The sequence below is a fragment of the Diabrotica virgifera genome, chromosome 1 (genome assembly GCF_917563875.1).
Source record: "Diabrotica virgifera virgifera chromosome 1, PGI_DIABVI_V3a".
NCBI lineage: Eukaryota > Metazoa > Arthropoda > Insecta > Coleoptera > Chrysomelidae > Diabrotica > Diabrotica virgifera.
Window position 1 is genome coordinate 1,184,046 of NC_065443.1, and position 144,179 is coordinate 1,328,224.

At 32.3% G+C, this 144,179-nt stretch overlaps 1 protein-coding gene across 1 annotated transcript; it reads right to left on the bottom strand.

Annotated features, from left to right (window-relative positions):
* Nucleotides 1-35,607: 35,607 nt before the first annotated feature.
* On the bottom strand, nt 35,608-110,324 carry LOC114331012 (choline O-acetyltransferase). The gene is made up of 6 exons (XM_050645913.1): nt 110,298-110,324; nt 72,841-73,035; nt 52,481-52,865; nt 43,990-44,244; nt 43,076-43,317; nt 35,608-36,432 (listed from the first exon to the last, which is right to left on the bottom strand). The coding sequence occupies exons 1-6, from the start codon at nt 110,322-110,324 to the stop codon at nt 35,608-35,610; spliced, it is 1,929 nt and encodes a 642-aa protein (XP_050501870.1).
* Between the last annotated feature and the right edge of the window lie 33,855 nt (nt 110,325-144,179).

Consider the following 144,179-nt stretch of genomic DNA (forward strand, 5'->3'; position numbering starts at 1 on the left):
GGAACACAGAAATTAAGAAGAATGATATGCCGAATCATGGAAAGAGCAATAAATGGAGAGGACATCCCTAAACAATGGCAGGAAGCCTACATAACATCGATATACAAAAAAGGTAACAGAAAAGATTGCGAAAATTACAGGGGGATAAGCGTCATCGCTACAATGGGAAGACTGTATGGCAGGATCCTCAGGAATAAAATAGAGAAAAATATAGAAGGTAAAATCGGAGAAGAACAAGCAGGTTTTACAGCAGGGAAATCATGTCTAGATCATATCCATACAATACAACAGACAATAGAGAAAAAAAGAGCTAAGAACAAAGATGTACACATGGCGTTTATAGACCTTAGGAAAGCATACGACACCGTGCCAAGGAAAGAACTGTACAAAGCAATGACTAAAATAGGGATACCACCTAACCTAACACAAGCAATCAAAAACATGTACAGTGGAAATGAAGTAAATATAAAAATCGGAAACAAGGTAGTTGCTAACTTCAAAACAACAAAAGGATTACTACAGGGATGCCCAACGTCACCGACTCTATTTAAAATATTTTTAGAACACGCACTAACAACTTGGAAGACAAAGTGTAGGGGTATGGGAATACCGATAAGGGACGATTATCTCTACACATTGTGTTTCGCAGACGATCAGGTGGTGATGGCTCAAGATGTAGAGGATATCAGTTACATGGTAAGAAAACTAAAAGAGGAATACAAAAAGGTGGGCCTGGAAATAAATATATGAAGAAAACGGAATACTTAGTAATATCGGAAGAAGACGTAAAAAACTTAGAAGTAGAAGAACAAGTTGAAATAAAAGGAACGAAGAATTTTAAATATTTGGGCTTTATAATGTCGAAAAGCGGAACAACAGAAGCAGAAATAAAAAGTAGATTGGGACAAACAAGATCTTGCATCAGACAACTCCATAATGTAATCTGGAATAAAAACATCAAGGGAAAAACAAAACGAATGATATACCAAACAATAGTAAGAAGCATCATGACATATGCCGCAGAAATTTGGGTCATAAACAAAAAAACCCAAAAAAGCATTCTGGCAACCGAAATGGAATACTGGAGAAGATGCGGTGGTCTCACCAGAAGAGACAGAATAGCAAATGAGGAGATAAGGAGAAGAATGCAAGTGGAAAAAGATGCCCTGCAATATATAGACGAGAGAAGACTGAAATGGTACGGCCACGTACGCAGAGCAGAAAACACTTGGATAAACAAGGTTGCAGAATGGAGCCCAAGAGGAACGAGAAGAAGAGGACGACCTAGAAGATCTTGGAAAAATGAAGTCGACGAAGCCATGTCTAAGAAAGGATTGGAAGACGGAGACTGGGAAGATCGAAAAAAAATGGAAGTCCTGGCTGACGGAAGGGAAACGGCATTAGCTGTAGACAACCCTTTATATATATATAGTATTGGAGAATCTAAAAATTATGCTGAAATGGCGATTACATCAGTGGCGTAGAATTTGGGAAGGTTCAACCATTCATTTCCCCCTGTACGCCTCTGGTAATAGACAGAAACGTTTATTTAACATAAATTAGCAAGGTGTGCAGTACCTACACTTTTTGGCAAGTATGATACGGCAATTTCAAATACTTTTAAAGTACTGGGTACAAATAATTTTTAAATTTTTAAATCAAACATCCCTATTACATAAATATTAACTATTTGTATCCAGTATTTTAAAAGTATTTGACATATCCTTATCTAACTTAGCAGATAATGTAGATACTGCACAAACTACTAAAATATGTTAAATAAAACTTTATGCCTAGTACCAGAGGCGTACGACAGAGGAAAGTGAATGGTTGACTCTTCCCACATTCTACGCCACTGGCGGAATTACTATTTTATTGCAATTTTTCGATTCTATAATACTTTCTATGCAAATAATATACTCTTCATCCGTACCGATAAAATCATTAGTTTTCGAGATATTTAAAGTTAAAAATGAAGGAGCACAATACATTAATCAAAATAGCTATGCCGTTTCATTTTCAACTTCAACTATCTCGAAAACTAATGACTTTAACGTTACGAATGAAGAGTATATTACTTACATAGAAAGTGTGGGAAAATCGAAATATTGTGCTAAAATAGCAAATTCGCCAGTGGCGTAGAATTTGGGAAGGGTCAACCATTCACTTCCCCTGTCGTACGCCTCTGGTAGTAGTCATAACAGTTTATTTATCATAATTTAGTAGGATGTGTAGTACCTATATTTTCTGCCAAGTATGACAAGGATATGTCAAATAGTTTTAAAGCCTTGGGTAAAAATAGTTATTAAATTTTTAAATAAAACACCCTGTAACTCAGTAACGAGCCACATTTTATTTAAATGATTTGGATTAAACCTTAATATTTTGAGGTTCTTAACATTCTTAATGAATCACCCTGTATAAAGATAAGCGCCCTTAAAGATAAGGCTCCGTAAGAAGAAGAGGAAGTTAAGGAAATATTTAGCTCCGAACAAGGTACTTTCTTCTACGAGTAATAACAATAAACCATTAACATATTCTCTTTATTAATAACATTTACATTATATTACATATTATACAGGGTGTGAAATCTTACTAATATTATAAAATAAAACATAAATATTATGTAAGCCGGAATAAAAAATGATTATAACACATCTTACAGTTATTGCAGCACCCTGTACTATCACAATAAACATCTATTTAATGAATACATTTCTTACACGATACATGATATGTTTTCTCATAAGTGCGTTACATTTTTTTTGTTTTTAAATTGTACATTTAGATATTATATTGACAATTCCAGGTAAAAACAGAAACGAAACAATCACTACAAGTTTATTATAAATAGCCCTGGATCCCGCGTACCAAAGAGAAGTTTATTAATAGCAATCTAGAAATTTGTTCATAGCCTAACGGTGTCAAGTCGGACAAACTTTGATGCATGGGAATACTGAACAGGGGAAGTTTTAATTATGCAACATTATAAACGTGTCATCCTGACAAGTTTATGGTTGTGAAAAATAGCATATTGTTTTAAGTTTATTCAATAGGCAACGTTATAATATATGAAAAGATGTTTGTCCTACAAAAATGTTGGGCATTTTAACGAATCCAAAACTAAGAACATGTGAAATAACAGGAATTAGAATTATGTTGGTGATAAATAGTATTATAGTCTAAGAGCTAGTGAACCCTCCGACTAACGGTCGTCCTATAAGGCTAGAAATTATTCTAGTGATAATTCATAGCACACCAAGGCTAAAAACCATGACCTGGCAGGCCTCAGCGGTGCACGTGTATCTACCAGGTGAATCGAAAAGTGAAAATTTAGGGAGTAAAATAAACTTTCTCCTGTAAGGTTTAAATTTAAGTATGTGTCTGAGTAAGTCATTTAGAAGAAATGTGTACAATGACAGGCGATTCTGAAGAGCATAAGACCTTGCCAGGCGAGGGGAAAGATTAGGGGTTTTTCCTAAAATTATTCTTTTTGCTTCGAACAAATTTGTTTTAGGTTTTTTGAATCATTCCAAACAGAAAACGTCTTTAGTAATTTTTCTCTTAAGTTAATAGTTTTTGTTATATAAGCGATTGAAAATTTTGAAAATTGCGAAATCGGCCATTTTTAACGTTAAATCGGACATTTATCTAAAAATTTCAATGTTGCCAAGGTACGTATATATTCTTTAAACATTGATTGATGAAATCCCGAAGAGTTTTTTGCAATAAAATATCGAAAACCCCTTTGCTTTTTTAATTGCTAATCAAGCGGGTGCGACACTGTAGTATAATTGAGGACGTTTGAGTGTGCATAAATTCAATATCTCGAGAATGGGCAAATTTCAAGAAAATCCTCAGACAGGTCGATTTTTATTTTTGAATTAGGACTTTTTGGCATATATATAATACTAGTGACGTCATCCATCTGGGCGTGATGACGTAATCGATGATTTTTTTAAATAAGAGTAGGGGTTGTGTGATAGCTCATTTGAAAGGTTATTTAATTCGCTATTCAATAATATAAACATTAACATAATTATTTATACAGGGTGTACAAAAAAATTTTTTCTTCTCTTTGTCAAATTTAATCAAAGTTAATTTAATAAAAAAAATTTTTTTGTACACCCTGTATAAATAATTATATTAATGTTTATATTAGTGAATAGAAAATTCAATAACCTTTCAAATGAGCTATCACACAACCCCTACTCTCATTTAAAAAAATCATCGATTACGTCATCACGCTCAGATGGATGACGTCACTAGTATTATATATATGCCAAAAAGTTCTGATTTAAAAATAAAAATTGACTTGTCTGAGGATTTCTCTTGAAATTTGTCCATTCTTGAGATAATGAATTTATGCAAACTCAAACGTCCTCACTTATACTACAGTGTCGCACCCGCTTGATTAGCAATTAAAAAAACAAAGGGGTTTTCGATATTTTATTGCAAAAAACTCTTCGGGATTTCATCAACCAATGTTTAAAGAATATCTACGTATCTTGGCAACATTGAAATTTTTAGATAAATGTCCGATTTAGGGTTAAAAATGGCCGATTTCGCAATTTTCAAAATTTTCAATCGCTTATATAACAAAAACTATTAACTTACGAGAAAAATCACTAAAGACGTTTTCTGTTTGGAATGATTCAAAAAACCTAAAAAAAATTTGTTCGATGCAAAAAAAATAATTTTAGGAAAAACCCCTAATCTTTCCCCTCGCTTGGCAAGGTCTTATGTTCTTCAGAATCGTCTGTCATTGTACACATTTCTTCTCAATGACTTACTCAAACACATACTTAAATTTAAACCTTACAGGAGAAAGTTTATTTTACCCCTAAACTATGCACTTTTCGATTCACCTGGTAGATACACGTGCACCACTGAGGCCTGCTAGGTCATGGTTTTTAGCCTTGGTGTGCTATGAATTATCACTAGAAAAATTTCTAGCCTTACAGGACGACCGATAGTCGGAGGGTTCACTAGCTCTTAGACTATTAGTAGAGGAAATGAAGCTGAAAAAATGGCAAAACCTCGCAATTTTTACGTCCAGCATCGATTTGTACAAAAATTTGTGATTATGCTCATTACACCCTCTAGTTCATTTTCTATATTTAGCCGTTGTACGCTTTTGGTTTTTTAAGGGTGAAAACTACCCCTAATTGTAAAAAATTATAAAATAACATTTTAAACTTTAATATTGTCAACATTTGGTTCTTATTAGTTACATAATGATTGTTTTATGCTTTCAGATATACTATCATAATATTTCAACCCTTAAAACCACCCTTGTTGGAGCTATATATAAAAAATTTACTTATCCTAAAAGAATAATTTCGGCTTGCATCGATTTACATAAAAAGTTGGGATTAAGATCATCTCACCCTGTACTTCATATCCTATATCATTCTCAAGGGCGTCGATTATTTTTAAGGGTGTACACTACCCCTTATTGTCAAAAATTATATAAAAACAATATAAACTGTGATATGGGTAAAATTTGGTTTTTTGATTGGCTAAAAATAATGATTGTTTTATACTTAAGGATATAATATCATAGTATTTCAACTCTTAAAAACCACCCTTAATAACATTACAGTTTTTATAAGTAGATATTTTAATAGATCTATACAGAAAAAGAAGTAGAATTAAAGAATTACAAAAACATTTTTTAAATAAAAATACGAATTTACAAATATGTACAAATACAAATACAAATAGTTTTTTAGTCAGCTTCCAGTATACGAACCGGTTCTGTGGTATAGGGCTTTTCATTCACTGTCATTTGTTTCGAGCTTCTGTCAAATGTCGTATAATCCGTGTATATTAATATTATACACAGATTAGACAACATATGACAGAAGCTCGAAACAAATGACAATCGATGAAAAGCCCTATTATACATACATTGAAAATTATCCATAAGCGGACTATTCGAATTTTTCGAAAAAAAAACTCGTTTTATAAACATAGCTCCTTCATTTTTGGCGATAAAAAGTTTTTTCAACAATTACTTTGTAGAATTTTTGAAGAGTTATAATACTGTGTAAACTAAATTTCCTAAGATCCCTTAGTTTTTAATTAGGGTGGGTTTAAAGGGCTCAAATAAGGGGGTGTTTGCTCGTAAATAGAGGTTTTAAACAGCTATATCTCGCTAACCGTTCACTGTAATGAAAGTCTATGTACAAGAGAATTTTACTTATCAAAAAAGCTACAATTTAGTTGCTTATCATTTTTTTCGAATCTCCATTATTTTCGGAGATATTTTGAAGTAAATGGTAAAAAATGGGAAATTCCAAAAATTTAATTTTTATTTAAACTCCGATTTTTCTAAAACTGGGCACTTTCAATAGGTCAAACTTCTTGGGTGTATTGAAAATACAAATATAAAAGGAATTACAGAAAAGTGAAGACCAATTTTTAATTATGAGGATAGTTAGGGGGTTGTTTTCACTGATTTTTTCATAGAGAAAAACAGGTACCGACCTTTTTTTGATTATAAGTCGCTTAATTTTCAGGCTAGAAACTTTTTATTACTATTTTTTGAAAGCCCAAACTGTATATTTAAAAAAATTGTTTAGGTTTTCCTCGAAACATGCAAAGTTTTTCCGTTATTTTACTTTGAATATTTCAAATTATGCATTTGACGAAAAAAGCTAACTTTTAACATGCCGTATCTCGGTTTGTATTGGTGTTAAAGATAAAACAGAAAAATAATTTGGTTTGTGTTACTAAAAGATATAATTTTAATATCTACAGTTTTTTTTATTAAATGCATATTTTTCGAGGTATTCTCACAAAACCCTCTAAAAAAGTCGATTTTTTCATCGAAAAACCGTTACTTTCAAGCGCGAATAACTCGAAAAATATTAGTTTTACGAAGAAAATGTAAAAAACATATTTTTCTTAGAATTACATTTTACATCGATATACATGGTTAAAATGTAATAGAAAATTCCCGCCCCCGAGATGGGGTGGCAACCACCCCCCAAGATTTTAGCATACAGCGGTGTTTCAAAATGTTATGAAAACTGCAGGAAATATGAAAACTGAGTTGTAAAAAAATAGAATTTAAAAATTATGTTTCCACAAGCTTTGCACAATATCGCTTACCTGGAAATCGGTGATGTTTAGGATATGGTAAACTTGTAGATCCAATGGGTGACTCAATTCTGGACTCCTTCCATGGAATTCGCGATGCACGTGGAACGCGGGACGGTACCGTCAAGATCACGAAAGGGAGTACCTTTTTCGTTGAAAGCTTGAAGCGAAATCACAGTAGTGGTACCTTGTCCTTAAAGTACTTAACGCATGTCCAGTTTTATACATGCGTACCGAAAGCGCCCACATAACAATTTCATGTTCTTAGTAGATTCATAGAACATACTTTTCAGAAAAAGTATATACTTAGAATATGCGTAATTACCATTGCGAATGTGCAGAGCATATACTGAGTATATACTACATTACAGTACTTAAACGTTCTATGTATATACTTAGAATGTACTACCGCACTTCTTTTCAGTATATACCAAGAACATACTTTTTAGAAGATTCTAAGGAGGTGCTATAAACCTTCTATTTATATACTTAGAATGTACTATCGCACACATTTTTAGTATATGGGAAGAATATTCCAAAGAAATGCTATATACCTTCTAGTTACATACTTAGAATGTACTAGGGCACATATTTTTAGTATATGGGAAGAATATTCCAAGGAAGTGCTATATACCTTCTATGTATATACTTAGAATGTACTATCGCACATATTTTTAGTATATGGGAAGAATATTCCAAGGATGTGCTTGGGTGTTTTCAACATCACCCAATCTCATCCTAGGTTCTACTAATATATTATATTTACATATTCTAATTACATATGAGAATGTATTATTACATTCTACAATATTACGTAAAAAGTAAGTATAAAATATATAAACTTTAGTTAGTTATATAGGTACCTATGTATAATAAATATTATATGGGTAAGTAGCCTATATATAAAATATAAGTAATATATTTAGTTATTATGTGCACATCAAAATAAAAATGCTGCTTATATAATTATATAATAGCCAAATATATAATATAATATGTATGTAAATTACTAAAATTTATAGGTATCTATATACATTATACATACTTTTACTTACTAGGTATTTAGGAAATATTGAAGTACCAATATGAATTTATTATTTTCAAGCTGCTTTTATGTTCTTAAAATGTTTTAGTCCTTGTAGCTAGAAATACAGTCGCTTCGTCCTCACAGCGTAGACATAAATGCCTTAGCCTTAACTGTACTGGAAACTATTTTCATATTTTGCCTTTTTGTTACCTAGCCCCTTCCCTTGTGCAGGTATAAAATATGCAATGCAAGGGTCAGAATGACAATGAATGGCCGTTTCCGGATTCCCGAAAATTATAGGTAAAAATATTTTTATGGTATAAACTCAAATCAAAATGGTGTATTCATTTCAATTGAAAACGAAACGAGAATTTCTCATTTTTCTTCAATAGAATTAAGTTTTAAACTTTTTTACCATACAATTAAAACGGTTTAAAAAAATGATGAATTAGATAGTTCAGTAGTACCTACCAAAATACCTAAATTTTATTAATTATTCTTAACGCGAAGTTGATAATCTATAGGCTAACATTATTCTTCTTCCTATAGGTACATACAGTATATTCTTTTTAAGATATTTTAAAAGTATATACAAGTATGTTTTAAGCATATACTTTTGCATATACTAACGCATATACTAAGAATATTCGATTAAGGTATATTCTAAGAATAAACTTTTACGAACATTCCGATATACTACGTACACGAATGTGCTCAGTATATTCGGTGCAAGAATATTCTTCGAAGCACATGCAAAGAACATGAAATTTAGAATTTTTTTTATGGTACATGCTATGCTTGTACTACGCATATACTAAAAAGGATATACTTCGACGAATGTTGGTAGGATATGCTTAGAACATGATGCGAACATCATTGTTATGTGGGCGATAAGCTTTGAGCTTGTGGATAATTTTAAAAATTGACATTAAGAAGGTTATTCCGCGTCATTTTACACGGGGCATACCAAAATAACTAAATATAATTAAATTGTCTAAAGCTTATTCTACCCAAAAATAAATAAATAGTAGAATCATAGCAATATTAAAATAAAGAAATAAGGATTCCCGAACAAGCGGCATTATATAGAAAATGATCCTTGGACTATTCATTACCTTCTGTGAAAATTTCAAGTAAATCCATGCTGGACGAAAAAATTGCGAGCCAAAATGCTTCATTTCCTCGACTATATCGTATCTATATAGGGTGAGGCAGATAACTGGCCTATTAGAAATATCTCGAGAACTAAAGGTAACAGAATCATGAAAATTGGAATAAAGGGATTTTGAGGGATGATCTATTAAATGAAAATATTTTCATCTCTTTGCAACTTCCGGTTACACCGGAAGTTGTTTATAACTTGTTTTTTTTTTAAATGGGACACCCTGTATATTTTAACATTTTTGGATTCTCCCCAATATCTTCTTTCTTAAAATATGAGATTTTGTAATACTATACAGGGTATTTTAAAAGATATTTATGTTTTTTTATTAATTTCGTAGCAATATTCACACCCTGTAGAATTGTAATAGTTTGACATTAAAAACTGCTTACGTTCAAGTGATTTCTAATATAGTCTATTATTGTTAAGATTCATTAGTATAGCTTATTTTGAAATTTTATTATACAGGGTTGGTCGAAACTCGGAATGAATATTTTCTGAGTTTTCTTAAATAGAACACCCTGTATTTTAGTATTGTAATAAAATGATATTTCATAGTACTTTTTTATTTTATAAGTATTCCCTATACCTAACTGCTTTAATTTGTGAGTTATTGGTGATTAAAGCTAAACATTAATTGCAACAAAATATACGTAAAATTTTATTAGGTTGGCCGTGAAAATATTCAATTACAAACTCTTTTTCAGAAATAAATACATATTAATCCAGACTGATCCTTAAAATTACCAATAATGGTTTAGCTATCAAAATACCTACATAGTTAAGATTGTTGGTGCGACTAACAATTAAGCACAAATTAAAGCAGTTAGGTATAGGGAATGCTTAAGAAATAAAAAAGTACCATAAAATATCATTTCATTACAATACTAAAATACAGGATGTTCATTTAAGAAAACTCAGAAAATACTCATTCCGAGTTTCGACCAACCCTGTATAATAAAATTAAAAATTTAGCTATACTAATGATTCTTAACAATAGTAGACTATATTAAAAATCATTTGAACGTAAGTAGAGTTTTAGTTGTCAAACTACTACAATTCTACAGGGTGTGAACATTTGCTACGAAATTAATAAAAAAAAACGTAATTATCTTTTAAAATATCCTGTATAACATTACAAATCCTCATATTTTAAGAAAGAAGACATCGAAGAGAATCCAAAAATGGAAAAATATACAGGGTGTCCCATTAAAAAAAAACGAAGTTATAAGCAACTTCCGGTATACCCGGAAGTTGCAAAGAGATGAAAATATTTTCATTTAATAGATCATCCTTCAAAACCCCTGTATTCCAATTTTCATGATTCTGTTGCCTTTAGTTCTCGAGATATTTCTAATAGGCCAGTTATCTGCCTCACCCTGTATATCAGTATCTATATATAGATCTGATTTAATGATATAGATTTAATGAAAGGTTAAAAAATCAATTGGAAGTTCTGTCCGACAAAATTAATGGGAAGTTTTCGTAGTCCGACGTTCGAAACCTGTACAATCCAACAAGTGAGTGCTGGCGGGTTGCGCGTAGAAAAAATTGAAAAGTGGAAGGGATTGCTCATTGCTCATTTCTATTGCTATCGGCTAGGAGTTCACATGGTAGTGAATAATATCTACTAACGTGTTTTTCAGAGCTCAACTAAATTTTTGATACGACAACCACGCATTTGTGACACTCGCGATTACGGTTACCCGCAGGGCCGTAACTACGATGTTGGGGGCCTCGGGGTAAATGCGATCTGGGGGCCCCTACCGGGAGGTCTGAGGAAATTTACCCCCTGCGTAAGGGGGTTCAGAAAAATGTTTAATATTTAACCCCTTGAAAGCGGATTTTCCCTCCTGTGTGAACACCACACTATCTTTTTTCTTTTTTTTTCAGCATATCCTGCAATAACTATAAAATTAGCAGAGCTAATGATTACATCTTCATCTGTATCTGACATTGCTGACGGATTATCAACGAATGCGTTCGTTCGCTACAATGTAAATAGTCCTACTTTGTACCGAACGAATAACCAAACGAACACCTACGAATTCGTTCCTTCGTTCGTGTTCACTTTGATTTAAATGCACCTTAAGGTGCCTTAAGCTACTGCAGTGTGAGCCGAACACACTCAGTGAAGCTGGTCAGTGTACTGGTGGGACTGATCCTAATGTTTGAGGACTGATTGGGCCCCTGGGGCCCCTATTCCGGTTGCATTTTAGTTTATATTTCTCTAAAATAACTAATTTCCTGTCACAATTTATATGTTTACGAAAGGTTTAGGTGCCCCGGCTTAGTCCGGCCCCTCTTCCAATGGCATTTTGTTTTATTACGCCGAAATAACTAATTTCCGAAGTAATAATCTAAATTTTTATGTTAAGGTCTCGGAGCCCCCAGCTTAGGTCAGGCCTCAGGGGCCCTGTTCTGTTCCAAGTGCATTTTAGTCGAAAAGACTAATTTCCCCAGTGAAAAATTAAAACTTTTTAAAAGGTCCTTTTGAGTTATTTGAAATTATTTAGTTAGGATCGGCTGTTAAATATTTCCCTCGCTAAAATTTATGCACGGCCAACCAAACCGTGGCCCGCTTGGTCGTGGGCCCCGGGGCACTGCCCCGGTTGCCCTTCCGGGTTACAATGGTAGTTACGGCACTGGTCACCCGCCAGCTCTTGCTTGTCGGATTTTACGATATAGACAAAAATGCTGGTGATAAATAGCAAGCTAATTTCGATTTTTTATGTACAAATTATATTTTGTAACGCAAAAAGGTATAATATGTTGGACAAAAAGTTGGGGAAAGTCGAAGGAAATAAATAGAACATTATATTTTTTAGAATGACTTAGTTGCATATTGATAACACACTCCAAAAACGGTAAGAGGTAAGTTTAATATATGTATCAATTTACTTAAAAAAAATTGATATTTTTTGGGTGGTATTTGTTCTAGAGGGCACCATTGAGTTTACTTCCGTCTTGAGCAGTTAGTTATTTTATTAGTCGAGTTCACTCCCGAGCGAATTTACAATAAACTAAGGATAATATTTTTCTGAAATTTAAACATTGTAGCCAAATAGCAGTTTTATCGTAAAGCAATTCGAGAAGTTTTTCCAGACAATAAACGTAAGGGATGCCTGTTTAACTTGAGTCAAAGTTGGTACAGAAAAAAATCAACAGTTGGAACTGTTCGACGAATATTATTTAAAAAACGCTGCAGAAACAGATTTAACTAAATACCTATATGTATAACTTATATATTTGTTTTACCATTTCTCAAAGCCGAGGACGTTGGGGATTGCTTTGCCACAGAACTTGTTGCAATTCAACCAGAATATGAAAGAGTGGTTAAGTTTAGTGACTAGTTCGTTAAAACCTATATTGAAGAAACATCAACATTTCCTCCTCACATATTATGTCTTTACAAAGGACAATAAATGCATGTGAGTCTTTTCACTGTCGCTCTAATGCTTCATTATACAACACATCCAAATTTTAACCAGTTTATTTATGTTCTTCAATATTTTCAACTAGATGCTTATATCAAACTTCAAAGTATAGATACCGTTGTGACAGTGTACGATAGAAAAGTGATATTGAGAATAAAGATATCTTTCATGTTTTTAGGGTTCTCAAAATGATAGTAGAAAATGTCATAGAACATGTGACAGTAATCTCTTAGAGTTTTCTAATTAGGTGCATTAGAAAATGGAAAATTTCCTACAAAAGTTGTAAAAATTTTTTCCACAATCACATCTTAACCCTGTAAAATGACGTTGAAAAATGTGAATATGGCCAAAATTCGGTGTTTATAAAATAGACGTAAATATGACACATGCTTTATTATAAGTACAGTAAAACCTCGATATAACGGACTAATTCGGGGGACAGGATGTCCATTAAAGCCGAAAGTCCGTTATATAAAAACAGGTTTAAAATCAATGAATTTTTTTTGAAAATATGTAGGTACTGTATCTAGATATAATGTACAAATCTGTACGTTAAAAAAGGAATCTAGTTTTATTTGCTACTTTTTTACTTTTCTACCTCATCTAAAAACTTTCTGCAATGTACTAGTTTGGTTGCTAGTAAATTATTCACTAATCCATGGGTTGAATAAGCGATGTCTTTTTTGGAAGAAATATACAATTAAAGTTGCCATCTTCTGAATGACGAATATTTTCAGGGGGATAAGCAGGAGTGTGGTCTAAAATGAATAATCATTTCACCTCTTTCGGTGGTATTTCCAGTTTCTTCTCTTGGAATTTTCTCACTCCAGGTACAAATTCTTTAAAATCCAATTTTTGAAAAAATCTGTGATGAACTATGCCTTATTAGAGCTATACCTAATGACCTAATATGAAACGGGCAGATGATGCATTATATCTTTGACAACTCTAGGTTTACGAGATTTGTCAACAATTATAGCAGCCAATCCATGCGATCTATCGGGTTTAGCATAAAGCAGTGCCGAGATCCTGTCATTGCTTATTTTTTTTTAGAATTCGATTTTTCATATTTTTTTTTGCATTAATTTTTTTTTACATTTGATCGCATTTCTTGTCCGTTATATCCGAAGTCCGTTAAATAGAGGTCCGTTGTATCGAGGTTTTACTGTATGTGTATTTAGCAAGCTGTATTTGTCTGTGTGAGCACAAATCTATTCAACAATTTTAAATATTTAGAGTTGGAATTTGGGTAAGCTGCTTTGTTTGTATCCGTAGAATAAGTAAACAGATTTTGAGCTAAATCGAAATAGATATCAATTGTAATTAATTGTGGGTACTTTTGGCATAGAATAATCATCAATTATTGCAATTTCAAAAATTATTTTTTTAAATTGTCCGACTATGAAATTATTATAACTATTTAGAATGGGAAATAAGCCACAATATTATTAAAAAATGATTTTTATTAACGTTTCGACGCCCAAATCGGGTGCCGTTGTCAAAATACAAAATACTATTAATATAAACAAAAATGTTGTTACTTAGTAAAAAAATTCTTCTAATAATTTATTTAATTTGACTCATTTATATTCTTGAGTTGGGGTTGATTTCATGTAATCGAATGAACTATCTTTCAGTAAAGTCGTCCCAGGAACGCAACTCATAAATATTGGCAATATCATTTTAAAGTCTTCTACTTTAAAATGTATCATATGTATCTGAATTGCCGATATAAATGAGTCAAATTAAATAAATTATTAGAAGAATTTTTTTACTAAGCAACAACATTTTTGTTTATATTAATAGTATTTTGTATTTTGACAACGGCACCCGATTTGGGCGTCGAAACGTTAATAAAAATCATTTTTTAATAATATTGTGGCTTATTTCCCATTCTAAATAGTTATAATTGTAAAAATGCCACAAGAAAATAGCTTCAGAACAACATTATGAAATTATTTACCCATTATTTTTTTCGGACAACAGTAATTCTTTGAAAGGACTTGTTTATTTAATTAAATGGCCTTTTTGTCGGAAAGCTATTTATCACCAACATTTTTGTCTATATCTTATAGGTTTCGAACGTCAGACTACGAAAACTTACCATTAATTTTGTCAGACAGAATTTCCAATTGATTTTTTAATCTTTCAATAAGCTATCATGCAAAAATCAGACTGCTATTTATCACCAACATAGTTCCTGTCATTTGATATGTTCTACATTTCGGGCTCGTTAAAATGTCCAACATTTTTGTCGGACAAACATTTTTTCATATACATATTATATAACAGAGGCGGCCAAGCTTCTTGATAATCCTAGCCATTTTTCAAAATTTGAAATTTTTCGCCAGGCGCAATTGAACAATTATTTAAAAAGTGTTAAAAAAGTATTAAATTTTTCTCACTGTTTGGATTTCACGAAATTTAAAGTGAAATAAAATGGTCACATGTTGTTTTAAATATGCAAATAATTATACAAGCAGCCTTTATTAATTCGGGATACTTCGATTCTTCATCATCCTTTCATCTTTTTCTGAGACGGCCTATTGGTTTTTGGTTATTAGCATGTATTTCATCTTCTCTTTCTCGAGTTGTCTTCACAACTCTCGAGTTGTGAAGACAACTATCTTATGTCTCTTATAGAATGAACAGACTACACCTAGATTATCAGCAAAGGCCAACAATAATTTTGATCCTTGATTCGCAAATCCCCCTATCAGCTTAAGTGATAATTAGTTATCACATATTCTAAGGTCAAATTAAATAGCACCTTGTCTAAGTACTGCTGTTACACTTATGCCCGGTTGCACCAACAGATCTTAAGCTTAAGTCGAGAATATCATAAGAATTAGTATAATATAATTATAATATATTACAATAAGAATACCATAATATAATAATAGATATAATTGATAATAAGGTAAGAATCTAAAATTATGGTGCAACGTAAGTGATACTCAAGGAGGCCCTATCTATAAGTAGAGCTTAGCTAAGCTGGAGCTTAAGATCTGTTGGTGCAACCAGGCATTAGTCTTTTATGTTTGTTGTCAGTAATTGTAAGACATTTTGGAACACAGAAATTAAAAGTAAATCAGGTGCATTTATTGAAAGCCGCAAATACTCCTTCAAAGAGCCACATGTGGCTCGCGAGCCACAGATTGGCCACCCCTTTTATATAACGTTACCTATTGAATAATTTTAAAAACAACATGCTATTTTTCACAAGCATAAACTTGAAAGGATGACACTTTTAACCTGTTCCACAATTAAAACTTTCCTTGTTCCAGGGTTCCCATGCATGAAAGTTGGTTAGACTTGACACCGTTAAGCTATGAATAAATGTATAGCTTGCTATTAATAAACTTTTCGTTGGTAAGCGGAATCCAGGACTATTACGTAAGCGTTGTTTATCACAGAATAACTAGAAAACATAATACTTGATGTGAGTGTACATATTATTTGGGCAAAGAATATTTCTTATGCATAAAAACGTAATGATCATTACTGTGTAATAGTTTTTCAAAACTTCTTAATATCCATGCACACTAATAGAGTTTACGAACTACAGCCGAATCCGATCAGAGAATCACCAAACATATTCAGAAACCATATAATATCGTCACTTTAACCCCTTAACGTGCATGCTCGAATTAAGCGTGTTAAACTAGCCAAATTGGGCACACTCGAGATAATTCGAGCGACGTTATATAATTTATCATTTGCATGGGATTGTAGGCTATAACTATAACATTTACTTATTCAAATAAAAATATATCCTTTTTTTACTTGTCACTTACGACTAAAGTAACTAAAAAGCAAAATATAACACACATAATATAATAATAATAGGTTTGCAACAACAGTCAACGTACACGTCAACAACAGCCAACGTACTCGGAAAATACCTATTATAGTCTCTACTACTGGAGCGAAGAACTTTCTAGAAAACATAAAAAGCTGGTTCTTAATCTTCATCTGCTGGTTCATCTTTATAAGGCCGCATGCGAAAACTTTACCTACTACTATCGACGGCCAGATGTGTACGAAAATTTTTGGGAGATACACCTTCATACCAAGTCACTTAGGGAAGTGACCTTCCTAATTCCGTTAAAGGAAGTGTGAGCCGTATGGCTAAATCTGGGCTTGTCCTAACACAACGAAAAACCGTTATGTAACGATCACGCTCCTGTGCAGTAAACGACCTATACGTTCTAAGAAAAATACGATCGTTCATCGCATCATCCTTCCGATTTCTCCAACAAAAATTGTGATCGTCCAATGACAGTTTCGTGACGATCATTTCAGTAATCGAATAAATGCAAGTACTCGTTACAGGCTGACCTGCGCCCTGGAATTGTGTTTTCTACATTAACAAAATTAATTTTTTTGGCCGATTGATCTTTTTCAAAAAAACTGTGCATTAAGGAGTTAATAGAATTTTCTATTTATATTGTAAATTTAACACAATTTTATTCTAATTAGCTGACCAATAGAGAGTATATTATAAAAATCATGCTGGATCTGGCAATCAAATATTGTATTTTCCCATTATCTATCCCTGTTTAATCATTAATTATCCTTTTACATTAGGTCAATTTTAGTGTAAAATATGTCGCTTATTTCTACTTGTTTCCGACGATGTCATATGCTAAGGTTTACATGTTTCTGTCTTTCTCCAGGACCTATCTCCATGATTCAAATATCTCACAAGGTAAAATTAATAAGAGAGAATGTTATTCATTGCTCAAATAACTAGTACGTTCTTTGATATTATATCTACTTTTCGCCTATCACTAAAATATGGACAAGACATACTGTGTGGGCATCACTCTTCGTGAAACATGTTGAATATACGTAACATATGCCATCTAAACATAAAATTAAGAGCAGAATTACTTATGTACACTGCACAAAGGGTAGTTTTGCTTATACTGTATTCAATTGCTGCACAAGATACATTTACTGTTAAGGTTTGAATGTTTCTAAATACAATTTAGGAGATTTGTGATTTTTAGATAAAATTTAATACATCAAATGAGTCTTTTTCCCAAAAGCTTTAAAAACTAAAAGTCAATTTTTCAAATCCCCCGACAATACTATTCAGACTGAAAGTGGTTTTAACAATTTTAACATGAATTCGCCATTAGGAGCGTCGCATAGAAACAATTATGTATACAACTTACATGAAATTGTCATTATGATGCTCATATTTTATAAGAAACTCGCCGCTTCGCGGCTCTTGTCGTATCCGTCGTATTCCCATCATAATCATCATTAAATGCTCCTTGTATACTATTTGGATGTTTCTCGCATACAGTCCGTCCAATATACTTACCGTTGCACGGCATTATCTACGTCAGAGATTGTTGCCCAATTATAAATGATTCATGAATTCCTTTTAAATTAAATATGTATATCACATAATTTTTGCGGAAGTGAGGTTATACAACAAAACAAATTAATATTCAATGTAAATAAATAAAAACTTTAGAAATAGAAAACAATAATTAAGTTATAATCTTACGTTAAAGTACATAATAAAAACAATAAATATAATAAAACAAATACTTATAGTAAAGAATAAAAATAAATATGAAGTGTCATTACCGCAACTGTCAAATAAATGTTACCAATTTATGCCGAATTATCCTCTTTGTTCGATCGCGGTTAGAGTGTAATCCAAATAATTGTGCTTTATAAAGACGCTTTATATTCCACGTATACAAATTAAATGAAACAACTTAGGGTATTTTTCTTTAAATGTACATTAATAGAAATCTTCCAATATTATTTCAACGCGTATGTAATAAAATATGTCTAGTGGCTGTAATTCCCGTGTACTCGGCTAAATGATTCTAAAAAGAAACATACCTACCACTTAAATATTTCGTGTTGGTATAATGTGACTTCACGGACTTTGACGCGGATGACGTGCAACGGTAAGTATATTGGACGGACTGTATGTCAAACTTTGATTTATAATATGTTCTTTCTTGCCTTTTTTTTATAGATAAACTGTATATCATGTTATACTTCAAAGAAGTGTATGAAGAACAGAATGTAATAAACGAAATAGAAGATGAACCTAACAGACACCCAATAAATATGAACATTGAAGAATTTACCCATAAAGTGATAAAATATGCAATTAAACAAAAGAGGAAAAGCTGCGGGAATATAGACAATATCCCTGCTTAGTTAATCAAAGCAGACATCGAAACGTCCACCTCTATACTGTACACACTTTTAAATAAAATTTGGAGAACCGAAGAGCTACCCAAAGAATGGACGCAAGGCTTAATTGTATAAATTCCTAAGAAGGGCGACACATCCAAATGTGAAAATTGGAGACCGATCATCCTGCTATGCACAAGCAAAATAATGACCCGAATCATGTTAGAAAGAATGAAGAAGGAATTTGATAATGTGATAAGAGAAAACCAAGCTGGATTCCGGGCACAAAGATCCAGCATTGACCACATTTGTACGATGAGAACGATTGTAGAGCAATCATTAGAGTGGCAGATTAAGCTATATGTGAACTTTATAGACTTCGAGAAAGCATTTGATCGTGTAGAGCGCAAAGCCTTATGGAAATTGCTATAGAAATACGGAATGCCTCCCAAGTATATCACAATTATAAAACTGTTCTACAAAAGATCTACAGCACGCATAGTCCACGAAGGGAAGTTTTTTTTCCTTTGGAGTTGTATGACTACGGGCGCTACAAGGCTCATTCGCCGATTCAACAGAACAAATAGATATTGGTACAGGAGTTAGGCAAGGCTGTATGCTATCTCCGACCTTATTCCTGATAGTAATCGACTGGATCATGTTCAAGGCTATTAGTAAGTAATAAGACTGGAATAAGAGAGAATGTTTTTAACCAACTTGAGGACTTGGAATTTACAGATAATATATACCTTGTAACAGAAAAAAACAACATATGCATAGTGCCGGATTAACCAATAGGCAAAGTAGGCAGTTGCCTAGGGGCCTTGGCCCCAAAGGGGGCCTCGCAGGGCCCAAAACGAAAAAATAATAATTAGAATTAAATAAAAACTGTAAATGTTAAAAAACTCAAATATCGAGCAAGAACGTAAGAGTGATGGTGAACGTATAAAAATACATTACAATGCATACTTTTGTTCAGATAGAAAGTCCATGTTGTGAGAATAAATAATCGTTAATGAATGCCCTTTGGTAATGGGAACAGTACTAAAGATGGAAATAAGAATGACGATTCGAGAGTGGAGCAGAAAAACGCAAGAAAAAGCAGGAGAAAGAAATTACCCTTAAGCAAGATCGAAAACAGGACCAAAACTTACTAGTCCGTTCTTTAACGGTAAAATATTGCAAAACCTCTAAATTTTAAAGAACCGCTTTAATTGACATGAAATTTGGCATACACATAGCTAATAAGTCAAAGAAAAAAAGTGATATTGTGCCGATATGTGCTTTTGCCCTGGGGGTAGTTTTCACCCCCTCTTGGGGGTGAAAAAAATATTCGTCCAAAGAAAGTCAGGAAATGGATAAACTGGCTAATTTTAAGTAACTTTTGTTCTATAGAGTTTTTTCACTAAGTCAATACTTTTCGAGTTATTTGACAGTGAATATGTTCATTTTTTCAACAAAATAACCACGCTTTTAGACGGTTTTTCGTAAATAACTCAAATAGTAAGTATTTTGTCGAAAAAAAAAGGTGTATATTTTACGTCTCTACACCTAGTAGACGCAGAGTTATAGCTAATGAAAAATAGGTTCATATTCGTCAAATTCCAAATGGAATACTTTAACGTGAAATAACCAAAAATTAAGCACATTTCGGGGAAAATTCATTATAACCTATTTAAAGGGTTTAAAAAAAGCTTCATTTTTGTTTCATAAAAAAAATTTCTAACATCAACATTAAACAAGTTACGCTCAAAATAAAGTTAGTCCCTTTTGGTTTTGGTAAAAAAAATCGAGAAAATCACCCCCTAATTAGTATCTTAAATGAACATAATCGTTACGACTTCACAAGTTTCTTGACTCGTGTATATATTGTTTATATGATCTGTAAGTTTTATCGGTTCAAAGTCCTTATTATTGAAAGGGCTGTAGTTAAAAGGGGTTAAACGAGTCACTGATCACGAATGTATGCAAATTTAGAAACACCAAATCTTAATCAATTTTTGTCTAACAGAAAAACAAAAAATACATGATATTCAGAAAAGCAAATCTGCCTTTTTTTGTTTTTCGATATTTTTGGTACCTCTAACAATTTTTAAGTTATTTAAAAAAAAAGCATATTTTTAAAAATTTTAATTTTTAAAAATTTTATTTTGAAACCAAATTGTTTCAAAAATAAGCACTTTGACCCGATCAAACTTACAGATCATATAAACACAACATAAGTAAAATAATTTGTGGAGCGGTAACGATTAATTTCATTTAAGTTGCTAATTAGGGGGTGGTCTTCCCGATTTTTTTTTGCAAAAACAAAAGGGACCAACTTTTTTTTGAGCGTAACTTGCTTAAATTTAATGCCAGAAAATTTTTGTAAAAACAGAAATAAAGCTTTTTATAAACACTTTAAAAAAGTTAAAATAGGTTTTCCCCAAAAAGTGCTTAATTTTTTGGATATTTCACGTCGAAATATTCTATTTGAAATTTGGTGAATATGAATCTATTTTTCATTGGCTATAACTTTGGTTCTGCGAGATCCAGAGACCTAACGCGTACACCTTTTTTTTTACTTTTTTATGTGCTATATTTTTGCTAAGAACGTTTTTTTCGACACAATACTTACTTTTTGAGTTATTTGCGAAAAACCGTCCAAAAATGTGGTTATTTTGTTGAAAAATGAACATATTCACTCGCAAATAACTCGAAAAATGTTGACTTGGCGAAAAAGCTCTATAGAACAAAAGTTACTTAAAATTAGTCAGTTTACCCATTTCCAGACTTATTTTGGACATATATTTTTTCACCCCCAAGAGGGGGTGAAAGTCACCCCCAGGGCAAAAGCACACATCGACACAATATCACTTTTTTTCTTTGACATGTAAGCTATACGTATGCCAAATTTCATGTCAAACCAAGCGGTTCTTTAAAATTTAGAGCAAAAACCGTGAAAGAATGGACTATACTTAAATTCAGTTTCACACGGAAATCCATAGCTAGTGAAGCTGCAACCAATAAAAATGCATGTGATGAAATAGAAATAACTGAGTGAAACATATAGCTTCCGTAACCGAAGAAGATAAAAAAACATGTAACGTCAGTTTTATTCCAGTTCAAGAAGTTAAAGAACCAGAAACTGAAACTAACCTTTAAGAAATTGAAGTTAAAGATAAATAATTGGGTCCTAAATTCGGAAAACGACATAGGATTACGAAATACAATAACTGAAGAAGTACGGAGATTTTTTATCGGGAAAAGTCTTCAGAATGCAAAAATCTTGATGAAATTTTTCAACATCAAAAAGAAATTTTGAAGGCATTACAAGATTTTTACAAAATCTATGGTTTTTCGAAAATATATCAGTGGAACAAAAATTTAAAGAGATTGGCTAACGTATTCTCCCTCAAATGGAATATCGTATTTTGGGTTTGTTCAGACTGTGTAGGTACAACTTTTTTCAACCTCTAGCCACCGTTGGGAAATTATGATCAAATACTTAAATGAAACTCCACTATAAATATCTGCGATTATAAGCGATCTCATTGGCCACGATCTAACTTAAAAGAAAAAGCAGCACACGATGGTCTGCAAGGGCACATGCAACAAGACCTTTGTCTAAAGGTTACAACGCTTTTGAACCTGCCTTTCATACTTTTGCTGAAGACACTAATCAGAAAGCTGAAACAGTTCATGAGGCTAAGTGTTTGTTGAAAGAAATGTAAAAAATGAAACATTCATAATGAATAAGTTTTGGGCAACAATTTTAGAACGCGTCTACGCTGTCAGTAAATCATTACAGAGAGCAGAGAAGAAATTGAACTTCAAACTGCAGTTCAACTTCTAAATTCACTTTTGGAGTTCTTAATCCCAAAGACATAGTTTTGCTTACTACGGGCAGAAGACCTGCGATCTACAATACTCTGAATATTCCGACGAGAGTAAACGAAAACCAGCAAGGAAACTACATTTTGATGATGCCAATTTCAATGGAAGTTTTTCTACAGTGTGGACAAACGTTAAAGATTGAAACGTATCCACCAATGTTCGATAAGCTAATTACTGAGCAGAGTCGTCGCGTCGGTTGACAGTGTACGGGTCAGTAAACTCAGTATTTGGTCTTTTGTGTTTTTACAAAATTGAGTGATACTCTAATAAATGAGTGGGTAAAAGTACATGAAAACTATCCTGATGACATTTAATCTGAACTTGAAGATGAACTTGAGCAGTTCAAATGTTTTATAGCCCAGCTTTAAGACTTGCAGGGAAAACTATTTCTACTACACAGTCATGTTGGGTTATTTCGCAACAGGCGAACAGGACATGGCCAAAAATGGTGAAAATTATTAAAAATGGAGAAAGCCTGAGTTTCTTAAGGGGCCAGATAGCTTGGGTTGCCTAGGGGCCCCAAGATTCTTAATCCGGGACTGCATATGCAACGTAAAACTGAAAAAGTAGCAGAGGCAGGGAAGAAGGTCGGAATTAACATAAACGTCAGAAAAACTAAGATAATGAAAATAAATACACAAAGAGAAATGGGAATATCACTGGGGGGCACGGAAGTAGAAACAGTAGAAAATTTTACTACTTCGGCAGTATTTTGAACAACAAAGGAGAAGGAGGACGTAAAAGGAAGAATAGGAATAGCTCAAAACGCATTTAATATGCTAAGGAAAATGTGATATTCAGGTCAGATGACAAGTAAAACCAATATATGCAAGATTATTCAACAGCAACGTGTAGACTGTGCTACTACACGGAGCAGAAACTTAAAAAGTGTCAAGAAAATGTATCGGACAGATGCAGGTGTTCATAAATAATTGTCTAAGAAATATCCTTAACATTTACTGGCCAAACCGCATGTCAAACCAAGAGTTATGGAAAGAACTAAGCAGGAACCTAGATCTAAGACAATATGCAAATGGAAATGGAGTTGGATGGGGCACACACTAAGGAGATCTGACACAGACATAGCGAGGCAAGCCCTAGAATACACACCACATGGAAAGAGAAGACCAGGTAGACCCGTAGAAACGTGGAAAAGAAGTGTCGAGAAAGAAATTAATGCTATTGGGAAAACCTTTGCGGGAATAAAGTTCAGTGCAAAGGATAGGAAAGAATGAAGGCAAACAGTTGACGCCCTATTGACCGCATGGAGTGAAGAGGAATAGGTAGGTAAGTACAGTCGGAAAAAATTAAAGAATACCCATGAACGAACATATAAAACACGCTGTATTTTCCTGTCACCGTGTCACAAAGAAAATTGGCCAGTGCAAGTACATGTAATAATAATTATTATATGTAATTGCGCTGGCCAATTTTTTGTGTGACACAGTGACAGGAAAATACAGCGTGTTTTATATGTTCGTTCATGGGTATTCTTTCATTTTTCCTACTGTAAGCATGTTATACTTGTCATTTAATATGACTCTCAAAATCTTTGATTTGAAGTTTAAATCATATCCTTAACATCCCAAAATCCCAAAACTATAAAACACCTCTTTATACATTTGAAGCAAAGGTACCTAATCAAATCATCCTAATTTCGAAAGCATAGTGTATCACTAATAAATTTAAAGCTTATCCAGCAAAACTGTTAATTTTTGGAGATGTGAATTAATAAATGTATTTATTAGAATTTAAACTACATAATGTTACATCTACATGTATGAGTGGTTGCTTAAATTTGTCCATGTATTTCGTATTATAATAACAATTTCGTCTATGATATGCAACTAACATTAGAGTTGAAGGTAGTAAATACCTATATATAATTTTATACTTCTATATTATATTCACATCTCATAGAAAACCGGTTTGTGTTGTTTTATGGTCTGTGTTGATCACTGTAACATTAATATATTTTTAATGTGATCTGGGAGAAAATATACTCTTACATATTCTCATATTGCTAGTACACGAATCTTCTAATCTATGTACAGATCTACAGACTAAGCTAATTACATGTATACATCTACATACCGAGTGGAGAATCGCCAAGCAGGCCATAGGAAACCCAATATGGAGGACTAAAATCTTTATTGAAATCAAATGTTAAAATTGTTGTACAAATTAAACACATTCCAAAATGTTGCAAAAATATTTTTCCCACGGTTCTTAGACATTTACTACAGTTGCCTACTCCGACTGCGGTGGGGACTCTTGACTTACATCACAAGAGTACACAAGCCTATTTATAAATTTAAAAAAACGATAAAACGTTAAAATTTCATTATGTATTAAGGTAATTAATGTTGTTATTTTACATTGTCAGGTAGAGGCTGTAGGGTGGCCAAATTTATTACCTATTATTTAAATTCTCACAATAAATTATACAATAATTCTAATTCACATGATCCTAGCTGACCTCTAATGAGGGTATTTATTCAACAATTAATCCAGTATTGATGGAAATTCAGTATAAGCGACAAATTTTCAGTGTAGAATAGAGATTGAAGTCCTAGATTTCCGTAAATCTTGCATGAACCGTTGGATAAACGTGAACAACCGGTCTTGAATAATTGCAAGTACCAAATCACCCAAGTATCAACAGTTTTCCATAATTATGTATTATAATCCACTAAACATCTTTATTTCACAACTATCTTTATTATTTTCCATACTTCAAAGACATAACAATACTGATTAATCATATATTACGATTCCAATTAATGTACTCTCGTGACGTAATCGCAGACTTAATGTTCATTGGTTAGTCGGAGTAGGCAACCGTATTAAATGTCCAAGAATCGTAGGCAAATGTACTATGTATATATTTTTGTAAAAGTTTGAAATGTGTTTAATTCGCAGGAGAATTTTAACATTTGTTTTCAATACTTACAATAATTGGATTGCTATGCTGTACAAATTGATTTAAATAAAAACTCATGGATTTGATTATGACTTGTGATGTAAAATAATTATGAAAGCAGGAATTCAACAGTTAAGAATTTCCCATGGAGATTCCTATGGCCCGGTTGACTATTCATTACCTGATATACGCTTATAAAAATAAGGAAAAACTTACAGTAAATAAACTCGTCTTTTTTCAAAGTAATAAAAATCATGGATTTTAATGATATTTAATAGAAAAAACAATTTTTACAGTATGAAATGAATTATTGTGTTATCACAATTACAATATTTTTTATTTTAATATTTTGGTAGTTGTTGGGGAATGCGGTGGTATTTTTATATGGAATAATAATTATTATTTCTGTATAGATATGTAGTATCAAAAACTCTTTACTTATATGAATAAATGTTTAAAGAAAAATAAAGTATTAATAAGTTTCTAGAAATTCAGCAAATAATAATACTTTTTAAGTACAACTCTAAATATTATATACCTATAGCTGAAAAAGGAAAATTTTAATTTTTATAATTATATTATTGATTTGATTAGTAAAAAGAGTTCAGTCAAAAATAAATATTTTTATGATCCTAAACAGAAACGAACTATGTTAAAGCATGTCTGTAAAATATATAAACGATAATATTTGAATTAAACTTCTTAAAATCCTCAAAATAATGAGTCATGTACCCTTAAAAAGGATTACGTGGTTATTACTGAATTGTCACTAAGTTAAAGTAGATATCAATTAATATATAGGTACAGATAAAATTGCATAATTTTCCTTTTTCAAAGTGCTTATTTCCCATAGAGATATATTTAAACAACATTATCCACAACGACAAAAATACATATTATTTTAATATTTCCATGTATAATAACAAATATTTACATAATTTCTAGATTTATAACGTACCATTAAAAAGTTGTTCGTTTGTTTCTTATATAGTGATAGTGATATGTATAAGTTGCTTTTTAGGACACATTATTGAGTATTTCTAAGAACAAACGTTTAAAATATTATAAAAAATTAATACATGTTTACATATAAATAATGAAAATATAAACTATCTAACAATATTCTTATAACAATATCATAAACTTTTATCAAGATATTTATTTATGAACTAAATTATTAAAATGTAGGTATAAAAGTGTATTCTAAATTAGTGAAAAACGATCTTTTACTAATCTCTTGTACTTTTTACCAATCGCCAAAATAAACACTGCCGAAAATTAACAGGCTGTGAAATTGGGCACGCAATATGTATTTATTTCATTGGACTTATTTACACGATATCCAAATCACAATATAGTCCGCACTGACAATCATACAGGCATACAGCACAATTAAACCAAAGTGTGGGAATTATAGTACAACAATGCAGTTTAAAGGATATTCAATTGCAAAGAGTATACACACTCTTGAATCTGGTCACTGTAAGTTACTTTTCTTCTTCTTTTATATAGGCAGTACTGCCTGTTTTTCTTCAACGGTACCTTTTATTTTGCCCCTAAGTTGTCATTCCATTGTAAGTTACTTTTAAGAACTTATATTCGCAAACAGCAGTCCCACGAAGCCTTTTTCGTTGGTTCTGTTTTTCCTTAGCACAAAAGTTATCGGTTATTGTGTTGAAAAGGTCAACGTTGGGTGCCAATTTGTAAGGTTCCACAATATATAAACGAGGAAACAGTTTATTTTAAGTTGAATATATTTGTGTGAGACTTGTTGATTGTATTTAACAATTATTTTAAAAGTAACATTAATTTTCAGTAGATTAATTTTCATTAATATTTTATATGTGCTAGAATATTCCACAGGGTTTTTCGAACTTTTAGGAAAAAAAACACACTATGATTGTTACACCCGGTATAAATGACATTTACCTGTCTAGCACCAATATTATTACGTCGATTTTCTTAAATAACATGACTATAACATACTAAAAAAATCACTAAAATCGGATAACAGGTTTAAGAAATCCGAAACATCTAACATGTCCAATTTTTAAGCTGCTCCTTTCATTTTGTTTCTGTGTGTATAATACTGGTACATATATCTGTTAATATCTATTGGTAATTACCCATTATAAAATTGTTTTCACTCTCTGTAATAGGTAGGTACCTATGTGAAAATCTATATAATATGTGAAAACCTATGTATACGCTGTGAGCTCGTACGTACAGAAGATATTTAAAAGTTCGTGAGCGCCAGTAGTGACAAGTCAGGGAACTTTTCCTGGAAATCTGACGTAAATGTCAAAGTGGTTAATTTAAAATTGAAATTAAATACATTAATTAGAAAAAATATTAGTTGGTCAAAGCTGTGGTATATATTTTTACCTTAAATATACTTACGTTTTAAATACTGAATTTAAGTTTTTTTAATATTCCGTAATATGTGTGTTCCAATTAATCTAGCGCCATCTACACGATAATTGTGAAAGTTTCCGAAGTAAGAAATTAATATTTCATCAATAGAACGTCAAAATGATTAGCAAAATCTTAAAAAAATCGATTACAATTTAATTAATTTTTTGCGTTGTAAATATTACGCGATAAAAATTAAATATTAAATTAAAAAATTTCCGGTGAAAGTTTCATTATTAGTCCGCTAGTGGCGATACCAGAGAAGCTCAGAGCGTATACCAAAATTAATTTATGTACTTATACATATACAGTGCTAGTCAAAAGTCCGTACTCCCCTCGTATCTTTTGAACGGTTATACTTATAATAGTGAAATTTGGTGGGAGGAAATAAACGGATGTAGGCGTCTTAACTAGTCATGTCAGGTGACGTAATAGTGACAGATGACTTTACAGCGCCACTGTGACAGAAAATTTTAAATGGGATCTTATGGCAAGTAATACCTCGTTTGAAAGATATTCAAAATACCTATTCACTCATACTAATTTTTTTGGATATAAATTGATTTTATTTTGGTGAATAAATGAAATAAATATAAAATCGTAGTTTCGCATTTAATTAATAAAAATTCAAATGTCCGCCTATGGTTTTTTTGTCAAAAAAGTTCACGTTTTTCAGTTCTCTAATAGTTTTTACGTCAACGTCAACCCTTTTGACAAGTAATTATAGGCGGAGGTTTGAATTTTTAATAATTAAATGCGAAAATACAATTTTATATTATTTCATTTATTCATTAAAATTAGCTTAAACTCAAACAAAATTAGTATGACTCAATAGGTATTTTCAATATCTTTCAAACGAGGTATCACTTGCCATGAGGTCCCATTTAAAATTATCTGTCATAGTGGCGCTGCAACGTCATCTGTCACTATTACGTCACCTGTCATGACTAGTTAAGACGCCTACATCCGTTTATTTCCTCCCTCCAAGTTTCACTATTATAAGTATAACCGTTCAAAAGATAGGAGGGGGGGGGTACGGACTTTTGACTAGCACTGTATGTGAAAATAAATTTAATACCGAGCTAATAACCACATGGGTTGATGCGGCCAAAACTTTGGCAGCTTTTTGGCCGTTTTAGTTTGGCGAATACTGTATGAAATGATTACGATTTGTCACATTCAACTACTGTTAAAAAATTTGTGATCTTCAAGCAGTGGCGGATCTACGAGAGGAAAATAAGAGAAATTCTAGCCCCACCCCAACAAGGTCCAAAATTTAGGAAAAAAAGTTGTTGAAACAAAAAAACATATTAGCTGACATGAAACTTAAACCATAGACAGACAAATAAACACGCCAGTTAGGAAAATTAAAGGAACTTAACGCATATGAGTTATTATTTATGACCTTTATGTAGTTTGAGTCTTTTTTATGTCTTTTGGTTGGTGTTTCGTTGGAAGCCCCCCCCCCACCGCCATAGATCCGCCACTGCCTTAAAGTCAGTAGCAGCTGGTTGCTATCTATTTTCCGTTTCTTTGATCATTTCACTAACTTACGGATACGTTGTTTCAAAAAAATATGATACTGATATGTTTATATATATTTTAACAATATTTTTCTATACTATTCAAGAATACGGACGATTGATAGCTATAAATATCTATAGGTATAACTACAAAAATAAATGACTAGAATAATATTTTGTTAGGTAAATAAGAAGCGCTTGCTGCTCTAACAATAGACCATAACATATCATATAACAAAACATTTTTTTTTATAAAACAATACTTATTCTCTAACAAAGTTTAATAGGCCTATAAATAATTGATGAAACATACGCCTGCAGCAGAAATAAATAGGTATCCAGAACCTAAGTTAGAGCCCTTTCAGACTAAGACATTGGTGTCTGACACCGCACCGGTATTCAATTGCAGCAAAGCATTGTTTTAAATGAACGACTATAGACGAGCCACTTTGAGTGACTGGCTGATTTTAGTGGCTCAATAGTTCTCACGAGTGTCTCACCTTCGCCATCAGGCCGGCCACTGGACACTGGACACTGGACACCGTATTGGCAAAGTATTGGTTTGAATTGATGCGTTCACAAGAGCCAATGCTGGCGTCTTTTTTAACTTTTGTTTTAATAATTTGTAAAATTTTAAGTATGGAATTAATGCGGATTTCAATACAGAATATTTTATAACTGCTATTAACCAGTTCTTTGGGGACATAAATTAGAACAATATGGTAATAAAATTGGTAAAAGCAATGCATTATAAGAAAAATTTCAAATTTGAAAAATATTTTATAGAGAAAGAAAGCAAGGAGAAAACTACTATAGGTATATTATATGGTTACACTGTATTGTTTTCATCAATTTAATAACATTAAAATATGAAAATCTTGAATTCTCCATGTCTGCCTATCCGTCCGTAAACACAACTCCTTCGATATTACATATCAAATGACAAGTGTGGTGTCGAATGAGCTTATTACTAAAAGATGGTATCAAGGATGAAATATTTGACCGCGGTCTTCTGGTTCCAGAGTTGCAACCGAAAGTACTATTTTAAACTCGCTGAAATAGAACAATTGATATATTATTCGACGCGTTTAATGACGAGAACAAATATTATACACTCTCGGTTTTTATATCACTTCCAATTAAAAAGTTATAACCGGAACTGCCACATTATAGTCACAGAGATGGTACCTATGTGATATATCAATTGACGCGTATAGAACTTTTCATCGTTTGTCATTTGTTTCGAGCTTCTGTCATATGTTGTATAATCTGTGTATAATATTAATATACACGGATTATACGACATATGATAGAAGCTCGAAACAAATGACTGCGGATGAAAAGCCCTATTGAAAAGTCGAGCTCGAATATTTAGTTCCTGTTTTGATGTCATTTCCGTTTAAAAGGTATGACCGGGAGTTTGGCAACATTGACGGAAAACTAGTGAAATCATATAATATATCAATAGACGCAAAGTTACACGAATAGTTCAAATGTCAACTTATGGTTCTAATACCAATCGCGTTGGGTGAAAACCTTGGACGTACGAAGTCTAATGACTTATTATTACAAAGTAAAATTACAAAATGATAATTAAAATATAGAATTGATTAAATGAAATCAATGTTCAAATCTTATCTAACTGCCAATATATTATTGTGTTTTAAATTTATCAATCAAAGGCAAAATAAAAATAAAATTTATTTTTTTTTAAATAACGCGGGAACATAAATTTGATACACCCTGTATATTGATCTGTAAATATCGATTAGAATTTAGTTTGGATGTAAGTGGATTTCTCTTTTAATGAACTTTCCGATGAACCATTAAAGACTTTTGTGAATAATTAAAGTGAAAAGGACGATGTATTTAGGTTTAAAATGGAAAAATATTGTTTATTACGGGAACTATAGAATCTACAGGTAGAGGTAATTATCATTTTCTAGAAAAATGGTTTAGAAGAAAGTTTGGAATTTTAATATCTTTGTTTCACCCCGAGTAAATGTTGTAGAGTTCCCCGAAATTAATTAGGATGGTCGGAATAATTTTGAAAGAATGACTGTTTGTTTGTCGAATGGAAAAGAGAAATGTTTCTGATTTTTGGCAATTTGGAAGGGGAAAAGTGGTTTGAATGTTGAGTTGAGTTTGAGACAGAATTCCGTATGTTATTGGCATCGCTGAGGAGCAGTTCGACGTTTTCGTGGATAGGTAGTTAGCAAGTACCAGTGGTTGTTTGATAGTGGAGAATAGTGCTGAAAAGTGGAACGAGAGACAGATCAAATTGAGACGAAATACCTCTTTGATTCTGTATTATTGTGAGAAGGAGAGCAGAGAATTTTTGGAGTCTGTTTGAATCGAGTACTGGTCAAAAGAGGCCTGGCTTGCTTGGAGAATTGGTGCTGGTATGCTGATAGATTTGAAACTTGAGAAAGGAGAGGGTTTTGATGGGTAGCCTTAACATAGTCAACGAGGGAGATCTGTTTTGGGTCACGAGAAGACATCAGAGTGAGTAAAGCAAAAGGTAAGTCAACTTATGTGAAAGATATTTTTATGTTCGGAAACTAAAATTTTGAGTAAAAAGCATATGAATTAAAATTCCAATATTTCAAGAAGTAAATAGGAAGTATAGGTAATTTTGCGAATACATAAATTTGTTTTGTTTAGTTTGTTTTACCAAAGTCATCTGGAACAAACCGATAAATTGTTTTTTTTTTAACTAGAATAAATTTAAGTGGTAAAAATTTCATTCGGACATCTGTGTCCACAGGTTTTAGATTTGATAGATTTTTAGAGTATTGATTTTGATAAATAAAAGACAATTCTGTATGTTTATTTTATATTTTGCTTTATTTCTTTTTCCTATTTTATCCCGATTAGGATCAACTAAGAGATACTGAAACCACGAGAGAAGATAAGTATAACGTAAGATAATTTAGACATTTTTTTAATATTATAAAAAGGCACCCTGAGATTTTTTTATTCATTTTTTATGTATGATTTGCGACAATTAAATAATTAATCAAATAAATAATAACTAATATAAAATTAATAAGAAGCAGATCATAACAATATCTATCCTTTTTAATAATCCAAAAACGAATTTTAATAAGATTCACTTGCCGCTAATGCTATTTTACTGAGATTCGTGTTTAAACTTGTGGTTCTAAAATGAGTGTGAGCCACCGGGCGGCGTTTCGTTTGCGCTGCTGACAAATCACCGCCGGTGACGGACACCAGTCGCTTCATCTGAAGGGGTACTTACTGCACAATAATTCAATACCAGTACCAGTGCTGCCAGTACTACCAGTAGGATGATCCAAATATAATATGTAGGAGGAACAAATTCATAAATACATTTTCTAAATTACTATAAATCCTTTTAGCCTACTCCGAACTTGTCCATTTTTGATTATTACATATTTATAGGACATCTATGTAAAATATCCAAGAATATTTTAATAAACAATTTTTGTAGATATCTCATGTTTCAATGTCACATGTTGGTCTACCAATATTTTTAAATACTACATAGTATCGATTATTGGCATGAATAATTATTTCCGGAAAAAAGGGTACCCACGTTAACATATGCAAAATGCACTCACACATAAGACTGCGCAATTTTAACCCTCTATCAACAAGATGTTACCAACAACATCATTTTTTCGTTTTTATTCTTTTAGGTATGATGTTTAATTTTAAGTTTAAGTAAATTTAAAAAATCCACACTTATAGTTGACGCTTTTACAAAACGTGTCTCATTTTATAGGTCAGCAGGTTGAGTATACATACGTTCTTCTTCTTCTTTTTGTATAGACATGATGACTGTGCCTCTAGTATGTTGCCGTTCCAAGGTTTTCGTGTTCTTCCCACTGATCGTCTTCCTATTGGGGAACCGTCTCTCGTTGTCCTTACTATTCTATTTGTCGTCATTCGGCTTCTGTATGTGGTCATTCTATTCTTTTCTTCTGTTTTTTACGTTATTAATTATTTATCTTACGTTTGTTAAGTTATTAATATTGTCCACCTTGTATCTCCGTCGTATATCTGTACTTCTACGAGTAGCTCTGTACCATAGAGTCTTACCATCGATTTTTCGAAGGGTTTTAATCACAGCTGTTTCGAGCAATATTTTTGTCCTCTCTGTGTCGGGTCGTGTTTCTGCTACGTATGTCATTATTGGTCTGATGACTGTTTTGTAAATTCTGCCTTTCTTCCTTAGCTAGATAGTGTGATGCCTAGATCGATATTTAAACTCGATCACTAGTTCTATCATCTGACCTTCCAGCTCAAATTTACATCTTGTTGAATTTACTGTTATAACCATGCATTTTGTCTTTTTTGGGGAAATTAGCATGTTAAATTTTCTGGCGGTTATGTCAAATTTTACACTGCCTTATTTTTTAATCACATAGAACGTAAAAAAAAATTATAGGAGTAAGGGTATTTTGCCCACCTTAACGAGTGGTACCCTTTGATCATGCGTACACCATCATTTCCAACCCGTAAATGTAAATCTTAAATTAAATACACTACTTCAAGAATTTAACACACCACCTTAAAAATGAGTTATTTTGATGTCTCGAATCTCCTAAACCTCTTGTCTAATTTAAGTGTTTTGTTTTAAATATTTTATAGCCTTATTCTTTAACCATATCGTTGTAATAATATTGTTGCTAGCCTTAGGTTTTCTTAACATTCTGTTTTTTAGTCATTCGGTTATGTTGGATAATAAGAAAGTTAGGTACTTTAACAACTAGCCGTGTTCTTCATCAATACAGGGTATCTCTAAATAAGTGCGACAAACTTTAAGGGATGAAAAAATACATGAAAAAATTTTTCTACATGAAAAAATAATTAGTTTGCTTTATAAACACATGTCCGCAAATGCTTCGTTCTACTAAATGCTTACAAACTGACAATTTATTTTTTGCTCTAAACCGGTTGAGATATGCAAATGAAATTTGGTAGCTTTTAAGAGGTAGTTATTACACATTTTTTGACGCACAATTAAAAATTTTATATTTTCCATTGACGGGCATACGTGTCATATTACGCGTATGCACGCCAATGGTGAATATAAAATTCTTAATTGTATGTCAAAAATTGTGCAATAACTGCCTCTTAAAACTCACCAAATTTCATTTGCATATCTCAACTGGTTTTAGAGCAATAAATAAATCGTCAGTTTGTAAGAAAAATTTCAACACCCCGTATATCGCAAACGAAGCATTTGCAGACATACGTTTCTAAAACAAACTGCCATTTTTTTTTTCATGCAAAATTACCACTTAAAGTTTGTCGCATACCCTGTATTGATAAAAAACATGGCTAGTTGTTAAAGTACCTAACTCTTTTTATTATCCAATATAAGCGGACGAATAAAAAACAGGATGTTAAGAAAATCTGAGGCTATAGATGAATTTTAATTTCAGTATTTTATAAATGCTAGAATATTCCACAGGGAATGGTGAACTTTGAGAAAAAACACAGTTTGATTGGCACACACGCTATACAATGATATTTTACCTATCTAGCAACAATATTGTTACAGCGATACTGCCGATACATATTAAAAAGATCACTTAAATCGGACAGCAAGTTTAGGAAATTCGAGACATCAACAATGACCCGTTTTTAAGGTGGTCTGTTAACTTCTTGGAGTAGTGTGTGTTGAACCGTATAAACCTGGTTAATTTTTATATACAAGAATCAACTCTTTACGGTGAGTGTGATGAGAAATGAACCATAATATTGATATCATCGATATAACAGACTATCAGATATTTTCCATACAATGCATGGAAAAGCTATGAAGTAATTTGTCAAATTTAAAACACATTAGATTTCTTATAACTCTCATCTGATGCAACAACCTGCACAGCACATGCCTAGAGCTTGTCTACTATCAATACCAATCGTTTCATTGAGTAAAACCATATAAAATCTTATCCTCTATTTACATTTCACGTACTAGGCCGAGTCAGTAAGCTTTGCATTATATTCAAGCTTTCTTCTAAAGACTGTGCGTACTTGCTAGTACTAGTAACCTCAGAGGACCAAAAAGCCGACAAGCAAAAGATGATACAGTCTGTCTTAGGGTTGTAAGAAGCTCCGTATCCATCTGACTCCACTGGACCATAGCCCATGAAGCTGTTAGTACTAGTGGCTACTTGACTGGTGGACAGTAAAAATTTGTTGACTAATCTATACGATGCGTCTGTAAAGAGTTTTGGCAGTGGAGATGCAGCTGTTGGCGCGGTTTCTTTGGCTGCTTCTCTTAAACCTAAGATGTGTAAGTCTATACCTTGGCCGAGAATGTTTTCAACCATCTCTGTAGTTTGTGCTGCTACAGCTTCGTTCCATAGTAGAATCTTTTTGTCGTCACTAACTAGATGGAATGTTACCTTCTTGTTGCTTGTGTCGTCTTCTTTTGGTTGCGACATGGCTTTTACCCAAGCCAAAGCCTCTGGACTAGCTGATCTTATACAGTCCACTCTTCCCAACCTAAATCTTCTGACTGAAGCACTTTCATAGGTTGCTGTAAGCTTACCATACAATCTATAGTAAGTTAATTGCAGAGCCAATTGAATATATACATCTGGACTAACTTTGCAAGACTTCATAAACTCTTTTCCATAGCCGTTGTATCTAAAAACCTGGAAATCTAAGTCTTTTACTAAATTATCTAGGTACAGTCCGGCTTCTTCTATTCTCTTGTGGTCGGTAGCTTCCAGTAGCCATTCTAAGCGCTCTGGTGGAGGAAGGTGACTCGACGAAGATGCAGGTACCTAAAAAATTGTCGAACTTTATTAAAAAATAAATTTGTACTCTCACCAAAATAATTATACCAAGAGTGTACCGAATATATCATAAATTGGACATAGCTATTAATAGATAATAATGATACATAATTTGGGTTTCGCAAAGGCCTAGGAGCGCGTAAAGCTCTTTTCTCACTTAATATCCTAATACAAAAGTGCCTAGACGTGAATCAAGATATACATATATGTCTGTTTTATTGACTATAATAAAGCTTTCGATAAAGTACGACATGAACAATTAATGAATGTCCTGAAATGAAAGAAGATAGACTACAATGACCTCAGGATCATATCTAATTTATACTATAAGCAGCGAGTAAAAGTACGTGTTAACGAACAGTTGTCAGAGGAAATTGAAATTAGACGTGGGGTGAGACAGGGATGCGTATTGTCTCCAGTACTCTTTAATGCCTACTCAGAAGAGATCCTAAACAAGCTCTTGAGGGCGAAACAGCTGGAATAAAGGTGAACGGAGTTTCCATTAACAATATTAGATATGCGGATGACATTGTCGTCTTAGCCGAAAATATTGAAGATCTTCAGAGACTGGTTAACAGAATAGCAACATATAGCCAAGAATACGGTTTAACAATGAACATCAAGAAGACAAAATTTATGAGAATATCCAAAACTCAAAGAAATAACGAGAATCTCCTCATAAACGGAATTAACGTCGAACAAGTAGACTAATATACATATCTTGGAACAATCATCAACTCCACAAATGATTACTTCCGGGAGATTAAAATTAGAATAGAAAAGGCTAGAGCGAATTTTAACAAAATGAGAAAAGTGCTCTGCACAAGAGATCTAAAGTTAGAGCTAAGAATAAGGTTGGCTAGATGCTATGTTTTCTCAACTCTGTTTTACGAAATGGAAGCTTGGACCTTGAATGCGGCATCAATGAAAAAACTGGAATCATTCGAGATGTGGGTATATAGAAGAATTCTAAAAATATCATGGACAGAAAACGTCACAAACAAAGGTTCTGAGAAAGATGAATAATGAAATGGAAGTCTTAAATACAATTAAAACCAGAAAATTGGAATATCTCGGACATATTACACGTGGAGAGAGATACAACTTGCTCCAACTCATTATGCAGGGAAAGATTCAAATAAAAAAGAAGCATAGGGAGACGCAGAATATCGTGGCTGCGCAACCGGAGAGAATGGTACGGATGTACATCTAACGAACATTTCAGAGCAGCCGTCTCCAAGGACCGAATAGCTATGATGATTGCCGACCTCCGTCGCGGAGATGGCACTTGAAGAAGAAGAACTACCAAAAGAAGTGGGACGGACGTATATTTCTCGAAAACGTCGTATCCAAAAATTGAAAAACAAACGTTCAATATTTTTAAAATTCTACCTAAAGGCATCAAACACAAACCTCCCTCCACTGAATATACCGAGGTAGGGGTGGGGGCAAATCCTAAATAGAAACCATAATTTTTTTATTACAGGTATGAATTCTTCATGAAAAAATATGTTTTTGAACTTTATAAAAAAAGGCAGATATTTATTAAATCTTGGGTAAGCAGTACTTTCGATTTTCACTCTCAGATCATCATCAGGGACATTTCGCCAGAAAAGGAAGATGTCCCAGAATGTCGTAGACATTTACTTAAAACTAACAATACAAGTAACACGCACTGGAAGAAGGAGAAAAAGATGAAAATATTTGAATGGGGGTACATGGTTCGGAGTTTGGAGGTCCAAATAGTTTGGAGAACCAAAGAATTCAAAGAAGTTTGGCCTCCAAATAGAGGTCTTTTATTTATAAAATTCATATGTTCGAGCATTCGACCATATCTTATTTTTTTTAATTGTTGATAAATAGTGCTATACTTAATCTAAAACAAAAAAGATTTATCCTCTTAACTTAAAAAAATTATTCAAACGGTCTAATATCTCGAGAAATACACTTTCAAATAAAAATCAAAGAATTTTTTATTGCAAATTCAGATTCTACGTGAAAGCAAAAAGGCTTCCAGAATCTATTTTTAAACTCTTTTATACACGTTGTTCTGAAGCTATTTCCTTGTGGCATTTTTAAGATTAATTATTTATATCGGACATAAGCCACAATTAAAATGAAAAAAGAATTTTATTAACGTTTCGACGTCCAAATCGGGTGCCGTTGTCAAAATACAAAATATTACTAAAATAAACAAAAATGTTGTTGCTAAGTAAAAAATTCTTCTAATAATTTATTTAATCTGACTCATTTATATTGGCAATTCAGACATATATTATAATTTTAAAGTAGAAGACTTTAAAATGATATTGCCAATATTTATGAGTTGCGTTCCTGGGACGACTTACTGAAAGATAGTTCATTTGATTACATGAAATCAACCCCATCTCAAGAATATCCGTCACAAAAAAATTATAGCATGTGATCTGTCTTTAAAAAGACAACCAAATGCAACGACAGTAAAATTCTCGCGTTAGAGACTTCATAGTAAATCACAAGGGAAAAGCAGGAAAAACCCTGTGATACTATCCTGACATCGTAAGTATTTGGTCTTAAATTTAATTTACTCTCAAAAAATAATACCAAATTCTGACTGATAACATGTTTAAATTATAAATAATATTAATAATACTAGATATGTAAGTAATACTAAAATATAAAATATGTACTAGCTCGATATTATTGATTTACTAATCTTGGTATTTTCTTTCTATTGACTTCCTCTTTCAGTATGGGTAACCACATCCTACTACATTCTACCGAGGAATTTGCGACACAATTGGTTTCATTTAGCATAATTAGAGCCGCTTCTTTGATTTTTCTCTTTTTACTATCTGATTCTTTCAGGACTATACTTGATTCTCTCCACTGAACTCTATGTTCATTATCCCATGAGTGTTGACAGATTTGAGATCTATCAAATTCTCTATTTTTAAAAAGACTAAGTTTTCACTCTAATGGCATATAACATATCCCACCAGAATGAAAACAATGGGAACCTTCTCTGGTTACACCTCCGAGGCTTCTACAATTTGCAAGCCATACGGATGCTGAGACTAAGGAAGATGAGGGAATTCTACAATTTACAATTCACGTCACATCTGCTCAGCGCGGTAAAGTTCCAACGAGACTGGTTCCCTTCATACTCCACACAGAGTAAATGTAAATCAAAAATGAATAACCATTTTCAATTTCGTTGCAAAACGAAAATACAGCCGAACCATATTCCAGTCCAATCAGAGAGTGCTGCAAGCACCTCTACCGGTTTCGAAACTTATTAGTCTCTCATCAGGAGGCACATATGCTGCTCTCCCCGATCCAACCAAAACAAACCCCAGCGTGCAGTCCCGAATTGCAACGAACGAAATGGCATAGATGCCCTAGCGGCAACTGCTAGCAAAAGATTAAGTTTTCACTCTAATGGCATATAGAGGTGTAACCAGAGAAGGTTCCCATTGTTTTCATTCTGGTGGGATATGTTATATGCCATTAGAGTGAAAACTTAGTTTTGCTAGCAGTTGCCGCTAGGGCATCTATGCCATTTCGTTCGTTGCAATTCGGGACTGCACGCTGGGGTTTGTTTTGGTTGGATCAGGGAGAGCAGCATATGTGCCTCCTGATGAGAGACTAATAAGTTTCGAAACCGGTAGAGGTGCTTGCAGCACTCTCTGATTGGACTGGAATATGGTTCGGCTGTATTTTCGTTTTGCAACGAAATTGAAAATGGTTATTCATTTTTTATTTTTTTCTCTATTTTTAATATAAGACTGATGTTCACTTATTCTAACGTCTAATGGTCTTGATGTCTCACCTAAATAAAATTGTTCGGATTCACAAGGTACCTATTTTATAAATGCAATTCTTTGTTCTTTCTTGATCATTGTTAGGTTTAGTTTTAGATAGAATATATCTCAATGTGTTTGTTGTTTTGAATGTTGTTGAAATGTTGAATTTATTTCCTATTGTTTTAAGTATCTCGGATAGTCATTTTATATTATGGTATTGATATTTTCCTCGTATTATTTCTTGTAAATGTTGTAGGATCCCGTTCTAAGTTGTTCTGTTCCATTCGATCCAATCTTGACAATTCCTTATTCATAAACGATAAAGGCTAATCATTTTTTAATATAACAGATGTTAACAATTGTTTTTCTGCTAAAAAGGAATTTTCGTTAGAACAAGTAATTTTGGCTCTATGATAGAAGTATTTAATGATTCCCTTTTTAACGTTGATGTTGTGATTTGATTTGTCATTGAGATATCTGTTGGTGTGTGTTAGTTTTCTATACACTTGAGTGTCATATCCAGTATCCTTCTTTGAGACTAAAACATCGAGGAAAGGTAAAGTGTTATTGTATTCCTTTTCCATTGTAAATTTTATTGTCTCTTCTTGATCGATTTTAATATTCAGGAATGTATCCAACAATTCTGATCTATGAGGCCATATTGAAAACACATCATCTACATATCTCCACCATACTGTGGGTTTTAAATTTTGTTTAGAAATAATATTAGTTTCGAAATCCTCCATAAATATATTAGCCAATAATGGAGATAAAGAAGAGCCCATTGCTAGACCAAAATTTTGTTTATAGAATTCATTGTTTAGTTGAAAATAGGTATTATTAGTACATAATGTCAATATCTCCATTATAGCCGATACATTTAGTCTTGTCCTAGTTGCCAATGTATTATTATCATTCTCTAATTTCGTTTTGATTATGTTTAAAGTTTTATCTAATGGTACATTTGTAAATAAACTGTGTAAGTCCAAACTTATTAAAATATTATTTGGATTAAATTCAATAGTTGATAATTTGTTTAAAAAATGTTTTGTATTTTTTATAAAAGTGTCATCATTATTAGCAAATGGTTTTATTGTCTAATGCCATCCCCTCTTTGTGAACACACACACAAATGGTTTTATAATGTTTAATAAGAATTTTGATAGTTCACTACAAGGAGAATTGATGGTACTACAAATGGGTCTAAGTGGTATGTTCGCTTTATGAATTTTCGACACTCCATAAAAATGAGGTGTCATTAATTTTCTTTGATAGTATGTTAGATCATTTTTAAATTTGAATAAAGTTCTATATATTTTGTTTTCCAGTGTCTTCGTTGGATCCTTCGTTAATGTGCTATAAGGTCCATTTGTAATTAGATCTGTAATTTTGTCCTCATATTGTATTTTATTCATTATTATAGTTGCATTGCCTTTATCTGCTGGTAGGATTGTTATGGAGTCATTATTTCTTAAAGTTTTTAAAGCTTTCATTTCCTCTTTGCTGATGTTCTGTTCAATTTGATTAGACTTTTCCAATTCAAGTTTATATAGTAGGTATCCTATGTTGTTCTTTTTCATGAGTTGGTAGACACTGGGATATTTTCTCCACTGAGCTGATTATGTCTAATTTTGGAATAGATGGATGAGTAACAGCATAGTTTAAACCTTTTTTTTTTCTCTCTGATTCTGGCTTTGGTTTAGAACTAGAACCTTTAGCCACGTAATTGTATAACTTATCACTAAGTCAGGGGAGTAATGTGTAGTGTGTGTGTTGAGTAAGTGTCTTGTTACTTTGCAAAGTCGACGTCATTGTCTTTGCAAAGAGACGCTAATTGTTTCCGAACGTCTGCGGTCCCTTAGTTTAAACCTTTTGACAATACCAAATTTTCCCTTGCATTTAAATGTCTATTTGATAGATTGACAACTGTCGCTAATATGTCATTATTTCTATTTAGGTTATCAAAAGTATGTAAACTATTTGGTTCTACAAGATTATTAAATTTATTTAAATGTATATTTCTTTGCTTCTGATATGAATTTTCATAAATTATGTGTAAACTAAAAATAATTCGATCAAAATTAGAATTTGATATCATTCCGAAAAGCAAATATTCAAGTATAGTCCTGAAAGAATCAGATAGTAAAAAGAGAAAAATCAAAGAAGCGGCTCTAATTATGCTGAATGAAACCAATTGTGTCGCAAATTCCTCGGTAGAATGCAGTAGGATGTGGTTACCCATACTGAAAGAGGATGTCAATAGAAAGAAAATACCAAGATTAGTAAGTCAATAATATCGAGCTAGTACATATTTTATATTTTAGTATTAATACATATCTAGTATTATTAATATTATTTATAATTTAAGCATGTTACAAGTCAGAATTTGGTATTATTTTTTGAGAGTAAATTAAATATAAGACCAAATACTTACGATGTCGGGATAGTATCACAGGGTTTTTCCTGGTTTTCCCTTGTGATTTACTATTACTTTTTGTGACGGATATTCTTGAGTTGGGGTTGATTTCATGTAATCGAATGAACTATCTTTCAGTAAGTCGTCCCAGGAACGCAAGTCATAAATATTGGCAATATCATTTTAAAGTCGTCTACTTTAAAATGTGTAATATATGTCTGAATTGCCAATAAATGAGTCAGATTAAATAAATTATTAGAAGAATTTTTTACTTAGCAACAACATTTTTGTTTATTTTAGTAATATTTTGTATTTTGACAACGGCACCCGATTTGGACGTCGAAACGTTAATAAAATTATTTTTTCATTTTAATTGTGGCTTATTTCCCATATAAATAATTAATCTTTTATACATATTATGTGTCTGTACCTCTGATGGGATTGTGAATGAATCAGCATGCTTCCAAAGCTTTTCTGCCAACTGGATAACTGCGATTCCTTCTGCATTGGAATGCTCATAGCAAAGACCGCATGCTCCATCTCCGGAGATGACCAGTTGAATAGTTTTGTCAAACCATCTGTTTGCTGAATTGTGGGTACTGCCTCCTCCGTGAAGCATTTGGTGAGCTAAGTTGGTTTCGTCACGACCTGCAGCTATATGACCTTTACCACCTGTTGGAAATAGGAAATTGTATTAGTCTGAGTATTCATAGAGATGGAGATCATAGAAGTTTTGTACCACAGTGTTCTTCTTTTGGTGCCTATTATTCGTTTCGAATATTCGCGATCTTTCTGGCTATAATTATTTTATTAATTAATGCTTTAAATAGATTAGTTGTTGTGCGGAGAACCATTTCTTCAAGTTCTTTATTCATGATATTCTTCTTCTCTCTGTACCTCGCTTTCCGTTGAAGGATTATTTTCAGTAATCTGTATTTAATGCCGTTTCTCATTATATGTCCGATATATTCTAACTTTCTCTTTTTAATTGTAAAAATCACTTCTCTTTCTTTTCCCATTCTTCGTAGTACGGTCTCGTTGGTTATCCTGTCTGTCCATGATATCCTTAGGATTTGCCTATATAGTATAGCTCCACATCTCCGAGGCTTCAAATTTTTTCTCCACCGCTTCAGTGAGTGTCCAGGATTCAACTCCGTATTACAATATTGAGAAGATATAACATCGTAGGAGCCGTACTTCTATCTCCAGATTAAGGTTGTGGCTTTTAAAGAGTTTGGCATTGTTGCTGAATGCACTCCTAGCCTTCTCTATTCTACATTTTACTGCTTGTGTTGTACGACAGTTAATTTTATAAAATATAAAATTTAATATATAATTACTTACCTCTTTGAAGCCTGCAGTTGAAATTGTTAGGCAAGCCCTCATCAAGGCATACAACTACTAAAGCTTTGGTTATAAGATCCAGATTTCTTGTATTTCTTTCCTCCTTCATTAAGTCTTCCCTAGCTTCGGCCCATAGTGATCTTTTCCAGCCTGTTAACAGACCTATGGGTGGCGGATTGGACAAACAAGGAGCATCATCCAGTATGTATAACAATTGGGAACATATTTCGTCTTCGTTCAGTCTTCCTCTATCACCTAGAATATAAATAAACTACTAGAAAATAGTAACACATGTAAACTAATCTTTTTTTTTTCAAGAAATAAGAAATTTTGCAACACATAGTTCAATAAAATAAATCTTCATCTCTAGGTGCCGGTTCAGCTTCGAAGGTTGGCAATCATCAGAGCGATTTTTACTTTTGAGACCGCGGCTTTAAATAATTCGTTGTTATTATATCCAAACCATTTTGATCCAAACCATCCAATAATCTGGAGTATTAGGTATTTATCTCCTCTCATCACATGTTCCAAATATCTCAGTTTTCTTGTCTTAATTGTTAGAAGTACTTCTTATACTGCATAAGTTTCCTTATGCATACTCTCATTACCTATAAGTTGGTTATTCTATCTACTCATGAGATCTTCACTATTCTTCGGTACATCCACATCTCGAATGCCTCCAGTCTCCTCACGACAATTTTATGCAGTGTCCACGCTTCCATCCCGTAGTATAATACGGATAGCACTCTTCATTCTTGTAAACGTGCTTCTGGCCTCTTCGATTCTGATTCGTATTTCTTGAGAACTGTCATTGTTTTCATTAATGGTTCTACCTATGTATTTGAATTCTCTTACTCTTTCAGTAGGTTGATTCTGTACATTATATCTCACGAATGTCCTAAGTTGTCTTTGTTATCATATATGTGCGTCTTGCTTATGTTGAGTGTTAATCCATATTCTTCACTTACCACGGTTACTTTATTAAGCAGTCCCTGTAGGTCTTCATGTGATTCGGCTAAAAGAACTGTATCACCAGCGTATCTCAGGTTATTTATGAGCATGCCATTAATTCAATGCCTACGTTTAGTTCATCCATGGCCTTACTTAATACGTCTTCCGAGTATATATTAAATAATATTGGTGAAAGTATACACCCTTGTTGAACACCTCTTTTTATTTCTATCTCTTCTGATGTTATGCCTTTTATTCTCACTACTGCTTTTTGGCTATAGTATAAGTTTGAAATTATTCTTATATCTCTGAGGTCTCATCTTCTTTTTTCTAATGCTTCAATCAGTTGGTCATGCCTAACCCTATCAAAAGCTTCATTATAGTCTATAAAACACACGTACAGTTCTTGATTTATATCTAGACATCTTTGTGACAGGACGTTAAGTGCCAATAGTGACTCCCTTGTTCCTAGGCCTTTACGGAATCCAAATTGTGAATTGCTGGTCTATATTTAGTTTCCTGCATATTCTGTTGTGAATCACTTTTAGCAGGATTTTCAGTGCGTGACTCATCAAACTTATTGTACGATAGTCACAGCAACTCTTGGCATTATTCTTTTTTGAAAGGGTTACAAATGTTGATATATAGGGTGTTTCATTAATAATTGTCCATATAGTAACTGGAGAAACCTTAGCACAAAATACGAAGATTTAACCTAAAACACTTAAATAAAATGTTGTTCTTTACTGAGTTACAGGGTGTTTTGTCTAAAAATTTAAAAACTATTTTTGCTCAGCATTTTAAAACTATCCGACGTATCCTTTACATACTTGGCAGAAAGTGAGACTACTAGACACCCTACTAAATAATGATAAACAAACATTTCTAGCTACTACCAGAGGCGTACGACAGGGGATGATGGATGGTTAACCTTTCTCAAATTCTACGCCACTGGAGGAATTACTATTTTAGTGCCATTTTTAGATTCTATAATACTTTCTACGTAAATAACATACTCTTCATTGGTAACGATAAAGTCATTAGTTTTCGAGATATTTGAAGTTAAACATGAAACGGCACAGTTATTTTGATTAATTTATGATATGATTCATATGATTAAAATTTAAAAATTATTTGTACCCAGTACTTTAAAGCTATTTGGCGTATCCTTATCATACTTGGCAGACAGTGTAGGTACTTTACACCCTACTAAATTAAGATAAATAAACGTTTCTAGCTAGTACCAGAGGCGTACGACAGGGGATAGTGACTGGTTGACCCTTCCAAAATTCTACGCCACTGACGAAATTGCTATTTTAGTGTAATTTTTTTTATTTTGCAATACTTTCTATGTAAATAATATACTCTTTATTCGTAAAGATAAAATGATTCATTTTCGAGATATTTGAAATTAAAAATGAAGCGACACAATACACTGATCAAAATAACCGTCTCGTTTCATTTTTAACTTCAAATATCTCGAAAACTAATGACTTTATCGTTACGAATAAAGAGTATATTATTTTCATAGAAAGTATTGGAGAATCCAAAAATTTAACTAAAATAGCATTTTCGCCAGTGGCGTAGAATTGTAAAGGGTCAACCATTCACTTTCCTCCGTCCTACGCCTCTGGTAATAGCCATAAAAGTTTGTTTAACATAATTTAGTAGTTTGTATAGTACCTAAACTTCCTGTCAAGTATGAAAAGGATACGTCGAATAGTTTTAAAATGCTGAGCCTAAATAATTTTTCAATTTTTATATAAAACACCCTGTAACTCGGTAAGGAACCACATTTTATTAAAGTGTTTTAGGTTAAATCTTCGTATTTTGTGCTAAGGTTTCTCCAGTTACTATATGGACAATTATTAATGAAACACCCTGTATATACTGAATTCGCTCTACCCAGATTCACTTTGACACATTCGGAATAGGAAACATACAACACAAAAATTCCTACCTCACACTATTAACTGCTAAAATCAACTTAATCTTTCATTAAAAAAAGAAGAATTATTAGAAATAGTGTGTTCTACTACTAGAGTGTCTACTAATCTCATAAAATTATGTGGAGTTTATTTCTACAAAATATTTTTATTTTGTACAATAAATAATTTTCTCATTTGTTATCAATACATTATAACGGTGTAAATAAATAATTATTGATTGGCGTAAGGTTTATGTTATTTTTATATCTGTTTACTATTAATAATATTGACTATGAGCAGGTGCGTTGGTTGTGCAGTAATTTCAAGTCACTTCTGACAACTGAATTTCCCAAAAAAAGAAATTACTAACGTCAGTGTCAAAGTGAATCTCGATAGAGCGAATTCAGTATACAAGCTATTCATTTGGTATTATTCCAGTTGTATATTATGACGTCGATTAACTCTACCAAAACATTAATCTTGTCCTCCTCTATTAGTGTGAGAATTTCCGCTATCAGTTGATCTGGACCTGCAGCTTTTCTGTTCTTGAGAGTGTTTAGTGCATATATCAGTTAATCTTTCATTATGTCTGGTCCCACTTCTCCTTTTAAATTTTCAAGGTTAGTTTGTCTTCTCTCATCTTCGAAGAGTTGCGTAATGTATTTGTTCCATAGATCTAGCTCCTGATCTGTTTCTGTGACTATTTTTACATTAGTATCGTATAATACATTAAACTCTTTTTGTCTACTAATGCCAACGAGTTCTGTGACTTTCTTGTGTACGTTAACACGACAGCTGTGTTTTGCTTGCAACTCTTCAATTTCCCAACATTTTTGTTTGTAGTATTCGTCTTTCGCATTTCTGATTTTTGTGCGGATTTATCGTTTGATTTTTTTTATTCTTGTTCATTTTTTCCTTTATGGATTCTTATCTTATCCATAAGATCGGAGATTTTGCTAGTTATCCATTTTTTCTTCCTTGTGGGGTTTTCTATCTTTAGAGAATACAATTAAAAATAAAATATTCTGAAGCTATCAAAATAAAGTATTCACTGTGGGCCGAAATAAAGGAGTACATTTTTTGGTTGAAAATAACTTTTTTGTTTTTTGGACGATTTAATTTATTTTTGCAGGGCTAATAGCCTAACATATCCTCAACATGACTGCAAATTTGGAAGCAAAAATAAGGTACAGGGTCGGACTTTTAACCCGCGAGTAGTCGCGCCGTTAGATAGAATATCACATTTTATCCTTTTTCGCGATAACTTGATGAAAAAATTTCGTAAGTGCCTCGAGGAAGGGTGGAGTAATGCGTAGGAATTTTTTTTTAATTTGTTTTCTTCTTCTTTTTGTGGAATTTATGGCTTTGGAGAGAGCCAATTTAACCTTTAATAATTGTTAGAAATAATATTTCTAAGATAACAAGTAAATAAAAATACTATAAAGGAAAAATTTGTTGTAAATTCGTATTTAAATTCGTATTGTGATATAGAATCTAACACGCGACTATTCACGTTACAGAAGTGAGCGCGACTACTCCCGGGTTAAAAAAATTTATCTAACGGTGCATTTGAGCTCGTTGCAAATGAAAACTGTCTCAGCTAAAATTGAACTAATATGCTCTTTTGGTAGGTTAACTATCCAGAACACTTCAGTAAGAAGAAAACTTTTCAAAATTACTGGATTCGCAAAATATCATTGTTTTATTTAAATAATGTTCATAACCCGCCTTCGCCATACAATTTTAAAAAATCCCGAATTTGTAAAATATCGTTTTTTTACTTAAATTAGGAAATTTTATTCGAGAATTTTTCTAATATGTTCACCAGAACGAAACCCTCAACACTAAATTACATCTTTTCCATCGTTTTTGCCTCATATTAGCAGTAATTTTTGTTAAATGTCTTAAGAATTTCTCAAACGCTCAAATATGTCAATTTTACTTAATAGTAAACCATGACTGCTTAGATTGCCATGAAATTTGTTTGACATTTATAGTTAAATAAGTAAATTCCAGTTCATAATGCCACTTTTAAGGGGGGGGGGGGGTATAGTATTTTTGATTATTTTTTAGATTATTTTTATTGGCTTATTCGATTGTAAATATTTTCAAGAGTACACCATTAAAATTCAAGTTAGTCCGAGCAAAACTGACGGAGATATGGATATATACAAAAATTTTCTTAGTATTATTGACAAAACTACATTTTTATTTTTTTTGATATACTTCATTTTTACAATCTACTCTAAACACAAAGTAATAAGTAAATAGTCTGAAAGTAAATTAACGTGAATTAGGTACCATCCAGTGACGGTTCTCTAAGTATTATTCTTTATTGTGGTAGGTCGTCTGGCCATATTCTCTTTAGTCTTCTTTCAGCAAGTGGTTGGGTGAATAAATTATTTATCAAGTCGTTGGTGTGGTCAGTGGTGCGATTTTGATATTTTATTGAACGATTTTTTATTAAATCCTTGATTAGTGGGATGTCCAGATCATTGTGGAGTGTCAAGTTGGATACATACCATGGAGCTTTACTTATCATACGGAGAATTTTGGATTGGAATGTTTGGAGTATCTTCGTATTTGAAGGTTTACTGCAGCCCCATAGTTCTATTCCGTAAGACCAAACTGGTATAAGTATAGCTTTGTACAGAAGCAGTTTATTTTCAAGAGATAACTGAGACTTCTTGTTAAATAGCCAGTTCATATTTTTTAGTTTAAGATTCAATTGTTTACGTTTAATTTTAATGTGCGTTTTCCATATGAGTTTTTCATCCAGATGCAATCCCAAGTATTTGACAACTGGCTTGATGGGAATCGGAGTATTATTTATAGAAACTTGAGGACATGTAGATTTTCTGGTTGTAAAAGTAATTTGTACTGATTTGCTGGCATTAACATTTATTTTCCATCGCTTGAGCCAGTTTTGTAATTGGTCTAAATGATTTTGAACTTTTTGTGATGCTACATTAGGGTCGACATCCACTGCTAAGATTCCCGTATCATCGGCAAAAATAGCTAATAAGGTATCATTTCTGGTTGGAACGTCGGCTGTAAATATCAGATAGAGAAATGGGCCGAGAACGCTACCCTGTGGTACGCCAGATTGGATGATGTGGTAATTTGAGAAGTTGTCTTCAATTTTGACTTGGAAATATCGGTCAGTCAGATACGATTTTAGAATAAAGTATAGTTGGTCTGTCATGTGTAATTTTAGTTTATAGAGGAGACCTTGATGCCATACCCTATCAAATGCCTGTTGTATATCGAGAAATACTCCAGCGCAAAACTTTTTTTCTTCAAGAGTTGTTTTAATTATATTTACTATTCTGTGGCATTGTTGTATGGTTGAGTGTTCACGTCTAAATCCGAATTGGTGTTGTGATATAATTTCGTTTATGGGGACAACTTGCTCGATTTTATGTAATAGTAGCCGTTCTGATACTTTCGACATTATTGGGAGTAGGCTTATCGGGCGATATGAATTTGCTTGTGTTGCGGGTTTACCAGGTTTCGGAATAATACTAACTTGAGCTAATTTCCATTGTATTGGAAAATAGCGAAGACGTAGTATGCTGTTGTATATTACTGTTAATAACACCACTGCTTTTCTCGGTAGCTTCTGAAGTAATTCTCCTGTTATCAAATCACAGCCAGGAGCTTTCTGAGGATTTAGCATTTTTATTTGTTGTCGAACCTCTGTCGGAGTAAATGTTGTCAGAAAACATTTTTATTTAAACGCGTTTTCTGAAAAACATTTTTGAGGCGATGTATATTATAACTCAAAAAGTAATGCACCGATATTTCTGAAATTTTTCACACTACTTTTTTGGGTCGAGTTTTTGCTTATTTTAACAATTTTTTTTATATTACAATTTTTCTTTTTACCGAACACACTTTCTCACTTTTTTTCGATTTTTTCATTTTAAAGTTACACTATGAATTTAACAATCAATATAATCATAAAAACTCGACGTCACTACCTCAAGAAACTCTTAAACTAAAATAATATTTTTGGTTTGTATGCTTCAGATGATTCTGTCCGAAGATATCGTGTACACCGCAAATCATCTTTTTTTTATCGTCTACTTAAAAATGACGCCACCACTTCATTTTTTAATATTTTTGAATAAAATTTAAGTGAATAATCTGCAAGTGTTGTTCTTTAAGATAGCCTTTTACACATTTAACTTAACCCTGCCACTTTCAAGGGAAAACGTTTTAAAATTATATAAAAAAATGCAGAATTAACTATACCCCCCTCCTCTTTAAACAAAGAGGACATAATATTATTTAAATATTACCGTGAAATATATAATTATAGTGCAAGAAAAATTGTAAACGCATTTCTTGAGAAACATTGGCATATTGGAGCGATAGAAAAGTTCTTAAGAGATCTAAGGGAAACCCATGGGTCTATTGAACATAAAAGTGGAAGAGGAAGGAAGCGAAGCTCAAGAACTGAAGAAAATATTGCTATAAGGGTAAGGGCTTTTAGGAAATTTGCAACCTGCCAATCTGTTGGAACAAGGAAAATCATTAAAAAGAATCATTAAAGAAGATTGTCATCTTAAAGTATTTAAAAAAGTTTACAGTCAAAGACTTACTGCCAATGTAAGAGGAAAACGACTGGAAAGATGGAATTTGCTACTAAGAAGACTCTGCTCTCGTGAAGACATTAGAAAAATATGGTTTTCAAATGAAAAAATGTTTTATTTGGGTCTCCTAAAAATACCGGAGTAAAATTTAATTATTCAGAAACATATTAAGAACAAATCTTGTAGCACCTATTACCTGAAATTGAAGAAGTATGTCATGATTACACTATCCAGCAAGATGGAGCTCCTTCGCACACTTCCCACAATACAAGGATATTCTTGAGTGAAAATTGCCCGGACTATATTAAGCCAGAGATGTGGCCACCTAACAGCCCATAGTTAAATCCGGTTGACCATTCAATTTTTGGGGAATTTTCGAACAAAATTTGTATGACAAACAACAATTTGAAACCATCGAACAGCTCAAAGAAAGAATGCAGTTTGTTTGGAACAATTTTGAACAGGGTGTAATAAATGGGGCTATCAATTTATGGCGCAGACGACTTCAAGAAGTGGTAAGCAATAATGGTGGCCACATTCATAATATTTTAGTCTACGTTTCAAAATTGTTAAACCGTTTTCATAAATGTGTTATTTGTTAAAATGTTATATTTTCCTAATTTAATAAAAATATGATATTTTGCGAATCCGGTAATTTTGAAAAATTTCCTTTTTACTGAAGTGTTCTGGATAGTTAACCTACCGAAAGAGCGTATCAGTTCAATTTTAGCTAAGACAGTTTTTATTTGCAACGAGCTCAAATGCACCGTTACATAAATTTTTTTATAAGTCCGACCCTGCATGTTATTTTTGTTTTCAAATTTGCAGCCATGTTGAGGACATGTTAGGCTATTAGCTCTGCAAAAATAAATTAAATCGCCCAATAAACAAAAAAGGTATTTTCAACTAAAAAATGTACTCCTTTATTTTGGCCCACAGTGTACAATAAAATGAATACATTAAAAAAACAATAAACCTAGGCGTACAGCATAAATAACTATCGAAAATACGTACCTGCTTGTATAGGAACACAGTATAATTGACTTCTGCAAATAACAATGATATGTTCAGATGTCTGCTCCCCATCCTTAGGAACAGGACATACGTATTGAGAGTCGCGCTTTTTTCCGGGCAATCTGGAAGCTCCCAGTATCCTATAGAACTGCGCCATACATAGAGGCTGACCCGCTTCTCTCGACGTAGCTTTCTCTATGGGTAAAGCTTTGCGATTAAGAATTTCTTTGTGGTCCAGAGCAGCGTCTATGAGTCTGGCTGCGAACCGAGCTACATCTAGGATGGTTGTGAATTTTCTAGGAGGGAAAACCATGCCTGGATTGGAGTTGATAGCGATAGGTTCCCGGTAGTTTAGGTACATATCGTTCATCCAATATTCGTATGCCTAGGAGAAGAAAAAGTTAACTAGGTATAATATATGACCACATACACTGCGCGGCATACGGTAGGGATATATAGAGTGTTTCATCACTGGCGGCTCGTGACAATTTCAGTTGGTAGGGCCTGGGCCGCATATAAATGAAATAAAGAATGAAAAACATGGCTCATCACACTCCGTAATGTAGTGGTACCTATCTGACCCTCAAGCTATACCACCACCTCTCCCCATCGAAGGACATAACAAATGGGGAGGCTTTGTACTGAACGTTACTTTGGATGCCCTAAGTAATGGGATATCCTCTTATTTCTTTATGTGGTTAAGCCACCTGACTTTATGAATAGCTATAAAAGCTTTTCTCCATATTAAAGTTGTTGTTCGAATTACAACAATACTTAAGGTACTAGTACACTTTAGAAGACCAAAAATAATCATTTTTTTCAAGAATTTTTTTCTCAGGACCTTTATTAAAAATGAACATAAAACTTTTTACATATTAATATCTAACTTTAAGGGCCGGTTGTTCGAACGCTAATCAACAATGATCATTATCAAATATTTAATTACTGTCAGCAACTGTCAATGTCAACTTTGTTTGGGTTGCTGAAAACATAATTTATTACAATTATGAAATTACTTAATCAATTATGTTAATAATTGTTATATTCATTGATTAACTAATCTCATAATTTTAATCAATTATGTTTTCAGCAACCCAATAAAAGTTGACATTGACAGTTTTGGTGAGAGTAATTAAATATTTGATAGTGATCATTGTTGATTAGCGTTCGAACAACCGGCCCTTAGAGTTAAACTGTGTCAAGTTTGATCAAAAAATATTAAAAGGTGCTTTAACCATGAGCTAAAATAATTTTAAAACATTTGTAATAAAACACTCTGTATCTCGGTAAGGAAGAATATTTTATTTAAGTGTTTTGAGCTAAATCTTCGTATTTTGTGCTAAGGATTCTCCAGTTACGATATGGACAATTTTAATGAAACACACTGTATAGAAAATTATGCTAATTTTCATAGTTAATTTTTTCGTGAACAGATTAACGGATTCCACTATTTTTTTTTGTTATTTTAGATTTTTTTTTACTGACACAGTTGTGCAAAGGTTTATGCGAACTTCTTTTGTGTACCTACGAACACATCTGTGTTCTATTGCATCGATATATTTTTATTGATAAGACAAACTAAGACTAAGTGAGTTTACGGATATAAATTAGTGTGGATTTTTTCCATGCAATAAACGCACTCCTTTTTCTCCGTCCATGTGAACGTATATCATTATTTTAAACAAACGCGAAACCTTTTTCCTTTCCCTTGTTTCTGCAGTTGAGGCTGCAGGCGCTTTTCCAAAAAACCGAGGATGGTGCACCGCGTGGCGGTTACTGAGGCGGAAAAATTCGATTATTTCCCTCATTGTCTTATTTGGCCCTAGGCCAAGAGCGGCCCTCGATTGGGCGGTTGGGGTGTGATGGGATCGTGCGTGCGTGCGGGTTAGCCGTGATTGGCGCCCCTCGAGTTATCTGCTCGGATGGGCAATATTAAGTTCCATCGGCGGTGGGTACCTACTTTATGGAGTTTGTGGTTACGATAGTAATCATACATAGACAAGTAAAAATGTAGTTTATTAATGTTCCTGATTGATTATTGGGTTCCAAACAAAAACAACTAACTAAGTCTATTAAAAAATTAAGCAGAGTAATAAATCAACTAACAATAAAACACTGAAAACTTATATTTTTCAATATTTCCACAAAATGTATTACAAATTGATGTCACTGTTTTGGCCTTTTTTTTCCTAGGTGTCTACACTTTATAGTCTTAACTGAATAAGTTGGGGAATTCAGAATTAAGATATCTGTATTTTTTAATTTCGACACCCCCATCGAAAAAGGTTGTAACTTAAGTTACATCTTTGTTCAGATTTCAACACAGGCGAATTCAGCAAAAAATTGCGCACACATCAATATAAACGACGTAGTTTAATTCTCAATAGTTTGGCTAATACTCCATTGAAAAAAGTTGTATTTTAACTTACGTGTGCCATTTTAGCGTGAAAAAGGCAGTAACACTGGATACTCCCTATGTAAAATATTTACTTTCTTTATACTTGACGATTAACAAGGTTTTTAAATGAGTTACAACTTTGCTGCATGTATGTTTAATTTATAACGTAGTCAAACATATGGTGCATCTCATAAGTCAAATTATCGAAAAAACAGTAAAAACGTATTTACGAAGTTTTTTCCTTTTTGATAGTTGCGGTGGACAAAATAAGTATCGAATAGTGTTTGCTACGTACTTCTATGTAGTGAAAAAGTTTATTATTAACATTACACATGTATTTTTAAAAATAGCACATTCGCAAGACGAGGATGATTCAATACATGCCCTAGAAAAAGGGAAAAGCATTGAGTCGTATATGCTCCACACCAATAGATAACCATGATATGATACGCCAAAGCATCAGGCAAGCCTAAATCCGTAACTGAAATAAATCAGAAGAAAATTCTAAATTTTAACCCATTTAAGGACACACATGTTAATTTTGAAGTAGAAATTAATAGTAAAAGAGTAAAGTAATAAAGTAAAATGGTTTAAAATTAAATATTTACAGATATGCAATAAAAATGCGAAAAACTTGAGATATTTTATGAGATGTTTTTTTCATAGTGATAGAATATTATTGTTATTGTAAAATTTATAATTTCCAATTAAAATTGTGTAAACTGTGAGTTGCTATTTTGTTTAAATATACCATAAAAACTAATTTTCTCCTAGCTATATTGCAAATAACTCAAAACATACAACCTTTTAATAGTTAAACGGGAAAAATAATTAACACGGAGAGTGTAAAATGGTTGTTAGGCGAGTTACAACCTTTTCTACGAATACTCATGTTTATTCTCAAGGTTGTATCTCAATCAAACTCAAGATTCTCAATAGCTAATAAAATTACAAAGCATACATCTCACAGTAATCCCTTATTATGTTATAAATATTATATCACATTAGTGTAAAAGGGTTTAATTATTTCGCTACAAATTTTTAAAAATTCATGTTTTCGTTTTTTGCCTCTCCTGTAAAATCGCTAAAAATGAGTTACAACCTTGTTCGATGGGGGTGTCGATTTATTAATTTTCATAGATTCTAATAAAGATAGCTTAAGGCTTTTAGAAGCATTTGAGATAAGGTGCTATAAAAGGATTTTGAAAATGGATCCAACGAGTTACGAATGAAGAAGTGTTAAGAAGGCTACAAAAGGATTGCGAGGTGATAAAGATCATCAAAACAAGAAAGCTGGAATATTTGAGCCACACTACTAAAGGTGCGGTATTAAGGCTCATAATGCAGGGCAGAATTAAGGGGAAAAGATCCATAGGTAGAAGAAGAATTTCCTGGCTGAGAAACTTAAGAGAGTGGTATAGTTACAGCTCAGTAGATCTTTTCAGAGCTGCCGCCAATAAGGTACGGATAACTGTGATGATAGCCAACCTTCGATATGAGAAGGAACTACAAGAAGAAGAAAAAGGATTTTAGTTTGAATATAGAGAATTTGAAATTGTTCCTTAAAGTAATGATTATGATAATAGAAGGTGAAGTGCTTTTTCTTTTGGCTCTTGTTCTTAAACTATTTGCTAAGTTGTTGTTTATCCTGATGACTGGTTGTCCTTTCTTTTTATGTGTTTACTCTTATTTGTTTGATATTCAATTCTATCTCGAATATATTTTTTGACATGGGAATTTCTGTTAACCTATGTAACATGCTATGGTAGTCAAGTATATTCAAATGGGAAATAAGCCACAATTTTACCTAAAAATGATTTTATTAACGGTTCGACGCCCAAGTCGGGTGTCGTTGTCAAAATACAAAATAATACTAAATAAACAAAAATGTTGTTGCTTAGTAAAAAATTCTTCAAATAATTTATTTAATCTGACTCATTTATATCGGCAATTAAGACACGTACTATACATTTTAAAGTAGACGACTTTAAAATGATATTGCCAATATTGATGAGTTGCGTTCCTGGGACGACTTTACTAAAGGATAGTTCATTCGATTACATGAAATCAATCCCAACTCAAGAATATCCTGCCAAATGCAACGGTGGCACTAAAATTCTCGCGTTAGAGATTAAAATTCGTTAGATATAAATGAGTCAGATTAAATAAATTATTTGAAGAATTTTTTACTAAGCAACAACATTTTTGTTTATTTAGTATTATTTTGTATTTTGACAACGGCACCCGACTTGGGCGTCGAAACGTTAATAAAATCATTTTTAGGTAAAATTGTGGCTTATTTCCCATTTGAATATACTTGATTATAAAAATGCCACAAGAAAATAGCTTCAGAACAACATGCTATGGTAGGTTGCAAATTTATGTTGTATAGGATAGGATGATAGTTGTGTAGAGTGGTGTTGGTATAGGTTTATGAAATACGGAGAACTCATGTTTGTTTTCCAGTCTGATAATTTTTAAATATGGAAAATTTGTAGATTAATGCTGTTCTGTTTCTATTGCAATTTCGATTTGACAATGAAGTGAATTAATGTAAGCTAAGAATTGTTCAAGTTACACAAATAAAAAACTGCTTTTACGTAAAAGTATTGTAATTTCTTAGTTATTGAAGAAATTCTTCTACTGAATAATAAGGTCTTTCAGATATATCTGCTTTTGTCATTTTACGGAGTTTGGGAAAGATGTTGCAGATTTAAGTTGCACAGGGAAACGGTTGTGTAGATTTTTGCAGAATATAATATATATTTCTTTACTAACTACTAGATCGGTAAATAGATATTAACGGCAGAATTTGTGGTGGAATAGTCATGACTTGCTGGAAAAACATGTAGATTTGTAGATGGTTACGAATTAAGCAACCAGTTTCTAAAATGTTTAAATGAGGAAATGTTCAAATCCCGTGGTCTTTGAAGTAGCTTCTGCAATGTGTTGTTCTTCTGAGGCCAAATGGGAGATCTCATTGCCCTTTTTTGCAATTTAAAAATAACATCGTATTTGGCATCTGCACCAGAACCCCAAAAAGGAAGACCATAACGAAGATGCGACTCGAACAACGAAAAATATTATTTTGGAAGAGGCTAAATTGATTTCCTTCGAAACAGATCTTATTGCATAGTAAGCTGAGAATAGTTTCTTGCTTGACACATAGATATGAAGGGACCATTTATTGTTGCTATCGGTACCCCGTCAAAATAGCCCCGTCAAAAAAGCTCCGACAAAATAGCCCCGACATAATATCCCGCACACAAAATAGCTCCGACAAAATAGCCTGCAGACAAAATAGCCGCGGAATAATAGCCCGCCGACAAAATAGCCCCGACAAAAAAGCTCCCTTCAGAATTCATCATGAAATAGTTCCTTAACCTTTAACTACACGCGCTGGCGTACTTTGTACGCCAGATATAAGAATTCTACTGGAAATATATTTAAAAATTTAATTTTTGACCTTGCTTATTTTTCTAACCTATCACTGGAATGTGCTTTACAATTTGGTTTTAGTTTCGTTATAATCGGCGTTCTGGAAAGATCGTAATTTACATTTTATTATTTGTTGTTTCCGGTGGTGGACAATATACCCCAGGATTATATTACTATAAATCGTAATATAAGTACATATTTTAATTGTTTTTTAGTCATTATGGCAAAAAAATTATTTTTCTTTGTAAACAATGCTTTTTCTCCTGTAAAAAATCACATTTAAAAAATTTTTTATTAGTAATTTTATTTATCATGGAATGCAGTTATTCCATGATTCCAGTTATAAATCCCAATTGGCTTACTGAAAAGGAACTCCAAGTATTCACTGATGCCGAATAAGGTTTATAACAAACAACTAAGTGTATTTTTTCAAAAAAAATTAAACAAATCCGCTGTTTTTAAGTGTATTTTCTTGTGGCGTGCAAAGTACGCCACGCGTGTAGTTATGTTATAACTTGATGCGCGGGTAGTTAAAGGTTAAGAATACATTTTTTCGGAAATGGTAATTATCCTCGATTCAGACGTTTATTTTAACGACATTAAATAAAAATGGTCTTTTCAGAGAATTCGAGTCCTGTCTTCCCTGCTTCTTGGAAGTTTAAACATTTAAGTTAAGCGAAAATGAATGTTTATTTATGATATAAACATTTTTTTCTGTTTTCGGGCAACAGTAAAATGCATTTTAAATTAAATAAATTAAATACATTCTTCCTTTTTGTCAAATAATTTAAATTAAAAAAAAGTTTTTGGACACCTTGTATAAATAATTATGTAATTGTTTACAAGAGGCTGTTTTAGCCGGGGCTATTTTAGCCGGGGCTGTTTTGACCGGGGCTATTTTGTGTTCGGGCTATTTTGACGGGAGTTATTTTTTCGAGGCTATTTTGTGTTCGGGCTATTTTGACGGGGCTTTTTTGACGGGGGTGTTCTGACCGGGGTATTTTTACGGGTCACGTTGCTATCTAAAAAAATACCAAGAAATTTTACAGAATCGACCGTACTGATATGGCTGTTATTAAGAGGTAAGGATTGAAGAGCTCCTTTATAGGATAATGCTACTGTTTTATCTAGAGAATAGAGTCTGTATCATTTGCTCTAACCAGTTGTTTTCTATTATCCTAGTTAAATTGAAACCATTTCAAAGGAATACCTTGAATTCCGTAGAAATTTAGTTTTTTCATCAAAATGTCATGATTTCCACAATCAAAAGCTTTGGCATAGTCACAAAAAACAGTGACAGTGCAAGCGAAGATTATTCTTCAGTGCTTGATAAACCTCATGTAGTACAGAAAACATGACATCAGTGGTACATTCATTATTTAAAAAGCAGAACTGACTGTGTGATAAAATGTTCTTTTCAACTAGAAAGGACATAAGTCGGATTTTTATGAGTCTCTCAATAGTTTTGCAGTACCGGTAGTACCGGTAGTAATGCAATAGATCTGTAATTGCAGGCATTAGATTTTTCATCACCCATATGAAGAAGGATAATGATGGCTGTCTTTAGGCTCTCCGGAAATTTAACTTTCTCAAAAGAATTATTAATTAGTGAGATGAGGACTTCTAACACATGTTGTGGGAGATTTGAGAAAAGTTTTATGGATAGTCCATCAGTAGGTACTACAGGAAGATTAGCTATTGAAACTATTGATTGTTTGTATCTCAGATGTAATGATTTAATTTGTAATCTAAAAGAATTTTTACTAGAAGAAGAAAAAGTAGATTGTTAAAATAGTGAAAATGGTTATAGCTTTGGCAGTTTTATGTATTTCGCTTTTTTTTGCAGAGCGCGTTAGATAAGCCGTTTTGTAAAAAACTATATAACAGAGTACTTATTATTATTAGAACTAGGATTTCTAATTCACTTTTGGTAAAAATTATAGTTGTACGGTTTTTATCTTTTTTCATTTTATCAAGGCCGTATGTATTTTAAACAAACTAAAACGTATTTGCATATAAAATCCCCACTAATTCCAGTAATTTAGTCACACCTTTTCGGCTATCTTCTCTGCTGTTCTGGAGGCTTTCCTCCAGAGTGCCGTTTCTCAACTCGAAGCATCAAAAGCACTACTACACTACACCACCTATACCTAGGTCGGCAGCTGAATCGCGCCCAAATCCCCTGTGATTTGAAGAGCAAACAGCAGTAGCGCGCTGAACGTCCTCTCTCCCCGGGGGGATTAAAAATTATAATTGGATACAAGAGGGTGGAATCCGTCGTGCTATAACTTGTGCAATTTTGAGGATTAGCCGTTCTGTTTGACTAAAAACTTAATTTTTGAGGTCAACAGAATTAATTAATTGGACTGATTGTTTCTAGATAACGCATCCAATTTGTAAATTACAGATTTTTATGCAGTTAATTAAACTTGATCAATATAGGAGAGGCAATGCAGTAATAAAAAGCTCTAAATTTTCCGCAGTAGATAAATCGCTATGCTGCATTCCATTCGGAGGAGTGTCAGGAATGTTTGTGAACAAAATTGATGTGTGGGAGATGAAAAATATCCCACAAAATATCCCGGATAAAATATCCCCAAGAAATATTTGCTGCCGAATAGTTCTCTAAAAAGTCTTGGATTTAAAATATTGTTTATTATATTTTTATTTCAATTATTCTAATTGTTTAAAAAGTAGTAAACTTTGTATCTAGGGTTTTTCGTTGTTTTCCTCGTAATACGAGAGATGTCGCTAGATTGCGTCTCAAAAGGTGGAATCATTGTATCGCGATGGTTTCCCTTAAATAGGCAGATTGTTTATGTTCCTTTCAGAGTTGTGACTGCATAGCTTCACTAAGGAGGCATGAGGATGCTGAAATAGCTATATGGAGATGGTGGTCCAACTCTGAATCGAATATAAACAAAAATCTGCATTTATCAAATCTCTAAAAGTTTTCCCGTGAATCGACGCAAATGTTTTTCAGTCTCATTTCGTTAGAGATAACAATCGCCATGAAACCACTTATTTTCACAAAAATAATGATTATCAATTAAAATTAAGCATGAATTGTAATTTCGATTACCAAATTTCTAATTCCAATTGTAAGTTTTTTCAAAAATCGTGGAAGATATGGGGATTGAGCTAAGGCTGTGGGAATCATGTTGTAATTATTTGCTTAAATGTTTGCTCACTCTGCTTTGAATAACTCTGTTTAAAACATTGCCTATTCGTGATGGTAACTGCTGTTCCTGAAAACGAAAATTTTGATTGTAATGCAAAGAGAGGGGCAGATACCAATAGCGATCATTCTCTAACGATAGCCAAACTTAAACAAGAGCTGCCAAGAAACCCAAGAACAGCAAAAGAAAGATTAACATACAAGATAGAATTACTTACACAAGAAAAAACGGCAAACAGATTTGTGGCAGAGATAAATAAAAGACTTCATAACCCGACCGCAGAAGATATTAATGAAGAATGGAAGAATATACTATTGTGTTTCAATTTATCAATCAAAGATAGAATACAATTTTTATTTTTTTAATATAACGCGGGCACATCAATTTGATACACCCTGTATATTGATTTGTAAATATTTATTAGCAGTCAGCTTTCAACGCAAAGTGGTTTCTCCTAAATAAGTTTTTCCCTGAAAAATAACAGACATTTGTAAATAAAAGTGAAGTGAAAGTTGTTTAGGATTATGATTTTAAACCGATTGTTTATTACGGGAAAAGATAAAACCACAGGTAAATATAATTAGTAGTTTTTAGAAAAATAGAGGTAAAGAGAATTGGAATTTTAAATATGTTTGTTTAATGACAGGAATATTTAGAAAATTTCCGAAAAGTCATTAGTTTTGAGTAGAATTATTGTGTGAAAGAATGACTGGTTTTTTCGAGTGAAACAGAGGGAGGTGGAGAGAGAAATGTTTCTGATTGGCTTGGCAATTTGGAATGGGGAAAGTTTTGTTTGGATGTTGAGACAGTTTTGGAAGGAGGAATTCATTGTGTTACCGGCATCCGAAGGAAGCAGTCAAAAGTTTTCGTGAGTAGTTCAGCAGCAAGTACTAGTGTTTTGTTTTGATAGTGAGAGTAGCCGAAAAGTGGTACGAGAGACAAATCAAATCGAGAAGAAATACCTCTTTGATTCTGTAAAGTCCAAGAGAGTAAGTTACAAGAATTATCATTATTAAAATTATTTGTGACACCAAGTAAAAAAGATACTTGGGTCTCAGGAGATTATTGTTGAGAGAAAGAGAGGAGAGAGATTTGGAGTTTATTGAACGAGTACTGGTCAAAAGGAGCCTGGCTTGTGTTTTGGGAGAAATAGTTGCTGGTTTGCTGCTGGTTTTTTTGCTGAGAACGGAGAGGGCTTTGATTGGTAGCCTAACATAATCAACAAGGAAGAGCTGTTTGGGTCAAGAGGAGACATCATTGTGTGTGAATCAAAAAGGTCAGTCAATAACCTATGTGATGGATATTTTTTATAATCAGAAGTTAATTTTTTTACGTAAAAGCATATGCATTTAAGATTCCAACATTTCAAAAATTTAATAGGAAATATAAGTAATTTGCGAATACCAAATTTGTTTGTTTAGCTTGTTTTATTAATAGTATCAAGAACAAAGCGATAAATATTTGTTTTGAATTAGATTAATTTATATGGTAATAGTTTCTTTTGGACAGTTATGCACACAGGATTTAATTAATAAATTTACAGAGCATTGCTTTTGATAATAAAGGTATTTGTATGTGTTTATTTATGATTTTTCTATTTATCTCCTTTTCCTATTTTATCCCGATAAGGATCAACTAAGGGATACTGAAGCCACGAGAAAGGATAAGTATAACCTAAGAGAATTTAATTAATTTTTTTTTTTGACAAAACGCACCCTGAGATGTTTTCTTAATAATTTTATGTATGATTTGCGTTAATTAAATAAGTGATCAAATAAATAATAATTAATATCAAAATAATAAGAAGCAGATCATAACAATACAGATAGCGATGACATAAGCAACGGAACTATGTCTAGGAAAAGTACAAGCAGAGAAACGAAGAGACTGGTTTGACGAGGATTGAAAAATAGCATTGATACGTAGAAATAAAGCAAAAGTAGAAAAAGACAAAAATAATACACAGGATACTACAGAAACATATAAACTGGCAAGAAGAAAAGTAAAACAAATCTGCAGGAAAAAGAAAAGAGAACATCTTGAAAAACAGTTGAAAACAATAAAAGAATCGTACATAAACAAGGAAATAAGAAATTTCTACCAAGAAGTAAAAAAATCCCGAGGAACGGCAAAGAGTAAAACAAGTTACTGTAGAGGTAAAGACGGTGTGCTTTTAGGAGAAACAACAGAAAAATTGAACAGATGGGCGGAGTATTTTGAAGAACTATTAAATGCAAATAAACAAGCAGAACCCCAGGAAATAAAACAATATCAACAGGATAACACAGAACAAAAACGGGAAGAAGAACCAACACTACAAGAAGTAAAAGAAGCAATATTGAAGCAAAAAAATAACAAAAGCGCAGGAGAAAGCGGAATCCCGGCAGAAATCGTTAAAGCAGGAGGAGAAAAGCTGCAAGAAAAAATTTTCCGACTAATATTAACAGTCTGGCAAAAAGAAGAAATGCCGCAACAATGGAACAATGCACTCATCTGTCCAATCTACAAAAAAGGTGATGAAACAAATTGTGAAAATTATAGAGGAATATCGTTATTACAAGTAGCCTATAAAATACTTGCAAAAATCATCCGAAATATATTGCAGAAGGAAGTAAACAAGATCATTGGAAAATACCAAGGAGGTTTTACACCAGGAAGATCAACAACAGATCAAATATGTTTATTAAAACTAATACAGAGCAACAGCTACGAACAAAATTTGGGACTAAATATGTTGTTCATTGACTTTAAACAGGCTTACGACTCAGTAGACCGAAATCTGCTATATGAAGCAATGAGATCCTTAGGTATTTCAGAAAAGCTGGTTAAATTAGTGAGAATGGCGCTCAACAATACAAAGAACAGAATAACAATGGAAGGAAATTTTTCAAAACAATTCACAGTGAATAAAGGACTGAAACAGGATCACCCTCTATCCACAGACTTATTTAACTTGGTACTAGAACACATAGTAAGAAGGATAAACATTAGTACAAGCGGTACCATATTTAACAACAGACAGCAGTTTATAGCTTACGCTGATGAACTAGTCATCCTAACAAGAACAAAGGAACACCTCCAAAAAATCTTCCAAAAGTTCGAAGCAGAAGCAAAAAGGTATGGATTAAGAATCAACCAAGGAAAAACATAGAATACATGGTAATGAAAGGAGATATAAATAAAGAGGATAACTATATAAAAATGAAAGGAGAAGGAGATGAATATAAATTTAAGGAAGTATCAGAATTCGAATACCTGGGAGTGACTGTAACCAATACTGGAAGGGAAGAAAAAGAAATAGATAAAAGATTATTTGAAGGGAAGTCGAGTTGTGAGTTCCTTAAACACGATATTAAAAGCAAAAAATGTATCAAGAAACGCGAAAATCAGAATTTATGAAACGATAATACGACCCACAGTGTTGTATGCCAGCGAAACGTGGGTAATGAATCAACAAGAGGAGAAAAAGATACAGATATGGGAAAGGAAAGTCTTGAGAAAGATTTTTGGAGGGATACAGATAGCGGAGAAAACCTGGAGGAGACGAACAAATGAAGCAGTAATGAGGATGGATGGGAGACCAAAAATAACGACAAGAATACGAGCCCAAAGAGTTAGATGGCTGGGACATATTACTCGAATGCCAGATAATAGAAACGTCAAACGAATATTGAATGACAGAGCATTGGGAAAAAGGAGACGAGGTCGCCCAATGACGAGATGGTTCGAGGTTGCAGAGAGGGATTTAGAAGAAATCGGGGTGAAGAACTGGAGAAAGAGTGCAAAGGACCGAAAAGAATGGAGAAATATTATCCAGAATTTAGAAGCCGTAGGCCTATGAGGCTTGTTAGCGCTGTTTTATATATAATGCAAAGAGACCTGTTTCTTTTTGTAAATTTAACGTCAAAAATATTTAGTCACCATCATCATCAATGGCGTTATAACTCTTCGATAAGCCGCGTTTACTTTTGCTTTCCGGTCCTGTGCCACTATTTTCCATTGTCTCACTCCCATTTACTCCTGATCTTCTCTGACAGCCTTCTCCTTCCACCTTTTTCTAGACCGTCCTACAGACCTTCTTCGATCTGGCCTCTCTCTGGGTTTGATTTTTGAATAAATTTTTCGCATGACTTATTCTAAGGCCAGGTTGAACAACAATGGGGACAACGGATCTTCCTGTCTCAGTTCAGGATTTACGCAGAAAGCATTTGATATTTTCCCTCCTATTTTAACTTGTGCAGTGGTGTTATTTACACACATTTGTGTTACCGCAGTTCTTGGGTATGCACAACTCGACCATATTGAATCATAAGACAGTTTGAAATCTATACAGATCTGATGCACGTCTTGATTATAGTAACAATACTTTTCAAGCATTTGTCTAATAACCAACTTAATCTTACAGTCCTGAAATCACACTGTTAGTCACCAACTATTTCTTCGGCGTACAGTAGTAATCTTTTTAGTAATACCGAAAAATATTTAGACATCAGTTTCAATTCAATGCAAGCAACATTTCAAAAACCTGCTTCAAAAGCTTTCAGAAGCTATGTCAAAAACCTGTGTTTTGCGTTTTCATAACAAAGCTAAACATTCGTAATAGCGCAAAAATTTTTCATGGATACACACTGATCCTCAATTACGTTTTATAAAAACCGAATATCAAATAATAATGACCATAAATTTGTTCCCCATAGCGCCAAAAAAGGTCAAAATAATTGAAAAAATGTGTAGGGCACAGTTGGATAAAACGGGATACCTAGCCTATTAGAGACATAACTAGTGCTGCTATCAATCGGACAACAACGAAAACTTGTTCTCAGTTGTCATTTTAACGTTTTCACTTCGTTTTACCTCGATGCCACTATTTGATGAAAAGTTGTTGTGTTTACAATTGTTTGACTCTATTTTTTTGGTACTTTGTACTTTTAAGTGCGTTGTTTTCTTCATTATATTGCCTACCCTACATGTATAAAAATATAATTCCGAATATATTTTAGAATATAATAATATTCTCATGTGTAGTCTATCTAATTTTACTTTCACGTTTAGACAGGAGCCATTTTTGTTTTGAAAAATGGCCGAGTTGGACAAAACGGGACACTTATAATTTGGATAAAATGGGATACAGTTTCTTATGTCCCGTTTTATCCACCTATTTATTTGTTGGCCTGTTAATTTTTAAATAGCGATATGAAGCGTGTTCTCATACCGCAGAAAAGAACAACATATTTTTATGTAATTTTTGTTCTGATATATCTACCTAGCCCTAAATAAATGGTCTTGTTTTTCATTTTGCAATAAAACATAAAAATCGCCTATTTTTAAGTTTCTGACTACTGAAAATATTGTTTTTTCAAGAGTAAATTTTGCTTCGCAGTGTTATGTCTACTTAGTTATACTGTTTAGATAATGTTATCCAAAAAATTAAATATTGTGAACCTAACCCATTTTATCCAACAGTGGTATGATAAAACGGGATGTGTAGTGTGTAGGACTTTGCTTAATTTTTTTTACTATTTTCCAGTTATTAAAAATAGCTAAAAATATATTTTTTGTGTGCTTGAATAAATGTTATACCTATAAAAAATAATAATATGAAAATTTCTTTACCATATTTTCGTAGTAAAAAAAAAGAATGGTATCCCGCTTTGTCCAACTCTCCCCTATAACTAAATTATGTAAGATTTTCAGGAAAATCTTTAAAACGATTTTTTTCCTTGGACCAAAACCGACAAATAGAACAGTACATTTGACAACGATCCAAAAACCCCAATTTCAGCTGATTTCATTACCAACCCCATCCGTCTTTCCAAATCAAATCACGCACCCCAAAACTTCCAAAAACTCCTCAACTTTTTTCCGTCTAAATGACAAGATCGCGTAGGTAGACGAGGCCATCGGTGGCAGCGGGACGGGGCGGGGCGATGCAAAGGGTGAAAATACTACGTTTACTTTCCGAATCGGCGATCAAACAATTTCCAAAGCTAACGAGATCATCGGGGCTTGGGGTTCCCCCAGGTCGCGCTCCGCTGCGTCTCGCTCCACTCACATGGACACATTTGCTTAATTGGATGTCTTCTGCGAAGTGCATCATCGCCAGAGATACGATACCGTTGTTTTTCGTCTGGTTACTCAATCAAAACTATATAAGTATGTCTAATTTAACTTCCTAAACTGGAGATGTTTCGTTACGAATTAATTGAGTTGCTGCTCTTAGTCCCTTCTTTCACGGTTTTTGCTCTAAATTTTAAAGAACCGCTTGGATTGACATGAAATTTGGCACACGTATAGCTTACGTATCAAAGAAAAAAAGTGATATTGTGACAATGTGTGCTTTTGCCCTGGGGGTGAGTTTAACCCCCCTTTGGAGGTGAAAAAATATATGTCCGGAAATGGATAAACTGACTAATTTTAAGTAACTTTTGTTCTATAGAGCTTTTTTGCCAAGTCAACACTTTTCGAGTTATTTGCGAGTGAACATGTTCATTTTTCAACAAAATAACCACATTTTTAGACGGTTTTTCGCAAATGACTCAAAAAGTAAGTGTTTTGTCGAAAAAAACGTTCTTGGCAAAAATATAGCATATAAAAAAGTAAAAAAAAAATGGTCTATGTGTTAGGTCTCTGGATCTAGCAGAACCAGAGTTATAGCCAATGAAAAATAGATTCTTATTCACCAAATTTCAAATAGAATATTTCGACGTGAAATATCCAAAAAAATAAGCACTTTTTGGGAAAACCTATTATAACTTTTTTAAAGTGTTCAAAAAAGCTTTATTTCTGTTTTTACAAAAAGTTTCTAGCATTAAATTTAAGCAAGTTACGCTCAAAATAAAGTTGGTCTCTTTTGTTATTGCAAAAAAAAATTGGGAAGACCACCCCCTAATTAGCGACTTAAATGAAATTAATCGTTACCTCTCCACATATTATTTTACTTATGTTGTGTTTATATGATCTGTAAGTTTCATCGATTCAAAGTGCTTATTTTGGAAAAAATTTGGTTTTAAAGTAAAATTTTTAAAAATTTAAACTTTGAAAAATATGCTTTTTTTCAAAATAACTTAAAAATTGTTAGAGATACCAAAAATCTCGAAAAACAAGAAAAGTCAGATTTGCTTTTCTGAATATCATGTATTTTTTGTTTAACGATTAAGTTTAGTTAAGATACTAATTAGAGGGTGATTTTCTCGATTTTTTTACCAAAACCAAAAGGGACTAACTTTATTTTGAGCGTAACTTGTTTAATTTTGATGCTAGAAATTTTTTTTATAAAACAAAAATGAAGCTTATTTTAAACGCTTTAAATAAGTTGTAATGAGTTTTCCCCGAAATGTGCTTCATTTTTGTTATTTCACGTTAAAATATTCCATTTGGATTTCGCCGAATATGAACCTACTTTTCATTAGCTATAACTCTGCTTCTACTAGGTGTAGAGACGTGATATATACAACATTTTTTTTAAAATTTTTTACAAGCTATATTTTTTCGACAAAATACTTACTATTTGAGTTATTTGCGAAAAACCGTCTAAAAGCGTGGTTATTTTGTTGAAAAAATGAACATATTCCCTGCCAAATAACTCGAAAAGTATTGACTTAGTGAAAAAACTCTATAGAATAAAAGTTACTTAAAATTAGCCAGTTTATCCATTTCCTGACTTTCTCTGGACGAACATTTTTTCACCCCCAAGAGGGGGTGAAAACCACCCCAGAGCAAAAGCACATATCGGCACAATATCACTTTTTTGTTTAACTTGTTAGCTATGTGTGTGTATGCCAAATTTCATGTCAATCCAAGCGGTTCTTTAAAATTTAGAGGTTTTGCAATATTTTACCGGGCTTTTGCCCGGTAAATAAAATATTTTGCAATACTTTAGAACGGACTATCTGGGTTTGACTCTTATTTAAAACTTTGGAATTGGTACTTAAAATCTGAACAAATATTCACTTTGATTTCAACTGTGTAATTTGGAGTTGCTAATTAGTGCAGTCAATGAAGGTGGATATGAGCTATTACCTCCGATTTCGTTCAACCTCCATCGATTTTCATAAAAATTGGTGAGTGATTAGAGGATACCTCAAAGAACAAAGGTGACATGGCGCTACCTTGCACTTTTGTCCTGGGGGTGGATGCCACCCCTTCTCGGGGGTGAAAATTTTTTATTAAAAATAACTCCATAAACCGATAGACGGACAAATTCTAAGCAAAATTTGTTATATAAAGTTATTAAAATAAATCAAAACTTTTTGAGTTATTAAAGATCAAAGATTTTAATTGTTCGTGAGAAAAATGCATGTTTTTAATCGATTTTTCATAAATAACTCAAAAACTATAAGTTTTTACAAAAAAGTTATTATTATCAAAATTGAGGCTAATAAAAAATCAAATAAACTCCTTACTAGAAAAACCTTTTTATGTTAACTAAAAGTAAGTTATAGGTAATTGAATGAAGAGGTTGAGGTTTTATTGGGTATGCAGCTGAATGAAAAACCAAGTTGTACATACTCTGTTTAACGAATCATTATATTTCGCCAATTCTCATTGGCATCTTCAGATGAAAGCTACAATATTATTTAAAAAATGGAATAAAATTACAATTCTTATTTTAATTTTTGACTTACTTAATTGAGGTTAGTGGTAAAAGATCTTAATGACATCAAAAATATTCTGCAATTTGATACAATGGTAGATATTTAATGTAGACTATTTTTGATGTCATTAATATCTTTTACCACTAACCTAAATTAAGTAAGTCAAAAATTAAAATAAGAATTGTAATTTTATACCATTTTTGAAATAATATTGTAGCTTTCATCTAAGATGCCAATGAGAATTGGCGAAATATAATGATTCGTTAACCAGAGCACAACTTGGTTTTTCATTCAGCTGCATACCCAATAAAACCTCAACCTCTTCATTTACCAGATCAGCTGTTATCTTAAAGAGGTAATTGAATGTATATTTCTTTCGTCGAGTACCCAAATCTAAGTATTCAACCTTAAATACCGGCAACATGATACATTTTATAACATAAACTTATTAAACATTTGTCAAAGTTCATAGAAATATCTATCAAATAAGCCCTCGAAGAAGTTGATAGCATTAAAATTTATGCACCAAAAGTGTGTCAAAATTTATCTTCTAAAAATTTTTCCAAAAAATGTTATTGTTTTTTTTTTTGTAAATAACTCCGTTAATTTTTAAGATATCAGGTTCACCTAAAAACTAATTAAAAGTTGATTCCAAGAGCTATTAAAAATGGTGAAATTAGTCTTTTAAACCTCTCACTTTTTTAACAATAAAAGGTTAAATGGCCCCGGTTAAATGCATTAAATGGTTCTCGCAGCAAAATTGAAATTTTAAACGTTCCTTTCTCGGTTATTTTTTACTCTATGGAAATACTAAATAGGCGAAGTATTTGGAATAGAAAAAACTAAAATTTAGTTATGCATCATTTTTTACGCATATTGAGTATTTTTGGAGTTATTATCAAAAGAAAATGAAAAGTACGATAATTTTAAACATTCTGATTTTTTTAAATTGTATCTTTTTTTCAAAAATATGCATTCTAAACCGGTGAAAATTATTGAAATCATTAACGATGTTAACCTAAAGAAATTGTTGTGAGGATTACTACAAATTTTAATTTTTGTGGAAATGGCGTATGTTTTATTTTTCACATTTTTCTAAAAAAATCGAAATGGTTCTCTTATTTTCATCATCATTTGCTTAATTTTGATGCTATTAACTTCTACTGGAGTCCATTTGATAGGTACTCCAAAGTACTTTGACAAATGCTTAACAAGTATATTCTATAAAATTCAGTTTTCCCGTTATGTAAGCTTGAATACTTAGATTTGAGTACTCATCGAAAAAAATATACATTCAATTACCCATAACTCATTTTGAAATAACATCAGTTTAGTTCTTTAAGTGGGGAGTGTATTAAATTTTTTATTATCTTTAATTTTGGTAATAATAGTTTTTTTGCAAAAGCTTATAGTTTTTGAGTAATACATGAAAAACATCTTTAAAACATGCATTTTTTTAAGAAAAAATTAAATTTTTGATATTTAATAACTCAAAAAGTATTGATTTATGTTCTTAACTTTATATAACAAATTTTGCTTAGAAGTTGCCCCTCTATCGATTTCTGCTATTTTTTTTATTAAAAAAAAATTCACCCCCGAGAAGGGGTGGCATCCACCCCCAGGGTAAAAGCGCAAGTTGGCATCATGTCCCCTTTGTTCCTTGAATATCTTCTAACTACTCACCAATTTTCATGAAAATCGATGAAGGTTCAACGAAATCGAAGGTGAAAACCTTCAGTGACTCCACTAAATTACTGTCCGTAATATCTGTAGGGCCTGATAATGTCGAAGCTGAATTTTTAAAACTCTTGGAGGAAGAAGGAATAAACTGGATCACGACTGTCTTCAATAAAATATACAATACATTAATCATCCCTGATAAATGGCGAAAATCAGAATTCATAGCGATACCTAAAAAACAGGGGGATAAAAAGTGCGAAGAATATCGAACAATCAGCCTAATGAGCCATATGTTGAAACTATATCTTAGAGTCATCCATGGAAGAATTTATAAGAAGTGCGAGGAACAAAAATATCGGACAGACAGTTCGGGTTCATAAATGCAGTGGGTACCAGAGAGGCACTTTTCGGAGTACAGGTCCTGATTCAAAGACGCAGAAACGTTAACTGCGACGTATACGCGTATTTGATCGACTTTGAAAAGGCATTTGGCAGAGTCAACACCAAAAGATTATTAACATTTTAAAAGAAGCAGATTTGGATGGCCAAGACCTCAGAATAATTTCAGAACTCTACTGGAATTAGACCGCATATGGCATATATGAAAATTAACGGAGAAGAAATAGAACACATAAAAATACTACGTTGCGTTAGACAGGGATGCATCCTATCGCCGTTGATATTTAATATGCACTCAGAGAGAATTTTTAACGAGGCTCTATACGAAGAAAACGAAGGCAACCTTCTAAATGGAGAAAGAGTAAACAATATTAGATATGCCGACGACACCATGGTTATAACAGATATAGTTTAGAGTTTAGAGGAACTTCAGAGGCTAATGAACAGAATCAACGAATACAGTAAATAGTACGGACTAAAAGTTAATACCCAAATAACGAAACAAATGGTTATCAGCAAGGAGAATATAAACGGAACTCATCTATACATTAATCTGACGCAGATATAGCGCGTAAAACAGTATTGCTACCTAGGAACTATTATAAATGAGCAGTAAATTTTAAATTTTTCATCCTGTGATATTAGCGCATACAGTTTTATCTTGAAACTTACCCAATTATCTAACTTTTCCCTTCTGTTTTCCAGATATAGCTGAAGTTTGGAGCCATGGCCTCCTGGTTTGCCAAACTCTTCTATTATTTTGTGTATTCGTTCTTTTTCTTGATCACTGAGTAGTGGTTGCAGAGTTTTCTCATATTTCCGTAGAGTATTTTCAAGTGGTGGAACGGGTAACTTTGGTAGTTTTTCCTATAACAGAAGATTATAATATACACACTGGAAATGTAACTGTATTCTGAATAGACATTCAATAACGAAAATAAATTTCTACACGTTGGCGTTAAAAAAAATATTGTGACTTAAGAGCGTAGGCGCAAATATTTTACGGCTATCCCTACTTTTTCTTTCGTTACACCGCAAATTACATGTAGTAAAATTCTCACTGGTATCTATGGAGATTAGTTGACAACAGGGCCGGACTGGCTCATCAAAAAGGCGCCAACCCAAATTCTAAAAAAGGCACCAACCTAATCTCTGAACTATGGCGCCCGACCACCCACCCCCCTAATAAACTTTGAAATCCTAATGCATTGAATATTACTTGTAAATTTTTTAAGTTATATTAAGTTTCATTTATTTATTTAATATGCACTACATTCCTTGTAGGCCTAGGGCTTTACATTTCTACAATTACAACTTTACAATTTTACATAATACACATGATAGTATACTAATGTCTTATATTTAATTTTATTTAATTTCTATGTAAAAATTGCTCCACTGTATTCTATTTTTCGCCTTCTCTTTCTAGTCTGTAATTTCCATCGATCCTATATCGTTCTGAAACTTTTCTTGTCATCTTTTACTTGGGCTACCTCGTCTCCTTGTCCCAACTGGTCTACTTAGCAGTACCTTCTTTGGCATTCTTGCTCTCTCCATTCTCTCGACATGACCTGCCCACCTGATGCTTTGTGCCTTTGTGTATCTTGTTATACTTGGTTCGTTGTAAAGCATCCTTAATTCTTGATTGGTTCTTCTTTGCCAACCGTCTTCTGTATTTTTCCCCCGAAAATAGCTCTTCGTACCTTCCGTTCCCACCTCTCTATCATTTCTTCTTGTTTTGTTTAGCACCCATGTCTCACATCCGTAGGTGACTGTTGCTCTTATTACGGTTTCGTATATTCTGGTTTTCGTCTTTCTCGATAGGTATTTTGACTTTAATATTTTTTTTAAACTGTCGACCTTTCGGTTACCTTTTGATATCCTGTGCTTTAGTTCATTTTGCTCGTTATATTAAGTTTACTTTAGAATAAACTTATTAAGATGCCACAAAAATATAGCTTCAGTTTCCCAGTAGGTACCTATCCCTTTCAATCCGTTACAATCTTTGGTACTCTCTGGAGACTCGAAACAAATTTTTGACAAGTGTGGGTAATTTTTCAACTACTGCTACAGAATAATATACTACTACTACTACTATCGGTTTACAGAGCCCTCCGACGCCTTCCGACTCCTAACCGCCATTCTTCTCTGTTTAATCACAGACCTGGACTTTCCTCTAGTTCTTTTTCAATTCTCTCCCTTCAGCTTCTTCTCGGCCTTCCTCTTTCCCGTCTCCCTTGTGGTGCCCACGCCAAAATCTGTTTATGGATCCTGTCATCTGGCATTTTCTGTATATGGCCGTACCATTTCCGTAAGGTCTCCATCTTGTGGAGACTTTTGTTCATTCACTTTTAAGTATGGTATTGTATATGATCTGTTTTTTCACTTTAGATATTGTTTGGTCCCACTGAATGCCGTTCATCATGGATATGGCTTTTCTACCCTGTATGTTTCTGTCATTTATAGCAGCATCGAGTATCTCATCTTGAGTTATCTTCATGCCCAGATACTTGTATTCAACACAGTGTTTAATTTCTACCCCATCATCTAATGTAATGGACTGTTTTGTCCCTCCAATACACATGGCTTCAGGTTTCTTAATGTTGACTGCGAGGTCCCATTTGTTAGATTAGTTTATTAGCTTCCACGTCATGAAACGCAAGTCGTCATGATCCTGAGCAATCAGAATTTGGTCATAAGCGAAACATAAAGTGTATAATATGGTCTCGTCATTGAGAGGAATTCCTATGCCATTTTTCCACAGCTTGAGTGCTTGTTCCAGAGTTGTTAGGTCACTCTGGCTCTCATGGCCTCATATTATAATATAAACAGCGGATAGTGATACCTACAAAAGGCGCCCGAAGATCTTCGAGGGCGCCGCGCGTCGTTTCTAAACTATTAACATAAAACTCTGGGTGCCATTTTCGGGCTATGTATGCTGGTCTTTGATTATCTGATACGAGTTATATTTTGTTGTACTCACTGGCTTCGTTATGTATGATTCTGGGGTGCAACAATCCTGTATGTATAATGTAGTCAGGCGAAAGGCGCCCGAAGGTCTTCGAGGGTGCCGCGTGTCACGTCTAAGCTATTAACACAAAACCATGGATGCCATTTTCGAGCTACGTGTGCTGAAAACTGTAAATGTATATTTTAAGCTAATTGTGGGATGTAACACTCTTATATTATTATAACAGAAAACGGCGGGTATTGATACCCACAAAAGGCGCCCGAAGGTCTTCGAGGGCGCCCCGCGTCGTATCTACGAGTAAGCTATTAACTTAATACCCAGGATGTCATTTTCAAGCTATGTGTGCTGGCCTTTGATTATCTGATAACTGATACGAGTTGTATTTTTTTGTATCCACTGGCTTCGTTATGTATGATTCTGGAGCGCAACAATCCTGTATGTATAATGTAGTAAGGCGAAAGGCGCCCGAAGGTCTTCGAGGGCGCCCCGCGTCGCATCTAAGCTATTAACACAAAACACTGGATGCCATTTTCGAGCTATGTGTGCTAGATTATCTGATACCTGATACGAGTTGTATTTTGCGACCACACTATGCTTAATTGATCTTTGCTTCAACGAATCTTTGTGTAAAGTTTAAAAAAAAATTTCAGCGTTTAAATTTTTAATGGAATATGAACGAAAGCAAAAGGCGCACCGGCCCGCGGGCCGGTGGGCCGGCGGCCCAGTCCGGGCCTGGTTGACAATGACATTGTCATCATTAACTCAGAAATGGGGTTTAATGTTCTTGGACAACCGTTACTTGTACATATTATAATCGCTTAAATTATTAATTCAGTTAATTAATATGATCATTTTTTCACTATGTATTCAGTGATTAGGTACAATAATTCATATACTATACGATAAAAACTAATATCTAATCGAGAAAAGGGGAAAAGTGATAAAGTGATTTTTTAATAATACATTATTACTATGGGACGCTTAGATAAATTTTGAACGTCTTTAACAACAAAATACTTGGATCACAGAATATATCCTGATGTATTCTCTGCTTGAATCTTTCATAAATAATAAACAATAAATAATTTTTATTAAATTCACGTCTTAAATCAATTATTTATCAAATACACTATCAATAATATTTAATAAAAAACTCAAAATATTCCTGAATATATCCTTTGTCACTGTCTTGACAGCACATTCTGTTCGAATGAGTGCGTTGTATGACAAAGATAGCGAATGTTCGATTTGGAAAATATCACCACTGACATGGTGTTCATTTTTTCGAAACCTAAAAAAAATAATAAATATTTTCGAAAAATTTTAAAGCAGAATGAAAGACTTAAATTATTAGCGATGGCCGAAAGTCACGTAGAATAAATAAACAGTTGTTTTTGAATGAGATGTTTGAAATTAAAAATCACTCTAAATTTTCTCTTTTTTACCCCTGTAAATTTTTTTTATTTTTCATTCTGCGTTTAAATTTTTTTTAAATATATATTAGTTTTCTAAGGATTCGAAAAAAATGTAATGCATTCAAATTGGCATTGAAGCCAAAAGGTTGCGTCTATTCCCTTAAATGTTTAATGTCTAAATATTTTAGAATTATTTCAATTAAATGAATATTTTGTACTGTTCTTAGGAGTTAGTGTAGTGATTAGTGATTAATGCCACAAAATTATTACACCTTGAATGTTAGGCCACTAATTTGAAAGGTTAACTTGGAAGGTTAAGAATAGACGAATCTAAAAATAAAAAAAATGCAAAAACCACTACTGATGGCAAAAGACTATTTATACGCCAAGTTTCCAAACCTGTTGGTTTCAACTGTACATTTTTTTATTGAATACGTAACCGTGACAAACTGTAAAAGCTTTGCAAACAGCACAACAGTTGTCGTCTATCAAAAGGACAGTTAAATGCAACATAGAACCTCATTCTCTAGCTTATGCTGTAACATGCCCATAGTTCCTACACTAGATATAACTAGTGTAGTTAAAAAATCTGTCAAGTACTAATATAACAGGAAAAGGAACAATATAGCGTACTATGCAAAAAGGACGTCAAGACAAAGGTCAATATCAGGAGAAAATTCAACGCTTACTCACAAATGGACCTTACAATAACTAAAAAGGGACCCAACTAAATCACTGGAAAGCAAAATACCTACATAAAGTATTGGACAAATTTAAAGAATACCAACTTGAAAGACTATCAAAAAAGAACAAAAACACCACACTACAGCAGGACACCACATCTAGACATATGTACATAATACACCCTTATGCACACAACACAACATATTTTATCAAAAACGCGCAGCAATTTTTAGAAAAGACAATAACAATATGCTAGTCAATTTTGATATTACCAGTCTTTTCACTAGTAATACCACTAGAGGTCAAATTATTTCCGGAAATTTTTTTGAGATCATGAATATTTTGAAAATTTCCCGAGTCGCAGACGAGGGAAATTTTCTAAAAATATTCATGATCAAAAAAAAATTTCCGGATATTAATTTGACTTCGCGTGGTATTCGGTAAGAAAATTCCACACCAAATTGTGGTGGGAAATCAAATATTTTTAAAATTTATTTCAACAATGCAAATTATTTTCTTCATCAAGTCACCAGTGAAACATAAAATGTTTTTTATTTACTTCGGGCTACTACAAGTGGTAGAAAATAAAAAAAAATATTAGTTTTACGGTTACATACCTACAGGAACAGATTACATAATAATATTCAGTTTGTTTTCACACCAATGGACTCTTAGCCTATTAAACTATTGATTACCACTGATTGTAGTAGCTCAAAAGTGCCATTTAGGGACAAAAAATATAAGTTTATTTTATTTTATAGTTACTTGAGCTTAGGACAAGTGGTAGAAAATTATAATTTTAGAGGTTTTTCGGGAAGCTGCATGAACAGATTAATAGCGCGCCATAGCTTTGTCAGCAATAATTTAGGCTTTCAAATTCGTAATTTCTACTCATTGTAGTTGCATGGGAATACCATTTCAAGATAGAAAATAGTATATTCTTCAATTTTACATAAGTTTTGAGTAACTACAAGTGATAGAAAATTATTTTTTGGCGTTTTTCTTAACGTGCGTTATGCGCGTTTTAATGGTATGGAATTCATAACCAGCGTCAGCAAGCATCAATCATAGGAGGCTGTGATCATTATATTTTGACACTTCAAAACATCAAAAAAAAAACTCGCGTTTTGTTACAATAAATAATATTGCACAGTCAGTAAAACCAATAAAATTCTTTGTTTAAAAAATGAATCGATTTGAAAATCGTACAATATGCATAATATGCGTGAAATTATATGATGTAAAGATCAATCATCGTACCATGGCTTATTTATTTGAATTAATAGAGGATTGTGGCTTCAACTTGAAGAAAGAAAATCTGTTCCAAATTGTCCACGAATATTTGCGACTAAACTACGCAAAATTGAAAGTACTGAATGGGAAAAAGGTAAATAAATTATATTAGTGTCTAAATATTATATATATTTTATTAGACATAGAAACTTAATTGAAAACATTCAAAGTCCTGCATTTTCGCCATTAAGAAGAGAGGAGGTGTCCGAAGAATATAGAAAATATCTTAGCTTTGTAACTAAAATGAATCAAAACTAAATTATGTAAACAAATAAAAACTAGTCTGTCAAAAATGTTCTGTTATTGTAAACGTCAAAAAATTTCCACTATAATTCGCTGTTGGGTACCCCACGAGCAAAAAATTTCCGATAAAATACCTCCGTTGCCATGGTGATCTGTCAAAATCACGTATTTTGATTGGTTCAAAATTACAGGTGTGGAATTTTCACCAATGTACCATTGCAGAAAACTTTAAAAATAATAAATGGCACATTAGGGCGGGATGATACATTATACAATAACAACAAATACCAAATTGAATGTATCAGCTGTCATGCTACTAACACTTTGCACAGATAAATTGAATTATATTTTTTGTTGTACCTACATTTTCTAATATTCTTTTAATAAAAAAATATAAATTTCCGCTAAAGCATTTGCTAATTTTGTGTAATTACGATTTGCATAAAAAGCTTTACATTTTATCATATTTACGAGAAATTAATAGACAGGGAGTAATATTTTAACGAATATTAATTTTTTAGATAATAAATATAAAAATAAAGTAAATGAAGTGATTTTGAAATAATATGGACTAATTAACTGAGGAAATTTATACGAGACAGCTTATTCGATTCGGCCACAAATACTGGGATTTTTGAGGAAGTAGCAGATACTGTTGTATATCGCATCTCCGCTCAAAGAATGTCAAAACTCAAAAAATTTTAAAATCGTTTTTATTGCAGGTGTATAGGTCAAGTATTTATCGTTATATGACACTAGTGTCATTATACAATTATCCAAAATCAACGACGCACTGAACACAAACAGTGTCATATATAGACTTGTACAAAGCATTTGTCCATCTACGATATGTATAAAGCGTCGTTTGTCGAGTTAATACAGTACATATATGTAATTACTTTATTCAAAACAATCTGCGTATGTGCTCAAGAAAAGTGACACATTTATCACTTATTTATCTTTTTTTTGCAGTATTTTGTGTTTAATGTTGTTATTTACTTGTATTTATAGTTACATCATTAAAAAGTATAAGTCTGTTAACTAGATAATAATAATGATATTATATTCTGTACTGTAAGTGTCACTTTTAATAAATATTATTTCGTAAATTTTTCGTTATTTTATGTGTATAGTGTCACAAATAAAAAAAAAATTGTTTTTAATACGCTATTTTATAGAGCTTCAAAAACCATTGTAACCAGGGGCGTCAAGAAACTTACAAAAAATATATCAATTTTCAGGGGTGGCCAAGCTCCTTGATAGTTAGAGTCACTTTTCACAAATTAAAATTTTTCGCGAGCCGCAATTAAAAACGCATTCAAAAAGTATGTAAAGAAGGTATGTACAATGTTTTTTAACAGAACTCTTATTTATTATTGTCTCTTGGCATCTGTCACCTTCTTTACTAGTCTGTTCTCGTTTATTCTAGTTATATGTCCAAACCAATTCAGGTTTATTTTTTCAATTTTTTTCTCTATTGGTCCCTGTCTTAGCACGTTTGTAATGTTTTCGTTCCTTTCCCTGTTCAACATTTGTTTTCCTTCTTTTGGTAATTCTTTAAAATTTTATTGAATAATTTGTGGTAGCACTTCTCAGTAATTCTTTCAGATGCTGGTTAGTTAATACTAATATGTGTTTAGGATTTCACGAATTTTAAAATGGAATTAAGTGGTCCATACAAGTACGTTGTTCCTAATATGGAAATAATATTCCTTCTGGCTTTCTTATTTACTCGTTAAGTTTTTCTAGTTAAATATTGTAACTATTTTTTTTAAGTCAGTAAAATGACTAAATATGTATACAAATCGGTCTGGAGTGGGTTGATTACTGACTTTTATGTCGCGCTACTCTTAATGAACTCTCGCGCAGTTTTCGAAGTATCGTATCACTCTTAGCTTGGATGGAAATGGAAGGACCCGGCACAAACCTTATGGAAAATAGGTCCCAGTGGATTTCGTTCATACTTTGGGAAAACACTCTTTGAAGCATCCTGATAAAAAGTTCTCATGGGCACAACTCAATCGTATGAAGGATTTTCAAGATATAGAGGCCCAAACTCGGGAAATTATAAGATTTACGGGGTATTCCAATTCCGTGAGTTACTGGTTTTTTGGCAACATGTAGAAGTTTGGATCAAGGAAAAGTACTAGTGGTCTAGGGTTTTTTTCCTAGCTATCCAATGGCGACCTTTACTTTGACCTTGACCTTCAACGGACGTCATCTTCTAGAGTTTCGAGGGTTTTAGTTATTCAATTGATATACATAAACAGATTACTCATGGGCCAAAAAGGGATCGCTAAACACGAATATGCCATAAAAATTGCCCTCCGGATGACGTGGTGGCCAGGGCCTCTGCAAGGGACGTCATCTTCTACAGTTTCGATGGTTTTCGGCATTTAATTGATGCAAATGAATTAATGGAGGGTTTTTTGAGGTCGCTATACACGAATATGCCACCAGAACCGACTCCCGGAGCACCTGATTTCCAAGGTCAATGAAATAGCTCCTGGAGTTTCGAGAGTATTTGATACTAGATTAATGCAAACGGATTAATTATATGTTTTTGGGGTTGCTGAACACGAATACGGGATCAGCACAGACACAGGAGCACCTGGTGTCTAAGACAGGTTATCTTCTGAAGTTTCAGAGAAATCAATTGGATTACTGTTAGGTTTTTGGGGTTGCTCTTTTGGATTACTCTTTGGTGTGTGTACTCACTAAGTGAGAAACTTAAGTACTCAATTCGTGTCATATTCGTGTTCAGCAACCCCAAAAACACAAGAGTAATTCGCTTGCATCAATTTAGTACCGAAAACTCTCGAAACCGCAGAAGATGACGTGGCTTAGGCACCAGGTACCCCGGTCTCTGTTATGATGGCGTATTTGTGTTTAGCAGCTCCAAAAACTAATGAGTAATACCCATCTGCATCAATTTAATACCGAAACGTGTCGAAACTCCAGAAGAAGACCTGCCTTAGGCACCAGGTGCTTCGTGGATCGGATATGATATCTAATTCACGTTCAGCAGCCCCAAAAACTTGTGAGTAATCAGTTAACATTAATTTAGTACCGAAAGCTCTTAAATCTCTAAAGCGTGACGTGCCTTTGGCACCAGGTACTCCGATGTCTGTTCCGATGCTGTATTCGTGTTCAGTAACTCCAAAAACCTATGAGTAATCCGTTTGAATCAATGTAGTACCAAAGACCCTCGAAACTCCAGGAGCCCCTTTCATTGACCTTGGAAACCAGGTGCTCCAGGAGTCGGTTCTGGTGGCATATTCGTGTTTAGCGACCTCAAAAAACCCTCTAGTAATTGATTTGCATCAATTAAATGCCGAAAACCATCGAAACTCTAGAAGATGACGTCCCTTGCAGTGGCCCTGGCCACCAAGTCATCCGGAGGTTAATTCTGATGGCATATTCGTGTTTTGCTATCCCAAAAACCCATGAGTAATTTGTTTATATCAATTGAATGCCTAAAACCCTCGAAACTCTAGAAGATGACGCCTGTTGAAGGTCAAGGCCAAAGTAAAGGTCGCCATTGGATAGCCAGGAAAAAATCCTAGACTACTAGTACTTTTCCTTGATCCAAACTTCAACATGTTGCCAAATAACCATATATGCCAAGTAACTCACGGAATTGGAATACCCCGTAAATCTTATAATTTTCCGAGTTTGGGCCTCTATATCTTGAAAATCCTTCATACGATTGAGTTGTGCCCATGAGAACTTTTTATCAGGATGCTTCAAAGAGTGTTTTCCCAAAGTATGAACGAAATCCACTAGGACCTATTTTCCATAAGGTTTGTGCGGGGTCCTTTGTTGCAAAGTTGCATTTGGTCTTTCATATTTGTTGTCAGTAATTTAAAAGATATTCTGAAACACATATGGAACGATAATATTTTTTTTAAATAATAACACAGAATTGAAAAGAATCTCGCTTACATTAATTTATCGAGGGCCACATGTGGCTCGCGAGCCGCAGTTTGGCCACCCCTGGTATATATAATGCTCCCCCCCCCCCCATTCAAAATTTCAAATGACGCTCCTGATTGTAACTGACTAAAATGTCACTTTCTTTGCTTAAATTTAAAAAAAAAGACCTATGACGCACTAAAAATTTCGATATCTTCGAGATGGTATGCCTTTTGAAATTATTGTAAATATTTACCTTAAAACAGAAAAGAAAATATGTCTTCAAGCCGAAACAACATAAAAAGCTCATTTCCAAAAGATCTTTGACTTTACAAACGCCATTACAATAAATCAAACAACGACTCGGAGACACACTGTCTCCTGCAACGAAACAATCGCCAATATCGTTATAATGAGTTATTTTTTCACAATATCACACAAAATGTAAACAAAAAAAATTACTCCAGCGAATTTTTAACTTCAGAAAAGTCCGTTTTTCCAAAGTATACGCCTCGATCAACTTTTGCACTTCTTACAACGACCATTATTAACGTATTGCATTTTTTTACAAATTTCTGATTGGAAAAATGGCTTTTTAAGCTTACTAAATCCTATAATACCTTTAGATAACATATTTGCCCTTGCATGCATCAGAGACTACATGTGAAACTCCTGTTTAGTGATCAAAATCGGTTAACCCGTTTAGAAGTTATCGAACTCCATAATATAATCCATTTAAGCATAATTATCGAACTGGTCTATCAGGTTATAGTCGTTACGACCCTAAACTTTATCGGGCAATCCGAGTTCATTTTCCAGCCATCCCAATATTTTTTTATCTATTCCTAATAGAAAAAAATCTAGTATACATTCGATGTACACAAAGAATTATATTGAAAATAGTATATTATTCAACGAGCATGTAATGATTACATGCGAGTAGAATACTATACTTTTTCTACGACTTTTTTTATTTTAATTAGTAAAAAATTTAATTATCAACTACTCAAGATTTAAATTATAATAATTTACAAAAATACCTAAATGCTATTTACCCCTAGTACGTGGCTGAATAATGGGTTGCCTATTATTACTAAATTCTAATTTATTGTAAAAATACAACTAGAAATAGTCAATAAAAGTTCTATTTGTTTCCGAAAAGTTATAAGCTTAAATTTGTACCTACTGTCAGTGAATCTAATAAATAGGAAATGGCTGTTGTTGTTGGACGTATTTCGTATATATAGTTATAATGTATATTTACATTTAACTATATATTATAATATAATAATATAACTATACATAATAATATATGTTATAACATATTTAACACAATATAACTTGAAAAACAAACACAATATTAGTTATAAATTCCAATTAACATAAACAAAATGCGCTAATGTCACTGTCATTAAATTAAATGGTAAACGTCAAAATTTTTAGTAAACAAGATATAAACGTAAAAAATATACTGACATTGTTACAGTTAAAATTCGTTTAAAAATTTTTCGAAGTTAATTATTCGTATAAATTACAATAATTATTGTATTAAATAAACAAGTTTAAGTAATTTTATTTGCAGTTTGTATACGATTAATATTAAAAGTGGCATGCGCCACTTGAATCTAACTTCAACCCGTGAGTAATGACACGTGAGTAACTTCAGCCCGTGAGTAATGAATTATTACTCACGGGTACAGTAATGGGTGCTATTATCTATGAAAAAATAGCGAATAATGAGCATGTTATTAAACGGTCGTAGAAAAAATAAATAATGGGGTGTCTGGAATATAAACTTGGAATGCCCCTATCACAAGTTAAGTGCCGTGACCACTAGGTTACATTATTAGTCGCTAGTTAGGACAAAGGCATTTATAACGTGTAAACGAGAAATATTTCACTCAAGTTTACACATTTAATTTATGAAAACTTTGAAAAACTCCTTATACAAGAATAAAAAACTGCTAAACGCCGTGAAAATGAGTGACGCGCAGAATATTACAACTACAAAAGAGCTGAGACTGAGACGAATATTACGTGGCTCAAAAATGTATTTTCATTTTGATGCAAAATAAAATTATGTTTAGTTTTATTCTGGAAACTTTTTCCATAGTATTTGCTATATTTTGGAATAAAGTGCGCCACAACAGTGTACCTTTGCAAAGTTTGTAGACTAAGAGCCACTGTAGGTGAAATTTCTTAATCATTTTAGGCACGACGGGACCCTATAACTTAAATAGTAGAACCTAAAAGAAAACGTTTGAGCACTGTGCCGTCACTTTTCAGTGGCACATGCGTCGGCAGTGGCGCATCAAACTTTCCACTTATGGACGGGATAAATAAATTAAAAAATACCCTCCTTCATTTCCAGAATTTAATTTTTTTTCATTTTTTTAAGTTCTATATGATTAAGACATAAGATTCATCGTAATTTTAACCCACCACCCCCTTCTTCCTGCCCCCACCATCAAAAACTTTATTTTTAGATTTTTTTTTTTTTTTTGGTGGGATGCAATCAATTTTAAAATTTCAAAAAAATTGACAAGCATAGCTAACGCTTTTATAAAACACGTCTATTTTTTATAGACATGTAGGTTGAGTGTACATAACCTCAAAAAAATTTTAAAATTTTTTTTTTGGAAAAAAGTATATAACTTTTTTTTGGGGATAGCTGCAGATCTAATTTTTTCTTAGTCTTGTGTATTTTGTCAAACACTATATTTCTGATTTTTTTCAGATTTTTCTGTAACACTGGTCACCTTTAAAAACCCAAAAAAACTGTTTTTTAAGGGGGTTTTGGGGGGTTTGAACGTGTTTTTCTGATTTTTAAATATTCTAAAGGACTCAGTTACTTCAAGTTACATATAACCTATAAAAACAAAATTGATTTGATATATTTTGAAGTCTATAAAATAGGGAAAATCCCCCAAAACCACCCAAAAAAGAGTTTTTCGGATTTTTGAAGGTGGGGAGCCTTACGGAAAAATCTGAAAAAAATTAAAAATATAGTGTTTGATAAAACACACAAGGTTAAGAAAAAATTAGAGCAGCAGCTATTACTCAAAAAAAGTTATACGCTTTTTTGAAAAAAAAATTCTTTTAATTTTTTGAGGTTATGTACACTCTACCTATAGGTTTATAAAAAATAGGCATGTTTTATAAAAGCCTCAGCTATGCGTGTGAATTTTTTGAAATTTTAAAATTGATTGCATCCCACCAAAAAAAATAAAAACGAAAAATGAAGTTCTTGGTGGTGGCGGCAGGGGGAAGGGGGTGGTGGGTTAAAATTACGCTGAATCATATGTGTTAATCACATAGAACTTAAAAAAAATAAAAAAAAAATTAATTCTGTTAGTAAGGGAGGGTAACTTTTAATTTATTTATCCCGTCCATAAGTGGAAAGTTTGATGCGCCACTGTCGACGCATGTGCCACTGAAAAGTGACGGCACAGTGTTCAAACGTTTTCTTTTAGGTTCTACTATTTAAGTTATAGGGTCCCATCGTGCCTAAAATGATTAAGAAATTTCACCTATAGCGGCTCTTAGTCTATTGCATTTTGAGGCTTTTTGTGGCGCGTTTTAATTGAAATTAAGCATTTACTATGTAAAAATCTCTTTTCCATCAACGTGAAAATACATTTTTGCGCGACGTAATAATATTCATATGAGGGGTTTAGATGCAAAATCGGAACTTTCCACTTTTTGGTCAAAATTAGTTGAATACACCTCTGTAATCTGTGATTAATGATCCAAATATTAACATCTTGATAAATAACAAAATTGGAGATTTCCTAGTGGTAATTCAGTGTGAAAGAATTGGTTCAGATGCAAAAGTGGACTTTTCCTCCAATTTGAGATAGGGACAGGGTACAGTGAAGTTGTAAATTGTTTTTTTCAGTTTACTCGGAATGACATTAAGTGGAAATGTCCGGATTTGAATCTAGACCCCTCATATCATCTCTTTTGCAGCTTGAATATTGTGTGCGCCACTAATTTTACGGCGTTGAGCGGTTTTTTATTCTTATTAAGAATAGATAACAAGTAATAGTATAATATACAAGAAATTATTGTAAAATATTTACCTTAAAACAGAAAATAAAATACGTCTTTAAACAGAAACAACATAAAAAGCTCCTTTCCAAAAGATGTTTGACTTTACAAACGCCATTACAATAAATTAAACAGCGACTCGGAGACACACTGTCTGGGAAACAATCACCAACATCGTTATAATGAGTCATTTTTTCACAATAACACACAAAATTTAAACAAAAAACATTAACTCCAGTGAATTCTTAAGATCCGAAAAGTCCGTTTTTTCGAAAGTATACGTCTCGAACAATTTTTGCACTTCTTACAACGAACATTATTAAATTATTGCATTTTTCTTTCTAATTTCACTTTTTTAGCGAATCTAACACCTGGTCATACAGAACTTGTTTTAAAATGAAACACCTGTTCAAGACTGACCCCATCTATATGCAAATTTTTAGTGAGATACTGGTTTTTGGTTAATAAATATTATTGTGAATCATTTATTCATTAAAAAAAGGGAGAGGAAGTTAATAGATGCAGTGAACTTTGATAATCATTACGAATGAATGGGGTTTTAATATTAGTTGCGTTGGTTATTCCGCAGTACGATGATCTTTGAATGATAATTACTTAAATGAATTTGCTTAAAATACATTAGAATTTTTGTAGAAATCGTAGCAGATGTAGTACACTTTACAAATAATACTTTATAGTACCGATCTATTATCGTTATTGTATATTTTGATATTTTAGAGGCACACTGTATACTTGAAAATATTTTTTTGTTTCTACGCATTATTAATTCCTGTAAATTTTATAAAAATATTTTTGTAAAATTTTCAATAGATTTTGAGAAAATTTTCGATGACATATTTCGAGGAACACCCTATATATTATCGCATAAATCAATAGAACATTAGTCATACTTTCATTTCAAATTAGCTCATTTTTTTTTGAGAAATTAATAGTTTACATGATTTTACTATTTATTTATTCTGATTTTATTTATTTTATTACCTATTTCACTTTTAGATTATTTTTTTAGTTTTTTTTTCGATAAAATACTTTTTACTTGCAAAAGTTATTTGCAAAAAACAGCCTAAAAACATGTTTTTTTGTTGACAAAAATGAACATGTTTACTAGCAAATAACTCAAAAACTATTAGTGAAAAAATGCTACAGAACAAAAGTTGCTTAGAATTAGTCAGTTTATTCATTTCCGGCCTTATTTTGAACGTATATTTTTTCACCCCTCAGAAGGGGTGAAACTCATCCCCAGGGCAAAAGCACACATCGGTAAAATATCATTTTTATTCTTTGACATCTTACCTATGTGTAGGTATGTCAAATGTCAATCCAAGCGGTTCTTTAAAATTTAAAGCCAAAAGAGTGATTAAATTTAGGAAATATTAAGTTTTTTTGAAATAGAGGCAGACAATGCTCTAAATAGCCAACGAGAGATAGAATTTTGATTGGTCTCTTTTTGTAAATAATAGTTCTCTCAATAAAATTAGGTGTTCATTGCCATATAATATTAACATTTTTGTATACAGTAAAGTTATCAACAAAAGGAGCAAAAACTCACCCCTAGCGGTTTGTTCAAAACACTACACCCACTTCACCTCGTTTCACCGTTTCAGCAACGTTTAAGTGCCATCCCCCGTTCCCCGAATACAGTCATGAAAGTTTCAATCGACAGACATTTCCATAAAAATATAGAAATCACACGGGCGCGAATAATGCCCGTGCGAATGGCATAACGGCCATGATGCTTTCAGTCGCTTCCTTGCTGATATTACTGTAATTCAGTTTCAGAATCATCCATATATTCATAGATTCGGGGACCGGGTGAACAGAGGCGTGCAACTTTTTCTAAAGGAAGAAGAAAATTCAATACTACTACATGTCAGGTACGATTAATTACAGGGACCCGATCCGTCAACTGTCAGTGTCAGTTAAATTCACACGTGGTATTTGTGACATTTGATAGACGTCAAGTTTTATTTTTGTTTGTACAATATGTGTTTGTTTGAATATTTATATTGCTTGTACGTTATTATTAAGTCGGAATCCCGCGTATGAAAAAAAAGTTGATTAATAGCAAGCTGAAAATTTGTTAATAGCTTAAGGGTGTCTAGTTGGATAAACTTTGATATATGGGAACACTGTAACAGGGGCAGTTTTAATTGTGGAACAGGTTAAAAATTTGGAACGGTCAGACCACGAAAACGGCACATTTATTTTGTCCGACAGAACAGACTTAAACTCTCCGAACAGAGATTAAACTCTTATGCAAAAATCAGACTGCTATTTATCACCTGTCAGAATTCCTGTCATTTCACATGTTCTACATGTTCCACTCATTACAACGCCCATTTGGTGATAAATAGCAGTCTGATTTTTGCATGAGAGTTTAATCTCTGTTCGGAGAGTTTAAGTCTGTTCTGTCGGACAAAATACATGTGCCGTTTTCGTGGTCTGACCGTTCCAATTTTTTAACCTGTTCCACAATTAAAACTTCCCCTGTTCCAGGGTTCCCATATATCAAAGTTTGCCCGACTAGACACCCTTAATCTATTAACAAATTTTCAGCTTGCTATTAATCAACTTTTTTTTCATACGCGGGATCCAGACCTATAATATTTAATTTCTATAAAATGGTAATGTGTTGGGTACCCGAATGGTTATCATTGATGTTGTAACTACTAAAATATCTAAAATTGTAAATTTAGGGTATAATGACACCATATTTTTAGGAAATCTGCTGAACGGAGTAAAACTACTCATTTTATGATCCTGCTACTTTTATAAAGAAGATAAAGAAAAGCTTCTCACATATTTTCAAATAGGACTGGTGAAAATGCTGAAGAAATGCAGTAGTACTATCTTGTGTGTAAATCCTTGATTTTGTGTAATTTATAAAATTGAAAGCAATATGATATGACTAATAAGGATTGTGTCTTTATAAAAAATAAATATCACAGGTACAATAATAATGTATTATTGTCTTTTTTGATAACTATAAAATGCGGTTACAAAGTTGTTCCAGCATAACATACTAATATAGATTTCCATTTCAGCATATCAAGAACGATCACAATTTAGTGAAAGTGTACATGGGAATAACAACTACTGTATATTGAAATATTGTTTAATATTTAATATGCTAAGTAATATTCAGTTAGAATATTATCATGGATCATGGATGGGTGAAATATCACAGTTTTAACAAAAAAAAAAAGAATGTGTTGTATTTTGTACGCACCTAAGAAGTTATACTTCTATTATATGATTTCAATGAAATAAACATATTTTAAACAGTTTATTTGTATTTTATTTAAATATTAAACTAATTTTAATACTTATTTCTTACCAAATTTTTTTATTAAAATACCAAAAATTAATAAAAAGTAAGGCAAAACAACAACATAAGACGTTCCTAAGCAGTCACCAACATATGTTATCCAAAATATAACAGCGGCCAACATTGCTTGACTATAGTTATCAATCATGACCACTGTGTAAGTCAGTGTGTTATGGCTGTAAAATTGATAAGAAAATGAATTATTTTGACAGATTTTACAAACAATATTAAGATCGTTTTTAATTTTCTTTTCATCATATTGTAATACTTAGTATCATATTCCCGAAGAAGACAAATCCAAAGACCAAAAATTATCAAGAAATATATTTACTAAAAACACTGATATATCTTTTTCACACTTTATTTGTATTGATATATACGTAACTTGAAATATTTAGCAACTAAATTTATACTGTGCGTGAGTGCATGTACTTCATACTGTCATTTTTATAAAAATTCATCCTCAAAATTTTCCCCAATCGTTCCTAAAGAAGTATGTATAACTTTAAATAATATCAATAAAATTATTCATGACATTGATGCAATTACGTTTAAATTTGTTGCAGACATACCTGGCTGCAGTAGAGGGACTATTGCAAATATTAAACTTTGTCCATCCAGCTAATAAAAAATATACCATCACAACTTAAAAATAAATTATGTTCACCTATAGTTTACAGCACTTTTACATATTATTGTGGATTGTACAGAAGTGACATACCAAAAACCAACATTATTGGCACATCAAAAACCAACTTATAGGTTTATAAACACATAAATTGCTACAAAGGTTTGTTTGCTCCTAGTTAGTGATTTTTACATCAGACAAAAAATGTCCAGGATGGTGGTATTATGCATCAAATGAGACCTGGTGATTTTATTTTTGCAGTTAAGGGTAGTACTAGTACCACAGTTTACTAAAGAACAAGTAACTTCTTGTATTAGGGCAGTGACCAGAGGAAGAATTCATGTAGAACAAGCAATCGGAAGAATTAAATGTTTTTCAATTCATGGTAATATTCTAACTTCGCTTTATTTTTCAAGTTTGTGCAGCACTTACAAATTTGCAGTACCTACCCTCTAATAGCAGAGGGGAATTAATGGTAGATGAATGAAATATCCTGGTAGTTATATTAGTGAATAATCACAATACTTTTTTTAATTAGGGGTACCTATATGAATAAAATATCTGTGTAGTTAAATTTGTAAATAATCACAATACATATTTTAAATTTTTTATTAATAAACTACTATATTGTGATTTTTAAAGACATACAAACACATAACAATATCAAAGATTAAAGTACAATAATAACCCTTCGACTACAAGACAAGATCCCCCTTAAATGCACCTTAATTAATTAAAAATTTCAGTTGAAGTGTTGAACCACAGTATTACACACAGAATACGTTGGGTGATGTATTCTGTTAAATTTGTTATCCCTTATCTATGATACTGTGGTTTGACCAGGGTTTGACACATTCAAACTCCGTCGCCTCGCACATGCGCAGTTTACGGACATTTGACCGATCGGGTCCCTGTAATTAATCGTACCTCTACATGTCGGTTTATAACGTCCTCCGCCGTTTTCCGAAATCCAACCGCCACTTCGTCCGGTTGTTCTGTAGGTTTTCTTCTATGTCTCTTTCTCTCAGCTCTTTGTCTATTTCTTCGCTTCAACTTTTTCTCGGTCCACCTCGTTTTCTGTTTCCTCCTGTTTGCCATTTTAGTATTTCCTTTGGTATTCATTGTTCGTCCAGTCTTTATATATGCCCGAACCAGAAGTTGTTTTGTTGATTAGTCATGTGTGATTGTCTCAGAGACAAACAATTTTATATCTATGTAAAATATTTGTAAAGAAAATGATTAATGCATCATTTTCTCCAAGTCACCTACACTACTAGACCGGGAGATATTATACAGAAGTTCGGCTACAATTTTCTAAGTCCTGCCTTTTGCAATAGTGGAAGTGTAGACGATGTACTTACAATCTGTAGAAACATCCTCAAATTTCCTGTGACATTTTCCTGTAAAAATTAGATTTTCCCAAAAAATAAAAATAGGGTTTTGCGATGAATTTCTGAGTCCTGCCATATCCGTAAAATGACAGGATACTATGGATTTTATGAAGAAAATTTTTTGGGCAGGAGGGTTGCAAACGGGCTAACGGAGTATATATGTATACAAACATGTAAGGAAAATATTGAAATTTTCATGATTTTCTGGGTCCTGCCAACTAAATAAATTAAACATATTTATTTCAAAATGATCAAAAAAATGTTGGCATGACGTCTCCTACTGTTTAAGTATACTATACATATCCCTTGGAAAATTATGCGCAAAATTTTTACCCTGATTCAGTGATTTTCTAAGTCCTGCCTTTAAAAAGTTATAATACTCAAATGCAATCAATACTTTTTCGGTACTCGGCAGGAAGGTTAAACGGTTTTTGTAAGACGGCAGGAGTCCTAGATTTGTAAGAAAATTTGTGAAAAATTCCACGATGTTTTGAGTCATGCCATTTTGCATATGTTTCAAGAACCTTAATATAAGTCTATTTACAAAGAGGCAGGATGGTTTTATAGTTATTTTGTATACAGGGTGGGGCATTAGTGTGACAAAGTCCAATTACTCGTTTGGTGTAAGAGATACGAAAAAAAGTTATTTAGGTAAAACGTGAGGCAAAGAGAGGATTATAATTTAAAAATATTTTCTAATATACAGTGCTACCCGTATTGACAGGGTGACACAAACTTATGTTTTTTTAATGGAACACCCTGTATATAATTTTAAGATTTCTAAGATAATTTTACGACAATTTAACTTAATTCACATAATCCAAAAATGTTTCCTAAGGGAGCTAGAGCTCTTTGAATATGGCGCCTTGTAATTAGATTTTTTTTATCTCCAGAACGCTTCCATTTCGATAGACAAAAACTGGTCCGCCTTTTTATCTTCCAGAGATAAATCGTTTTCATCAATTGCGAATCTCTAGTACCGGTCATAGGAGTCCGTTTTGGGTAGGGCAACGGTTATTTTTTAACATAACTTTTTTGTCTTTAACTTTTAAGCATTTTTGACACTATATTATTAAATTTTGAGGTGTTCTAGTACTAAACGGTACTCTTGCTTTAAGTCGGTAGGATGCACCGTTTTCTAGAAAAATCAATCTCAAAATTTTTCGTATACCTCATAATTTAATACTCTACTGTCAAAAATGCTTAACAATTAAAGCAAGTTATGAGATTTCGTTGATCCAACCAAGACGGACGCCTATGACCTATACTAGAAATTGACAATTGATAAAATATTCATCTCTGGAAGAGAAATAAACTTACCAGTTTTCGTTTTTCTAAATGGTTTTTTTTTATTTTTTTTTTCAAATTCAAAAACCGAAAAATTTTCCAGATCGATTTTTCTAGAACACGGCGTATCCTACCGACTTAAAGCAAGAGTACCTTTTAGTAAAAAGCATTCTGGCAACCGAAATGGAATACTGGAAAAGATACTGTGGTCTCACCAGAAGAGACAGAATAACAAATGAGGAGATAAGGAGAAGAATGCAAGTGGAAAAAGATGCCCTGCAATATATAGACGAGAGAAGACTGAAATGGTACGGCCACGTACGCAGAGCAGAAAACACTTGGATAAACAAAGTTGCAGAATGGAGCCCAAGAGGAACGAGAAGAAGAGGACGACCTAGAAGATCTTGGAAAAATGAAGTCGTCGAAGCCATGTCTAAGAAAGGATTGGAAGACGGAGACTGGGAAGATCGAAAAAAATGGAAGTCCTGGCTGACGGAAGGGAAACGGCATTAGCTGTAGACAACCCTTTATACTCGTATATATATATACGTTTTAGTACAAGGATATCCCATAGTTTAATAATCCAGTGTCAAAAATGATTAAAAGTTAAACACAAAAAAGTTATGCGATAAAATATCCGTTTCCCTACCCTAAACGGACGCCTATGACCGGTACTAAAAATTAACAAATGATGGAATAGATTTATCTCTGGAAGATAAATAGGTGTACCAGTTTTCGTTTTTCTTAATAGAAGTGTTCTGGAGCTATTTAAAAAAAACTAATTGAAATACACCATCTTTAAAGAGCTCTAGCTTTCTTGGGGAGCATTTTCGGACGAGGTGAATTGAGTTAAATTTTTTTTAAATTATCTGAGGAATCTCCGGGCTTCGATTGTTAGAAGAGTTTCTGGACACCCTGTAGAATAGGTACAATCGCTACTATAACCAATTAATTGTAAAATTATTGATTTTCTTCCTATTACTTTTATTACGTTTACTTAATTACAAATATGATCTAATCGCTTAAAATAAATAGGTTACAGTTTGGTCACAGAATAACTAACCATACAGAAGCGAAACTCAGGCCCAAAATGGTAACATAATTTTCATGCTCATGTGTCAACGTAACTGGTATAACCTCACTTTTAGACTGACAGTGACAGTTGTTTTTAGTTAAATTTTATATTTATATATGTTTTATTTTATAGTTTATTTATATTTTATAGTTAAACTTTATATTTCAACATTAATTAATAACTACTTGTCAAAAATATCACATCATTTGAATTGGCCTATTCCTTAGAACATCAATTCCATTCTGTAACTAGGGCTCAAGGTCAAATATTTCGGTTCCCACACAATCAATGGAAACGACAGTCAGTTTCGCTTCTGTATGGTTAGTTATTCTGTGGTTTGGTATTAGATTTGAAAGGTGTGTAAAAATTCGAGACATTACTCAGGAAAATAATATTTAATACCGTACGATTCTTTTAACGACACAAAAATTAATTTTTATGTATTAAATATTTTTGCGGTTATCCTGCCACGTTGTAAACGGTTTTAGATTAGTGTTTTTTAAGCATACTTGACATGGCATGACTCAGAAAATTGTAGTGATATAATGTTTGTATAACAACCTGCAAAAATATTACTGACTTAGAATTTAATTTTTATATACGAAATAACTACATAACCATCCTGCCTCCTTGTAAATAGCTTTATATTAACATTCTTGAGATACATATGTCCAAAATGGCATTACTCAGAAAATCGTGTAACTTTCCACGAATTTTCTTACACATTTGTAACTATGTGTAGTAGAAAAGGTGTAACTAAACACCCAGCCATTTTGAATAATGTCTACTTAAATTATTTATTTTGTAATACAATTTATTTTATGACTCAGAAAATCACGGAACCAGGGTGAAAATTTTCCACAGAATTTTCCAAGCGACAAATGCAGTTAAACATTAGGAGACGTCATGCCAACATTTTTTTCGATCATTTTCAAATAATTATGTTTAATTTATTAAGTTGGCAGGAATTATGAAAATTTCATTATTTTCATTACATGTTCGTATATCCATATACACTCTTAGTCCTTTTGCAACCCTCCTGCCCAAAAAATTTTCTTCATAAAATTGAAAGTATCCTGTCATTCTATGGATATGGCAGGACTCAGAAATTCATCACAACTCCCCACTTTTTTCCTCATGGAAAATCTAATTTTCACAGGAAAATGTCACAGGAAACTCGCGGATTTTTCCGCGACTAAACTAAGAGAGTAAGGATGTTACCAGAAAGGGGTTCCAATAGGAAAAGTTTCAGATTTAAATAATTATTTACTATTATTTTAATAGTGAATTTGTTATCTGGGACTTTTCTTTTCAAGAATATTACTGTTGCTGAAATGTCCTTAGGAATAATTTTACATATTTATATTTCTACAAACTTGCTTTGATATGATCTATATTATTTTTTTTAATACAGGTTAACGTAAAATACTTTCGTAAGTTTCATAGTAAACCTATTTTTTAGTTTTTAGTCATGTTTATTGCCCTCTTGGTCTTGCGCCACTGCATTAGGGAGTGAAGTGTAACGAAACGAACAAGGGTTGTAGGGGTGATACACCAATTAACATCTCGTGAATCATTCCTACTACACCGCACCCAATTAGGACGTTTACTTTTCCACTACAACGTTCACAGTTCTTCTTTTTCGACAAAATAAAGATGTCAAATTTTGTGTTTTTTCTAAATAATGAGAAATAATTAGAGATACTTTTCGAATCATAGCTTGTTTCGAATCATTTGATATCATTATTAATTTATAAGAGAGTAAAAATCATGTGACGATAATATAATTTTATCATGTTTCTTATCTAATTCTTTCATTTCTAAACATCGATCTGCAATCCACTTTTCTTTAGACGCTCCATTAACCGTATTTTTTGTTTGATTTCTCTTTGTTGTCTTTTGTATTCGTCTCCATTGTTCTTGTATGGTCGTCTTTGTTCTATAAGGTCTAGTATTTCTTGTACAATTGGGTTGGAGAGTTTCTTGTACATTCTATGGATTATGTGTATGTCTTTATCTATGTATACTTTGGCACCAACGTAAATGCAAAATGGGAGCAGGGCACAGAAATTAAGAGGAGAATAAAACGAGCTAGAACAGCATTTAACAATAGGAAAAGCTTCTCATAAGCAAAGATTTACGTCTGCCAAGTCAGTTGACCAAGATGGATATTTCGGGTAGGATTTCTTCATGTTCCCGGAAAGTATCCACTAACACCGGTTTTAAACCTTCACAATATAAGAATATAAATTGAATTCTACATTATAGCCACTGTCTGGTTTTGAGACTATTTTGCAAGTACAAGAGTTCACTGATGATGGACTGATATATTCGAAAACGTTCGTTCTGTAAATATTTATGTAATCTATTTGGATTTTTAAGATGTTTAATTAAATTGTACCTACTACTAAGGAGTTTTTCACTTTGATGTTAAGAGTTTTTTAACTACATGGTATACAGCCAAGTTCCGGGAACTTTCTCGTTTTAGTTTATATGCATTGTATGCTCCGTTCTTCCCATAAACATCCTCTAAAGTACGTTCTTCACGAAAATTATAATGCAAGTGCCCACACGCGACTCTTTCATTTTTTCGATACGTTTTACCCCTTGCTGTTCCTGCCGCCCTTTTTTCTAGTACCTGCACGTGGTAGTTATTTGAGGAAAAACGGAGAGAAAAAGGAATTGCGTGACGTGGCGCGGTCACGCACAAAGGGCGCGCAAGGAGGGAAATAGGGTTGAGGTTGTATGTCGTGGTCGATAAGATTTCATGAAGGCGGTTAGTTTGTTTTCAAAGTATGTTAATGGTTGGGTGGATGTATTTTGTGCTTTTTGCGACAAATAATTTGAAGTGTTGATGATATGGGAGATTTGATATTTGCGTATTATTGCCCTTGCCAGAATTTTTCATATATTTTTCGTACATGACAGACGACGCAATATTAATAGCCCAAGATGAAGATAGTTCGCAAAAATTAGTTCAGAGATTTAACATAAGAGCAAAAGAATCCAATATGGCAATTTTATCTCAGAAAACTAAAGCAATCGTAATCAGTAAAGAACCAATCAGATGTAAACTACAAACTACAAACTGTAGACATGAATGGTGTCAGTACTGAACAACTAATGGAAATAAAATACCTTAGAATTACATTGTCAAGCTACGAAGACCTGGACAAAGAAGTGAGAAATCAAGTACAAAAAGCAAATAGATTGGCAGGATGTCTCAATAACACTTCTTCTTCTTTCTTGTATGTAGGCTTTAAAGCCTGTTTCTTCTTAAATATTAGCCTCCTAAATTGTTTAAATTATCGCACCATCTTTTCTTGGTCTGACAATACTTCTTCGTTCATTTGGTGACTAATCTCTTGCTATTCGTACTATCCTATCCTCTGCCATCCTGCTAATATGTTCCTTCCACTCCTGTTTCCGTTTTGTCGCCCATTCATTTATGTCTTCTACATTTCATGCTCTTCTTATGTTTTCGCTTCTCTCCCTATCCAACAGATTTTTCCTTGATATTCGTTTAAGTATTTTCATCTTTGTTGTTTCTAGTAGTCGTATGGTTTTAGATGTGTCAGGTCTTGTCTCCGCCGTGTAAGTCAATACAGATCTAATTGCTGCTTTATAGATTCTTGCTTTTGTGTCTTGTCTTAGGTGTCTGTTCTTCCAGATTGTGTCATTAAGAGATCTCGCCGCTTTACTTGCTTTTAAGCTTTGTTGTCGTACTTCTTCTTCAACATCTCTGTAACAAGTGAGATTTATTCCCAGATATCTAAACCTTGCTCCTGCTTTATTATTTTCCCATCAATTTCGATTTCGCTATATACACTATATCGCTCAATAACACTATATGGCGAAACCGATATATTAACACTGAGATAAAGTCAAGAATTTATAAAGCATGTGTAAGATCAATAATGACATATGCGTCAGAAACAAGACTCCATACAGCCACAACACAAAGACTACTAAAAACGGCAGAGATGGGAGTACTGAGAAGACTTACAGGAAATACGCTGAGAGATCAAAAAAAGAGTTAATATATTAGAACACATTGTAACGTACAGTGTATAATAAACGAATAGACACTAAAGAGACAAAAAGAATAGAATAACTACATAAGCAGAATGGAAAGACACGCGTGGTCAAGACAGCAAGAGATAATTACCAATCGGTAGAAGAAATATCGGTCGACCGAGCAAGATATGGAGTAACAACCTTCGATAGAGGTATCTATCCGACAATAAACAAGCAGAATTGCTTATAAAGAGGAAGAAATATAATGTAAGAGATTATCCATAAAACAGAACGTAAAAAATCTATAGTTAAACCTTGTTTTTTGATCTTGTAGATAGATCATTAGTTGTGCGATTGTTATTTTCTGTACAAGGTTCTCCAAAATGTCCTGTCCTATACCAATCCTTTGGCCTCCAAGAAGTCCAGATTTAACATCGTTGGAAATGAACTGTGGGGTGTCATTTAAGGGGGGTGGTTAGAAAACGCAGATATGTTTCAAAAAAGGACTTGCGAAACGGAGTTCCAAGCTTTTACATCAGTTACTCCGAACACGGGACGGATGAACATACGAACATGGCGTCGTATCAAGTTATGTTGGCGACAATGGCGGTATTCATACCGATGTTTTAGATAAATAAATAAGTAATAAATGACTCACAAACAAAATAGTGTTAGTATTTTCTCCCTGTGTAGTACAACAAAAACAATTCATTACTATAAAGGGATTTTTGACCACCCCGTGGGTATATAGCCCGATCAAAGAACAATCTGACCCCAAAAAAAATAGGGGAAACTGGGTAACAGTGAGACACTTTTTTTTCATTTAACCATAAGTCCACTACTATGACATGTATAAACAAAATTTCTTCAGGATTGTACTCTCACATTTATTCATTACACAAGAAAAAATCAAATTTGAAAATATATCGGTTTGTTTAGTTTGTATTCGACACATAAGGTCAAGTTGTCATTTGTCTCAGTGTTACCCATGCATGGGTAACAGTGAGACAGTATAATATTTATATGAAATAATACACACACAAAAATTTAAGTTGCAAAATATATATTTATATGACAAAAAAATATATAAAAACAAATTTAAGTTACAAAGTATTTATTAATTAAAAAAATAGTGATTCATTTATTAAATTGAAATTTATCTCGAATGAGGAAAATTTATTTTGCCATTTAGTATGACTATAACAAAAACTGGCCTTGGTGATCTCATCTTAATGTCTTTTACAAGAAATGTTAGAAAAAAAAATACAAAATGTAATTTTTTTATAACATCTGGGTAACAGTGAGACATGTCTCAATGTACCCCGTCTCACTGTTACCCATTTGCCATAAAATTTAAAAAATATTATGTTTATTATTATAAAACTTAGTTTTCTTTTCTAAACTACGGCATCATGTTTACTAATCTACACACAATGTCATGGTAATACTAGAAAAATCCTAACAATTAATATGCTTTTATAAAAAATTCTCAAAGCACCTATATTATTTTACTTAGTGCCCACCAAACACACTCAATCACGATAAATCGTAAACTAAAATTGCATGGCCGCCGAACATATTGGAAATAAGTAACCTTTAATACAGCAAGCACTCACAAGTAATGATATCTACACATGGCGAAAAGGAGGGAAGGTATTTCAAGTGTCTCACTGTTACCCATGTCTCACTGTTACCCAGTTTCCCCTAATGGAAGGATAAAAATATGGGAATAAGTAGTTGAAATTGTCTATTATTATACAAGAAAAAGTTTACAATTCTACATCGCCTTCATTTTTCAAAAATGGAGGGGAATACCTTCCTCTCGAAGGTGAAAAATATACATTCAAAATAAGTCCGGAATTGGATAAAATGACTAATTCTAAGCAACTTTTGTTGTATAAAGTTTTTTTCCAAGTCAATACTTTTCGAGTTATTTGCAAGTGAATATGTTCATTTTTAACAGAAAAAAACATGTTTTTGGACGGTTTTTCGGAGATAATTCAAAAAGTAAGTATTTCAGCGAAAAAAATATTCTTAGCAAAAATATAGCCTATAAAAACCGAAAAAATGGTGTATGGTTGAGGTCTGTAGACCCAGTAGAAGCAGAATTGTAGCTAATGAAAAGTAGCTTCTTCTTCATCAAATACCAAATCGAATATTTCAATGTGAAATAACACAAAAACGGTGCACTTTTCAGGGAAAATTCATTTCAACTTTTTTAAAGTGTTGAAAAAAGGTTTATTTTTGTTTTTTTTTTAAAAACTTGTAACATTAAAAGTAAGTGAGTTACGCTTAAAATATTGTTTGTCCCTTTTATTTTTTGGTAAAAAAATCGCGAAAATCACCCCCAAATTAGCATCACAAATAAATTTTATCATTACCACTTCACAAGTTACTTTGCGTATGTATTATTTATACGATTTGTAAGTTTCATCGGTTCAAAGTGCTTATTTTTGAAAAAGCTGTAGTTAAAATGGCTTAAACGGGTAACTAATCACGAGTTTAAGCAAATTTTGAACAGCCATAGCATAACCAATTTTTGTCTAACAAAAAAACAAAAAAGAAAAAATATTCAGAAAAGCAAAACGTACATTTTATTACTCTTTAAGATTTTTGGTATTACTAATGATTTTTAAGTTAATTCCATGAACAATTCCATTTTTTTTTTCAAAATTAAAAAAAAATGTTTTATTTTAAACCCAATTTTTTTCAAAAATGAGCACTTTGAGCCAATGAAACTTATAGATATAATAAATATTACATAAGTAAAGTAGCTTGTAAAGCAGTAACGATTAATTTTATTTGGGAAGCTAATTAGAGGGTGATTTTCGCGATTTTTGTACCAAAAAATAAAAGGGACCAACAATATTTTGAACGTAACTCACTTATTTTAATGTTAGAGGTTTTTTTAAAAAACAAAAATAAACCTTTTTTTAAACACTTTAAAAAAGTTATACTGAATTTTCCCCGAAAAGTGCTCTGTTTTTTGATTATTCGATTTGGAATTTGACGAAGAAGAACCTACATTTCATTAGCTACAACTCTGCTTCTACTGGTTCTGCAGACCTCACGCGTACACCATTTTTTTCATTTTTTGTATAAGCTATATTTTCACTAAGAATATTTTTTTAGCTAGAATACTTACTTTTTGGGAAACACCGTCCAAAAACATGATTTTTTTGTTAAAAATGAACAAATTCACTCGCAAAATAACTCGAAAAGTATTGACTTAGTGAGTGAAAAAACTCCATAGAACAAAAGTTGCTTAGAATTAGTAATTTTATCCAATTCCGGGCCTAATTTGAACGTATATTTTTTCCCTCTCGAGAAAATTTGTTCACCCCGTATTTCCCAATTTTTGTAAAATGAAGGGGATGTAGAATTGTAAACTTTTTCTTATATAATAATAGACAATTTCAACTACCTATTCCCAAATTTTCATCGTTTATTTTTTTGGAGGTTTTCGTAAAATTTTGTGTTCCTTGATCGTGCTCATATAGCAAGAAAGTGAATAAAGGTTACAATTAATACTAAATTGAATATTAATAAGTACTATCGTCTGTTTTTAAATCAGGAGGAGGAATTCAAATTTACCGCGCCGTTATGGTCCAAGAGCTGTGAGACATTTTTGAGTAGGTATTTTAGGCAACCTGAAAATTTTTCAGTTGACTCTTCCATGATAGCCTAATACAAAAATGCCGGTCTGGCTGGAGGGTAGCGGTTATTTTCCCCAAAAATCCCCCCCAAAATTAAACAAAAGGGTAAAAATTGTTATTACAAAAAATATCATTGAAGTGACTTTAAAATAAATTTAAATATTCAAATATAAAGAAAATAAAGAGGCCAGGCGATTTGAGGGCGATTTTAACTCTGCAAGATACTTGCATGGGCGCCCCAGGATTATTTTCAGGGGATGCATCTGAACTTCAGAAGATTTCATCTGAATCTGTACATACTATTAACGAGTATAAAATATACAACTATACATGGATAGCTATGTACAATGTACATTCCTTCCGGACAGGGAGGTGCAATTGTTATTTTGACAGGGTAATTTTTAATATTAAAAATAAATATTCTAAAAAAGACAGGTTTTTTTGGTGAAATTTTCCAACTGCCTGGTGATCAAACAAATTACGCGTGCATATAGATAAAAAGCGCTATAGGTAAGCGGCAGTGTGAGAAAGAGCGTATACCGATAGCTGTTTGCGTCCTCTGTTGTTGTAGCTGAGCGATTCCGTCCGCTCGAGAAAAATCGCGTGACCTGGCGATATCCATGTTGTTGTTCCTCGAAACGTTAGAGTAATTATTATATATTATAGTTTTTTAAGTAACTTTTTCTTAATTAATGAAAAATAATACGTACTATACAATACATTTTGCAAATATGATAGAAAAAAACAAATTTATTATAAATATATAGGTAGAAAAGTATAAAACTATAAACTAAACTAATTCTGTGTCCGAATGTTGTACTTCTTATTCAAACTCCTCATCTGAGCTTAAATATTCATTCTCTTCTTCTTCGTCAGACTCCCCTCGAGACTTAGATTCCTCTTCTACATGATCTGTACATAGTTGTAATATGTATTTAGAAGTAATTAAAAATTAATTAGTGATTAATTAGTTGAGTTGCTACGTATTCTCCGTCCTTTTATACGGAGTCGAAACTTGGACCATCACGGGCGCATCTGAAGAAAGACTTGCCGTTGTTGAGATGTGGAGTTATCGAATACTGTTAAATATATCATGAAGACACGTAACAAACACGGAAACATTAAGAAAGATAAAAAAGGCAAAAGAAATACTCAACACTGTGAAGGAAAGGAACATGAGCTACTTTGGGCATATACTAAGAAATAAAAAACGTGATGTGATTGGTTATATAAGAAAAAGTATTAAGCATTGGTTATATAAGTAAGAATACGTAGCAACTCAATCAATTAATCACTAATTAATTTTTCATTAATTCTAAATACATATTACAACTATTTACAGATCAAGTAGAATGGTAGAAGAATCTGAGTTTGGAGAGGAGTCTGACGAAGAAGAAGATAATGTATATTTATTTTAGCTCATTTTTCTTTCCTTCATAGTGTTAAGTATTTCTTTTGCCTTTATCATCTTTCTTAATGTTTCCGTGTTTGTTAAGTGTTATGTCCATGATATCTTTTACATTATTCGATAACACCACATCTCAACAATGGCAAGTCTTTCTTCAGATGCGCCCGTGATTGTCCAGACTTCGACTCCGTATAAAAGGACAGACAATACGTAGCAACTCAATTAATGAATCACTAATTAATTTTTAATTAATTCTAAATACATGGATACAGCTATCTGTATACGCTCTTTCTCACACTGCTGCTTACCTATAGCGCTTTTCATTTATATGCACGCATAATTTGTTTGATCAAATGCCAATTGGAAAATTTCACCAAAAAAACCGGTCTATTTTAGAATATCTATTTTTAAAATTAAAAAATACCCTGTCAAAATAACAATTGCACCTCCCTGTTCGGAAGGAATGTACATATCTATGCATGTATAGTTGTATATTTTATACTCGTTAATAGTATGTACATATTCAAATGAAATCTTTTGAAGTTCAGATGCACTCCCTGAAAATAATCCTGGGGCGCCAATGCAAGTATCTTGCAAAGTTAAAATCGCCCTCAAATTGCCTGGCCTGTTTATTTTCTTTATATTTGAATATTTAAATTTACTTTCAAGACATATCAGTGATATATTTTGTAATAACAATGTTTACCCTTTTTTTAAATTTGGGGGGATTTTTGGGGAAAATAACCGCTACCCTCCAGCCAGACTGGCATTTTTGTATTAGGCTATCATAGAAGAGTCACCTAAAAAATTTTCAGGTTGCCTAAAATACCTACTCAAAAATGTCTCAGAGCTCTTATACTATTATGCTTGTTTGCCAATTATGTCCAACCTTGTCATTGGTCCAACCGCAGGCAAGCTTACTTCAATGTTATGAAATTTTGACACTATTGGAATTTCACACGTTAATTAAGTTATATCGGTGACTTTTGTGTTTTCTGCGTTATTCCTCTAAATTTTAGATTTTTAGTCAGCTTTTATATAAAAAACAGTTGTTTTTAGAACTATGTAACTAAATAATAGAATAATTGATGGATTCGACCGTTACTTGATGGAAGTTCATTTTATCTAACAATAAAACACTGAAAACGTTTGTTTTCTATACTTCCACAAAATTTATTATAACTAAGTGACTACAGCTGTTTCGGCGGAGTGCCTTTCTCAAGTGATATAGTTTACAATGTGTTTGCATTTTTTAGGTCTTCAACTGAAGAGGTTGAGGAGTGGGGAGCTGTTTGTCTCGAGTTGGTCATTCAGAATTATATCTGTATTTTTCAGTTTATTAATTTCCATAGATTCTAAAAAAGATAGCTTAAGGCCTTTATTTTGAATATGTAGAATTTGAAACTCTTCATTGAAAGAATGATTATGATCTAGAAGGTGAAGTGCGTATGTAGAAGTGTCTATTTTTCTATTGTTGAATGCCCTTTTGTGTTCTGCTATCCGTTTGTCAAAAGTTATCACTTGAGAAAGGCACTCCGCCGAAACAGCTGTAGTCACTTAGTTATAATAAATTTTGTGGAAGTATAGAAAACAAACGTTTTCAGTGTTTTATTGTTAAATAATAGAATATTTATAGACCAGGGCGCATCTGTAAAAACATTAGTACATTTGGACGTTGAGAGGTGACTCAAATTTTTTTGCAGATATTGCTTGAAAATAAATCAGATAATAATATTTGACTTATCCTCCCTCTCAAATAGGTCCGGAACATTGTTTAAATAATCAAAATGTCAAAAAATTAAGCAAAAATTCGATTTTTTTCTTCGTTTTTTTTTATTATAACTTTAAAAGTATTCATTTCCGAGAAAAGTTGTACTGACATAAAAGTTGCGTATATAAATTTCCTACAATATAGAATTGGTTAAAAATTTAAAAAATAGTCAACCTTGTTGCAAAATAGCAATAATTACGAGAAAATCATACAAAAACAAGTATTCGCATTTTACGTTTTTACACCATTTATGCTACACTTAGGACCTTCATATTTCACCCAGAAAAACTATATGATACAGTAAAATAATACTGTAAATTTCATTAAGATCGGTTAAATAGATTTTGCAAAACAAATTTCGCAATCCAGCTTTCGTAAAGAAAATTCATTTTTTCAAAATGTTACAGGACTGAAAATAAAGCAGATAGCAAGTTAATTTTTTTTTTGCTTATTGAAGTGTACTGTACCTTTTATTTTCAATTTTTCAAAATTGAAATCGATTAACACCACGGCGTCAGGAATTTTTTTAAATAAACATTAATTATTGGTGCTACGCGCAGGACAGCGGATAGTTTACTCTGATTGGGCATTCCAATGACCTTTGATAAGCATTGATAAATTTTAATTTTTATTACATTTCGATATAAATAAATAAATTTGTTTATTGCAAAATAAAAACACATACTCTATCCTTTGAAATAACATTTTTATTAGCAAAAACTTTCTTAGTTCATATATTTTAACTTAGAGAATAAAAGTTTATTATTTTTAAACATATGCAATTGTTTAAACAATATTTCACAAACAATAATAAAATTAGTTTAATTTTTGTGGAATTAAAATATTAAAATACAACAAAATATAGAGTAAGAAAATAATATATTAGATAAAGATTGGAAGAAATTTTGGTGGAAATCAACTTGTGTGAATCGAACACCGCTGTCCTGCGCGTAGCACCAAAAATTAATGTTTATTAAAAACATTTCTTGACGCCGTGGTAATTAATCGATTTTAATTTTGCAAATTGCAAATGAAAGGTACAGTACACTTCTATAAGCAAAAAAATTTCAACTTGCTATCTGCTTTGTTTTCGGTCCTGTAACATTTTGAAAAAATGAATTTTTTTTGCGAAAGCTGGATTGCGAAAATTATTTTGCAAAATCTATTAAACCGATCTTAATGAAATTTACAGTATTGTTTTACCGTATCATAAAGTTTTTCTGGGTAAAATATTAAGGTCCTAAGTGTAGCATAAATGGTTAAAAAATGTAAAATGCTAATACTTGATTTTGTATGTTTTTTTCGCAATTATTGCTATTTTGCAAGTAGAGTGACTATTTTTTAAATTTCTAACTGATTCTATATTGTAGGAAATTTAATTATGCAACTTTTATGTTAGTATAACTTTTCTTGGAAATGAATACCTTTAAAGTTATAATCAAAAAACGAAGAAAACAATCGAATTTTTCCTTCATTTTTTGACATTTTGATTATTTAAACAATGTTCCGGACCTTTTTGAGAGGGAGGATAACTCAAATATTATTATTTGATTTGTTTTCAAGCAATTTCTGCAAAAAAATTTGAGTCACCTCTCAACGTCCATCTCAAAACAGATGAGTCCTGGACTATTATGGATTACCGTCGAAGGTTGATATGATCAACCAAAAAAGAAGATGTATTTGGTGATTTTTGTGAAATATTTTCACGTACTTAAAAGAAAAATTATTGTCAGAATTTCTTAGGCAGTGTATTTTTTACCTTGATAGAAAACATTTATCACGATGTATCGAAAAAATAGTTATTTCACAAATGTTCACTGTACTTAAATATTTACTAACTACTAAATATTTGTGTAATAACATTCTGCTCATAGTTACGTTTTTCAGACATAATCCGGTAAATAGTTTTTTTGTGTTACTAAATAAAAGCAACCTATTAGGATTTGATTTCTATTCCTACAATGTTTATGACTGATCGATAAACACTTATTCATAAAATTCAGCTTTTGTAATGTAAAAAGATTTTGACGAGGTATGCCATCACAAATCATTTAGAATTCGTTTAGGTAATTTTATGCAAATAGTTTATATTATTATATAATTTTACATTTCTTCAAGATATTAACACACCGCCTTAAAATGGGTCATTATTGATGTCTCGAATTTCAAAAAACCTGTTTCCGATTTGAGTGATTTTTTAACTATTCTTTAATATCGTGGTAACAATTTTGTTGCTAGACAGGTAAATTGTCAGTGTATACCGGGTGTACAAATCAAAATGTGAATTTTCTCAAAGTTGACGTTACTCTGTGGAATATTCTAGCGTTTATAAAATACTGAAATTAAATCCCAAATATCGCCTCCTGTTTTCTTAACGTTCTGTTTTTTGATTCATTCGCTTATGTCGGATAATAAAAAAGTTAGGTAGGTACTGTAACATCTAACCTTGTTTTTCATCAATACAGGGTGTTTTTAAAAAATAAGTATGGCAAACTTTAAAGAGGTATGAAAAAATAATGACAGTTTGCTTTATAAACGTATGTTGAAATGCTTCATTTCCGAAACAGGGGGTGTTGAAATTTTTCTTACAAACTGGACGATTTAGTTATTGCTCTAAAACCGGTTGAGATATGGAAATGACAAATTTGTTGGGTTTTCAGAAGTAGTTGTTGTACATTTTTTGACATTCAATTAAGAATTTTATAATATAAAATAAAAATAAAAATAACAAGCTGAAAATGGCATTATCATAACGAAAACTTTGTTTATTTACGTATGTTAATTCATAATATGGAAAATTGCTATTATGAAAAGTAGTTTAGAATTAATAATTATGTTTTAATGTGCAATTATATCATTCTAATTTAAATGTTATGAACTATAAAGGTAGTTTACTCTTGTTGATCGAAATTCATATTTTTTATATACCTCGTATAAAATTAATAAAATTTTATATATGATGGTTGCATCATAAATCTTAGAACATGAGGAGCTTTTTATGAAGAATAACTTTTCTTCGTCAAATTAAAAATAAAAGAGTTATAAATGAAAATGTTGTTGTTATCCATAATTTGAGAAAAATCTTCAAATATTTTTTTCCATTAGAAGGATGTAATTGCACATATCAGACCATAATTTTTTATACCAAACACTATTATTTCATATACTGTCGGTTCGCTAAACTCAGACACAACTGGCTAGTGATTTTAGTCAAAAATTTTGCCAATTTGACAAAAAAATATATTACTAATTAGTTAATAATTACTAAATAATTAGTAAGTTTGCCAATTTTGGCAAAATTCGCAAAAAACAGAAAAATTACCTACTAAAATCACTAGCCAGTTGTGTCGAGTTTAGCGAACCGACTATATTTTAATTTGATAGCAAATGGAACAGTCTATTTATCATAAAGGAGAGGTCGTATACTCGTATTCTTGTTCTCATGATCATTTTTCAGTGCGTCACAGTTTTTCGATTTCTCTCTAATGCATTAAGTTTGATGAGACGGAAAAAGCGGTAGCTCCGTGATTAAACACAAAAATAATGCAGCATTACAATGGTTATATACATAAAATGTCTATTCCTAACCTACCTTTGATTCGTTGATATTTAGAATGCGCGTTTTTTCTAGCCAATCAAATACACGTATTAAGAACATTTGACGAAAACTTAGTCCATTTTGGCCATTTTTTAGAAGTGTCAAAGAGTCAAGTGACGGTTATTATTCAGGTCAGTATTTTGTGTACCTGTCATTTTGAAATTTCGAATTCGACTTCCCTTGTGTTTCACAACGTTTTTGTGCATTATTTTGTGTTTTGGTTTAGAATTTAGTTCGTTAAAAGTTAGTTTTGTATTTTGGTTTAGAATTTAATTCGTTAGAAGTTAGTTTATATTCCAGGTCTTTATGCAAGAAAAATATTCATAGTAAGGAGACGTAACTCATGGCTGAAGAACCTTAGGAAATGGTTTGGATGTAATAACAATGAATTATTTAGAGCCGCGGTTTCAGAAATAAAGATCGCTCTGATGAGTATCAACTTTTGAAGCGGAGACAGCACCTAGAGAAGAAGATAAAAACACAGTTTATGGATAGTTTTGTGTCATTTTTTAATGTTTCCATATTTATAAATTTAATTAACAATATTGTTTACTTTTTAATTTTATTCCCCTTTATAAAAAATACCTACATGTTAACATATTGTGTAAAAATCAAATCTACTAAATTACTAATTAGTTTAATTCCACAAGCTTTTCACCTATGGCTAAGTACGATTCTGGCATCTGTCAGATTCGTCAATAATTACATGAAATAAGTCTCGACACACCCAATACAGTGTATGACGTCATAATTAATGACGCACTGAAAAATGATCATGAAAACAAGAATATAAACCTTTTTAAAGCAGTTAATAAATTATAGCTTTTAAAATATACTCAAATTGTATTTTTGAACATCTTATTTATTTTATATAATAATTAAATTCACTATCAAATATCATTGATGTTTTATTAATACTTAATTTAAAATTTAGTTTGACATTCACGAAGTGTCAAACTCAAATGTAAATATAATAACCTATGCTTTGCTTAACAAATCGAGATTAAAATACTAGCCTACTTTATAGCAACGATTTCAGCTGGACGTGTAGTGTGTCGGCAGAAAATAAAACGATTGTGACGTCACATTTTAAACTTTGAGGTCGATTATCTCGAAGACGGTTAGAAATATCGAAATGCCGTTTTCAGATTTGGATTAAGAAGAAAAACTACATAAGAATCCATCGATAAATCTGATCTGAGTATTGCAGGAGCGGCAACGTAATAACACACACTTTTGCGAATTTATAAACGAAATGTTTTCGTTGAAAATAAAAATGTATACCATTTTTATTCAGTTGCAATTCTAAGGCAAAACAATCTTATTTTTCACTTAGAATACGGAGCGCAGTCCACCACTCTGAATCGACGAACTTTACCTCACCTAAGAATTTTATGTTCACCATTGCCACACTTAAGGGTCATATTACCCGTATAAACGCCAATCGTGGATATAACATTCTTAATTGTATGTCAAAAAATGTACAATAACTACCTATTAAAACCCACCAAATTTTACTTCCATATCTCAACCGGTTATAGAGCAATAAATAGATCGTCAGTTTGTAAGAAAAATTTTAAAACCCCATAACCAAGCTGCCATTTCTTTTTTTATGCAGAATTGCCCTTTAAAGTTTGTCGCACACCCTGTATCGATAAAAAACAGGGCTAGTTGTTAAAGTAGCTAACTTTTTATTATCCAACATAGGCGATTGAATCAAAAACAGAATGTTAAAAAAAACCTGAGGCTATAGTTGGGTTTTAATTGGTTTTAATTTCAGTGTTTTATAAATGCTAGAATATTCCACAGTAAACTGTGAGAAAAAACATAGTTTGATTGGTACACCCGGTATACAGTAGCAATTTACCTGTCTCGCAACAATATTATACAGCGATATTTTTAAAGAATAAGGCTATAACATATTAAAAAAATCACTTAAATTATACAACAGGTTTAGGAAATTCGAGACACCAAAAATTATCCATTTTTAAGGTGATGCGTTAATTTCAGGGAGTAGTGCATTATCAAATATTTTTGTTACCTTTTTGCCTTTGTCGCCCCCACTAGAATCCGTTAACTTCTCATGATATCGATCGCCGAGAAAAATGGGGTGCGCCCTGCACCCTTGAACTCCGGTGAAACTCAACCTGGAGCCGAGAGGCAGGTGAACCGAGCAGGGCAACAGCATAAACAAATGGGCGATTCGATGGGTGATATCATGGGCGAGAAAGAAACACATTTCGGGCTCGGAAAATTGGAGAATTGCGCCGAAATTGGAGAAGCGGACAGCGGTACTTCTTGCCGTATCGACCCGAAGGTGAGACTGTTGGGAACGGGAGATGGACCTGGTGGACGTCGATGGGGGAAGTCAGGGTATGTTTTATACGATTGTTGGCATTTTTAATAACTGATGGATTCGACCGTTACTTGATGGAGGTCCATTTTATCTTACAATAAAATACTTTCTTAAAATAAAATATCTTACAATAAAATACTTTTGGGGGCATACAGGTTATACGACCCGTGTGCGCGCTAATGGAGAATATTAAATTCTTAATTGTAATTCTTATTCTGTAATTGTCAAAAAATGCGCAATAACTACCTCTTAAAGCCTACCAAATTTCATTTGCATATTTCAACCGGTTTTAGAGCAATAATAAATGGTCAGTTAGTAAGAAAAATTTTAGCATCCCCTCCCTCGGAAACGTAGCATTTGCAGACATATATGTTTATAAAGCACACTTTCTTTTCAAACAAAAAGAAAAACATGCAAATATGAAAAGAAAAACAAGACTTGCTGATCCCAAATTCAATGGGGGTTTTTCTAGCAACAAAAGGAACTTATGTAAAAATTTCGTAAGACTATTTCTTAATGAAAAAGAAAAAGAAAAGATATAAGAATATCAATAGCAGAGGATGAAAATATACTGATTAAACATCCAATAGGATTTTTTCAGATAAATAGAGGATGTTATGTACAAATATTGAAAATATCCTATGTACAAATACAAGACTTGTTAATCCCAAATTCAATAAGGGTCCCTCTAGCAGCAAAAGGAACTTATGTACCAATTTCGTAGGACTATTTATTAAAGAAAAGGAAATATATTATAAGGATATGGATAGCAGAGGATGAAAACATACTGATGAAATATCCAATAGGATTTTCTCGATTAAAAGAGCCTATGTGCAAATATTCAAGACTTTAGGACTTTCTTATCAAGCAAAAAACATGCCAATATGAAAAGAAAAACAAGATTTCTTCATCCCAAATTTAATGAGTGTCTTTCTAGCAGCAAAATGAACATATGTACCAATTTCGTAGAACTATTTCTTCAAGAAAAAGAAAAGGTATAAGAATATGAATAGCAGAGGATGAAAATATACTGATTAAAAATCTAATAGGATTTTTTCAGATAAACAGAGGAATTTCTATGTTAGACCAATAAATGACTGTTTTGGAGTGTAATTTCCAGGGGCAACTCCGAATTGCATGAAAATTTGGATTTAGGTTCTACTTACCCTCCACTTCAAAGTTGAACTTGTGCCGTTGGTTGCTTTTACTTGGGGGTGACATTTACCCCTTCTTGGGGGGTGAAAAACGCGTGTTTAAAATAAGGCCGGAAATGGATATATTGACTTATTTTAAGCACCTTTTGTTCTATAAAGTTTTTTACGTAAGTCAATACTTTTCGAGTTATTCGCGATTTAAAATGTTGATTTTTCGACAAAAAAACTACGTTTTCAGACAGTTTTTCCCAAATAACGCAAAAAGTAAATATTTTATCGAAAAAAATATTTTTAGCAAAAGTGTAGCATATAAAAAAAAACGAAAAAAATGGTGTACCAGATAAGTCCACAAATTGAGTAGAAGCAAAGTTGTAGCTCATGAAAAATACGTTCTTATTCGTCTAATTCCAAATCGAATAATTCAACGCGAAATCACCGAAAAAAGAAGCGTTTTTCGGGAAAACCTGATTAACATTTGTAAAGTATCGAAAAAAAGCTTATTATTTGTTTTTTACAAAAGTTTACAGCATCAAAAATAAACGAGTTACACTGAAAAAAAAAGTTGCCCCTTTTTTGGTAAAAAAAATCGTGAAAACCTCCCTATATTTAGCACACTAAATGAAATTAATCTTTTGGCTTTACCATCTATTTTAACTGTATGTGTATTGTTTATATGATCTTTAAGTTTGATTGGTTTGAAGTGCTTATTTTTGAAAATATTTGGTTTTATAGTAAAAAAAAAATTTCTAAAAATTTTTGAAAAATTTCATTTTTTTTCAAAATAACTTAAAAAGTATTAGTGATAAGAAAAATCTTAAAGAGTAAAAAAATGTAGGTTTTGCTATTATAAATATGCTAGTTTCATTTTGTTTCTCCGTAAGACAAAAATTGGTTAAGATATGGCTGTTCAAAATTTGCATACACTCGTGATTAGTGACCCATTCAAGCTTTCTCAATTATAACCATTTCAAAAATAAACACTTTAAACCGGTGAGACTGACAGATCATATAAAAAATAGATAGGTAAGTAAATTGTTTGTAAAGCAGTAGCGATTAATTTCCTTTGGGGAGCTAAACACGGCGAGATTTTCATGATTTTTTACAAAAAAAAAGAGGGCCAACTTTATTTTGAGCGTAACTCGCTTATTTTTAATGCTAAAACTTTTGTTAACAATCAAAACAAAGCTTTTTATAAACACTTTAAAAAAGTTTAAACGGGTTTTTCCCGAAAAGTGCTTAATTTTTCGGTGATTTCACCTTGAAATATTCGATTTGGAATTAGACGAATAAGAACGTATTTTTCATGAGCTACAACTTTGTTTTTATTTGATTGATCGACTTTACTGATACACCATTTTTTTTGGGTTTTTAATGTGCTACACTTTTGCTGAGGATATTTTTTTCGATAAAATATTTACTTTTTGAGTTATTTGCGAAAAACCGTCTGAATACGTAGTTTTTTTGTCGAAAAATCAACATTTTCAATGGCAAATAACTCGAAAAGTATTGACTTACGTAAAAAACTCTATAGAACAAAAGTTGCTTAAAATCAGTCAATTTATCCACTTCCGGTCTTATCTTGAACGTATGTTTTTTCACCCCCGAGAAGGGGTGACTGTCACCCCCCAAGTAAAAGCAACCAACGGCACAATTTCAACTTTGAAGTGTAGGGTAAGTAGAACCTAAATCCAAATTTTCATGCAATTCGGAGTTGTAACGGGTAGTTGTTTTAAGGACGACAGACTCAGTAAAACACAATTTAAAAATAAAGCAAATATATTAAAGGTAATTATATACAGTTTAAAACAAATAAAATAAAATATAATTCCATCTTCTGCAAAGGAAAAACAATATTAAACTTTATTATAGTTATCCGATCATAATAGCAACATCGAAATAATACGATAATCAATATATACAATAATAATCTCGCTACGTTAAAACAACGTAGCCTGGAGACGGCATTTCACTTCAATGCAGTCACTCGTTCCTCGCTACTACCGCCTACTGCGATAACGATTGTGGCAAGACTCCACGTCACTACGGTGGCGTCTACCTAGGCATAGTTCCGCCTCACAAACGGCGCATCTTTGCCAGGCCAGCTGAAGCTCGTTCAATACGCGAGGCATCAGCTGTTGAGCCATAGTAAGTTCAATACACGAACCATGACTGATTTTCTCATTCTCCTAGCTCGCCTTAAATATGCTCTCGATGCCCTCTCCTTCGGTTTCCCCCAGCGGTGCCGTGAAGAAGGAATGCGCAAACACGGACACTCCATCAGTCCCCTCCGGTAACAGCAGCTCATCGCCCGCCGAGGCATCACATCGTTACACCCCCTTCTCTTTGGAAAACAAAAAAAAATGTAGCATACATTTTTTTTTTGTGCCGTGTGTGCAACACGGCTTGGGCTCATCATCGGTGTGGTCTTGGTCGGTTCTTCCTTACTTCGTAAACTGGTCCTGGATGGCTGTCAAGAAGATGCTTCCCTCTGTAGATCTTGGTCGTGGTCCCCTCATATCCATTGGGACAGTGTACCAAGGCTTTTCTACAGAAATGGTCACATTCTTCCTGCTGGCTGCATCTGCGACGGTTTACCCTTAAGGCATGAAGAAGATGCTTCCCTCTGTAGATCTTGATCGTGGTCCCCTCATATCCATTGGGACAGTGTACCAAGGCTTTTCTACAGCAAATGGTCACATTCTTCCTGCTGGCTGCATCTGCGACGGTTTACCCTTAAGGCATGTACTTTCTGTCGATTTTCTTTCACAAACTGGTCTGGGATGATTGTCAAGAGGATGTTTCCTTCTGTAGATCTTGCTCGTGGTCCCCTCAAATCCATTGGGACAGCTTATCAAGGTTTTTCTACAGCAGATGGTCACATTTTTCTTGCTGGTTTCATCTTTGACGGTTCCATCAACAATGTCGTATTTTTCGGTGATTCGTAAATTGGTCTCGGATGACTGGCTAGAAGGTGCTTCCTTCTGTAGATCTTGGGCGTGATCCCCTCAACTCCATTGGGACAGTATGCCAAGGTTTTTTCTACAGCGAACGGTCGCAACTCTTCCTGCTCGTTGCATCGGCGACGTTTATTTTCGGTTCCTTCTCGGTTTCGGTTCCTTAAGAATCTGAAAACAAAGGAGCTTAATCATCTTTGAACGGGTTCTATTTATTTATCCACGACGTGGACCTGGTACTGAGTCTGTGTCTTTGTATGGTTCTAATTATTGCTCGGGTGCCAATTTGTAACGGGTAGTTACAAACTGCGTAGCTTTTATTTTGCTCGGGCGCCATTTTGTAACGGGTAGTTGTTTTAAGGACGACAGACTCAGTAAAACACAATTTAAAAATAAAGCAAATATATTAAAGGTAATTATATACAGTTTAAAACAAATAAAATAAAATATAATTCCATCTTCTGCAAAGGAAAAACAATATTAAACTTTATTATAGTTATCCGATCATAATAGCAACATCGAAATAATACGATAATCAATATATACAATAATAATCTCGCTACGTTAAAACAACGTAGCCTGGAGACGGCATTTCACTTCAATGCAGTCACTCGTTCCTCGCTACTACCGCCTACTGCGATAACGATTGTGGCAAGACTCCACGTCACTACGGTGGCGTCTACCTAGGCATAGTTCCGCCTCACAAACGGCGCATCTTTGCCAGGCCAGCTGAAGCTCGTTCAATACGCGAGGCATCAGCTGTTGAGCCATAGTAAGTTCAATACACGAACCATGACTGATTTTCTCATTCTCCTAGCTCGCCTTAAATATGCTCTCGATGCCCTCTCCTTCGGTTTCCCCCAGCGGTGCCGTGAAGAAGGAATGCGCAAACACGGACACTCCATCAGTCCCCTCCGGTAACAGCAGCTCATCGCCCGCCGAGGCATCACATCGTTACAGAGTTGCCCCTGAAAATTACACGGTATCGCCGAATTTCCCGTTCATTTACTGGGCTATGTAGGTATCTACAAATAATCAAGACTCTATTGGTTTCTTGAAAGAGAAAACAAGACTTGTTGATTCTAAATTCAATGAGGGTCTTTCTACCAGCAAGAGGAACACATGTAGCAAATTTCATTGGACTATTTCTTCAAGCAATGAAAATATATAAAGATATGAATAGCGAAGGATAAAAATATACTGATTAAAAATTGAATAGGAATTTTCCAGATAAAAAGTGCATCCTATGTACAAATATTCAAGACTTTAGGACTTTTTTTTTCAAACAAAAAGAAAGAGCATGATAATATGAAAAGAAAAACAAGACTTGGTGATCCAAAATTCAATGAAGGTCTTTCTAGCAGCAAAAGGAACACATGTAGCAAATTTCGAAGGACTATTTCTTCAAGAAAAGAAAAGATATAAGGATATGAAAAGCGTGCGATCAAGACCTGCCAAAAAAAAATAAATACATGAGAATTTTCAAAGAAAAAGAGAGGCTGACCGCAGCGCAGTCAGACCTGAGAATTGGCTGGTCAAATCTAGGACCGCCGAAACTTCGGGGTTTGTTTGACTATAACATAATAATAAAAAATAAAAGAATTATAGAATCTGTTACTGTACCTGCGTTTTGTAGCCAAACCATATCCATATACATTATACATACTCGAAATATCATACACTGTAAACACTTTATAGCACAATATATTCACTTACCTATTTAAGTACTTGAGGAAATAAAAAATAGCGAGTGTGAACTAAATTCAAACTCTTCAAAAATAAATGTAGGTATCTACCTAGAAATCTCTAACAAAAACCTTCCATACATACTCAAAAACCAAAAATATCGAAAATTAATATTCTATTCAAGAATATAAAACCATTTTTCACAGTCGCTAACAAAATAAACATAAAATCTACAACTTATAAATTTTATTTGAATGTTTTATGACAGACGTCTCGTCTCAAACTAGTTTTAGTTACCTGTGTAATCGGTTTGGTTCTATGCTGTAAAAACTGTTTGCGCAAAAATACGCCTTATTGCATTTTGTCAATTTCGTCTAGTAGGCCGATTGAAAAGGTGTGAAAGGTTAGTGTCTCATGTGTGCATAAATTTTTTAACCTGTCATTTATGGCGTCTATTTTCCCCTTGTCTTGTGAAATCAAATCAAGTAAGAAAAATTAATAAAAGTATGTATAATTAATCAAACAATTAAACACAGAAAATTTCTGTTTTTGACACTTAAATAAAAGTTATTACAATATTAAATAATGCATTTTGTGGATGTGTTGAAATCCAAAAGTTTTCAGTAGTTTATTGTTGGGTAAAATGAATTTCCATCAAGTAATGGCCCAATCCGTGGTATGTATTAAGTATTCGGCGTATCATAAATCATTTTAAGACTCTTTGCTTATTTACTAGTAAATAATGTATAGGAAAAATAGCTTTGTGCTCTTGAAATATTGTTTTCGAGAATTTTTGATTTTTGATGGGAAGATGTATAATATTTTGAAGGGTTATTACTATATGCGAGATGTATTCACACCCTTAATCTTTTTATTTCCTCTTTTTTTATTTGTTTCCTTAATTTATATTATCTTAGTTTAGGCTGATTGCTTTTTTATTCTTTTTAGGACGTATTATTATGTCATTTGTTGCAAGAGAACAGTGGAAATGGATAAGTGCTGTCGAGTAGTGTCGGTAGTGTAGGACACTTCCGGTTTATATGGACATGTCTTGGCGTGATTTGGCTTCAGAAAAGCAGAGATACAATGGTGAGTTATAGATAATTCTTTTATTTTTATGTACATGTAGTAACTTTACAAATTATTGCTAGATTGGAGATTTTTTCGCCTCATTATCTCTTGGTTAGTAGTGTAATGCCTGGTTGCACCCACAGTTATTAAACTTTATTACACGGTTGCCTTGACCGACGGTGGTGGGGAGACTTATATTTTTGACTTTAGGTCACAAGGGTACACATTCCCATATTTTTAAATGATTTTCGATCATTGAATGTGTTATTATGTATATATGTGTGTTATTATGAAGTAATAAGACAAATAGTACACATTTGATCTTACACCGGGTGGTGAATCGTAAAAAGGGCCATAGGAAACTCAATGTAAAATTCTAAATTGTTGAATTCCTGCTTCCCTAATTATTTTACATCAAAAGTCATGAGAGAATACTTGTAGAGAATTAAAATCTGTATTAAAATCAAAAGTTAAAATTGTTCTACGACTTAAATGCATTCCAAAATTTTGAAAAATATGATACATTTGCCACAATAGGTATGCGCGTAAAAGTTAGGCCACACGTTACTATTTAACTGACAGTGCTCACACCATTGACTGAATAAAAAACCTTTATTATTAATACTTTCTCCACAACTGATGGTATCTTATCAACTGTATTGTTTTTAAACAATAGATGATAAAATAAAAATATTGACAGTTCAAAAATGTGAACATTATTGCATTGTGTGTGGCCTAAGTTTATACTGAAAACTAAAATGTATTACATTTTTACAAATTTTGGAATATTATGTTTAATTACGTAGACCAATTTTAACAGTTGTTTTCAATACATATTTCAATCCTCTGGAAATAGTTTCCAATGTCTTTTGATGTAAAATAATTAGGAAAGCTGGAATTCAACAGTTTAGAATTTTACATTGAGTTAATGCAAAATTTTGACGCATGCCAAAATTCTCAATGTGTTAAATTGTATTCATATTTTTCGAATCCTGAGAAAACAAATAAATATTTTTGAAAAATTTAAACTCAGAATGAAAGACTACATTATTACCGAGGGCCGAAAGTCCCTGAAAACTTCTATAATGTTTATTTTAATAAGTTACAGGGCTGAAAATAAAAGAGAAGTTAGATATTTAATTTCAAATATTTCATTCAATAGAAACTGCTTGTTTATTCTAAGGGTCTTTCCGCCCTCGGTAATAATGTAATCTTTCATCCTGTGTTTAAATTTTTCTAAAATACTTGGTTTTCTCAGGATTCAAGAAAATCATAATATGATTACGATATCGATTCAAATGACAGTACACTCTCGTGACGTAATCGTACCCTAATGTTCATTGGTTAGTCGATCTAGGCAACCGTAGTAATGTCTAAGAACCGTGGGTTGCACCAACAAAAACAAATCTTAAGCTCCAAATTAGCCCAGCGCAGCGTATAGATAGGGCCGCTTTAAGTCTCACTTACGTTGCTTACGTTGCACCATAATTATTGATTCTTATACAGGGTGAGTCATGAGGAACTGTACATACTCCTACTTCGTATAGAGGCTCCTATGGGGAATAACAAATCACCATAAAAAAGTGTCTGCTCCCATTGTTTAATAATATACAGGGCGAGTTTCGCATCTTGACAGACATTTTTATTCGTCATAATTTTTGAACGGTCAGATCGATGTGTATCTTATTTTGGTCAATCATTACACTATTACCACCTAATCAACTGATTTATTCAAACTAAAAAAAAAATCAGGTCAGGCTTTAAAAAATTAGTTCGTTTGGTTCTTGGAAAAAATTTCACCCTGTATACGCTTTTTGAAAACTCTAATAAGAATTTTACAAATTAGACAAATATGTAATTAAAATGGCATATTTATTTTTTTCCGCACACTATTACTTAATTTAAAAAAAAATCAAATTTGACTAGGAATTAAAAGTTTGGTAAAGTGAACCATAAATTTAAAAAAATTAACTTTTATTACACAAATTAATTTTTTTTTGAACAAATAGGTATTTAATTTATGTTACCACTCAATCAACTGATTGATTCAAACTAGAAAAAAATCAGGCCCGGATTTAAAAAATTAGTTCGTTTTGGTCTTAGAAAAAATTTCACCCTGTATACACTTTTTGAAAACTCTTATATGACTTTTACAAATTAGACAAATAGGAAATTAAAATGGCATTATTATTTTTTCCCCACACGATTACTTAATTTTTTATTAAAAAATCAAATTTGTCAAAATCGGAATTTTAACCTAAAAATGAAAAAAAATGAAATCACGGTTTAACTCGCTACAACTCTGTTCCATTTTAATATTTTTTTCTGAAATGTTTACAGCACATATCTCTTACCCTTGTGAAGACTATGAAAATTGTTGTAGACTTTCAGTCTTCTTCTCGTAAAAGTTAGGAATTTTTAAAAATAAAAGGTGCAGATTCGTGAATTACAAAGTTAAATCGCAAAAATTAAGTGAAAAAATTTAAAATTTATCTATTTAATCACGTCTATGTTACACTAGTCCAAAAGGAGTGTTATGGGAAGTTTTAGATCTAGACGTGTTATAGGAAAAAAATAAATGGTAATACTTTTAATTTTAACAAAAACGTTGTTTTTGTAAATTAATTTTTGTAAAAAAAGTTAATTTTTTTTTAATCTATGTAAAAACTTTGCCAAACTTTTTATGTATATTCAAATTTGATTTTTTAATAAAAAATTAAGTAATCGTGTGGGGAAAAAGAAATATGCCGTTTTAATTGCCTATTTATTTGTAAAATTCATATTAGAGTTTTCAAAAAGCGTATACAGGGTGAAATTTTTTCTAAAACCCAAACGAACTAATTAAAGGGCCTGATTTTTTTCTATTTTGAATAAATACTATGATACTAATCCGGGCCTGACTTTTTTCTAGTTTGAATAAATCAGTTCATTGGGTGATAACATAAATTAAATATTTGTTCAAAAAAAATTAATTTTTGTAATAAAAGTTAATTTTTTAAATCTATGGTTCACTTTACCAAACTTTTAATTATTCATGGTCAAATTTTTTTTTTATAAAAAATTAAGTAATAGTGTGCGGAAAAATTAAATATGCTATTTTAATTGCCTATTTGTTTAATTTGTAAAATTCATATTATAGTTTTCAAAAAGCTTATACAGGCTGAAATTTTTTCTAAGACCCAACCGAACTTAATTTTTGAAGCCGGACCTGATTTTTTTTGTTGGAATAAATTATTTGATTAGGCGGTAATAGTTTAACGATTGACCAAAATAAGAGATACATCGATCTGACCGTTCAAAAATTATGACGAATACAAATTTCTGTCAAAATGCGAAACTCGCCCTGTATATTATTAAACAATGGGAGCAGACACTTTTTAATGGTCATTTGTTATTCCCCATAGGGCCTCTATACGAGGTAGGAGTATGTATAGTTCCTCATGACTCACCCTGTATAATCACTCCACGTAGCAATCCATTGTGGAAAGCTGAAAGTTGATCTCAGACTCAATGACTCAGTGGTGCAACGCGTATGATTCGTAATCTGAGCTTAATGCTCATCTTAAGCTTAAGATCTGTTGGTGCAACTAAGCATAAGTAATATAAGCTTTATTTTATAATGCTATCCGCCATTTTAGTTATATTTCACTGAAATTTCCTTATTTTCTCTGATTCTATCTTTTCAAATATAGTCTTGATACTTTCCATGCATAAAATGCTTAATATTTTACATAATTATTGTCTAGTATTGTTCATTGTTCATTCATCATGGAAAAAACTCAGTTCTGTAGAAATACCAACAGGTATTACTTGGTTATTCTGATTATATGGATCATGATCGATTATTGATCTAAATTGTTGATTGGAATATTTTACTATAATGTAAATTATAGTAAAAAATATCTTCTTTGGCTGTAAGAAACACTTACATTGAATTCGGTATCAACAGGTCTTCTTTTCATTTGCAAATTCTCATGCATTTACTATTTTCAGCAGGTTTTGATCCCCTGCTTTTCATATTATTATATCTTTTCTTTTCTTGAAGAAAAAGTCCTGCTAAATTTATACATAAGTTACTTTTGAATATCCACAAGGAAAAAGTCTTCCTGTAGTTGGCTGTATACCATGTAATACAAAAAACAGTAAAATCCTTTATAAAAGGTATATATTTAAAATCCCTATAAAGGGCTACATCACAATCATATAACTAGTTTTCGATTGGTTTACCAATCATCATCAGTGCTTACGTGAAATTTACATGCTAACCACCAAGATGTAATTTTACAAAAATATGTGGGTAAAAGCCCTGTACAAGTAATCCGTCAAGGAAACATCGGTTGAAAATGCTAACTTAAGCATGGATATTTAAAAAGTATGGCAGCAAGTGGCCACTTTTTTTTTACTTTTGAATGTTGGATCAACAAGTCTTGTTTTTCTTTTCATATTGACATGTTGTTTCTTTTTGCTTGAAAAGAAAGTGATAGAGTCTTAAATATTTGTACATAGTGTCCTCCTTTTATCTGAAAAAATCTTATTGGATTTCAGTATACATATTTTCATCCTCGGCTATTCATATCATTATATTTGAATTTGGTATCAACAAGACTGGTTTTTCTTTTCATATTGGCATGTTTTTTCTTTTTGTTTGAAAAGAAAGTCCTAGAGTCTTGAATATTTGTACAAAAGATCTTCTTTGTATTCCTGAAAAGATCCTATTGGATTTTTAATCAATATATTTTCATCCTCTTCTATTCATATCATTATACCTTTTCTTTTTCTTGAAGAAATAGTCCTAGAAAATTGGTACATAAGTTCCTTTTGCTGCTAGAAAGACTTTCATTGAATTTGGGATCAACAAGTATTGTTTTTCTTTTCATATTGGTATGTTTTTCCTTTTTGCTTAAAAAGAAAGTCCTAAAGTCTTGAATATTTGTTCATAGAATCCTTTTTATATTTCTGAAACAATCTTATTGCATTTTTAGTCAGTATATTTTCATTCTCTGCTGTTCAATATCCTTATAACTTTTATTTTTCTTGAAGAAATAGTCCTACGAAATTGGTACATAAGTTCATTTTAATGCTAGAAAGAAACTCATTGAATTTTCAACAAGTTTTTTTTTCATATTGGCATGTTATTTCTTTTTGCTTGAAAAGAGAGTGCTACAATCCTGAATATTTGTACATATTATCCTATTTTTATCTGAAAAAATGCTATTGGAATTTTAATCAATATATTTTCATCCCCTACATTTCATATCATTATACTTTTTATTTTTCTTGAAGAAATATTCCTATCAAATTGGTACATAAGTTCCTTTTGCTGCTAGAAAGACTTTCATTGAATTTGGGATCAACATGTCTTGTTTTTCTTTTCATATTGGCATGTTTTTTCTTTTTGTTTAAAAAGAAAGTCCTAAAGTCTTGAATATTTGTACATAGGATCCTCTTTTTATTTCTGGACAAATCCTATTGGATTTTAATCAATATATTTTCATCCTCTGCTATTCATATCCGTCTACCTTTTCTTTTTCTTGAAGAAATAGTCCTACGAAATTGGTACATAATATGTTACTTTGCTGTTAAAAAGACCCTAATTGAATTTGGGATCAACAAGTCTTGTTTTTCTTTTCATATTTTATGTACATATTTTTCTTTTTTATGTATTTTAACAGTATTGAATCTCCCTAATCATCAAATAGAATTCTTCCTATATAATCGATGCACATATTAAAATTTTGTAAATTTCACTTTTGAAATTATTTATAAATACTTAACCTTTTTTTTTATTTCAGCATCCAGTGCCGTGTCGTTACTACGGGGTAGTTATAATCGGGTAAAGGTAGGAGTATAGTTATTTCTGGTGGAGATTGAAGATGTATTTTTAATTTAAAATATAGTAGGTAAAATAATACAAAATTAAATTGAAAATTATTTATTTTATAATTTAAACTGAGATATTGAAATATTCGTTTAAGTTAGGGACTCCACAGAGTAAGAGTGGGTGCATATAATGTGATTGTTAGATATGGGATCACTGATAGTTTCTGGGTGGTCAATAAACGCGACTAATCACCGAGTCTTTCGAGACTCTTAGGTAAGTTGTTCAAGGCTGATCCGAGTACTTCCTGAAAGTTGTCTAAACAAAGAATTTTGATATGAAGAAAGAAGTGGAAATGAACAAACTGGAGAAAAGTGATCAATATTGAAGATAAGAAGAGGATGAGCATCAAAGAGCAAGCAAGTTTATTTTAGATTGTTTAGGAATTATCAAATTTTTTTTCTTTAGACAACCAGATGGATGTATTATAAGAACTATTTTGTGGTGGCGTGAATATATGTCAGAATGAGTTGGTCGCCGCCGGTATCAGAAGATGTCCGGAGTGATTCGCTCAATCGAGGGTCGAAATGGATGCAGAGAAAAATCTGCTTAGGAGAAATGATATAGATGGACGCAATTTAAGAGTAGCTGAATAGAAAATCGAGATTCACCCAGATTTTGTTAAAGGTGAGTTTTAAATCTAATTTTTTGTATCTTAAAATGATTTGGTATATACAGGCTATAAGTTCATATACAGTGTGTCCAATTAAGTCGGCACTATATGGAAAATTTTTTATTTTTAGTTTTATAAAAAAACTTATTCTTTACAAAAAGTTCTGCATGGTCTGAAGCCTAAAATACAATAATCAAATATTAAATTTCTTTTACCATATACGAGTTTAAAAAAAATATTAACTTAAAATTCATCTTTTTTGACAAACCACGTATATGACTAAAAAAATTTAATAAAATACCCAATAATTGCATTATAGGTTTTAGATCATTTGTAACTTTTTATAAAGAATAACTTTGTTTCATAAAATTAAAACAAAGTTTCCCATAGTGTCCGTAGTATCAAGTCTGCACCATATGGAATTTTTTTTATTATTTTGTAGTTTTATGAAAAAATTATTTTTCATAAACAATTCCGAATTATCCAAAACCTAGGATACAATCATCAGATATTACTTTTTTCAGTTATATACGCGGTATATTAAAAAATATGAATTGTGCACATTGATACTCTTGCATAAAATTTATATTTTTTGATAAACACCGTATGTATATGACTGAAAAAATTTAATATGTGATGATTGTATTTTAGGTTTTAGATCATTCAGAACTTTATATAAACAATAACTTTTTTTCAAAATTCTAAAAATAAAACAGTTTTCCATATGTTATGTTCCAGAATTCATTTGACACTATAGGAAACCTTTTCATTTTTATTTTGTGATAAATAGTGATTCTTTATAAAAAGTTCTGAATATTCTAAAACCTATAATGCAATCATCAGATGTATTATCGTGTAAAATTGATTCAAAAGATAAATATTCTTTTGCATATCTTTTAGTTTTTTAGTCCACTCAATACTCTAGGACCTAGGAAATAAGAATAATACCTAGAGAAATATGCATCGGTTTTAAGCTGTTAATTTTACAATTAAATTTAACAATGTAAATTGCATTAATTTTATATCCAACTGCTGCCTGTTTGGTTCGGGGGCTATTATCAAGTTCCTATACGAGTAAGATTTCACTGAGGATGGACTGATAGGTCCGAAAATGTTTTGAACATTTTAACTTCATGTAATCCATTTAGATTTTTTATGATTTTAATTATTGATTAAAAGTATACCTTACTAAGGAGTTTTTACTTCGATGTTAAGAGTTATTAACAATTTAGTGTAAAAAATGCCATTTTTTTTTCGATTTTCTGCTCACTATTTTGCTGTGTGTCTTTGCTGCTGCCGTGGCTCTTTTCCATTTCTTCCTGTCCTTGCACGGAACTTTCCAGTGTTTGACATTCATTGTTATTATATCTTCTTCTACATCCTCCAGCCATCTTCTTCTAGGCCTTCCTTTACATCTGGGCTATAGTGGTGTCCAGTTAGTTATTCTTCTCAACCTGAGTTTGGGCGACTCTGTAGATGGACTCTTCATTGTAAGCGAAAAGATTTTATATATCTGACTATATTATTCTCTCCCTTTAATTCGTCAATTTTGGCATTTGTTTTCATTCTTGTTTCTCCATCTCTTGTTACATTGTGGCCAAGTATCATTCTCATTATTTTTCTTTGAAATTTCAGAATACTATCCTCCTCTTTCTTTTTTATCGTCGTTGTTTTCATTCCATATGTAACAAGTATTAATTTTTGTTGTCTTGCTTAGAGGCTTACTTCTCAGCATTTATTTCTATTCGTTCCATATATGTTTTTTGTCTTTCCGAATTCTTTCCTCTATTCTCTCTTTTCCGGTTTCCAAATTATTACTCTAAATTGCTTACTATTAAAAAGCTTAATACTTCCGGATCTAGTTCTTAAAAATCTAGATCTAGTTATTACCTCATTATTCTTAATTTTGACGTTCTCTAATCTGGCTACTCTTTTGCTTAAGTCCATATTTCTTCTCTGGGTACATAAACATTGATAAAACTGGAAATCATTAGATAAAGTCCATTTATAATATTGGACTTAAAGAGGATGAATGTTAATACGCCAGAGAAATAAGGCAAAAATATACCATGTTCGGGACACTTGAGCAGCCAGGTTGCAAATAGGATTTTTGGGTACTATATACCCAATACGACATTATAAATACAAAAATACCGGTCACAGTTCGGACGAGAATTTTAGTTATTAACAAATAAGCGTCAAAAATGGCAGTTTTTTCATTTAAATCGCTACAGGTAAAAATAGCGTAATTAAATATGTTATTTATAGTCAGGCGCGGATACAGAGGGGGGTCAACGGGTCCATGGACCCCCCTATTGTATTTAGTTTATATATATTTTTTCATTATTTAAAATTTTTTTCTGACAACCAGAGCTCAATTCTTTTTATACCGTAGGTATCTGAGATGACTGAATTTTATCCTTAGAGTAAGTGTGAGTCGTATGGCTAAATCTAGACAATAAAATATTTGCGGTACGTCCGACCCCCCTATTATGAATTTCTAAATCCGCGCCTGTTTATAGTATCCATCTTTTAGTAGATGCGCAAAGGTTTAAAATTGCAGTTTTTAAATTTTAGTCTGATCCTTTGTTGCTTGGAAAATTTCAAAATAAAATTAAAATTTCGAAAAAAAAATTGCTGTAACTTTTGCGAAAATGACCTTACGACTTTCATATTGCACGAAAAGTTGAGTCAAACAGTCCATATAATGCACATAAATTTTTAAGATGATGCATCAATTAGTTTAAATATTATTCAATTTGTTTTTTCCCAAAGTGCTTTTTTTGCAATGTTATTGTTCAGAAAATAATAATGATATAGTAATTCTGTGGAAACCACATGAAAGAAGAATAGTTATATTTTCAAAGCATTTAAAAAAAACATTAAAAAGTCATTTTTATCATTCCTAAAACATTTTTCTAAAGTAGGGTCATTTTTGGCATATAAACAATTTGAATACCTTTGTTAATATTGACTCTAGACTAAAACTAGTTCTGGTATACTAAAATACTAAAAGCTGATATTTTTACACGAATTTTCAAAAACAGTTATTTTCTTAACAAGTACAGAAAGTCATTCTTTTCCGCACGCGACTGCAGTTTGCCGAACGACGCGAAGCGGGTATTCGGCAAGCAGTCGAGTGCGGAAAAGAGACTTTCTGCAAGAGTTAGGAACAATATTTTTTCTAAGAGTCTTTAAAAAATTACCAAATCTTAATTAATTAATTTAATTAATATGAAAATACATACACAAATTAATTCTTTGACAAGGTTGTCAAAACCAAACTTTCAATATAATTAGTTAGCATGACGACGATCTTGGTTTCCATGACGATTATTCAAAAGGACTGTTATTGTCTACCGATTTGACTTTCGAATATTATGTCAAAATAATTTTATTTCATCGAATTGTCGCGTTAATTTCATTAAAACAGGAACACAATAAGATATATTTGAAATAGATTAGTAAATAATATCTAAATATTAGTTTATTGCATGTATTATAATTACTTTAAGGCCATATTAACATATCTAAATTAACACGCGTGCGGAAAAGTAAAAACCGCGTGCGGAAAAGTAACACGCGTGCGGAAAAGTAACACGCGTGGGGAAAAGTGAAACTTTCTAAACTAAAATGCGTGCGCGAAAGTAGACATTTTTGAACGCTCGTAGAAAAACACCTTTTTGCCTACCTTAATCAGGGTCAAAGTTAGCCACTTTTTTATTTAATTCACAGCTACTTTGTTTATAACAATTAAGCAACCTAACTTGCACCATTTTAAAGTTCAAGGTATATAGTTTATGTGTAAAGTTTGACTAAACTTTGAACTTCAATAAACTGTTTAAAAAAGCTTTAAAAATTACATCCTAACGAAATTGATTCGTGGTCGGTGTAGGGAAATAATTATTAAAATCCGTGCACTCAAAAAATGAAATTGATTCTTCAAATATGTGTTGCAATTAATATTTTCGGAGCTTGTGGATGGATTTTGATCTTAATTTTTTAATTTGTATATACTCGTAGTCGTAGTCTTGTAGAGTACATTATGTACACATATCGCCACGTAACATTACAAAATGTTAGAGGGAACCCACCTTCTCACTCAGGGATATGAAAAATAGATTACGGCCGATTCTAAGACATACCGAATATACATATATAATTTCATAACAATCGGTCTCGGAGAAATATGGCAACTAACAGTGTGAAAGGCGAATTTTATAGATGCAAATATACAGATAGATTCAGATTTAAATGGAACATAGCGAGCTCATACACAGGGCCGCGAACCTACATTTAAAATAGCGGACCAGTTAAAAGTTCGACACGACACCATAAATACAACAACGATAAATTATTTGACACGCAGCAAACAACATGCTTCTTTTGCGAAGCCCTCTCCTTTTCGCCCGAGTCGGGCCGAAAGGCCCGAAAGTAGCCGAAGAGCGTACACTGATCGCTTAACAGGGTTGTCACGTCTCTCTAAAGTCTCTGCATTTTCAAAATAAAGAGCGTGTGCATAAAATTTCGGGTTAATGTTTAAATGCATATTTTTTTCGAATCCTAAAAAAACTAATAAATATTTTTGAAAAATTGTAACGCAGAATAAAAGATTACATTGTTACCGAGGGCAAAAAGTCCCTGAAAACTTCTATAATGTTTATTTTAATAATTTACGGGAATGAAGAAAAAAAGAGAAAAGAGACTTTTTGTTTATTCTAAGGAACTTTGGGCCGTCGGTAATAATGTAATCTTTCATTCTGCGTTTAAATTTTTCACGTTTTTTCAGGATTTGGAAAGGACTATTGTAAACCAAAACCATTCATTTTGAAAATAAATAAAAGTATGCCCTGTTCCATATTTGTCTTTTTACCATTATTCATTTGTTAGTGCCGCAATACTATGCGGTCTACCGTCGCCATTATGTTATAGCTTGCGCTCTACCTGGGCGGTTAAAAAACCCCTTAATATTTTCTCAGAAAAGTTTGCACACAATAACGAAAGGCAATAAAAAGGCAAAATGTTTATTGCTACGTAGTACCTAATAAATCTTTTCAGTAGTAATTGCACAAGAGCTCTAAAATTATCGAATTTTTCCCGAGTGGCACTTTGACAGTTTTAATTTCACGATCCGAAGGGGAGTGAAATTATGTCAAAGTGTCACGAGGGCAAAAATTCAATAATAATTTTAGAGATCGAGTGCAATTTGCTGCGATTATTTCGTGAATAAAACTGTTCAAACCAAAATTTTATTGTAATTTATTTATGCAAGTACAAATTAATACAATTAACCAAACACTTGTTATAAATATTTGACGGTTGAAAGTCATCATTTTTATAATTTTTAAAACATTAATTGTCATTAATGTCACTGAATGTATTTTTTCTTTGCAACGAAGGGCATCTGACGTAATATATACCCTATTCCACGAACATACGCCTGTTTTGGATTACTTCGACAACGAATATTTTACTGTGCAAAATAAGAAGAACGAAAGTAAATTGCAAATTACATTGTTGTTTATTGGAATAATTATTAGCGCCATTTACTTTCTTACTTCTTATGTTGCACAGTAAAATATTCGTTGTCGAAGTAATCCAAAACAGGCATATGTTCGTGGAATGGCCCATACTTGACGACGGGATATTATCAAAAATTATCACTTTAATTTTTATTTCTGTAGCTTTCTATTGGTCAGAATCTCCTATGAATGAAATAATCAGGAATATACAATAAACTTATTTCTTTACTTATATGCAAGGATCACTGACTGTTTTTCTCTCTGAAATAAAAACCATTAATTTTTACTTCATAATAATTAGGCTTTATCTTTTAGAACTAATCAGGTTACATATATTTTTTTTTGTATGTGATGTTGATAGTCAAGACTTAACTAATTTTTTTAAATCTACCAGGCCATTTTATTTGAAAAGAGGGGTTGATATTTAGGCATACCCTGGGAAAATATTACGGTGTTATTTGCATAATAGTAAAGAACCTAAATTCGCATAAAGTAGGTACGGTGTTATTTGCATAATGGTAAAGAAACTAAATTCGCATAAAGTTTATTGTATATTCCTAAATAGTGTATAATGTTTATTAGTACTTATCAATAAACATGTTACCTACAAAGGTCTAAACCTTTCTGAGAAAATATTATGGTGAATAGCCGCACACGTATACAGTACCGTCAAAAACAATATTTACAAAATGAATAAAACGCAAAAGTCAGAAGAATTAATATTTTAATTTTACAAATTAATATTTTGTCATATCAATTTACTAGTTCAGTTGCGAATTAGCCACAAATTTGGCTTCTTCCGAAATAAAATAGCAAATTAATACGACAAATTAAATTATTATTATTAAGTATTCTTCTTCTTTAAGTACCGTGCCCAAATTTTAGGCGTGGGTAGCTTCCATAACAATTTGCCGATATCGTTCTCGATCTTGTGCGGCATCTAATAATTGATCTGCTGATAAGCCAGTCCATTGACGAAGGTTTCGGAGTCATGAATATTTCTTCCGACCAATTCCTCTTTTTCCGTCGATCTTTCCATTGAGTATTAACTGCAGCATTCTGTATCTGCTACCTCTCATTATATGCCCCAGATATTCAAGTTTTGTCTTTTTTATCATCTTGGTTAAATCACCTTCACCTTGACCTACTCTGTTTAAGACTTCTTGTTTGAAATGCGTTGAACCCAAGATATTCTGAGCATTCTACGATACGACCACATCTCAAAGGCTTCTAATTTGTTCATCATGTTAACCTTCATGATCCAGGTTTAAATTAAGTATTAATTTGTAAAATTAAAATAATAATTCTTATGATTTATCCGTTTTATTCACTTTGTAAAGATTTTTTTGTCGGCATTGTAACATATGGGGTTTATACACCGCATCCCACGGTAGACCGCATACTACAGTAGCACCCATTTGTTATTTCTTTAATAAGTTTTAATATTATGTTTCATATTTTTTAAAGAAGTTGATGGTTATTTATTATTTTGTATTGTTTTTATTTTTTTATGAAAATAAATTTAGTCCATGTGGTGAGACCGCTCCCGTCTGGAAAAATTTCTGATTCGGTTTCTTTGTGGATTCCTATTCAAAAAATGTCCCCTTTAAACAAATCTAAAGGGTGCCGGGCGCAATTTTTGAGCAGAAATTGTTTAAACAATTTTTTTAAACAAATACAAAAGATCACGTTTTTTGCTCCGAAACATAAATTTTTAAGTTTTGTGGGTCATTCTAAACAAGAAAGGTATCTTGTAAATTTTCTCAAAAATTGATAGTTTTCGAGTTATAGGCGTTAAAATCTGAAAAATGCGAAAATACTCATTTTCGAGGGCTAAAAACTCATATTCAAATTAGTATTTTTGAGGTTGCCATATACTTAAATTAACGATTAAACATTCAGCTTCAAGATTCTGAAGAGTGATTGGGCCTAACCCTAATTTAAACCGTTGTATTTAATTGTTAAATATGCATGTCCATCCGATTTTTTTTGCCGGTGCGGCGCGCTCTATTTCAAAAATCTCCAATTTTCCTCCGAAAAATATTTGTTCTAGATTCTTTGGGACATTCTAAATAAAATAAGTTTCTTGACATTTTTCTCAAAAGTTAACAGTTTTAAAGTTATAAGCGATTTAAAATCAAAAAATGCGTTGTTTTGGCATTTTTCGGATTTTAAATCGCTTATTACTTTAAAACTATTATCTTTTGAGAAAAATGTCAAGGAACTTAGTTTATTTAGAATGTCCCAAAGAATCTAGAAAAAATATTTTTCGGAGGAAAATTGGAGAGTTTTGAAATAGAGCTCGCCGCACTGGCAAAAAATCAGCTAAACACGTATATTTAACAATTAAAAAACAACGATATAAATTAAGGTTAGACGCGATCACTCTTCAGAATCTTGAAGATGAATGTTTAGTCTTCAATTTAAGTATCTGGCAACCTCAAAAATACTAACTTAAATATGAGTTTTTAAGCCTCGAAAATGCGTATTTTCGTATTTTTCAGATTTTAAATCACTTATAACTCGAAAACTATCAATTTTTAAGAAAAATTGCAAGATACTTTTCCTGTTTAGAATGACCCAGAAAACCTAAAAATATATGTTCCAGAGCAAAAAAACGTGATCGTTTGTATTTGTTTAAAAAAATTGTTTAAACAATTTCTGCCCAAAAATTCCGCCCGGTACCCTTCAGATTTGTTTAAAGGGAACATTTTTGAATAGAAATCCACAAAGAAATCGAATCAGAAATTTGTTCGGACGGGAGCGGTCTCACCACATGGACTAATTATTATTACGATAATATTACTATTTATAATAGATCACTATTATCTCTGTTACTATAATACAAAATAGATTGGCATTTTTAGTTGAAGAAATCATTTCCAAAAAAAAAAACGATAATTTTGGCAACATTGTACCATTCGACATTATTCGACTTTCAGTGACGATTCTGCTGAAATAGTTCAGAATCCAGTAGCCCGCTTAAGTATTTGATTTTCATGATATAATTCTTTGACAACTTTATGTTGTCCAACTGCGTGGAGCGGAATTACATGTAAATTGTATGTTCACTTTAAATATGAATTTATCTGTACATATAGATGGCTATTAAAAAATAGGGGTAGGTGATAGAAAAGTGAAAATTAAGGGTTTTATGTATTTTTTAAGTCTACACTATATAAAATTAAGGTAGACCATTTTGTCAAAAGAAAAATAAGAAGAATGCAACCCCACTTATATTTATGGGCATGAAAAATAGATTAGAACCTATTCTTAGTCCTACAGGATATACGAGTAAAATTTCATAAAAAACGGTCAAGCCGTTTCTGAGGAGTATGGTAACTAACACGGTTGCAGGAGAGTTTTATGCATACAGAAGTAACTGTGAATTAAATAATAAAGGTGGCTAACTTTGACCGCAATTAACTTAGGCAAAAAGTGATTTTTTTGATAATTCGTGTAAAAATACCAGCTTTTGATATCCCAAAGTTGATTTAATCTACAGTCAATATTAACAAAGCTTTTAAAATTGTTTTTAAGCCAAAAATGACTCTACTTTAGTAAAATGTTTTCGGAATGATAAAAATGACTTTTTATAGATTTATTTAAATGCTTGGAAAAGATAAGTGTTCTTTTTTCATGTGCTTTCCACAGAATTGCTGTATCATTATTATATTCTGAACAATAACATTGCAAAAACTTTTGGATAAACAAATTAAATAAAATTTAAACTAATTGACGAATCGTTTTGAATTTTTTTGTTAATGATATGTACTGGTTGTCTCAACCTTTCAGGCAATATCAAAGTCTCATGTTAATTTTCGCAAAAGTTATAGCAAATTTTTTATTTTCGAAATTTTATCGAAGCAACAAATAATCGGACCAAAATTCAAAAATTGCCAATTTGAACCTGTGCTCATCTACTAAAAGATGACTACTCTAAATAAGATATTTATTTACCCCATTTTTACCTGTGGCGATTTAAACGAAAAAACTGCAATTTTTGATGCTTATTTGTTAATAACTAAAATTCTCACCCGAACTGTGATGGGCAATTTTGTATTTATAATGTATTAGGTACTATGTATACAGAATGTAACAAAAATACAGGTCATAAATTTAATCGCATATTCAGGGACCAAAAATAGTTCGATTGAACCTAACTTACCTTAGTACAAATATGCACGGAAAAAAAGTTACAGCCCTTTGAAGTTACAAAATAAAAATCGATTTTTTCCAATATATCGAAAACTATTAGATATTTTTAATTGAAAATGGACATGTTGTATTTTTATGGCAGTAGTATTTAAGAAAAAATTATAATGAAATTTGGACACCCGATAAAAATTTTATGGGGGTTTGGTTCCTTTAAACTCCAATGTACGTTCCAATTTTGTGTACGTTCCAATTTAATTGTTATTGTAGAGCCATTAGTTAAACACAAGTTTTTAAAAACTTTTTTGTCTCTTAGTACTTTTTTCAAAAGTCAGTTTTTATCGAGATATTTGAATATTTGTCAAATCCACCACATATTTGTATATGGTAAAGTACGGTTATGGAGACTTTGTAATAATATGAAAATTTATTTATGATTTACATTTTTGAGTATATTTTGAACCATATTAAAAAAGAAGCCACATCTCGATAAAAGATGCTTTATCAAAAAAATACACAGAGGCAAAAATGTTTTAAAAACACTGTGTTTAACTAATGGTACCGCAGTAATAGTCTAATTGGAACGTACACAAATATTTGGGGGGTTTAAAGAACAAAACCCTCATAAAATTTTTATGTAAACATATTAAAAAAGAAGCCGCAACTCGATAAAAACTGCCTTATTGAAAAAATATTAAGAGGCAAAAAAGTTTTAAAAATATTGAATTTAACTAATGGCACCACAATAATAATTTATTTGGAACGGACACAAAAGTTTGGGGGGTTTAAGGGAACAAAACCCCCATAAAATTTTTATGGGGTGCACAAATTTCACTATAATTTTTCTTTAAGATGTTGTTTCCATAAGAATGCTACATGTCCATTTTCAACAAAAAAACTCTAATAGCTTTCGATATATTCAAAAAAATCGATTTTCATTTTGTAACTTCAAAGGGCTGTAACTTCTTTTGTGTGCATATTTGTACTAAGGTAAGTTAGGTTCATTCGAACTATTTTTAGTCCCGAATATGTGGTTTAATTTATGACCTGTATTTTTGTTACACCCTGTATAGTAGGTACACAAAAAACCCATTTGCAACCTGGCTGCTCAAGTGTCCCGACAAAAACCTTATTTCTCTGGACTATAATGATGATGAATTGGTAAGCAAATGTCTCATCAATTAAATTACCATTTATCTATATACGTATCTTTGCAATACAAAAACTACTTCCAGTCCCCACCCTAATGTTCTTTGCGCACACGTGTCAGTGCTCTGGTCTTTTCACCCCATGACAAGGGAATTAAAATGTGGAGAATAACAAACGTTGGTTATTAATTAACCTTAGCGAGAACAGCGATAGATTTTCAGACCGAATCATATGAAATTACGCCTTGTTATGTTGTTTATCACTGTATTTGATATGTTATTGAGGAATTGTGGAAGATTGTCAGAGATAATTAAAATATATGACTTAATATAAAATATATACATTCAGTTGAGTCCACGAGTCTTTACCCGTGCGTCAATAATACCTGGCGAGATAAAACACATATTTGATAACTCAAATTTCAACCCATGATAGGAGCAGTAGTTTCTTGTTGTCACTTGCTGTTGCGTTTAGTAAATTTCAATTTCCGACGTACATATCATCGACTTATTTCGTATGCTTTAAATGATGACGCACGGGTAAAGATTCGTGGACTCAACGTATACTAAGGATTTCCGCAGTTTTCACTGTATTCCTTCTACTCCAGGCTGTGGGTGAAAATAGGTCGATTTCAGGATATAATTCAGGAATTTTTGAAACCTATCAGGTGTTGTAAAGAACGATGCCAGGAATAACTTATACTAAAATGGGACCAAAAATATTGTGAGCTTTTTTTTATTGCGATTTTCATTTGTTAAATTTGGAATTTTTAAAGATTTTTAATTTTGCATCTTAGGATATTGATTCTAGAGAAAAAATTTTTAATAGAAAGTTGTAGTAAATTTAAAAAACTACAATTTGAGCTATAGTAAGTTTAATTTCGTTTATTTGTTATTGCAAAATAGCCTGCGAAAGGTCCAAAATGGCCGTTTTTTACAATTGCGTTATTTATTGTACAACTAATTTTTTTTTATTTTTTAAAGTTTTAAAATGAAGATCTTTCAATTCCAAACATAAAAAAAATGTAAGGCCGGATTAACGAATTCGTTGCTTAGATATTAAATTGTTTATCCCAAGAGGTCAAATGTCGAAGGCTATAACTTTTTGAAAAAAAAAATCGTAGAGAGTTGTTAAAACATCCAATCTCCTTCTAAAGAGTTATATTTTCATATTCTGATGTAAATAAATGCGTAAAACATTTTTAAACCTCTAATTTTTGGGTTTGAAAATAAGGGGGCAAATTTCGTTATAATCATTTAGACTGAAGCGGCCGTGTACATTCTATGAGTTTTTAACTTACAGATTATTGTTGCTGAAGACGAAACGAAGATTTATAAAAAAATAAAAAATTTCTACAACCAACTGAAGCCGAGATAATTGTTTCTTTTTTCTTAAATCGTAGTGCCTTTATTTATAACAATTGAGAAATTATTTTACAGTCATTGACTAAAGAAAGACTTATATTATCTTAAAATAAAAATTATTATAAAATATAGTTGCATTTAATTATCAAAAATTATTTTTAAAATCGGTGCTTTTGTGAGCGGCCGAATTTTGCAAATCGCCCGTCTCGTTTCAAATCCGCGCGCTCGGAAAACTTTTATGTAACTTGTATTAAATTTTGACCGAAAACAATTTAATAATATTACCATTATAATATACAGTCTATTTACCACTGTATTTGTTTTTCTTGATAAACTTTTATATGTGAAATCTCATTTCTGAAGAAATAATATTACAAAAATGATACATATAATAAATGAAATATATAACTATATTTTTAATTTTTTCATTGTTATATAAATATAATAATAATAATGTTACTTCTTATTATACAATATAAAACTTTTTCTTCTTGTAGTGACTATCCGTTTTGGATGTTGGCGACCATCATGGCAATTTGTACTTACACACTAAATCGGTACTGATGCTCTAAAAAGATTTGTAGTTGTTGTGTTGAACGACGTACGTAAATTTTCTAGCAAGGTAATCCTTCGCCTTCCTGGTTCTCAGTTTCCAAATGGGGTTTGCCAAATTGCCATGATGGTCGCCAACATCCAAAACGGATAGTCACTACAAGAAGAAAAAGTTTTATATTGTCTAATAAGAAGTAACATTATTATTATTATATTTATATAACAATGAAACAATTAAAAATATAGTTATATATTTCATATATTATATGTATCATTTTTGTAATATTATTTATTCAGAAATGAGATTTCACATATAAAAGTTTATCAAGAAAAACAAATACAGTGGCAAATAGACTGTATATTATAATGGTAATATTATTGAATTGTTTTCGGTCAAAATTTAGTACAAGTTATATAAAAAATTTTCGAGCGCGCGGATTTGAAGCGAGTCGGGCGGTTTGCAAAATTCGGCCGCTCGCAAAAGCACCGATTTTAAAAATAATTTTTAATAATTAAATGTAACTATATTTTATAATAATTTTTATTTTAAGATAATATAAGTCTTTCTTTAGTCAATGACTGTAAAATAATTTCTTAATTGTTATAAACAAAGGCACTACGATTTAAGAAAACAGAAACACTTATCTCGGCTTCAGTTAGTTGTAGAAATTTTTTATTTTTTTATAAATCTTCGTTTCGTCTTCAGCAACAATAATCTGTAAGTTAGAAACTCATAGGATATACAGGGCCGCTTCAGCTCTAAATGTTTATAACGAAATTTGCCCCCTTATTTTCAAACCCAAAAATTAGAGGTTTAAAAATGTTTTAAGCATTTGTTTACATCAGGATATGAAAATATAACTCTTTAGAACAAGATTGGATGTTTCACCATCTCTCTACGATTTTTTTTTCAAAAAGTTATAGCCTTCGACATTTGATCTCTTGGGATAAACAATTTATAATATCTAAGCAACAAATTCGTTAATCCGGCCTTACAATTTTTTTTATGTTTGGAATTGAAAGATCTTCATTTTAAAGCTTTAAAAAATAAAAAAAAATGATTTGCACAATAAATAATGCAATTGTAAGAAACGGCCATTTTGGACTTTCGCAGGCTGTTTTGCAATAACCAATAAACGAAATTAAACTTACTGTAGCTCAAATTGTAGGTTTTTTAATTTACTACAACTTTCTATTAAAAAGTTTTTCTCTAGAATCAATATCCTAAGCTGCAAAATTAAAAATCTTTAAAAATTGCAAATTTAACAAATTAAAATCGCAATAAAAAAAAAGCTCACAATATTTTTGGACACATTTTAGTATAAGTTATTCCTGGCATCGTCCTTTACAACACCTGATTGGTTTCAAAAATTCCTGAATTATATCACGTTTTTTCACCCACAGCCTGGGGTATTCACTCAACCGTTCTGTACAGTTCTTTCTTTTTTGCCAGTCTCTTTCCTGTAGATTTTTTCTGTCCATTGCTTCGTCAACTCCATCCCTGAAAGGTCTTCGGGGTCTGCCTCTGCCCGTGTTTCCAGCTGTTTTATTTCTGTATTCTCCGTTGTTAGGTATTCAGTGTTCATTAGGTTTATTTCCATCCCATTCTTTGTATATTCCTGTTCCACCTTTCTCATCATAAAACTGAGGTCATCTTCATCTTGTCCGATTACTATTAAGTCGTCAGCAAAACTAAGGGTATATAGGTATTCGTTGCTTACTGGTATACCCATTCCTTCGCACTTTCTTATCCATGGTTTCAGGGTTTTTTTCCAGAAAAATTTTGAACAGGGTTGGGGTTATGGAGCAGCCCTGTAGTAGTCCCTTTGTCGCCTTAAACGGATCGCATATTCTATTCTCCTTTTTGATAGCTACTTTGTTATTCTTTGAGAGTACTTTTACTGCTTTTAATAATATTCATGGAACTTCGATGTCTTACCTATTGCCTCCCATAGCTTGGTTCTAGGTATCGAGTCATATACCTTTTTATGATCTACAAAAGCCAGATGGAGGGATCTATTTTTAGCTATTCTTTTTTCTATTAGTTGTTTGACGTGTAAGTGTGAGCTTACCATGCTTTCTCCGTTGTGAAACCTGCCTGGTCTTCTCCGATTTTATCCTTTAATTTCTAATGTTTCCTTTTTGGCGTTTCCATACAGTCTGTCTATAGACGATATAATGATGATTCTTCGAGAGCTTTCGCAGTTTTTTTTCTGTTTCCTTTCTATATATTGATGCCATAAGTAGTTGGTATCAGTAGTTGGTATAATACTAAAATTGTTACCACACAGTATCTACAAATTTCTGCCTGTAGAAAATTTCACTATTTTACTAGATAATACAATATGTTGAATTTTTCCAGATAATAATTCAGAAATTATTTAAAACTTTTCATTCACTGGTCCCATCGTTATTATTTCACTTACAACTGTGTCTAAGAATAGCAACTTTCCATTAAAGATTTCAATTATAATTTACAAGACGAGGAATACTCAAACAAGGTTTAAACTTCGTTAAAAGTTATTATTAAAACGAGAGAAGATCCAAATCAGCGAAGGGTCCTTAATTGGTTTTTATTTTGCTTTGTTTAAAAATGTCTAACTAGATAATTTTAATGAGCAAGAATCAGGCTGAAGACATCGTCACATAAACTTAAACAAACGAAACATTTGGACAGTGGAACATCGAATAAATTCAAAATGAGGAGATCTGAGAAAATTACGTACAGGAAATGAAACATCCTTAATACAGTGATAAGCAGGCTAATAACCGGCAAAATAACGCAAAAGATGGAAAACATAATACATTGTGCAATAAAAAGAGATGAAACTAGTAGATGTGGATATTGTCAGTATAAATTATTATCATCACATTACAGAGTAGGGTGGTGCGAAAAAAGTTAAGTTGATAATTCCGTATCGCTATAGTGCGGAAAAGTTGCAATTGGTAATTACAAGAAAGACAAAAAAAGAATTATTCAAATCGGACTTTATCTTCCGATCCCGCAACGGACATAAATATTATGAAAAAAATGAAACTTTACCTTTTTTTCAAAAATCTTTATTTATCCTTCGAGTACGTTTTATTTATTGCTATAGTCAAACTTATTTATAATTTGCATGATTGAGTACTAAAAAAAATTGTTTTACGCATTTAACGAAAATTTTCCGATCCCGCAAGGACAATCAAAATCTATAAAAATTTGAAATTTTTGATGATTTTGAAAAATTAAAAAACATTTAGTTATCTGATTTTTTTGTTACATTGTGAAGCTCTTCGCTTGTTTAAATATTGTATAACAATATTTAAACAACCCAGATCTCAAAACGAGGGGGTGGTTGCACATCTAGCTCCACACGCACCCTTCTCTCCAACCAACCAATGAGTGTGTGTTTTTTACATGATTTATATTATGTGCATTTCTTTTTCATCTGTTTGTGTCCAGCTCTCAAACACCAACTTTGAATTGTGATGTCTTGGTAAAATCTGGCAGCATGGACCTTGATTTAAGTGTTGTCATGATGCATCCATCTCTTGATTGAGTTCCACATATATTAGCATTAGACGATGCTTCCGTGGCCAACTTTAGACACCGCTCATCAGCTGGCTTGTGGCAGGGATAGTTTTGTACATTCCAGTTTGACATGTCGCCCGATGTAATACAAGGAGTTATATCTTCATTTGAAACTCTTCGAGGAAGTAGTGGAGAAGATAGTTTTGCAACATCCCAGTCTATTATTTTAGTTTAGTCCTGTGCTTCAAAATTTCAAGTAGTAGGGAGAAGAGAAACACATTAGAGAGCTAGGGCAAAGGAGAGTGTTAAAAGCCGGACAGACTAAAGCCAAGGGCAAAAGTACTAGAAATGTCATCCCTCCTACTTTAAATTTTCAAGCACAGGACTACACTGAAATAATATAAGACTATCTTCTCCGCCAGTTCTTCGAAGAGTTTCAAATGAAGATATAACTTCTTGCATTACATCGGGAGACATGCCAGACTGGAATATACAAAACTATCCCTGCCACATGCAAGCTGACGAGCGGTGTCAAGTTGCTCAAAGAAGCATCGTCTAATGCTAATGTATGTGGGCCCCAATCAACAGATGGATTCATCAGGAAAAAATTTAAATCCAGGTCCATGCTGCCAGATTTTACCAAGAAATCACAATACAAAGTTAATGTTTAAGAGCTGGACACAAACAGATGAAAAAGAAATGCACATAATATAAATAATGTAAAAAACACACACTCATTGGTTGGTTGGAGAGAGGGGTGCGTGTGGAGCTAGAACTTCAACCACCACCTCGTTTTGAGTTCTCGGTTGTTTAAATATTGTCATACAATATCTAAACAAGTGAAGACCTTCACAATGTAACAGAAAAATGAGCTAACTAAATGTTTTTTAATTTATCAAAATCATCAAAAATTTCAAATTTTTATAGATATTGATTGACCTTGCGGGATCGGAAGATATTCGTTAAATGCGTAAATATATTTTTTTATTACTCTATCATGCAAACCGTAAATAAATTTTTCTATAGCCATAAATAAAACGTACACGAAGGATAAATAAAAATTTTTGGAAAAAAGGTAAAATTTCATTTTTTTCATAATCTTTAGGCCTGTTGCGGGATCGGAAGATAAAGTCCGATTTGAATAATTCTTTTTTTGTTTTTCTTGTAATTACCAATCACAAGGAATTATTAACTTGACTTTTTTCGCACCACCCTATTACATAGTTTCCCACCTTTAGACGTCTGTGTATTTTATAAAATTCTCCTGTCACAGTGACAGTTAACATACTCCTGCGATATGTCTAAAGATGGGAAAGTATATAATGGAATGTTGATTTATAAGTTCATATCGATAATTTCCACCTCTAATAGTTTCAGCTCTTTTTACTTCACAATGTATTATGTTTTCCATCTTTTGCGTTATTTTGTCGGTTATTAGCGCGCTCATCACTGTATAGTAGATCAGAGCAATGTTGTCGAAAGGTAGTGACAACAAATGAAAAAATCAATTACTAAAATAACAGAACTAATAATAGGAAAAGCCTGAAGGGAACAATGAAATGGTTCGATAAATAGCACGAAAAAAAAATACAAGACACACAAAAAAGCGAAACAGTATGTTTTAACAAGAAACAACAGAAAGTAAAGAAAACTATAATATATCACAAAAACAAACAAGAAAACTAAGATGAAAAAAAGGAAATACAAATAACAAACATGGAAACACATGACACGTTTTACTCCAAATATAGCAATTACCATTGAAAAATATTTAAACAAAACATAATTTTATTTTCATCAAAATGAAAATACATTTTTGTGTCACGTAAGATTCATATCAGAGCTTTTGTAACTGAAATATTGTGTGCGCCACTCATTTTTACGATGTTTAGCGGTTTTTAATCTTAGCTAATAGTAATAATATTGTTGCTAGACAGGTAAATTGTCATTGTATACCAGGTATACCAATCAAACTGTGAGTTTTTATCAAAGTTTACGTGACCCTGTGGAATATTCTAACATTTATAAAATACTGAAATTAAAACCAGACTATAGCCTCATGTTTTCTTAACATGCTATTTTTTGATTAATTCGCTAAGTTGGATAATAAATAATAAAAAAGTTAGGTACTTTAACAACTGGCATATAGTTTTTCGTCAATACAGAGTGTTTTTAAATAACTATGACAAAGTTTAAGAGGTAATTCTGCATGAAAAAATAGTTACAGTTTGTTTTATAAACGTATGTCCGCAAAGGCTTCGTTTTCAAGATAGGATCGTCGTTAAACTTTCTTTTACAAAATGACGATTTATTTATTGTTCTAAAATCGGTTAAGATATGCAAATTAAAATTGGTGGGTTTTAAGAGGTAGTTATTGAGAATTTTTTGACATACAATTATGAATTTAATACTCACCAATGTCGTGCATACGGGTAATATGAGTCTTAGGTGCGCCAATGGTGAATATACAATTCCTAATTGTGTGTCAAAAAATGCACAATAGCTACACTCCTTAACGCGCACCAAAATTCATTTGAATATCTCAACCGGTTTTAAAGCAATACCTAAATAAATCGCCACTTTGTAAGAAAATTTTCAACGGCCCTTATCTCGGAAACGAAGCATTTGCGGACATAGTTTATAAATCAAACTGGCTAGCTGTTAAAATAGCTAACTTTTTTATTATCCAATATAAGCGAATAAATCAAAGAACAGAATGTTAAGAAAATATGAGGCTATAGTGGGGTTTTCATTTCAGGATTTTATAAATGCCAGAATATTCCACAGGGCCTGGTGAACTTTGAGAAAAAACACAGTTCGATTGGTACACCCGGTATACAATGATAATTTACCTGTCTAGCAAAATATTATTACAGCGATATTGTTAAATAATAATGCTATAACATATTAAAAAAATCACTTAAATCGCACAAAAGGTTAAGGAAATTCGAGACATCAAAAATTACCAATTTTTAAGTAGGTACGATAAATTCTTGGAGAAGTGTAATTTTATGAGTAAAATAACATAGGTACATACGTCAAACCAATAGCAGCTTATTGTATACCTGTAACGTATAAAGCAAACCCGTTCTTCTATTCTTTACCTTATCTCATTGTCCTCGTCCCAGCTTCATTAGTCCTTTCACCAATCGGAAAGTAATAACAGGAGAAATGTTTTTGAGTAGTCGATCTATAGGAAGCGTGTTCCTGCTGTGTCTCAAATTGCAATACAACAATGACACAGAAAATTTCAATGAGATTTCCTGGGGGCTCGTTTAAGTATGGGAAAGAC

Bases quoted from the DNA above. Each gene is read 5' to 3' on its own strand.
- LOC114331012 (XM_050645913.1), bottom strand. From the start codon at position 110,324: ATGGTGAACATAAAATTCTTAGGTGAG. The intron at 52,866-72,840 runs GTAAGTTTCAAG...TTCTTCTCCTAG, and splicing joins GGGAAAAGTTAGATAATTGG to GCATACGAATATTGGATGAA. The intron at 36,433-43,075 runs GTACAGACACAT...ACAATTTTTTAG, and splicing joins CATTCACAATCCCATCAGAG to GTACCTGCATCTTCGTCGAG.